The 121,896-nt window shown below is 38.0% G+C and overlaps 10 protein-coding genes and 1 long non-coding RNA gene across 19 annotated transcripts; 1 reads left to right on the forward strand and 10 right to left on the reverse strand.

Annotated features, from left to right (window-relative positions):
- Window positions 1-18,368: 18,368 nt before the first annotated feature.
- Window positions 18,369-21,082, reverse strand: hoxb1a (homeobox B1a). The gene is made up of 2 exons (XM_052550138.1): window positions 20,337-21,082; window positions 18,369-19,575 (listed from the first exon to the last, which is right to left on the reverse strand). Exons 1-2 carry the CDS (start codon window positions 20,968-20,970, stop codon window positions 19,259-19,261), a joined length of 951 nt encoding a protein of 316 aa, XP_052406098.1. The 5' UTR covers window positions 20,971-21,082; the 3' UTR covers window positions 18,369-19,258.
- Window positions 21,083-32,594: 11,512 nt separating this feature from the next.
- hoxb2a (homeobox B2a) lies at window positions 32,595-37,776 on the reverse strand. Its single transcript, XM_052550151.1, has 2 exons — window positions 34,845-37,776; window positions 32,595-33,928 (listed from the first exon to the last, which is right to left on the reverse strand). The coding sequence occupies exons 1-2, from the start codon at window positions 35,338-35,340 to the stop codon at window positions 33,195-33,197; spliced, it is 1,230 nt and encodes a 409-aa protein (XP_052406111.1). The 5' UTR covers window positions 35,341-37,776; the 3' UTR covers window positions 32,595-33,194.
- Window positions 37,777-37,913: 137 nt separating this feature from the next.
- Window positions 37,914-89,623, reverse strand: hoxb3a (homeobox B3a). 8 transcript variants are annotated; one of them, XM_052550143.1, is made up of 5 exons: window positions 89,203-89,623; window positions 61,172-61,365; window positions 47,334-47,400; window positions 40,816-41,413; window positions 37,914-40,096 (listed from the first exon to the last, which is right to left on the reverse strand). In XM_052550143.1, the coding sequence occupies exons 4-5, from the start codon at window positions 41,303-41,305 to the stop codon at window positions 39,336-39,338; spliced, it is 1,251 nt and encodes a 416-aa protein (XP_052406103.1). In that variant the 5' UTR covers window positions 41,306-41,413; window positions 47,334-47,400; window positions 61,172-61,365; window positions 89,203-89,623; the 3' UTR covers window positions 37,914-39,335. The 8 variants fall into 8 exon arrangements, with proteins under 8 accessions (XP_052406103.1, XP_052406104.1, XP_052406102.1 ...); XM_052550144.1 differs by lacking the exon at window positions 89,203-89,623 and adding an exon at window positions 76,341-76,495; XM_052550142.1 differs by lacking the exon at window positions 89,203-89,623 and adding an exon at window positions 69,523-69,620.
- hoxb4a (homeobox B4a) lies at window positions 62,845-66,950 on the reverse strand. Its single transcript, XM_052550153.1, has 2 exons — window positions 65,531-66,950; window positions 62,845-64,513 (listed from the first exon to the last, which is right to left on the reverse strand). The coding sequence occupies exons 1-2, from the start codon at window positions 65,952-65,954 to the stop codon at window positions 64,197-64,199; spliced, it is 741 nt and encodes a 246-aa protein (XP_052406113.1). The 5' UTR covers window positions 65,955-66,950; the 3' UTR covers window positions 62,845-64,196.
- LOC127951973 (homeobox protein Hox-B5a-like) lies at window positions 77,226-79,750 on the reverse strand. Its single transcript, XM_052550152.1, has 2 exons — window positions 79,039-79,750; window positions 77,226-78,387 (listed from the first exon to the last, which is right to left on the reverse strand). The coding sequence occupies exons 1-2, from the start codon at window positions 79,616-79,618 to the stop codon at window positions 78,140-78,142; spliced, it is 828 nt and encodes a 275-aa protein (XP_052406112.1). The 5' UTR covers window positions 79,619-79,750; the 3' UTR covers window positions 77,226-78,139.
- LOC127951975 (homeobox protein Hox-B6a) lies at window positions 79,978-83,949 on the reverse strand. Its single transcript, XM_052550154.1, has 2 exons — window positions 83,417-83,949; window positions 79,978-82,367 (listed from the first exon to the last, which is right to left on the reverse strand). Exons 1-2 carry the CDS (start codon window positions 83,844-83,846, stop codon window positions 82,111-82,113), a joined length of 687 nt encoding a protein of 228 aa, XP_052406114.1. The 5' UTR covers window positions 83,847-83,949; the 3' UTR covers window positions 79,978-82,110.
- LOC127951976 (uncharacterized) lies at window positions 83,704-85,837 on the forward strand. The gene is made up of 2 exons (XR_008152786.1): window positions 83,704-83,853; window positions 85,390-85,837. It is a non-coding gene; the product is annotated as an uncharacterized LOC127951976 (long non-coding RNA).
- Window positions 89,624-91,885: 2,262 nt separating the features above from the next.
- Window positions 91,886-96,199, reverse strand: LOC127951786 (homeobox protein Hox-B7a). Its single transcript, XM_052549822.1, has 2 exons — window positions 95,667-96,199; window positions 91,886-92,676 (listed from the first exon to the last, which is right to left on the reverse strand). The coding sequence occupies exons 1-2, from the start codon at window positions 96,088-96,090 to the stop codon at window positions 92,417-92,419; spliced, it is 684 nt and encodes a 227-aa protein (XP_052405782.1). The 5' UTR covers window positions 96,091-96,199; the 3' UTR covers window positions 91,886-92,416.
- Window positions 96,200-97,476: 1,277 nt separating this feature from the next.
- Window positions 97,477-100,317, reverse strand: hoxb8a (homeobox B8a). Of its 2 annotated transcripts, none has more exons than XM_052549844.1 (2): window positions 99,194-100,317; window positions 97,477-98,465 (listed from the first exon to the last, which is right to left on the reverse strand). In XM_052549844.1, exons 1-2 carry the CDS (start codon window positions 99,615-99,617, stop codon window positions 98,149-98,151), a joined length of 741 nt encoding a protein of 246 aa, XP_052405804.1. In that variant the 5' UTR covers window positions 99,618-100,317; the 3' UTR covers window positions 97,477-98,148. The 2 variants fall into 2 exon arrangements, with proteins under 2 accessions (XP_052405804.1, XP_052405805.1); XM_052549845.1 differs by having other exon boundaries at window positions 97,477-98,462; window positions 99,194-100,315.
- A 4,855-nt stretch (window positions 100,318-105,172) lies between these two features.
- Window positions 105,173-112,892, reverse strand: hoxb9a (homeobox B9a). Its single transcript, XM_052553036.1, has 2 exons — window positions 109,689-112,892; window positions 105,173-107,172 (listed from the first exon to the last, which is right to left on the reverse strand). Exons 1-2 carry the CDS (start codon window positions 110,200-110,202, stop codon window positions 106,937-106,939), a joined length of 750 nt encoding a protein of 249 aa, XP_052408996.1. The 5' UTR covers window positions 110,203-112,892; the 3' UTR covers window positions 105,173-106,936.
- A 2,610-nt stretch (window positions 112,893-115,502) lies between these two features.
- hoxb10a (homeobox B10a) lies at window positions 115,503-118,844 on the reverse strand. Its single transcript, XM_052553035.1, has 2 exons — window positions 117,503-118,844; window positions 115,503-116,427 (listed from the first exon to the last, which is right to left on the reverse strand). Exons 1-2 carry the CDS (start codon window positions 118,071-118,073, stop codon window positions 116,156-116,158), a joined length of 843 nt encoding a protein of 280 aa, XP_052408995.1. The 5' UTR covers window positions 118,074-118,844; the 3' UTR covers window positions 115,503-116,155.
- Between the last annotated feature and the right edge of the window lie 3,052 nt (window positions 118,845-121,896).

The following is a 121,896-nucleotide window of genomic DNA, read 5'->3' on the forward strand; positions in this document are numbered from 1 at the left end:
TATTTGAACATTTGCAGATTTATTTATTTATTTATTTTACACAGTGACAGTATAAAAGGCCATTTATTTTAGAAATAAACAAGTTGTCTTTATGACATCACACTATTTTGTTCACACAAATGTGTCTTTATACATGCAAATCTAGTTGTTTTTATATTTTATACATGTACACTAAAGTAGACGACAATTACACAGGGGGAAAAAAAAGACATATACGTTTTACTGGTAATTTCCTACCAGGACATTCTCCAGTAATTTACGAACATTTTTATTAACCTTAAAAACACAACACAATGAAGTGCAAAATTCTAGATACAGGTAAAACACCTGTAAAAGAATAAATGTGGGGTGGGGGGCTATTTAAACGGTCTTTTTATGTGTACATTATCTGATGATAAATAATACGTCAGTTGGTAAACAAATAAATGAAATTAAATCAATACAAATTAACGAAGAAAAATAAATAAATAAAACAAAAATTTGCCCATAAATTACTCACCCTCAAGTCATCCTAGGTGTTTATGACTTTCTTTTTAGATGAATCCAGTCAGAGTTATATAAAAAATTGTCTTTGATCTTTCAAGCTGTTTAATGCGACTCAGTGGGTGTTGCATGCATCAATCCAAAAGAAGTTAAATAAAAAGTGCCCATCCATAAGAAAAAGTGTCTGACACGGCTCCTGGGGATGAAAATATTCCTTCTGTAGTGAATTGATGTGTGTTTATAAGAAAAGTATCCATATTCAAAACATAATAATCACTTTATTTGAACATAATAATCACTTTATTCTTTTGAACTAACCCTTTAAATCCACAGCAGAGAAAATGGGATAAATGGAAATCCATAATCTAATTACATATGTACACTGCTGTAATGATCCTGCTTTTTTACTGCCTTACAAGTAGTGACTTCATAAAAACACTGTGTAGTAACACAGCCCCTTGGCCTGAGATCATAAATACTATGCTATTACAGCTAGTTTCTCATTCAGTGAGCAAGCTCAGACTTGTCTGTTCCTCCTGCCGGCTGCCTCTTAAAATAATCTCCTCGCTTTACGATTATAGCCCTCTCCACTCAAAACAGACATGAATCACTCCAGCACTCTATACAATGCTTGAATCAAGAGGGATTTCCTAACAATATTTGGATCATTCGAGATCACAGTACATGATCTGACATTTATATCCTCGATGAAGTACGACCGAGGCCCATAAGGCTTCTCAGAGGAAGAGTGCAGGTCTGAAATAAATTCTCTGCATTGAATATAAATTAGATTCATATATTACGACAGCTGAAAACAGGTCTGGGGTCTCATGAATAAACGTTTTAGTGCACATTTCAGTAGTAGCTTACTTTGAGTGACTGTGTATCTGTCTTTTGTTATTTATTGCCTCAGTGACACTCTGAATCTGGCTTCAGCAATCACCAAATTGCACAGCAAGAAAGTTAGTCGGTTGGTTCTAGAATAGGATTGGTGTGTTGACAGCTTGATGGTATAGGCTAGTATTTAAAACTCAGGTTAATGCAGCTACAAGTCATAGGATGAAAATGTCAACTTAAACATGGTAGAGTATTTATTTATTTATGCACATATTTTATGCACAATATATTTTCAAATGTAATTAGCCCTGCACACATCATATTCAGTATATATATATATATATATATATATATATATATATATATATATATATATATATATATATATATCATTAATGCGATTATCTAATCAACCAATCACAAGGCAGTTCCTTCAATGCATTTAGGGGTGTGGTCCTGGTTAAGACAATCTCCTGAACTCCAAACTGAATGTTAAGCAGTTTTTAGCATTGCATGGTTGTTGGTGCCAGACGGGCCGGTCTGAGTATTTCACAATCTGCTCAGTTACTTGGATTTTCACCCACAACCATTTCTAGGGTTTACAAAGAATGGTGTGAAAAGGGAAAAACATCCAGTATGCGGCAGTCCTGTGGGGGGAAATGCCTTGTTGATGCTAGAGGTCAGAGGAGAATGGGTCGACTGATTCAAGCTGATAGAAGAGCAACTTTGACTGAAATAACCACTCGTTAAAACCGAGGTATGCAGCAAAGCATTTGTGAAGCCACAACATCCACAACCTTGAGGCGGATGGGCTACAATAGCAGAAGACCCCACCGGGTACCACTCATCTCCACTACAAATAGGATAAAAAGAAGCTACAATTTTCACGAGCTCACCAAAATTGGACAGTTGAAGACTGTTGCCTGGTCTGATGAGTCTCTGATGATTCCTGGTAGAGTCAGAATTTGGCGTAAACAGAATAAGAACATGGATCCATCATGCCTTGTTACCACTGTGCAGGCTGGTGGTGGTGTAATGGTGTGGGGGATGTTTTCTTGGCACACTTTAGGCCCCTCAGTGCCAATTGGGCATCGTTTAAATGCCACGGCCTACCTGAGCATTGTTTCTGACCATGTCCATCCCTTTATGACCACCATGTACCCATCCTCTGATGGCTACTTCCAGCAGGATAATGCACCATGTCACAAAGCTCGAATCATTTCAAATTGGTTTCTTGAACATGACAATGAGTTCACTATACTAAAATGGCCCCCACAGTCACCAGATCTCAACCCAATAGAGCATCTTTGGGATGTGGTGGAACGGGAGCTTCGTGCCCTGGTCGTGCATCCCACAAATCTCCATCAACTGCAAGAAGCTTTACTATCAATATGGGCCAACATCTCTAAAGAATGCTTTCAGCATCTTGTTGAATCAATGCCACGTAGAATTAAGGCAGTTCTGAAGGAGAAAGGGGGTCAAACACAGTGTTAGTATGGTGTTCCTAATAATCCTTTAGGTGAGTGTATATATATACAAACACACACACTGGCGTTGAAAAATGTGTGACAAGTAAAATTTTTAATGTTTTTAAAGATGTTTCTTATGCTCATCCAAGCTGCATTAATTTGATAAAAATTACAGAAATACACTGTGCAAAAAAAATAAAATAATTAAGGAACACTTTGAAAACACATTATATCTCAATGGGGGAAAATATCATATCATGAAAATGATCAACCTACTGAGGGCTGAAATCAAAGTGAAAAATATATGCAGCAGGCTAGTCCATTTTGCTTCAATTTCATTGCAGCAACTCAAAATGGTATAATTAGTTCGTATATTAATACATTCAACAGCGTGTTATATTGATTTAAAAAAAAATAATGATAGTAAAGATTTTATTAGATAGTAACTTTTGTGATATTAATGCTGTTCTTTATATATATTCACTCACATAATGTTTGATGAAGTCAGAACTGTGGTTTAAGAAAATGTTTTGAAACCAGTATCAAGTGCATTAATATGTGTGAATGGAGCATAGATCATCGTTGAGATTGTGTAAATGAAGTTTGTTGTCACTAGCACAGTGAATGTTTTTTAATGCTTTTAAAATGATTGTTTTTTTTATGTGATACTGATCAAAAGTAAGCAATGGCTGCCTCTCAGATTTAATATCAGGTTTCCTAGAAGCAGCAAGCAGATGATTGGTATCTTGAGGGTTTGTAGTATTGGTGTGGCATATGCTGATGAATCACCTGGGAACGCACTCTGGTGGAATGAGGCATGCGGCCAAACTCTCTCCACAGGCAAGAAAAGAGCCAGCGTTCAGCACCGGTGAAATGTCCTGTGATTGGGTATCAGTTCATGAATTATGGAAGGCGCTCAGGAAACCACAGAATGTGTGGGCTCTTTAACCGAGATGTGGGCATTCGCTCTGTTCTTGTCAAACATCTCCATTTTTCATAGACCGAATGTTAATTTGTGTGCGGTCACAATGTAGCTCATTCAACAGCACTTGTGGCATGATGCTGAGATTGTAATATTTTGGCCTCTCCATCCATCTGGGTTACAGTGAAATGCATGCAATGAAAGCGAAGAAGGTACATCAGTAGATGTTAAAATACTCACTTTTTCTGTGGTATAGCCAAAAAATATATATTTATAATATGCATGATAACATGATGGTGGTGTGACCAAATTCCAATTTTACAACTTTGTTTCCATTACAAAGTAACACTTCAAACTAAAACAACCATGAAAATGAGGAGAACTTTACAGCTTAAAATAATAAGTGTGGTTACATTTTATTTTAGTGTCCTTGTTACCTTCATTAACTACATGTATACTGTACTATAAGGTGATTAGGATTTGTCTTAGGGTTACTTGCATGTAATTATAATTTATTATTAATAATTTATTGTTATTATTATAGTAAGTGCATGTAACATGTAAAGATACCTCAAATAAAATTAGAAAGTTCACATTTCTGCTTTTAATTTCTCTAAATTCTCACTTACAACCTTGATTTTTAGTCAAACAAGGGGCGCGTTGATGTTAGTTTTTATGTGTAAATAACATAAAGCAATTGATCTCAATTGAAACCAGCAATAGTCCTTTCCAGAATATTCCATAACTTAATTTCTTGGTTATCTAGGCGACGCATATGAGAGCCCACCTGGACATGCTGTGGCTCACCAGCACCTCTGGAGGGAATGAGAGAAGCAAGGGAAGAGGGGAAGGATAAAATGAGAGGCAGAGTGGAAATGGCAGCCAGGAGAACGTGCCAAAAAAACCCTGGAGACAGAGCTCAGTCGCCAGATGTTACGTCGTTTGGCCTCGTGTCGCCCGGCAAAGAGAACCGAGCTGACGAACCATTTTTCACTGTCATGCTGGGAACAACGAACGAGAGCGCACAGGGAAATTAAGACACTCCACAATGCTTCCACACAGCAGATAGAAAACCGGGGGGGTCGGGAGTCTGTATCTGCGACAGCGACATCTACAGATCTTGGAAGAGGGAGGAAGAGACGCCACCTGGTCGCTGACAGCTCTGTCAGATCGCATCAGGACTCCCACTGCGGGGCAGCAAGGTTTCCGGTCCAACACGTGGTCTCAGCGGCGACAGCTCGGATCTACCTGCCAGCCAAGAGAAGTGTGACCTGCCTGTTTAACTGTTGTGCTGAGAGAGCAGAACCCTGCTGCAGCCTGTAGCTATTTTTTAACACCTGTCTGGGACAAGCAGTTACTGTAAGAAGTAAGAAAGCCTTCCTGAAACGCTCTGCATCACACGCACCTCTGTTTCTTTTCTCTGTTTTCTTTTCTGTCAGAGTTAGGGATGATATTCAGCATGGAGTGCAAAAGCAACACAATGTGAATGATGAATGTATAAGTAACCACCAGTAGATTTGAGTTCTTTACAATGACATTTTCTTATCTTAGTTTTTAATTATTCAAGTTTTGAGAGTGTTTATATGTGTTTTTTGTTATGTACCTTAAACATTGTGTTTTTGTTGAGTAATCAACCAAATCCAAACAGAAAGCATGGGATTGTGAAACATTTTTGCATAAATGTCTATCTTTCTTTTTTCTGGTTGTTCACTTGTGTCTGAAGGATACTTGAACACGCAAAGAAAAAATGTTTATTCAGAACGTTTTGAAATTCTCTAATTTATTAAAACATGTTTTAAAATTGGACATATATGAGCATTTTCATAAAGAATAAATACACCAGAAAATCAAGCAAGAGTGGTGGAGGACAAGGAGACCTTCAAACCCCAGCCACATCCACACACAAACAAAATGTAAAGCGCTTTGAGTGCCAAAAAAGCCTCATTTAAAGTCATTTAAAGTCAGTCAATTAAATGGTTTTTTATAGGATAAGATCTTGACGTTATTGTTGAAAGAATGTGTTTCAACGCTAAAAAGAGAGAAAAACCTGATCATTTCAAATTTCATGCTTTTTTTGTTTTCTTGCATGGTTCCAAGAATTAGTGACTGACACTAAGATGTCTAAATATAATACAATTAGACTTCTTTTTAGCTCAGTGCAAAAATCCCATGTTATTTTACCTTTGAACTATAAATGTTACAGTTCTCAAACTAGAGCACCCCAAGACCCCTGGACAGTAAGCACATTATTTTTGGATCAGCACATGTTGTTGTGATTCTCCACAGCCCCAAAATATTTGTGCAACTGCTTTTGTTTCCTCTTTGGGATGCGAAGAACCTATTTAGAAGAATTTGCTTCTGCATTTTAAAACTATTTATAACTGGGGCAAAGACAACTGAACTCAAGAACTGGTTTCAATAGGATTTTGTCCTTAACTCTTTATGAAAAGCATCAATATTCTCACCATAAGGTTATGAATGCACTGATGTCACTGAAAATACAATTGAAATCTGAAATAATTGCTTCTTTTTAAAGTTGGCATGCAGTATTATAAGAGCTGCTTCTTAAAGAGAGGATTCACCCAAAAAATTAAACCTTTTTGGTCCCTATTGACTTTCAGTGTAGGGAATAAAACCATTCTTCACAATATCTTCTTTTGTGTTCATCAGAATAAAGTCTATAGGGTTTAGAATGACATAAGGGTGAATAAATAACAACAAAGTTTTTATTTTTGGTTGAACTAGGCCTTTCATGGTTGCACTTTATTTTACAGTACGTGTACTAACATGTACTTATAGTGCACTTACAGTGTATTTATCTAAGAAAGTTCTGGTAACACAAGGTAACTACATGGGGTAGGGTTAGGTTTAGGGGTAGGTTTAGGGTTAGTACCTAGTTATTACATAGTTATTGTAATTACTATAATAAGTACATAGTATGTACATGAAGAACAGGACTGTAAAATAAAGTGCTACCCCTTTCATTCTAAAGTTCTTCTATACCTGACGGACAGAAAAAGCTTCCCATTCCCTGCTCTACACAAGCACATCACCTACATTTATATAACATTATACACATTTATATGCACACCTGCAGGCTTCCAATGAACAAGTCACAACACACCAATCCTACATCATATCCTTTAACACACCCAGGCGCACACATCATACAGTACAGTCCCTCAAACTCACGCACAAGGAGCATATTGTACCGAATTGCTATTTCCACACATGCACCATCCTCACCCGAACAGTCCCCATCCAGCTGTGTGGTATTCATGGCCCCAGTGAAAGGAGGGGGATCTCCATTGCCAACCTGTCCCATCAATAACTCACCGCTGACAGGGAGGATAGGGGTCTGGGAGGGGGACAGAGGGCAGTCCCTCTGGCCTGGGGCTTGTCCACCATGGAAACACACACTCACAAAGGCCTGAGACCTGTCTTATTCTCCCGCACCCCCTGGACCCAACCTGTCCCGTACAGCAGTGTAGCGCCCAAAACCCCCATCCAAAAGAGACCGCATCCTATTCACCCCTCAGCTCAATCAGTCTTCTCCAAATCAAGCCGCCGCTTCGTTGTTCTGTGCCTCCTTTAGATGTGCAATCTGTCAGGGATGAAGCAACAAAGACTGTGGATGTTCCCCAAAATGTTGAGTTACCCATGCTGTGCACTTCAAATTAAGGAGGCTTGCATCTTAAGTGCCACTTCATGTTGTTGATAACTGAACGAAATGTGATTTTTATAGTTGAGATGGTGCTTGAGTAGAATGCATCTAGCAGAAGAGCCAACGTTATTTGTAACACACAATGCCAAGTTTCTTAGACAACTAGATAGGGAAGCAAGCTAGGGAAGAGAAGACAATGTGAGTGCATTTAATAATTTAGGTGGTTATAGACAAGGTGTTTTCAGCTGCTTTTTGAAAGATGTGATGCTCTCAGCAATTCGGGTGGAGGTTGGCAGCTCATTCCACCAGAGATGAACAGAAACAGTGAAAGTTTTGGAAAGTGAATTTTTGCCTTGTTTTGTAGCTAACAGGAGGGAGCATACTGTACATCAGTTGTAGTGAACTGAGGTATAGAGATACTAATAGGGGCGTGATGAAGGATGTTTAAGAAAAAATGAGTTTCTCTTTTTCACTCTCTCTCTTTCTCTCTCGTCATTACTTGATATATTCTTTCACGAAAGGTCTTTTCCAAAAATGCATGATTCAATTTGTAAGGCAAATTACGAAAACAAAAATGTAATTGCTGTTGGCGAGATAGAAAGGTCTGTTTTGCATAATGAATCAACCCTTTTGTTTTGTAGCAAGAGCCTCTCCTTCCATCCATCTCTCTTTTCCTGTCAGCCTTTCTCTCTGTCACTCACTCTCTCTCTCCCGCTCTCTCTCTCTCCTTTTGAATATCTGACTCTGATTCCAGCTGGAGATGAGTGTTAGACCGCTTCACCTCCTGTTGGCAGACAGGCCAATCTCTCACTGAGCAACATCTGGAAACCAGCCACTGCGCAGACACTTACACTCACACACATACATTTGCATATAATCAAGAGTATCTGTGTAGGACGCCATGTCCATACATTTATAAATTACATTTATGAGGGGCCCTTTAATCAAAGTCTTCTGTGGCAAGTGTGGTTAGTTTGTTGGAGTATAACATGCTGTAATTAGTCCATCTGTCTTCGACTGGGAACGCAGCCTAAGTGCTTCACTCGGACAAGGGCAAACCCAGGTGCTGCCCACTCATATGAAAGTGTGTGTGTAATCGGGCATGTGTGGATACATTTGCTGATTTATTTGTTTATTTGTCTTTGAATGTGCTTGCAAAGTGGTGGGTGTTTACGCGAGCGTGTTTGATTTGCGTGTTTTTGATCGGCACGCTGGACAAATTATTTGGCTCACCGATCATTTTGATAAACCCAGCGACTGTTGCACAGGCTTCGGCCTCCTGATGAAACTCTCTCTCTCTTTATGGAGGAATACCAGCAGCAAGTCATTATCAATAGCTTTATATTTCTTCTGTTAGATGATACTGAACAAAAGATCTGTCTACTATACAGTACTTTACTTTGTTGTCTCATTATTCATCTCTTAAGAGACATTTTCTTACACGTGAGATGTTCTTAGGTCGTGCCATGGCACAATTGCAACCAATCAAATGTTGGCGATATTTCAGGCAATAGCATGATTAAACTTCTTATACGTAGTGTTTCATTCATAGTGACATAAGTCGTGTCTTGGTTGATCATTTTTAGTAAATCTTTTCTATTGAGTGGTAAATGGTTACCTGTTTACTGTACAGTATTTGTTTGTATGCTTATTATTACTGGATTACAATATTAATCAGCTCAAAGTTGTTATTTTGTTTGTCCACTATGCATTAATATTAGTATATACATTATGATGTATAATTTATACTTTAAACAAAGAATTAAAATGTTAAAAATTATAGAAATTTACATATCTTAGATTAATAAATACTTTATTGTTCATTGTGTTTCACTAATGTATTAATTGATAACACTTGCTAACATAAACCTTGTAGTGAAGTCTTACAAAAAATGTCAGCATATTACAATTATATAATAAATGTAATATTACAAAAATTGTGATATTACTATTATTTACTTACTATAGTGTGTGATGTATCAAAAGATACAGTAAATTAGATTAATTTTCATGCTATGGTAAAGCTGTAATGTGGCCAGTTGTCTTGGTATTGTTGTTAATGTAAGTATTGTGAGTGAAAAATAAATTGTGATGGAATTTTTACATTAATCAAGACATTTCTCAAAAAAAAAATTGCATTCTGCAGATAACAGAAATGCATAGGTTTGGAATAAAATAAAGGTGTATAAATTATGATAATTTTCATTTTGATGTGAACTTTCCCTTTAAATATGGCAGTCACATGCTCAAGCTGAATTATTTATTAAGATGATCATTTGCTTTGGAATGTCAGAATCATAACACAGTTCATAGTTGAGTAAATGTGTGTGTGGGGGGGGGGTGCACAGTATGAATTCAGTGGCATTGCATGTATCTGGAGTGTGTGTATGTGTGTGTGTGTGGGCTACGAGCCAGTATAGTCTGTGGCTGCCGTGTTCTCTCTTATTGATTAATCATGGCATGTGTGTCCCCAAGGCAGAGCTGCACCATGGGGCTCACCTGAGTGAACTGTGTGGGCTGGACACTGCTGAGACAGGGGATGGTGAAGGCCTCAGGACGGAGCTCTGTGTCAGGGTTCATTAAGGGAGCTGGTTAAAAGCCAAAAAGAGGGAAAAGAAATGGAGCCACAGTTTTCAGATAAGGGCCATACCAGAATATGGTTTAGTAGTTTTGTATAGACACATTTCCCGACTAAGCCGTAAAGCTTATTCTGGCTAAAAAACCACCCACTTAGATAGGAAGAGACTCTTATATATATATATAATGTGTATATAAATTAACATTAAAATTATGAACATATATAAATAAACAGTGAAAAATATTCATTATTGTTCTTCATTGTAAATTACACACAATGCATTCAAACTCCAAAGACAGTCTACTGTTATGTGTACTGATAAAAGAAGAAGAACAGATTTTATTCTGTTAAATTTAGCTTATCCAGTGATTAGTTTTTTCTTCACAGGTGCTCGTTTTACCAAACAGATAGCTTCTAAAAATGACTTAGATTCTGTACGGACTGATTAAAAACCAGTGTACCCTCAGGAAGCCAAGCCAGTCTGATGTGTTAGTATCTTGCTTATTTGGAAATTAGATGAGATTTGATGTATTTAATGTATGTTTGCCCAAATTTTTATTTTATACATTTGCCCTCTGAAATTCTACTGACATGACATGATTGTGTAAGCATAGCCATGTGTATTATAATGTCTGCACATTAAAGCTGGATAATGTCAGTGCAGTGCAGTGAGGAAGAGAAGACGTGTGTGTGTGTGTGTGTGTGTGTGTGCGTGTGTGTGTGTGTGTGTGTGTGTGTGTGTGTGTGTGTGTGTGTGTGTGTGTGTGTGTGTGTGTGTGTGTGTGAGGGTTCAGTCAGAGGTTAGCTGTCACTGAGATCCAGGCAGTGTGCTGTGGGAGACAAAAGTAAATCTGAGCTCTCAACTGGAACCTCCCTCAGACCATACGAGCCAATCCCAAAGTGACATTAACCTGGTTTCACTCTGCTGCAGTGAACCCCAGACACAGCAGGCCCACTGCCAAAAACATCATAGCATGTGAAATCTAAGGCGGCACGTGCATATGTACAAATGGAGACTCTGTTTTAAGGCATGTAGAAAATATTCCAATTTTGAATCCATCTTTCTTGCCTTCTTTTCTACTTCCTTTCCTGCTATACATTTTTAATGCCTTGATTGTCCCAAACTAAATTGGATTTCACTTGATTAGCTCATGAAGAGAAAAAATGAGTGTGGGGGTACCCCTCCCTTTTCTGTCATCCAGACCAGAGCCTTTCTGGAAAGCTGCAGTTCCACACACTCCCTGTAGGGTAATACAGGAAAACTGTTGAAGAAGATGACTAGGAAAGAGAAGAGAGAGAGAGAAGGCTAATCATCAGCATAGAGGAAAAAGAAAAGAGACATACTGCTTTTTATTGCTATGTAGTAGTGTGATGTAAAACTCCAATTATACATAAATAAGGTGATTAATAATCACAATAAGCAATCTTACAGCATTTAAATATATTTAAACTGATTTGCATTCTCAATTGTGTGTATTTTTTAACTGTTCTTCCCAATCCCAATATTTAGAGCTTAGTAATGTATTATTTTACTGGACGTATTTTATTTTACTTTTATATAAATGGTGAATTTTTAAGTTTGACTTAAAAGTAAGTGCATAATGAAAGGCAGTTAATTAGTTTATTAATTAGTGTATTTATGTATGTATATATTCACTGAGACTTTACGAACACACACCCACACACAACTGGAGAGAGATAGATAAAAAATGAACTCTGATCCACATGACAGCTAACTGACAGTGACAACAGCAACAGCAGTATAAATTAAGCCAGTAAAATGATGATAATATTTTAATAATGATCCACATAAAATGTTTTCAAGCTGTAATGCATGCTGGGAACTTGTGCATTATTGTTCAGTGTAAAATTGTTTGTTCAGATGACTCAATCTAAGTTGGGAGAACATTTGGATATGATGTGAACCGATACTCTAGCAAGGAAAAAAAAAGTTTTGCTAAAAAAAAAAAAAACTTATGCTAGCGAAATGATTAGAGTATTTTTGTTCAGCTCACACAAAAAAAAATTAAACTGACTTTTACTAAATCAGATGGTAGCCTCAATACTTTACTGTTCATTCAAAGTATCTGAGTATTTGTAATTTGTCAACATAGAGCAAGATATTGAGAAGACTGCGAGAGAGAGAAACCAATCAATGTATACAAGTGACCCATGAAAAAAAAAATGGAAGAAAGGAGAAAGATTGTATCAAATGAAATCAAAGCAATAGCTTTGAATGCCATTTGATGCTTAAGGGAGAGAGAATGAAGAAACACAAACATCACATTAAATAAGAGAAGCTACAGTTGTTTTCTGGATCAAGTCTTTCACACTTGCAGGACTTCTTTGGGAACGCTCACCTTGAGTAATACACACATATATAACAACTTTTGTCATCAGTGTAACACATACTGGCCTGTTTCAGATGGGGGTGCACTTCACTTCTGACCTTTGGTGTCACATGCAGTGTCTTTCTGAGCTGACACTGAGGTGCCAATGTAACCTTGAGTCTCTGATTACTTCTCAACAGCAAGCTGGTTTTTGATTGGTTGTGCTAAAAACATGGCCTTTGGATAGTTGTGAGATCAGTCGCTCCAGCACTATCCCTACTCAGTTTGGCACAAGACGCAATGACGTGTGTATGTGGCTGAAGGTCAAAGGCTGTTGGTGTGCCTCTGCTATGAGCTGTTGTGATGGATGGGTAATGATGTCTACACAGTTTTAAGGAGAGCACATGAGCGTACATGTGGACCGAAGACAGTTCTTGTTTGAGATTGGGTTTCCATCCTGTCTTCAGGTCATTGCTATCTCATATACAAAAATACACTCCTACATACTGAATATCAGAGCGTCTGAAAATAAGAATCCCCCCTATCTCTCTCTCTCACACACACACACACACACACACACACACACACACACAATCTTAGGTCATCAGTCTCTGGTTGGGTTTAAATATTCCAAGTGTCCGTCCTGTCCACACCAGCCCATCCGGACCTCTGATCTCTGGACATACACACACCTGTGCAGACACACACAAAAATAATCTGCAGACTCCAGTGTCTCTTGAACCCCCTCTCTGGTTTCTGACAGCTCTGAAGAGTCGCACATGTCTCAAATGAAAGGAAGGCCTCACTGGGTCTTGATCGCTCAAGAATCCTGGCATGCACACTAATGCTAACACATAGTTTGAGATGAGAGTGGGTCTGACTGGATCAATAACTCTGAATTGCACTTTTTTTACTGGCACAGTCCAGGAGGCTCTGTTTTAGAAATGTCTTTCTGCACGGCTTGTTATATGAGACTAAGCATTTGTCCATCTTCACACTGTATTTGAACAGGCATCAGTTCTGACTCATTCAGCATTTGGTTACCAATTAAAACATGCACGGACACGTGTATGCCTGATCTCAGGTTGTGTTCTGCCTTTAAAAGACACGTTTGCAGTGATGGTTCTTAGAGGCAACGGATGACTAAGAGAAATGTGTTTGTTATTTTTGGAGAAGAGAATCATATGATAAATAAGAGAGTAGAAAGATGAGGGGTCATCACCAATGCTTTTAAACACATGTCAGTCAGTCTGCTATGTGCATCATAACGCTTACTATTTCTGCAAATATATTAATATTGCACTATAAAGTTACAAATTGTTTGTGAGAAATAACTTCTCACAGCTGTCAGCTGTCAATTACTAGCAATACTAAAGAAAAATAATCATGTGGTCATATTTCTTTACATAAGAGTATTCTTGACATGTAACACCTAATAAAAACAATATACTTGATTATATATGCATTCAGGTTGAAGTCAGTATACAACTTAACCTTAAAGCCACAATTATTGTACAGATTTGTTTCTGCACAGAGAGAGAATGAAAGAGAGAGGGATGCTCTCAGTTTCTAATTTGAGACATAAATACCTTGTGACAACATGTTTTGTTTGTATGAGGTAAACAGGGCTATAGTGCAGATCTCATTCAACACTTTGCGTGCTTAAAAAGAGATGGGATGGGTTACTCTTTTATTTTAACTAAAACCGGATACCACAAGCAGAAGAGTGACAAAAAAGAATAATGAGGGCAAAGGAAACATGCAAAATAACATCGAAAAAAAAAACTAGGATTCCTAAAACGGCCTCAGATAGGTTTATTAACACACATCTAACACAGCTGTCGGTGTTATGCGATTAAATTAAGTCCCGAATGAACTAAACATGCATAAATCTGTTTTTAAGCTAATTTATTGTCTGTTTGCGTGCACTTGACACTGGAATCCAAACAAAGACTTAGTTATCCAACCAGCATTACATTCATAATAATTTACAATTTTGCACGTAATATTTTCCTGGCAAAACGGTTGTATTTTATAAAACGTAAAGTCACCGTCTAAGAGATGGTAAATGCGTTAAGCGTTGTGTAACCTGTGATATAGTTGAAGATTCCCTCTGCTTCTGTTTGGTGGCCTGCTGGCCTTTTCTCTGGCCTTCCTCAAGCGTGAGACAGGAATTCTTCTTTCAGATAACCTTTTGCTCTGAATTCAGCCAAGAATGTGAGAATAAACAGAATAGATGTTCTCCCTTCTATTCTCACCAGTTTTGAAATGGACAGAACTCGTTACCTTGAATGTTTAATATATATCAGGTTTTTATTAATATAAATTATATATTATTATTATTGTTGTTATTATTATTATTATTATTATTATAGTCTAAAAATAAACAAGTGATGTTTTAAAATTTTGTTTAAATTCAAGAAAATTAACGAATTTTTAAATCGTAAAATAATTTTCGTATGTATTAATAATTCCACGTTTGTGAATCGAGGAATGCAAAACTTGTGCAACTTTCGTCAGACTGCAAAAATTATTTTCTCCTTGAGGACGTTCTCCTTTGCGTCTGGTCAGCGCAGGGTCATGGTAAGTTCATCTGCGTTTTTTAACACATTCAGTTGCATGAACCCTGACAGCCTGCTGAGTGGGTTGCGCTCCTTTCCACTTTTGATGGATTGTGAAGAAAAGCTTTTTTTTTTTTTTTTTTTAGTTGGTCTTACAGGTCAAACGGTCATATAAACTTAATGCACAGTTCAATGATGGGATACAATATCTTTACACATCCACTTCTAAGCGTCAATAGCATTATTACATCCAATATCAACCAAATTATGAATTCTATAATTATAATAACAGCAACAGTAAAATGGCCGTTAAGCATATGTTGTTGTTATTGTTAACAATTATAATAATATTTCTGAGTTGTAAAAAAATAAATAATTCGATTTTAGAATTTTTATTTAGAAATATTGGATATTGTTAAATTTCAAAGGGTTAATTACACATTTTCTCCTAGCTATTTAGAAGAGTTATGTAAATAAATCACTATGAAAGAAAAAAAGCTGGGATCGCGAACGTTTTCAAAAAATAAGTAATTAAAATTAAAATAAAAAAATCGATCATGCAAAATTAAAAGAAAAATGGCACGGGCGCGGGTTCCTTCATAATTATTTGAATGTGAGCGATACAAAGCACATGAGCTCACATTGTCAGGTCAAAATAGAAAATTGGTCAGTTATTGGAGCCTAATTCATCTTCAGTTTACTCCAAAGATGTTTTTTAACTGGAAAAATCCTGACATTTCAAGAGTTTCAATCGTCTCTCTTAATAATGTATTGCTTTTTCGATACATGACCAGCCATATTAAACACTTTTAATGTTAATGTTAATGTCAATAATATAAATGTTAAATGTTATTCATTTTTTATTTTTTTAAGCCATTCAGATCAATTTTGAACATTTTTAGATTCTTAAAAGATCTTAATATGTATGTTATTTTCTGTTATTCCCGAACAATATAGCTAGGTTACTTGTTTCTAAATTCAATTAATTTGATTAAATCTATCTATCTATCTATCTATCTATCTATCTATCTATCTATCTATCTATCTATCTATCTACAGTATGGTGGAAAGATGGTGGAATCAAAGGTCCTGACCGGGGAGAATGAAGATACGGTTGAACGGCTAAAAAATTCAAGAGAGACAAAGTGAAGCCCCAGAACGGTGCTCGCGGCGCACGCTGAAGGGAGAGACCTGCGCGTGACCCCGGTGAGATGGAAGAACGTCCGCAGCTTCTGACAGACTGACCTGCCTATTTCAAGTATTAATTTGGCCTGAACTCTGTGTGAACCGAGGCCAGGGGAGAAGCAGTCAGGGGATGTTTGAGGCAGGACTCAGGGCAAACCTGTCCGCCTGAGCAAATATTGGGGTAGTCCGTCAGAGGGTCGTGGATGAAATGGAACTGTCAAACCCGCGTAAACTTTGAGGAAGAGGTGAGGCCACAGGGGGAAGGGGGAGGGGAGGGGAGATGGGAGTTAGGCAAACTCGTTTCCTCAAATGTTCTAAAAACCTTTGCGACCCCCCTCCACTAGTTCTCTTCAGCACTTGTCAGCACCCTCCAGCTCAGAGTTCATTCCCCCAGTTCTTTCACCGGAGTTTGCCCTCTCGCTCACCTGCTTTGCCCCACATGTGTTTCTGAGGTGGCACAAAAGAAAACTGGGAGTTCCTAAAATCTGATGTCCAATGTGAACGAAAGTCTGTCAATACAGCACAGATAGAAAGCAGATGTGTGCTCGCGTGTATTTATGTGGGATACTCCTTTCTCAGTGGGATTTTCTTTTAAGGTGACCTTTTTATATTGAACAACTACTTGAAATTACACTTAGAGGGGAAAACTCCCAAATATGTCCAAACTTCGTAACTAACCTAAACAAATCCTGTAGATACTGCAATGTAAAATAAAACATTTGCAAATACATATATCCACACAAATTCAATATATTAAATATAACAAATAAAAATGGAATATAAACTATATATATATATATATATATATATGAAGATAAAATCTAGATTTTGCTATGGAACATTTAAGGAAAGTCATAGACTCATCCAGTGTTTTTTTTGTTTTTGTTTTTTTTTTTTGGCAAAGAGTTCGGGTAAAGTTAACGGTGACCTCCATGTAAACCCCCTATACTGTAAGCATTACTTTACGTGTGAATGCAGACCACGGATGTTGACCGCGGGGGTAGCGGTTGGATCAAAGGCCCGATCAGGGGGGTACAGGACAAACGCCCCGAACAGCGTGACTGAAATCTGCACCAGCAGATGGTCGAGAGAGAATCATTGCTGTAGGCCTATGTTGAACCAGATCATCTGTATTTGATTAGATTATTTGTTCATATGTTTGTCAATTATCTTTTAAATGCAAACTTTTTAATGTATTACCCTTTTTTACTCTGGAAATGTTTCTGAAAGGTACTTTTATGTTAATATTAGGAATAGTGTCTTATGAAGAATTCATTCCGTCATAATAAAATATGTTGAATGTTTCTGAACATTTCTTTAACGTTGACGCAGAAACTTTTTTTAATTCGCTTAAGGGAACTGCTGGTTATGTGCTGTCTTGCCACAAAAACACTGGCCTGGTGAGAGAGATGCGTTTCAGTTACAGAACCACCCAGTGAGCTGTGCGTGAAAGCCACTGCAACCCAGCATTGTTCTCCTCCGAAGTGGACTTGATGCTAACACTGCTGCAAAGACCAAATATGTCTATCATGGCACAATTTAAAATCTACGGATTTTTTTAATGACTTAATCCCCCGCTTTCACAGACAAGGTTTAAGCCTATGTCCCAAATTAAATGTAAATCTGAGTTGATTCATCTGAAAGAATCTTTCACTCATTGATCTTAAAACATATCAGTCCCTTTGTTTTGTCTCAAGATGCACACCAGTATTTTTTTTTTTTCTAAATAAAAATTACTTAAAATATCCTAATTGAACTTTGGCCTAATCCTGGTTTAGTCTGAGCCCTGTCTGTGAAACCGGGGCAATATGTCTTTGTCAATTACAATAATATTTTAGCAACTTTTATAATCTGAGTGCTAATGAAAAAAATATATTTTTTCAAATTTAAGAATGCTTTGATTGTTGTTGAGCACTCAAGAATGACAATTCGATCCATGTAGCGGATTATTCTAAAGATTTATGGTTTTGTAAGTGTTTAATATGTTTAGCGTGTAAATAAGGAGCCCCAAACTCAATAATTCAAATGCACCGCCCACAGTTCGGTTCCGTTTCTTAAAAGCTTGTCTTTCTTTTAATTTGCTCAGACTCAGTGCTATTTGTGTCATCCCTAAATCACTCAGTGAGAGAGCCTGTTTGGATGTTTAGATATCCCAGAAGCACGGAGAGGTAAAAAGGTCATCTTTAACCACCCTGATTGCTCAACAACATTCCGTTCCGTTCTCCGAGCATCCTATAACACTACTGCCTGGTGGTCGCTTTCTCGCCCTCCAAGTTAAGAGAAGAGCTATTAAACCTTTGTCATGATTTAATTACATACTGACACTTTTTCCTTTTTCTCATTTATTTTTTATTATTATATTTTTTCTATGAACACACGAATATATATGTAATCTGCTGCAGAGACTGGTTCAGTAAAATATTATTTTTATTTGAGGTAGATAAAGAATTGACAGAAGCATTTGATTGAGACATTTAGATTACGGAATCATACAGACAGTAACTAATAAAACTCAGCTCGTCTGCGCTTAAAAAAAACTAGGCTAAAACATCAAATTAATTAAATGTTTTAATTAAAAAAGTACATTTTAAACACCCTGCATTGCCTTTTTTCTACAATCGGAATAGAACTTTCCTAAGATTCGAATTTAATCGCTATAAACTGACAAATGGAATGGAATATCACAGTGCACAATGAGAAGGAATCGTTCTCATTTCGTTCAGTACATTGTGCTGGTGCTCAAGGCCTACCCTGGAAACGCATAGTGCAAGAAGTCCGAAAACCCCTATAGCAACAATACTCAAAACACAAATATATGAAATGTGTACATTTTCATAAATGCAACAAAAAACACCAATACATATATATTTGACAACAAAATAAGCTCCCTGTAAAGTCAGTTATTCATTTAGAGACTTGTAAACATTGTGAAAGTGCATTATATTTATCATAATAGAAATACCCTGTATAACACACACAAACGTTTCCAAAAATATTATCGGAAATTTTGTTCAAAGAGACGGTGTAAATATGTTCATTGTTGTGCTAAAAGTCTCTGCTCTTCACTTTTTTGCCTGAAATTTATTTTAATTTTAAAAAAAGAAATAATTGTCCATCATAAAAAAAAAAAGACAATCTATTCCGGGCACATTGTGGAATGCTTAAATTAATAGACTTTACGATATATTTCCAATCTGTTGTTCAATGCACCCGAAGTCCTTGTCCTCGGTTAGGAATCGGGACTTGGAGAAGCTCCTGGAGATGATGAAGTTGAGTGATCAGAGTGATCCTCGAGGTCTTTAGGCAAGGTGGACGAAGCAGGCGCGAGTCCCTCCTTCTCTCGCTTCTTCTGTTTCATTCGGCGGTTCTGAAACCAGATCTTCACCTGTGTCTCGTTCAGCTCGAGCGTGGCGGCAATTTCGACTCTCCGCGCTCGAGTGAGATACTTGCTGAAGTGAAACTCCTTCTCGAGCTCCGTGAGTTGTTTCGTTGTGAAATTCGTCCGGATTGTGTTTTGCGGTCCCAGTCCGTAATCGGCCACTTTAGCTGGGAGGAAAAATGAAAGAACAGTTATATGGCTGTTTGTCAAACAAGCAAACAGAAATAAAATACCATAGTCATAATATAAAACACCCACAACATCCATGTGTGCTCTTATTCTTAACTTTTATTAGATGTGACTGATTAAATTGCAGTATCAGGCACACAAAAAAAAAAGTTATACGGCATTGCAAACTTTTGTTAACCTTACTATAATTCCCCCATTTGTATATGTTATCAATTTTGAACTCATGACGGGGTATATGGAGTACATGCAATTCAATACTCCCTAAAGATGGCTTTATGACCACTCAATTTGTACAGAATGTCAAAAATGTGGCCCCTGTGCGTAAAAGTTGGTGCACTAAATCGTTGTGAGGCAAATACTGCAGGGACAGGAGACGAAAACTTAAGAACACAGTGGAAGCCAAAAAAAAAAAAAAAACGAATGTTGTGCGGCCAGAACCGGGGACAAGCTAAGGATAACAGTGCTGGTGCATTTCCAAGGGCGAAGGAAAGCATGTCTGTTCGATGCATTAACGCAGAGGGAGCCGGGTTGAAACTGAAGTGAACAGGCCTTTTTATTTTATTTTTACTTATATGTGTTTAGATAGCCTAGATAAAAAATAAAAAAAAAGTTTCTAATTTGATTGTAGCCTAACGTTATATTTTGGTGACCTGCAATCTTATTTGCTTTAAGACATAGTTGATCTTGTTTTGAGTGTGCAGCACATAGATATTTTCGTCACAGAGGCAATTCAGTCCACCTGTTTTAGGAGGGTTCCTTTTGACTTTCATCCAATCGAATGTCTTCCCTGGTGGCGACTGATCCGTGTCCCTCTCCCTCCCTTGGGAGGCCGATAAGTCGGCATAGGTGCCTTGTGAGTAGCCTCGCTGGTGGTCCTGGCCTTCGCATCCGTGATGCTGGTAAGGTGCGGCTGGAACGGCTCCCAGCGCCGCGCAGTACGCACCGGCCATGGAGCCATAGTGAGGCCCGACGTTTGAGTTTGAAAACCCTGATGAGTGATAATACATCCCATCCTGCTCAGGGTTAATGAAATACTGGTGTTGAGCGTAGTCCGGATTGGCGCAGGCCTGCGTCCCATAGCTCGTTGCCGCCGTGCCACCGTAGGAAAGGCCAATGCCACTCTGATGAGTTTGGCTCTGGTGATGCGCGTAGACGCCGCTCTGGTGCTGATGTTGTGCTGCTACTGCTGGCTGGTTGCTCCCCCCTTCGTAAAGTCGTCCATCAGCGTTATAGCTGTCACTTGCGTGTCCGTTAAGGAAGGGGCCCGAGAACGCCTGATCCAGGTGGTGGTATCCAGCCTTGGGCGAGTAGGCGTTCGTCCCACGGTTACAAATTGTGTACTCCAAAAAAGAGTTCATCCTGGAACTGTCCATGCGCAATTAATGGCGGAGGGTCAACCTGAGAGATCGGGAGAGCCTCCTGTCCTGCAAGCTCGCAACAGTATGTCATGCGGAAGGGGGGAAATGCTTACCTCTGGAGTGTTTGCTCGTGCTTCTCTATAACACATCTTTACCTCAGCTGCTGGTCACGTGAGACGTCACGGCGCCAATGGTGAGGGGACCTCCAGAAGTTTGTCAGCGCGAGGCGACCATCCATCACGCGCTTGACATTTGCATGACAAAGCCACTTCAATCAAACTAGCCCATCAATCTGATAACAGCTAGAATATGTCAAACCCTGCACGAAATTCTCTCCGAATGAGAGAAAGAGAAATAAAGAAAGAACGTTCCAGACTTACGCATTGAGATTTTGTTCATCGCTTACCAGCCGCGTTTAGTTTCTAGTTTAAATCGCGCGAGTTTAGTGAATAATGCATTATCTTCGTACTGTAATTTGGTGAGGTAGGCCTAGGTGATTGTCCTCTTTAATAAGAGTTCAGTGTTGCCTATAAGACCAGCCCAACGCAGAGTTCATTATGTGTGTTTAGGAAGGAAATCTCTTTAACACTAGAATTGGAAGTGACGCCACGGTTCACAGATCGGCCCGGGTTGGCTTTGGACCAGTCTAATTGAATCACTGAACTGATCTGTTACCAAAACGAAATTAAGTCGACAGCGAGCCTTCTGTTGAGTCCAAACGAGCAGGGAAAGAACACCAACCAATTCCCATTTCTCTTACAGCCTTTGGAAACGTGTGTTGCTCCATTGCTGCCTGATATCGTTCTCTCTTTTAATCCAAATGCAGATCAAATTGAGTGAGATAGACTACAGTTGGTAACTTTCGTTTTAAAACCGTAGGTCATAAAGCACTCGTTCTAAACATAACTTCCAAAACTTTAGGGTTATAAATCAAACTAATGAGTTCGTCTGCACCACGACTTGCTTGACTGGCGTTGGTGGACAGCAGGAGAAGAGAGAAGCTAATCATTAATTAAGATGACAATGCTAAGCAAGTCTTCCTCTTCATATAATGCCCACGCTCAGTGTAGGGGAGCTGAAGAAGTTCGAATATATTTGCTCATTAGTACATGGTGTTACAAGAAAGGGTAACAATATAACGCCCACAGTGATTTGTTATCTGTCGTTTCACGTGCCAAGTGATCTGTCTAGTTGCGCAGCCAAAGATACGGAAATACTTTGAGTAGTTTTTTTAGTACTGTTGTAGCTCTGTCCAACACTCAAAGAGTCCTTGAGGCTTCTGGTTGTTTTAAACGAATCCATCAGTTGACTGGTTGCAGCGGTTTATACATTAGGTGTAGCCTATATGTTTTATCTTTTTTAATATATTGGAAGAGTTCATGTTTCTAATGATCACAAACGAATCATTCATGTCATGTACGATTAAACGAGTCTTGCTGGTGTCTTTTGATGAAAGACATTAAGAATTTGCCAACCCTAGTATTTTCTGAGTCTGATAGGTTATTCAAAACTAGAATTAAAATTATAAGATGTGTGTGTGATCAAGCAATAATGATGCGAAGATTTTTTAAATAGATGCGAGACAGGAAAAAGTTTATATTCTTTCAGAGCATACAGAAAAAAATGTATATAGGAGACTCCAGGAAAAGAACAGGAAAACAGAAAAAAAAATTAATTAAAACATATAAATTGTATACTAACAACAATAATAGTTCTTATTTTTAATATAGTTGATATATTAATAAATAAATTGGCACTATTTAATTGCCTTGTTAGTAATTCAAAGTTACATCTCAACTATTAGCTGTCTACTATTATTTGCATGAGCTTAAACGTTCTTCCGAAGAAAAAAGGCGTTGCGCACCCTTGCGGCTCGCTGTATTTCTGCGCAAATAATCGTAAGTAACAGCTATATATTTGAGAATAAAAAAATACTCTCAGTGATTTTAAATGTGATATGATTCTTGCTGTTTCACTTGTTATTATTATATTGATACATTGCAGATAACCACGAGGCCGATGTCTTGCGGTCGTTTGACGGGTTTGTTCTCAATATCTCGAAATGAAAGAAACAATTCAAGTATGGATACTAAAACTTTTTTACGAAAAAAAACGAACTTACATGATGGACAATTTTGAATGAAACAATTAAATTTTAGCAGTATTTTCGAGCTTTCTCTTGGGTAGCCTAATACGTCTAAATGGCGTCATTGCATGCCACGTGCTTAATTTTTCTGAACACTCAAGTTGCGAGACTAAAATGACTCCTACACTTTAACCAGTGAGACTTAGGCACAAGTATGTTATGATGCTTCATTATTTAACGGTTGTGAATGATATATGGGATCATTGCTGTGAATTGTATTGCTTAAGGTATATAAAACCTTAAAACTGAAATAATTTTTATTGTACAATTTGTATGCTTTGGCAGTTCCTTTGCTGTTTTGCTAGGCAAAACGTAAAATGCAGATGAGAATAATGGGTCTCCCATCATAACTACCTTAGATTTTTTGCATGTCCAAGTCATTAACTTGCATATTGAATGGCCCTTGAAGCCATTCAAATGTAGTTTGCTTTCTTCTTTCTACACCACATACTCAACATTAAGAGTTTGTACAAATTGCACATGTTAACCATAACATTACAATCTTGTTATTATTAATATCCTTTTTCGTCAAGTCAGGCCTTTTAAAATTCTCAGTTCTGAAAGCAGGCTCAAGTCCTTCACCCACCGCCCTTCCACTTTGTCATCACTTGAGATGTCAGGTACGAGTACTGACACACACACACACCGGCTTTGCAGAATAATTTATGCAGGTAGGTGGAGATTAAGGTATTTCCATTGTACATGTAAAGTGGGATATTAAGAAAATCACTATACAAATAATAGTTTTTCCTCCTGCATCCATCCTTTGTGGGGTGACACCTACCCAAAGTCAGTCATGTCCTTATTTTCATATGCTGCACAGAAGTTAAATGAGCCATCTGCTTAAATTATCCAAGTCATTGTGTAATAAACAAACTTGGGACATGTAGATTGTCTGAATTTAACTTCCAAAGTGATCTAATTTATCTTAATCCACTGATGCAAACAACCACAAAAGTGAAGGAGCAGTATCTATCCATATTGTTAGGTCTGTCTATACATGCCTCTAGCTGTCTTGTCTGAATCTCTTTTCCACTTTTTAGAAATTCAGTTTAAATATGTGTGCACACTTAATTTGCCAGTGCAAACATATTACCCTAGCATTCGATCAATCAAATATTTAGCAGATGCAGGCGCAATTAATCATCTTAATGTCCTCTTCGACATACTATGCAAAAGATCTGCTGACATGATTCGGATACTGTACTTCACAGGCGTATCTAAAAAGAAAAATGAGAGTTTGTGTGAAATCAGGCGGTTATTCTTGGTCAAACCGAGAGCATGAGGCCATGCGAGGTCTGTAGACTGATGTTGTTTAGACTGTCACAATCTCACGTTTAAGAGGTTGACCTCATTCAGGTTAGAATCAGATGAGTGCTTCAGCCAAATCATATCATGTTTATTCTTTGAAATCTATCTATCTATCTATCTATCTATCTATCTATCTATCTATCTATCTATCTATCTATCTATCTATCTATCGTTATATTTATCGTTCTGTTGCTCTATCATTCTATCGTTCTATCTATCATTCTGTTGTTATTTCATTCTATCTATTATTCTATCTGTCGCTTTATCATTCTGTTGTTCTGTCTACATCAAAATATTGCTACATCCATCTCTAGCCTTTCAAAACTTTTCACCATCACCATTTCTTCAATATGTTAGCCTTCTGTTGTAAACAATACCACAGAAAATTCATGTTCCTTATTGTTATTTTGGTAGCACTTTATTTTACAGTACGTGTACGTACATGTACTTATAGTGTACTTACAGTGTATTTATCTAAGAAAGTTCTGGTAACACAAGGTAACTACATGGGGTAGGGTTATGTTTAGGGGTAGTTTTAGGGTTAGTACCTAGTTATTACATAGTTATTGTAATTACTATAATAAGTACATAGTATGTACATGAGGAAAAGGACTGTAAAATAAAGTTTTTGTCTTATTTTTCTAGTAAACATATAAAATAATATGCATTTATTTGAAAAGCATTTATATACTTTTTTTTTTGTTTATATTTATATTTATGCATTTAGCAGACACTTAAGCGACTTACAGTTCATTCAGGCTATACAATTTTTTTTTTCACAGTATGTGTGTTTCCCTGGGAATGGAATCCATGAACTCTTGCACTGCAAACACAATGCTCTACCATTGAGCCACAGGAACAATAGTTTATAGTTTCATGAATCGTCATCTCAGAAGGATTAATATATCATGCAGTGTTGGTTCTCAAGCAACTAAAATGATCTTGTTTTTAGAAATCTTAACTGGAACACAAGTCAAAAATTGCAATTCTGAAGTCGTTTTTTTGTGGTGCTGTATCCACATTATTTGTCTATTTCTCTTCAATTTCACAACACATCGTTATACCCATACCATTAAGCATTTCTCCCCATGTGCCTATGTAAAATTAACCTCTCGCTGTCAAATCTGTCATAGGGCACTCTCTCTTTGTCAACTATATGCAAATCAGATGTAAAATTTCTGGGCAGGTGTTGTCATTCCAGGTGGTTGAGTAGCAAAGTGGAGGTTGCCCATGTGTGACTAAATCTTAAGTACTTTTGCTAGATATGTACACACACATTTTCATAAAGTCACTGGTCTAAATTTTCATGCCATTTCATGGGGTCACAGACATTTAACAGGCATCATTACATTTAAGACCTATCAGTATGATGATTTTTTTTTTCTTTTCTTTTTTACATCAAACTTAAAATAAATAAAAAGGTAAAAAATATTGTTTTAAAAAAAAAATCAATTTTACTAAATTCCATTTTTAGGCCTTTCTAGATTTCATACAGCCAACATTATGCTACGTAAGTTATGGTAGTCTTATTGGCATGCTAATCGTTAATGGAGAGGTGTAATATGACTGTCCCAAAAAGCTGTATTTGATATTTAGTTTTTTACATGCATTCCGTGTTTTTCTAGAAATTTTGCACAATGCACAGACCTGGTTTCTTGACAGCTGAGGTATAAGGCTCAAGTATGTACTGTATGCACCATGCTGGGTCAACTGCTTTTGAAGTTCACAGTCTCTAAAGCTTGAGTTTGACTGTTTAAGCTATTGATGAGTTACACATTTGGTAAATGTATGCCTCTTCATCTCACGTAGTCTTCATCTCACTGATGCTGCTATAAGATGAAATTTATGCGCGAAGTCCATTTCTGGTTGACAGCTTACATGTCAATCATACTAGCTGGCTCGATTGTGAGTGTATCTGGCGTGCTCACACATACACAAACAATTTTGCAAGATTGTTAATATGCACAATGTACAGCTTCATGGAGTGGCCCGAGGGTAATGCTGCTTACTCAGAAACTGTTGCTTTGATGAACTGATAAATATATATCCAGGGCTCTTATCTCTCATTCTGCATGACTGATGTATGCTTGTCATTTCATCTCTACAGATAACAAACTATCAAATTTATATAATGTCAATAAAATGCCTTGAAGTCAGTTATTTACTTTGTGTGATTGGGACATTTGCAGTGCCTCATTCAGGCAAAACAAATTGTGACTTTTACATGTCGTAGGCAGCTAAATATGATAAGTGAGTATACGGTACTCACTGTGGGCTAAAGCACTCTGCTTCTATTCCAAGCTTTCAGGAGGTCACATGACATTCTATATGTTGTTCATTACCTCCTTACCGTATTGGTTGGCTATCTGCGTAGAAAGCCATGGAATATGATAGGCACCCTCTGAGTGGATACTCCATCTTCCACGTTTTAGAAGAAATTGAAAATTGCATTAATACAGTGCACTTTTCGAACCCTTTGAAAAAGCACAGAAAGCTGAAGCTCAATTTACAAAACAGTACTTGCAGAGAATTACTATATATATGTAGCTTACCAGGTCAGCATTTATTTGACCAAAACTTACTGTAAAAATGGTAATATTATATATCATTTATCATTTTCTATTTAATTATATTTTAAGAATATATGAAAATTCTGTCATTAATTACTCACCCTCATGTTGCTCCAAACCTGTAAGACCTTCATTCATCTTCAGAACACAAATTAAGATATTTTTGTAAATTCTGAGAGCTCTCCCATAGACAGCAATGAAATAAGCCTACGATCAACGTCCAGAAACGTAGCAAGGAGATCGGTAAAAAAATCCATGTGACCTCAGGGGTTCAACTGTAATTTAACAAAGTTACGAGATTACTTTTTGTACACAAAGAAAACAAAAACAATGACGGCAGCACTTTATTTTACAGTACGTGTACTAACATGTACTTATAGTGTACTTACAGTGTATTTATCTAAGAAAGTTCTGGTAACACAAGGTAACTACATGGGGTAGGGTTAGGTTTAGGGGTAGGTTCAGGGTTAGTACCTAGTTATTACATAGTTATTGTAATTACTATAATAAGTACATAGTATGTACATGAGGAACAGGACTGTAAAATAAAGTGCTACCACAATGACTTTATTCAACAATTTGTCTCCTCCGCATCACCCTAGCGCCATTTTGGAGAGTATCCACCGAATGTAAACAGTGTATGATGTTCTGTGTCAGCTGCGCCATATTTTCCGTAGCTCTCAGACTGCATAAAAAATATCTTAATTTGTGTTCTGAAGATGAACAGAGGTCGTACAGGTTTAGAACAACATGAGGGTCATTAATGACAGAATGTTCATTTTGGGGGGAACAATCCCTTGAATTCTCATGCCACACGATCCTTCAGAACTCATTCCAACCTGATGAGTTGATCCTTAAGAAACATTTCTTATTATTATCAATGTTGAAAACAGTTGAAGAAACTACAACATTATTTAAAATAAAGACTTTAATTCAGCAAGTATGCATTCAGTTAATCTAAAGTGTCAGTATGAAATGCTGTTCCTGAAAAAACAAAGCAAAAATCATATTTTCCCATAAATCTATTAATATTAGCTCAGATACTGCATTATAAACTTTATGCATATATAAATATGTGTGTGCGCACACGTGTGTGTGTGTGCGTGTGTGTGCAGATTTTATTAGCTAATATTTTATTTAATATTACTATATAATTAATAATAATAATAATAATTTCATAATCATTTTTTATACTTCAGGGCTAAAATTTTCTTACATTTGTTGTAAACTTGTTTTAACAATAGTGAGCAGCTGCAGGACCAAAGATGTATACACTTCCCTTACATTCATATGAAGTTTAACATAAATTCCTGATTTCAGTGTTAAAAAAATAATAAATGCAATTAGCTATTACTGTAAATCAGTGCAAAGTCTGATAGTATGTAGAGCACAACTGCTTTGGCCTGTGAGCTGCCTTCAATGGAATGTCACTGGATACGTTATGTTTTTGGGTGACTTGAAGCTGTCACCTTGTCTACTATAGCAACAGAACAGAGCGTGATTGCTCCAAGGTATTGTCTGCACATTCTCTTGTTGGCAGGGTTAAGGGTAAAAATGTGTTGCTGTTAGATACTGTACAAGTGTTAGTGAATGCCCCCTCACCCTCGGAGCAGATATGGACAGCTGTGAAGGGTCTGCTTCAAGCACACAAAAGCGCTATGCTTTTGCCTGTTTCTGATTCTGCTGTTAAAGGAGGAGCTCAGCATGCCATAAACTCTAGCAGCATCTCATCATGCTGCTCTCCAAATGCTTTTGTCATTGAATTTATTCCTTATCTATTATAATTTTTTATATATAATTAATCTCATTAAGAGTTCTGGTCATTGAAAATTCAGGTGTGCTAACATTAATGACATGAATCAACAGGCAAAAATCACAGACTAACAAAGTACTACATTAAAACTTTGCAAGCATATCAGAGTCAAAAGCAGTTTGACTTTTAACAGGGTAGGGTTTTTTTCAATATATAAAGTTGGTGCAGAAAGACATGCAAGGTCTTGAGCTAATATACAGGGCGTCTCATTCTTTGTGCATCACCAGCTGTCGCTGTCTTTTGAAAACATTTCGAAATGTATACCATGCTTTCAGTGAGCTTTCTTGGCATACTGCTAATGTTAACATGCTGAAGGATTACATTATTTTCATTGTTTAAACATTGAAAAGGAATGAATACTGCAAGAGATGTCTATTACAGACTATTTTAGCTTGGCCTGATGTTACAGTGAATTGGTTTTATCAGCAGTTTCACTTAAAGAGATATTTTATTCAACAATAAATGTTCTGTGATTGTTACTCAAAATTGCTCCAAACCTGTACGAGTTTCACAAAAGAAGATATTTTGAAGAATGTGTGTAACCAAACAGTCGTTGGTCCCCCCTGACCATCACCTTTTTTGGTTACACACATTCTTCAAAATATCTTCTTTTGTGTTCATCAGAAGAAAGAAATTCATACAGATTTGGAACAACTTTAGTAAATCACAACATCATTTTCATTTACGAGTAAACTAACCCTTTACGGTTCAACACTATCAAAACTGTGTGTTCTTAATTTCTGTGAATTGGCGATCAATCAGACTAAATGATAATGTAAACCAAGTTTTCAGATTACAGTTGATATTATTGTAGTGGCTGACTTGTTATTTGGCCATCACTTTATTTACTTGTCATCGACAGTTTCTGTCTCCTTTGGAGAGTTGCAGTTATTAGCAGATAGCTACATGGCTAATGCTATAATTGGGTTTGTGTGTACAAGCCACGAAAGCTTTGTTTTCATTATTCCTACTGTGTACAGTTTCCTTTTACTATTCCCAGCATTGAAGAGATATAATAGAGAGACCAAAACTTTCTAATACCTCTTTGTTATGTCATTGTCAACCATAATATAATGATTATGAGATTTGAAATGTCCATATATGTGGAAAATATCAGGTTTCTTTTTATATCTACTTCAGTGTACATAAACCGATCTATTACACATTACAGAATGGCTTAATGTTTTGAAAACTGAGACTTTATGTGAAACTGATGTCTTGTTTTTCAGTAAAATGTGCTAAGGCTGCATGCCACACAAGTCCCGCAAACTGCTCAAGGTAAGAAATGTTTCACGTTATGAAATGTCACATGAGAGGTTTCAGTTGGCATTGTAATCACACAGGTCTTGTTTGTTTTCAGAGCACAAAGAGGCGCATCTTAGTGTTATCATTGCTCTAATATCTTTGAGGTTTTTTTTTAAATCGGCAGTTACCGTTTTGATCCACACTGATGCTATAGTGTTTCATTTGATAAGCATATGACCAGTAGCTGTGTAGTCGCAGGCTTTCATGAACAAAGACTCTTTGCTAAACAAATGAATACAAGAGGTACCACAAAGGGAGCTGTTTACAGAGCTCATAATCCAATACCATGTGTTTACACTGCTAACCGTAAAGTCTTATAAGGCCATTCTAAAATAAGCTAAGATAATGTTTTGCTGTTACCATTGATATTGTTGTTGTTCAATGACAAAGTACTTTGGTTTCCTAACCACTTCAGTGATTAAACTGAGCCTTCATGGTGGTTTGACTGAAATAGGGCAAGAGACATTTCCACTTTAATCTTGGCTAGTCCCACCACTGCTTCAGGCACTGCATTACCCAGGATGCACCACTGTAAACATTGGCCCATTTTCTCGTGTGAGAAAATCCCTATGCCACCACACCTCTCCTTATTTTAGATTTCACCGTCCCAAAGTACTGTGCTCTGTGAAATGTATAAACAGAAAGTGCTGTGCTGATAAATACGAGCTGGCAGGCCACCAAGCAAAGCATAGGGACTGAGATAAAACACGACCCAGACACACCTCAAATTATCAGGCTAATGGGGGGAAAAAATCACGTCTGGAGTTTTTAAATAATATTTACCAAACTTGTGTGGCCTCGGGGCAGGGAAGACAATGTTGATGTTGATGTTTCAGGTGAATTAAACAGAAGTAGGGCAGATGTCTGAAATGAGCGAGTGAACGAGTGCTGTGTATGCTGGCATCAGGAAATTAAGAAATCCCAAACCAGCACCTAAACCAGAAATAACTGAATACTGGAAATCAAACTTGGTGATTTGAAATGGACGCTGAAATTTAGAGAAAGATGCCAATTATTACATTCCTTTTTTGCTCATCAGCACAAGAAACATCTGTCGTTTTATTTAGCCGTATGTCACACTTCCACTCTTGACACAACAGCAAACTTAAACTTTTGCTTGAGATTGGATATCCTTCAGTTGTCCATATTTCTGATGAATATTGGTGAGTGTGTTAATACAGTGTGTGGCTCTTGTACGAACACAGCGTTAAACTCTAGCTGCCATATAGTGCTACTCTGACCAGATCCACGGATCCACCTTTCCAGTAATATGAGCAGAGCACCTGTTCAGCACACACAGGGGTCATTTACTGGTACTGCTCATGTAAACCACGCAAAAAAAAAAAAAAAAAGACCTAGCTATTCAGATATTTAAATTGCATTGAAATGTTGTTTTGCTTGCTGCTTCACATTCATAATATAGATATAACAGAAGTCTGACCTGGGTAAGGGGAAACATTGTGTACATTATATCTGGGTCAGGGACAAATAGGGATAATAACATACATAGGCAATAATATTTATCAAGGGCTTTTGGTGCCATGTGGTTTTACTCTTACAGTCTTATAATAATTTAAAGTATGGATGTGAATAATGATGATTACTATTATTATTATCAACCACCCTGTTGTTGTAAGACGATCTCCATGAGAACTCAGATCTAGCTGTTAAATAAGGTGTCTAATAATTGATATTACATTATATATATATTTAACTGATACAGTTCTGGCCTGTGTCTGTCTAAACTGATGTTTTTAGTTGATAGCGAGCAAGCTCGGAGCATCCCACTAGCAGCTGCTGCTGCAGCCTAAACTATCTATAATGGCTGCCTCTTTATTGTTCATATCCTTCATTGTGTTTCGAGCGCCATTTTGCATCAGGGCGCGTGCAGCCATGGGAGCCCACAGCCCAGTCAAGCGCTTGACCCTCCTGCAGATTATCCCACGGTTGTTTTGTTTTTTTCTTTTCTAAAAATAAATCATATCCGTGCTTTTACCTCTCATGTTATCAACCACAAGCCGATTTTGTAAAAAAAAAAAAAAAAAAAAAATAGCCTATTGTTTTACATTTTAATTTCAAGTTCATGATAATCACTGTTTGTGGTGCATTGTTTAAAAAGATTAGTCGATTTATTGCTTGTGTTTTAAAAAAAAAATTTTTTTTTTAAATTTTACTACAGGTTTAGTGGCTTTTTTTTTCTTGAGCTTATGCAGTTTATACCTCTTTATCGTACGAATAGCCTACTAATAAGACAGAATATCACTCACCACAATACAATGATAGTAACATAATAATAATAGGCTAATAATAATAACAACAATTATAATAATTAGTGTTATAAGAATGATGTTTTGTTGTTGTTGTTTTTTTTTTTTTTTTTTTTGCATATGCGCTTAATAACGTTCTTCGAACATTAATTCAACCTGCGGATTGAATTGTGTTGTTTCATCCCAATACATCAAAACCAAGGGGAAAAAAACAAATTCTTAAAATTAACGTCTTTTTATTCATCTGATTTATTCAAATATTACACTTAAAAAAAGAGTTCATTAAAGCTTAGAGAATCAATCACACTCGCTCCACCAACTTTTTTTTATTTTTATATTTTTTTATTATTTCAACTATGAAAATAACGTACAATAAATAAATTTGAAATTTACTATTAAAGAATCTCAATAAATAAACTAGTTCTAAAATTATTCAACAGGGACAACGCCCGCCTTGGGAAGATTCCTAAAAGCAGTTCAACTACCCTTATGTCTGACACAATTCCTGAGATTCCAATGATTGAGTTTCACTGAAAAAGTCCGCAACCATTCATCTGTTAGTCGACATAAACTTAATTCCGAGAATCAAAAGGCAATAAAATACCTGAAACTTCGACAGGGGCCATCCCGATGTGTACTCAAAAAGATTACATCATCGTATTTTCAAAATAATGGACAATTTATTTCCTTTTAGGCATTGTTTCACGCCATTTTTTTCTTCACTTTTTAATATCTTATTATAGGAATGTTGTTGTCAAGATGCATTCATGACACTGTAATTAGATGGAGTTCGATTGTTCTTGTATGCGTTGAGTTGTCATAACAGTTCAGAACTGTAAATGTTGCAAATCTATAGTACAAAGGGTGCTCGTAAACAAGTCAAAATCTTCCTCGGAGAAATCAACTGGACTGTCCAGTGAGCTCTGCAAACTCGGCGATAAAGCATCCGAGATCTGTAGGCAGGAGTCTGTCGAAAAGAAATTCAGATCGGGTAGAGAGCTGGCATCCTGCGGCTCTGTGAACGAATGCTCTGGCCCAGCTGCTCGGCCCTCAGCCATTGTGCTGGGGTTATCTGCAGTAGGCGTTGGATACGGGGGGGAGTGAACCGCTGTGTCAGGAACAGATGCAGGCTCCGACGGGTTCGCCTGGCCCTCTTCAGGCGTGGGCTGGCTTTTGTCCGCACTGTTCGTGTAGGAGGCGGCTGTCGGGCACGTCTCGCTCTCGGAGGCTGCTGCAGAACCGGAGCCAGATACTTCCAACGATTGGCTCGAATACGGTGAAGCAGCTTCGGTTCCCTCCAGGAGCTCAAAACCGCCGGGCTCGCCTTCTTGCCCGTCCCGGTGGTGCGTAGTTTGTCTTTTGTGTTTCATGCGTCGATTCTGAAACCACACTTTGACTTGGCGCTCGGTTAGATCCAAAAGTGCTGCTATTTCAACGCGCCGGGGCCGACAGAGGTATTTGTTAAAGTGAAACTCCTTCTCCAGTTCAAGTAGCTGCGTGTTGGTGTATGCTGTCCTCAGCCTCCGTGAACCGCTGCCATTATCCAGTACACCTTGAACCTCTGCAAGAATCAAAACAGAAATAAGTCCCATACAAAAGGCGAAGTCATCGAAATTCATGTGAGAAATTGTCCAGATGACAATAAAATCCCCGTGCAGAACAACCATGTGGTTTGGGCTTGTCATGTAGCAGTGACTGCAATGGTTATGCATGTCTTGTGGTAACAGACCAGAGTGGTGTACAAGCGTTATTTCAGCAAGCCCCATATTTTGTTGAGTTCCACAGCTTCCACAATGTATACTGTTATCCAAAATGGCTCCCCAAGCCATGAAACGTGGTTCTGAATAAATATCGAGTCTCAGCTGACACATCAGTTAAGATTAAATCGTTATTATAGCTCAAGATCTACTATCTGCAGGATAGATGTGCACAGTTTTGTATATGTGCCAAGAAATGGGGGAGGGGATGCCTTTTTATCTTTTAAAGACATCTCTGGGACGGGGTTTAACATATATGTATATGTGTGTATATATATATATATATATATATATATATATATATATATATATATATATATATATATATATATATATATATATATATATATATATGCACAACAATCATGCATGCTTAATGATGCTTGAAATGTAGACATCAGATGATATTATACAATTATTCCTAAATATATGGAGCTCGAATGCTAGCCCATCCAAAGCAGGTTATGCCGTAGCTACATCACATTAAAAAGAATAGGACAGAACAAATTGAAAGAACAGTTGTTGTTTTTTGTTTTATTTAATTGCGTAAAAAATCCACGCATATGAAATCACACTGTAATAATTCTGTTTAGGCTGTAATAACAGGCCGTTAAATTTTATAGAGTTTCAGCTACATTGCCATCTATTCGACTCCCAAAACATTCTGGGGAAAATGTCCAAAATGCAGAACAAACGCGTTCACTGCTTTGATAAACGTACCTGTCGGGGACTCCAGTCCCAGGGTTGTGTAGCCGGAGGATGCCTGAGAAGGGGAGGCTGCTGCTGCAGAAGCAGTGGCTCCGGGCTTGGGGCACTTCTTCGAGGATTTTTTCTCTTTCATCCATGGAAACTCGTGGGCCAGGGGCGCGCCACCCGACAGCGGGGCCGGGCCTTGCTGGTGCTGCGTCGGCGGTGCTGTTTGTGTCCGGAGCTGGAGGCCATTGGAGGCAGTTCGCTTTTGGCTCCTCGGTCGCGCCTGGTTGCCTGTGCAGGGACTCAGACTAGGGATGGTGTGCTCGAAAGGAGGTGGAATTGCTGTCGAGTCCTTGATTGATGAAGTTTGAAATGACTCCAGGACAGCGGGGAAAGACGTCAGGCACTCTGCAAGGGAAGGCTGGCTGTTGATGAACCCAATCTCCCTCTCAAATTCAAAATTCATCGCTTCGCCTGGGCAAAAAGGGCGTCCAGCGACACCAGCATACGCAAAAAATAACATCCAAAAGGCCAGGATTTTTTTTCGTTCCTGCTATGACGGCATTTGCGGGCTTTAATAATTGTGTATATTGGTGATATTACTAGCGTATGGGGACCAGGGTCTACTAAACTGAAGACTATGGGCGAAATTGCAGCCAATTCCTGGTCACATGACTCATCTCAGCCAATCGTAATTCGGGGCCTGGTGGCAAAAGAAAGCAATATTTTTCTGAATTGATAAAATACAGCAGGGTATTATAATTCAGTTCTTATTGTAACACGGACGAAATAAAAAAAAAAAAAAAGGATCTCGTTTGCCATGTGTTCGGACAGTCTTGTTTTGTCGTGAGAGGTAGTGCAGGCCTCTTATGTTAGACAATAACAATCCAAATCCAGAACTACCGGTGATGTAATTCACAGGCCTTGCCTGATAAGTACATCCACAATATGGCTTCTTGCATATTTACAATCAGTGGTCATTAATCTTAAAACTTTTGACAAGTGTAACAGACAAGAGATGTATATAGGTAGGTGTAGAAATATTTGTTTTATCAAGCACATAAATAAGGATGTATAAGGGTGATGATGAGAGTGTCTGCCACATTTGCCGAATATGAGATTCAACTCCATTACGATACAAATACATTATTTTGGGGTTTACCTTTAAATGTTTTTTTTTTTTTTTTTTTTTTTTTTTTTTTTTAACACAGCCTCTGAAGAATTTCTGAAAACTGGGACCTTAAAGCGCGTAAGTTTGCACTAAATCTAGGTCAGAGAATTGTCAAATAATATTTTTTGTAAATATTCTGCTTAATTGTTAAAATGAAGGTGCAGGTGACACGCATTATACTGCACGAAAAATAGTTGTTAGCGGTGTGTGAAACATTTGTTGACTGTGACAACAACCAAAAGTTCATAGTGAGGTCGCGTTCAGAATAGAAATTGCTTATGTGTTTACTTGAATTTCTATTGCACCTTGGACGAAGAAAGCAACAATATAATGTTAGTTGATGAAAAACTAAGCAAAATTGGTTCCGTCAAAGTTTAAAACGAATGGGAAAAGGGGGTAGATATTTTTAGAGCAGGAGTAGAGAGGCAGCAAGGGTGATCAATCTTTTCGCCGGCAAAGCGCTTGACAGCAGCCACCCTCAAGAATTCGCCTTTTTCCTCTAAGATCACAACAAAGAAAACCCCCATTATCCCCTCGTAGATTTGTGGATTTTTTCCCCCAGAATTATTATTTTTTTTCTGCATCGGATACATTCTATTGGCGCGTCTCATCGATAGGATTAGAGAATAAACGGTGTCGGGGCCAACTATTCTGAATTTGACTACACAGTTTTTCGGATTTGCAGCCCGAGCTTCGTCTCGTCGTTTTTCTTGTCTAAAAGAACAGTGGGAACAGATAGGATGTAACTGTGTGTGGGTGTCTGGGAATTTTAAAGGAAATACAAAGTAAGCTGTAGGCCGTGGGGACTTCGGAAAGGGGTCAATCTTAAAGGCCCGCTTTACAGAACGGAGCTGGCTGCGAGGGACTGGGACGCACTGATAATCTCTCTTTTTATTTATTGTTTGAAGGTTTTTATGTTCCTTAGGCTACTCGGACAGTATAGCATAAAATAATGTCAAGTGATCCTTTTTTGGAACTGGATTTTTTCTTGTTTTTTTTCCCTGGAAAATAATAATAATATTCTGGGACGACTTGAATAGCTAATTATTTGCGTTAAACGCTTAAAGGGATTTAAATCATCCAAGGACAGCGGGTTTTAATTATTTTTTAAGATATATCCTATGTTGTATCTATCTATCTATCTATCTATCTATCTATCTATCTATCTATCTATCTATCTATCTATCTATCTATCTATCTATCCATCTATCTATCTAAAATGCATGTAAATGTATGAATACCTGAATGTTTGATACTGTGACTGTATATTTTCTGTGTATTAGGTTAAAATGCAAAATTGTCTTCTTTTGCCCTGTTTTATGATGATAGCTTTAATGTTTTTAGTTATATATTTAGACACATCTAGGTAGTATAAATATCTGTAACCTAAAAAAAAAAAAAAAAAAAAAACCGTTTAATCAAACACATGTTGAGGAAATCAGATGTAAACCCAACCTGCTAAACGCCGCGTTGGTGTAGTTAAAATTTTTGTGCATGTATGGAAATTATTTCATGATATCACCGTTGTTGTAGCTACTATTTGTTTTTTGTGTTCACGAGGTTCCGAATTTCTTTGTTTAGATTTGTCTAAAGCTTAGGCATGCTAAAAATCTAATTTGTTGTTAATAAATGAGCACAGACAGCAACGCAGCCCTTTCCCCCCTACAATATTCGATGATTAGACATCTATTTCCTGTATCTTTCTTCTTTAAACTTGAGATTATTTGTAATCATTTGTTTTAATTCTAAACCCAGCAAGAATAGTGTTCGACGATTGTATTGGACTCCCTCCACGTGACCATTGCAGGCGCGGCCTCCAGGGCTCTTTCACAGGCCTTGAGGAAGCCCTTCCCCCACCCCTTCAGTCTTTGCCTGTATAATCGTGTGAGTCTGCTTGGTAAACTAATGAACTTCTAGAGTGGAAATGAATAACATAACATTTTATTAAAGAATTGTTCAACAACCAACTCTTAACAAGGAAATAAAAGTAGTTACAAAGGACAAATGAAGTTCTCAAAATGTTTCGCTAGTATTTCGTCTAAATCTCGACTATGCGGGAACGGTTTGATTCCGTTCTTGCGCCCCCTGTACAAGTCAAGACATTATTTATACAAGGGTAACATAAACCTACATATCTCTAAAATACAAGAACTAAAAATTAATTTGTTACAATGACAAGAACACAGCGTCTTTTTATAACAGGTAGATACTAAAAAAGTACATTTTATCGATATAAATACATGGGGATAAATAATACAAAAAAGAAAGTATTTAAACTGGCTATAACAAATAAATATATATTTATGAATGTTCACTTGAACACACTTAGCGAAAGACGCTGATTGAAGGTCTTTCGATTCAAAATAAGATTTACTTTTCTTCCTCAGCCATTAAATGTAAACTCTAAGTGCAACAATGATGCCCAGACGAGAGCGCATTAGGCGTAAACAAAGACGTCTGCGCGCTAGCTTGGTTTCCCGGACATGCATTTTTTTGTTCAAATATACCCTGTTTCCACGTTAAGTCAAGACATGAGAAAATATGGGCCTTTCATATTAGTTTGGACTAATGTAGGCGAACCCAAAGATTGGGAAAGATAAAGAACTTGGGAAGGAGTGTAAGGGAGAGGGAAAGGGAAAGGGAGGGAGGGTGCAGCGAGTTGAGAAGGAGGGAATTAACTTTAATTTACTAGTATTCTCAACTCTTCTTTTTTACCCTGTGTCAAAGCCATAACAAAACTCGACTGACTTCTCATTAATAGTGATAGGTAGCATAGTGTAAAACGGTCTTAAAAGAGATGATGAATAATTTGATCACCGTGTCTTGCTAAAGACGAGGTGCCAGTCTGTTGCTGTTTTGGGAACAAGTTAATAAAAAAATCGACTGGTTTTCTTTGAGACGTTTTAAAAAAAGAGGTATGTGAAATAAGGGTGGTGGACGAAAACAATCCAGTGGTTTTCTTGCACCAGTAAGTTTGAAAGTAAGCTATATCGTACCGCCCTCCGAAGTGTGAGGAATGCAGCGATAATGCTGAAGGAGTACACAAACATTTAGGATGATGTAATGAGGTCATACAGCTAGACAGTCTATTCCTTGGCATAAACTAGCCACTGTTCATGAAGTGTGCCATTTTAAAGGGGTATTTAGACCTATGGATACTAAATTCAGGTATGTTCACATATGAATGGAAGGACAACATTGACACAAACCGGTGCTCTAGTCATGGCAAGAAACCACTGGATCATCTTTTTCAACCCCATTGCATCGCCCCATGGGTTAGTCTGTTTCGTCTTGTCTTCCTTGACTTTTTTTTTTCTTCGTTTTCATTTTTTTTTTGTCCAAACCTGCTACAGATGAGTCAACTTGGGTGCTTCTTGGATTCTACCCTGAGAAGGATGGTGCGCAGACAGATCCGTATATGTCGGATGTGGGTCACACGGTCCATGGTGCTGGTTTGCTGGCATCTGCGTGGCACCGTTGTAGTCCATGCTTGCCGACTGGTGGTGTGGTAGGTGATTGAGGCCGTATATAGAAGGCCCAGTGGCAGGCATGGCATCAACATAGCTACCTCCCACATACACAGGGCTACCCTGCATGTTTGGTGTCCCATAGGTGCCACTGTTACCCTGTAGCCCATGTGGGTCATAATCCGGTGCAGTGTTTCCATACTTCTGTTGGGGGGGGCAACCTTTCATTGGGTTCTGATAGGCTGTTGACATGGCGTATGCATTTTGATGCGGCTTGTTAAAAGATGGTGGGGAGGGAGCATCATAACTGCCCATTGAGTGCATAGAGTTCATGAAACCAGCTGAGGACTGCATTGGGAGAGGTGGGCTTCCTGTGGGGGACGGCCCCCCTGAGGACGAGCCGATGCCTTTCGCCTTTTGATCCTTCTTGTACTTCATCCGCCTGTTCTGGAACCAAATCTTGATCTGCCGCTCGCTAAGGTTGAGCAGGTTGGCCATCTCCACGCGCCTCGGCCGGCACAGGTATCGGTTGAAGTGAAACTCCTTCTCGAGCTCCACCAGCTGAGCGCTGGTGTAAGCAGTGCGTGCTCTCTTGGAAGCTGCAGAACCCGGAGGGCTTTTCTCACCACCGCTGCTCTCCGCTGGGGTGAGAATGAAATAAAACATAATTACTCCACACGGAAATTGAATGCATCGTTCCCACTAATAAAGCTGGCCATGAAAAACTTATCCCCCTGATATTGGTTGTCAACACTTCATAACTTTGGCATTTATTAAGAGACGCATGCCCTAACGTTGACCTTGTGTATGTAAATCACATTACAACTAAAGCCCAGGGCCAGATTCATACCGTGCACTAGGCAACGGTGTGTTTGCTACATGGTTTGTCTTTTGAATGGTTTACAGGAAGGATTAAGACGATAGAAACCTCTACATGCAGCTTCAGAGGCTTGCGGGATAAACCTTCTGTTATCTGGACATGATTATTATGTATGACAAGTGATGTGACATAGCTGTTATCTAAAATCTGAACAATAATCATTGTGTACTGATTTTTTTTTTCATCTTCTGACGATTTAATAGTCAGAAATATTCAGTGTGTCATCACATAATCATCACAATTCTGAGACTTATTTTGGTTGTTCAATACACTGAAATAGACTGGCCTGTCCCCTTGTTAAACATCCAATCGCTAAAAATACTGAAAACATTTTAAATGAGCATGGTCTGATTTAGTCCCACCCCTAATGTATCCCATTTCAAGCTAATAATGTTGGCCAACATTTGTCTCGGTCAAGAAGGGTGAGAAGTGGAGAGAACAGAACAGAAGAAAAGAGAAGAGGGGGTTTGGCAAACACACCGTTAGCTGAGCTTGCACTAGGGGAGCTGTTTTTTTGCTTGGTGTTCTGACGTGACTCCTTCATCCAAGGAAAGATTTGCTTCGTAAGAGCTGGGTTTGGGGCCAGAGAGGACGACTTGGATGATGATTTGGCTGTGCCCCCACTGCCGGCACCACCACCGCTGCTGCCGCCTGGCTGCTGGGTGGCATTTGAGGCAGCAACGTTTACAGCGTTCTGAGGAGGGGAAACCTGGGGGGGTGGGTGATGTTCAGGTGGCAGACTGGGCCGCATGCAGCTGCCATTAAGCTCTTTCGTCTTGGCATGCTGAGGCTGTGGGGGTGCGCTGGTGCCGAGCGACTGTAGGGAGCATGCAGACCTTTGGTAGTCACCCTCAAGATGCGCTGAGTTCTGGAAGGCGGGTGCTGGGGCATCATAACCAAAACCGTTTGCCCCCTGGTACGAGTATCCTCCGAAAAGTGTCGAGTTGTCGTAGTAGGTCGTTTTCTGCATTTCCAAAAATCGAGTTACCGGCTACCAGGGTCCTGAAGACCTTCTGGAAGAACATTGGCACTAGATGTCACGTGACGGTCTCTTTCCAATGGCCTCTTGGAAGCTGACCTGAAAGGTTATAAGAGGCACATAATAAGAGGGGCACGAGGTAAATCCATCTTACTGCACTGAAAGACGCCATGACATGAATAGCATGTTCCCACAACGCAGCCTGCAGATGCTCTCTCTCTCTCCCTCTCTTTTTCTCCCCCACTTTCTCTCTTGTGCACATCATAACAAACCACACATAAGGGCTCGAACTGGAAGACTACATTTAATCAAAATTGTTTCATTACATTTTTGTTTCTACTGAATGTTATTTAAATTGAACATTTTAATACAGATCTATCATGCTTCTGTCCCTGAAATAAATGCTTTGTGTTGTGGTCGTTGTTCTTTCTGATGTGCAAGAATAAATAAATAAATAAATATTAATAAATTCTCTCCTATTATAAGAATGTTGATGTTAGAAATCACTGGCTGATATGTGTTATTGGTAGATAATTGCTGACACTAGGGCATCATTCTGAGCTTCTGATGTTGTGTAAAAACATTTCAGATATACATTTTTTTTTTTTTTTTTTGCAAATAAAACAGGACTGAATACACAATAAAACACAGCACAGCGTTATTAAAAGAAAAAAAAATGACAGTACAGGCGAGCTCCGCGGACATATGAGAGCTCTTGCTTCTGACACAAAGGCCGTCTTTGGAGGGCTTTCTCCAGTTACAAACCAACGTATTTGGGCAACATTAAAACCTGACAAACCGGCATTGTGTTTCTTTAACTTTGTTGCTGGCCTTTATGAACGCATAGGGAAAGCTTCCCCGGAAGCTTCGGTCTGTGTTATTCATAATGGTCGCTGGACCGAAATAGACAAATCCAGCCCTTTAAAAAGCTCAAGACCTCGCAGCTTGGCTCTGGGGTTGCTGAGAGGACCGGGCGAGAACGATCACTCAAACACTTACAGGCACCTGGCATTTATTCTCACTCACTCGCCTGGGCAGTAAATGTTTTTAAAAAGACTAAGGGGAAGCCAATAGATTACGTAAGATGTTTTAGGAGGACTACTGTGGCTTTGGTTTTATCAGATACTTGCAAGTTCACTTCACAGTGGCTAAAACATTTTTTGTAATTATGTCGTGTCCTTCCTCTATAGCTGTAAATTGCATGCTTGAGCTGGGAATTTAAAATTAGTTATGTGTATAATACCATGTATTATGATACATATATTTACTAGAATGACGGGAAGACTAAATTGGTATTTTAAGGCTGTGTTATATTTCGATGGAAACCATACACATGCATGAAAAAATGTAACGAGGGCATGTTTTACATAAACTCTGTTTAGAGTATTGTGCTTGTTTATTAATTAAATTATTTGCTTTCGTTGCGAAAATCAAATGCCAAAAAAAGAAAAGAAAAAATATTAATTTGGTCAAATAAAGAATAATACTGGTTTATACGTATGTCTATCTATCTATCTATCTATCTATCTATCTATCTATCTATCTATCTATCTATCTATCTATCTATCTATCATCTATCAATAATAGCAGTAAAGTGTTCCACAAAATAGCATATGTGGTCTTGAAATATTATCAGAATTAATCATCCTGACATTAAATTGTTCTAAAACAATATGTGTATTTTCTTCTTATGTTTGTTTAAAAACAAAAGGAAAAGCATTTGAAAGCTGCCATAACATTTTGAACCAACATTATTAGCTCCATGGATCATAAATACATTATTGTAGAAGCTCAACTCGTTAAGAAAAAAATCCTTTGTTAATATTGGTGAATTAATCTTTCTTTTCTGATTATAAAATGCCCTTCTCTGCCTTAAATATTTGTAATCCTACAAATAATATTCTATTATTTCGAAATTAATCTGTAAATATCGAGGAGAGGTTTGTGTTTCTGTTGTATAAAGCGCAAATACGAGCTACAGCTTTTGGACATCGACTCAGTCTCAACACGTCACAAATGTCGGTCATTTATCTTCGAAGAGGACGCCCGGAATCCTAATCATTTACTCTAAGGAATTGTTCAGGGGAGAGGAAGGGGAGAGGAAGAGGGGGATATAAAAACAGGCATAATAGATATGAAATCATATCGCAGTTCCATTAAATGGAACACGTAATGTCTTGGCCTTCTTGTTACGGTAACACAATAACCAACTTTTCTGTAGATCCAACCCTAACACAATTACGGAGTCGAGAGCGGACGTAGTAGGAGCACGACCAACCCAAACGTCAACAAAAACAACATAACATTGCTTGGGCGCATCTTTGCTATTCGAAAAGAAGTTACCCGATATTTCTTTAAATTTCTAAAATATAGCTTACATATAACCCCCCAAAAAATAAAGTAAAATTTTCGATTAGAAACACCCACAGTCTTTGCATTAGGAAAGAATAGGCCTTGAACGTGCAAATTCAATATCAAATGAAAACACACCATGGTGCCAATCGAAGCATTTGCTAAAATCGTTAAAATCATTTGAATATTTAATACCGACATTTAACCACTGCAATTTTTCATTATATATATATATATATATATATATAATTATTTTATTTTTTTTGCTCACGTAAAAACACCTACTCAGTTTTAAAAAAATGAAACGCACGCATTTCTACCAAAGCCATATATGAAAACAAACATCCCCCAAAAATGATTTCCTTTGTTAAGGTAGGACTAGAAAACACAATCTTGTGTGCATTTATTCAGAGCTAACGGAAAGAAAGCTCCAGCTCCAACGGAGGCTAAAAGCATTGTGAACTCTTCTTGAACCGCGTTTGGAGTCATACGGTCATAAATCACTAGGACACACATACCGCCATTCACAAACTGATAGCCTATTTCAGACCAGCTTACCTTAGCCTCTGACGAGAGACGCTCGGGTAGGCATCATATTTTCCACATTCGGCCTCGCTGCAATCAATAAAAAAGCCCAAAGCTCATAACAGTTTCGATATTCCAGCCAGACAGCGCGCGTCAAACGCCGGGTATCTCGAGCACGGCTGCCCCGCGCCAGAGTGCGGGCGCTGCTGGACGATTCCCCTCGGCTCGCGAAAGGGGGAGACGGTCTAGCATGAAAGATCTGAGGTATGCGAGGGGGGCTGCAAATGGACAGGCAGCGCTGCTCCTGGCCGCCCTGTCGACTGGTACGCCCTGCTCGCAGATAACAATGGCCTCAGATTTCGCCTTCAATCTCCCCTCGCCTTTTCCTCACGGCGCAAAATTGAACATCATAATCCGAGGTGGGCTCCCGGTTCGCCGTGACATCTCCCCGTCTCATGTCGGGGCCCGGGGTCTGCTGGTATTATTTGCTTGTCTTTGCTAGGTTATTGTATATAGTCAACACCAGGCCTTCCCAGCTATTGGAAATAACGGAGCAGGCTGGATGTGAGAGGCGCAAGCGTTAATCCCCATCAAACAGCGTCACCAGTGAAAACTTATGCTAATTGCAGGCGCTTGGGACAAGATAAGGGTCTATAACGGAAGCTGAAGAGTTATTTTTTCCGAGTCTCTTTCACTTGTGTGATTCAACTCTCTAGTAACATTGTTTAATAGGCAACTATAGCAAAGAAAACCCATTTCTCTCTCCCTCTCTTACTCTACCGGTGTATATTAAATTACCAGGAAGTACGTTTTCAACGCAGGCTTGCCTCTAGCTTGAGGCAGAAACAACATTATATCTGTATTGTTAATATTTCATCACATCCCTGCCAACACACCCAACTAGTATAATAACTTATGCGCAAAATATAAAACCAAATGAGGTGGGGGGTTTAAGAACAAGAGAGCAGACAACAGGCGGACTTGAGACCCGAGGGACGGGTGTGAAAACAAATCACCAAAAAGAAAAAAAAGAAAGATTTTTTTAAAAAATATTAAGAAGCTCTGTCGAGTCCTGGTCACACAAGTTCTGCGAGTATCATGGATGGCGCGTGCACGTTAAAGAAAATAGACGAGAGAGTTTCTTCTGTTTTTACTGTAGGCTACTAAAAGGACAAAAAATATCAACATATCCTTTAAGGGTGGAGGACAGAATGGAAAAACGCGAAAAGGAAACGAGGAAGAAAGCCTGCGCGGGAGCAAAATGGAAAAGAAAGAAAAAGAAAAAAGAAGAAAAAACACCACGAAGGTGTTCAAGAGATATTGCTACTCCTCTCCTTAAGCCAAACACCACGTCTCCCTCTCTCTCTTACTCTCCCTCTCTATTTTTATTATTCAGGACACTACCCCCGTCGTTTATGGCTACGTAAGATTTATGACTTCCACCATACACAGGCAGCTGTAAACAGGCAACTTTAAAAAGATGCATTTCTTCTAGGTGCTTGAATAGAGAGCATCACCAACGGTGTGGGAGGAAGGCACAAGGCAAAAATGTAGGTGTCTGCAACTTTTTACTAAACGGCATTGTTCCTTATTTTGCAACCTTGGCTAAAAGGATCCAATGGGGAGCCACTTAAAAGGGCACTAATTAACTAACACGTGGGCTGAGGCAACGAAATGCAGAAAACACAATTTCTACTCTTCCATTTCGCCATCTTTCAGCTGTGATATAAACATTAACAAACTGTTATTTTCAGACAGTTGGACGAATGTTACAGTTCGGATTATGGCATGCTGGTTTTCGTGGATTGGAAATCATATTGGTAATTTTCAAAAAGGACAACATTTTGAGCTGCGCGGTGATGGATGTTACATTTATCTTTATTTTCCAATGGAATAGCAAAAAAAAAAAAAAAAAAAAACGCTGCCTTGGTACACTATTTCCATGGATGTGCATCTCGAGAAACCATAAACAAAACTACACTTCTGGACAATCTGTCATACTTCACGTGGATCCCTGGATACTCCTTTTTGAAATTAAAATGAATGAGTTCGAGTTCTAAACGTCTAATGTATGTCTGTGTTGAAACAGGACATTAAAGAAGTATTCAAATTGTATTTATTTAACAGAATAGGTTTTACGCAGCTGTATGGAGTATTTTATTTTATATGAAAAGAAAAAAAGTTTTCGCGTTTGCATTGTCAATTACAATTAGTAATGCATGAACAATTTAAAGAGTATATGGTGTTATGTTTATACAACATTGGTTTTAACCTTTTTTTTTTTTGCCATTAATGGATATTATTTATTTATTGTTTCAGCCCCTGAAATTAATATATGACATACAACAACACAACAAATAGCTCTAGTAGCCTTTTGACAAAACAATTAATGAGCTGCTGTTAATGTTGTTGTTTGGATGTTTATTTACATGGCAAAAACGTGTTGTGAATGGTATTTTAGCGTGGGAATTATTGTGAGCTGCGAGTCACCATTTGCTTGGCAATTATTTAAGGTGTCAAAAGATTTTTTCAAAGACTCTGCAAATAAATGTTATGCATGAGCAGCCCCAAAAATGAAAAAAGTACGCAATCACCATCCAAATCACTATACTGCTATACCACTGCAATGCAGATTTCATAGACTGCATCAGTTAAGCATTAACCGTTTTTTTTTTTTTTTCTTTTTTTTTCTAATTGCAAAATTCTTTGTATACATTTCAAAAACAATGTGGATGTAGCACACACGATGCGCATCTATAAATACACCCTATTGCACAGGGGCCAGTAATTTTTTTATGAAATTTGTTCCCCCAGTATGCAAAGGTATAATTGCCATCAAAAATTCGGTTCATTATATGCAATCAATCATGCATTTGTATGGAACTGTTACATGCTATTGCAAATTCTGATGTTGCGTTGCATTAAAATGTCTTTGAAATTAAAACATTTTAATAAAGGATGTGAATTTTTACATTTGTTTTATTAATTGAATCAATTGAAGAATTTATATTCAGATTTCATAATAATAATACTAGTGATTAGAAAATATCGAAATTGAAAAAAAGAAAATAGTCTCTTCCCTAAACACATGACCAAAGGGTATAAATCACTGTCAAGTGCAAAAAAAGATTGAATCACTTACCGAGATATTGTCCTTTATCACTTCTAGATTTTATGCAGGGATACAACTTCTTGATAACGAGAAGGAACTGTAAGTAGAGGAACAGAAAAGGGAGAGATGCAATCAAAACGGGGTCGCCAAAAATCCAATAGAGAACATCAGACCTCATGTAGAGAAACTGACCTCGAAGACAATTTGATGGCTGGCCACTGTTGACCGACATGTTAACCTTAAATTATGTTCGGAAATACAGAGAGAAATTCGAGGCCAACGAAAATATTTACGCTGTATCCCTAAGTCCCTACTTCTATTGATTTTCAACATGTATTGAATTAAGTATGATATTTCTAATAATTTAAAACAGAACCTTTGGCCTTCCTAACGGATTAACTGACAGCAGGAAGGGTCATTTGAAAATCCAACCCATGCAAGCGCTCTTATTCAAACACTATAAAAATACAGATGTATAAATGAATAAACACATAATACTGAAAATCAGCAGTTAAACTGCATTTCTTCGTCAGTGTCTAACAGCATAACAAGCTCTCCTGGCTTTGTGAAAATGAATGGCCTACTTTTCTGTTCTGCAATATTTAATCATTTATAGTTACATAGCATCCCCAGACAATCAAAAAAAAAAAAAAAAAAAAAAAAAAAAAAACCTGATGAACAGATAATGGCATAACAACGACAACAACAACAATAATAACAATAATAGCCCAATAATAGCAATAGTAGTTATAATAATAATAATAACATTACACGTTTTTAAAAAACAATCGTCATATAAATCCTACAAATTATGAAACATGTTGAAAATGATTAAATATGACATGCAACAACGCTCGGAGACCATTGAGAAAATCATGAAGCGCGAGCCCCACCATTCTGGTATAAAATCCGCCCATAAACTTGATAAACACAGTCCTTAATCCAAACGGGTGCCCTGGAGGACCGAAAATGGATATATACAGTAGGCGATGGTCTAAACAGAAATGGAATGAAATGGCCTTGCTGGTCTGCATAGCAGCGCTTATTAAAAGTGGAATAAAAACGTTGGACGGTTTCGTTCGCCGGCTCATGACAGCTACCCCAAACACATAAATCAAAACGAGGATTCCCCCGACCTCCCCGACTCTGCGGCCTACAGCGCTATAAAGTTATTTATTGCATCCCCGCACTTACGCACGCCGTTGGCTCGATTCCATTCCCAGAACCCGGGCCCGTTTCTACCGATGTCCGGGTATTTTTGGGTCGATTCGTCCCCGGTAACACGCCAGCGACCCGCAGCCTTGCTGGACTAACCTAAAGTTACCTATAAAGTGAAGGGTGCTCGTGCCCCAGCAAGCAGGAACGCTGCTGCTCTCAGAACAAAGGGAGGAGGCAGCTCCCAGCCAGAAGAGCTGATGAGCCAATTTTTTGTGAGGGAAATGGAAGCGAAAGCAACCAGAGAGCAACGAAAGCTTAGCCGAACCAGAACCAGTCTCTCCTCTATTACATGGAAAGCGTTTCAGTAGCGTATAATTATTGTTCAGGCTAACGAAGAGTCGGAAGGAAACAACAACCGGATTCACGTGCGCTCATTACTGCAGGCTTTGCAACAAAGGGCTCCTGCATCATTTATATGAATGCATATTAAGTGGATGCACGGGCAGTGGGAGATTGTGTTCGTTTTGTCAGACCATTTCAATATAGTTAAGCTACTTTTGCATTGCATGGTTCACACTGTGAACTCATTTACACTCTTGTCTGCTCAGTTACAAACCAGTTACATTTTCAACTTTATTAGCCCTCTCACCCGCGGATATTGCATAACCTCTCTGCATGATCGTAGCCATCTGTAATATAGTTCTTCGTTTCAAAAACATGCATGCAACACGTAAGTACGTCCATGGGAGAGAGAGAAAACACGCTAAACTAAAAGAGGCGCGCGGCTCGGCTTTGACAGATTGGCACTGTGTTTGCAGCTTGACCTTTCCGCGGAGGAGCGATAACTCACCAGATTAATGATCAATCAGAGGTACTTTGGAATCCCCTTGTAATGTCTTATATTTATGCATTAATCTCCCGTCCTGTACACATCCACAGGCTCTGGAGAAGCACGTATGGCACCTTCTGGAAGTCAGCTCAAAGCCGACCTCATCCCATTAGTTTTGTAATTTACCAGGCGGTTGTGAACTGGCGAGTTAGTAGTGACTGGGCGATACCTCAAAGGCCCTCTTCCCTGTTCCAAAATAATGCCCTGAGTCCTTTGTTCACGTGACACGCATTCGTCAGAGCGTCTTTTTAAAGTCTCTTGTCTAATAGATCCAAAAAAAAGAAAACATAGATTTTCCTTTAGAATCCGTCATTAGTGACTTCTACCTAGTTTTTCTTGAGTGCCACCCAGCAAAAAACACTGACATCGCCTCCCATCACAGAAATGGTGAGCTTTCATCAAGTCCGTTCGTTGGATTCCAGTGCTTTGAGAAGTAATGAGCTCGAACGCTTAGCATACCCAAATGCCGAGAGAGCAGGCTGTTTTAAGCAGGGAGCGGCTAGCTATGTCTTCTTTTCTCTTGCAGTCTGGCGGATGACATCCAACTTTCAACACCACAAACTTCAGTGTGAGGCCGCTGGATATACGTTAGGCCTTCTGTGGCCAATCTTTGAACGATTAAAGGCGTTTCTGCTCTCTCAGGCTGAGTGAATGGGCAGGGGGCTTGGTTTCTGACACCCACGCATATAGCATCAATTTAAGGTTTCTGGTTCCCTTTCTGACCTGTGTGCAATGGTCACAACAAAGACCCGCACCGGGAGTAACTTTTTCCTTATATGTGAATTAATCTTTATTTATTGTTTAGGAGTGGGGTCAGGGTGGTTTTCTTTGTGTAAATGTTATGTTTGTATTACTTAACCGGTCTTAAGCTTAACCTTGATTAAGATATCGTCCAAGTGGACTGGTAAGGCTAACTGAACGAAACTAAAAACTCGAAGAGTAGCCTATGTATTACTGCGCAACGCCCTGTAACCCTCCTTGCTCTAATACTCATTCAGATGGTCTTATATCAAAAGTGAAACTTTTTGACCACAAAGTTAATTTTTAAGCACCATCTGTGCATAGGGTGGATAATGTTTAACTTTTTTTGAATGAAGACACTGACTGAGGAAGAGACAGGGTCTTTGGGTCAACCAAGGCCCATGCCCCCAGGGTCCCCAAAACTGCCAACTTCACAAATCTGACAAATGAGCAGCGAAAATAAAATTGCACCCTGTTAGAAGAGAAAGAGTTGCATTTGGATCCTATTTTAACTTTAAGAGTAAAAGATAAGTTAAATCAGTAGTTAAATGGTCGCCGTTTAAATACGCGCTTAAGTAAGGCTACATAACTCCACACACCATTGCAGCATTGGTACCCATGAAAATCACAGACTGTTATAATTATTACAGCAATAAACTATTCAGACTGGGAGAAAAATAAAGTATATATATATATAGCTTTATGACCTAGTTCACATTCGCACTGTACTTTAAATTGCTCTCTCTCTAACTAGCCCTCTTTCTGTACTGTCAGTGATTTATGATAAAATCAATTAAATTATATCCACTTAGACTTTTGTGGTTTTATTCAGACCTGTACACTAGCTCACGGAAACCGCTGGTCACAATTTCTGTTTTGGGCAAACGACCACCAAGACAACAACAAAACCAAAAGTACTACTTAGTGAAGAGATTTTTCAAAATGTGTCAAAGCGCGCAGATTTACTCAGAGGGATGTTTTATGAGCTTGTAGTACCTTTTGGCGCATATGTCTGCAAGTGACAGTGTAGTTTTCACTTGTTTGATGTCAAACATTTGTGTCAGAACCTTTAAGTGATTTATAGTCAAAGTTTGTTGACATTTAATCATATTATTTCTTTTGTCCCTATAATATAATATTATTTTTTCCGTCTTCTTTCATTAAAAAGGACAAATAATATAATATTTATACTAGACGAAAGAGTTTTAGGCAAGATATATTTTTAAATGATTAATTTTTATAGTCTCCTAAATCAATCATAACCACATTACCTCATTCATATATATATATATATTAAATTTGTATTTATTTATGTATTTAATTTCTTTTTTTTTTAATTCCACGTTTTTATACGACCAAAGAGAGATCTTATGTTTCAATATAGCCGTCTACCTTGAGGCCACATTTGAATTATTAGACGCTCCTATATAACCTTATTTGACAGCTTGCGCCTACTGTAGGTTTTATGGACACCAATCGTGTTATATGCAGTTAAACTGCAAAATAATAACAAGTCAAAATGGCCATAAGACCATTTTGGGATACCTGTTGCGCGTTCAGTAGAGAGCAAAGCAAAGGTCGAATTTAGAAGCTGTTAGTAGAATAAGCAATCCTCCGTTAAGGTCATAAATCTGTCTTCTTTTTACACTTTCAGGCCTCTGTGCGAATCTCCACGCTTTTCCAATCAGTGAGCATTTGAGATATTATGCTAACTAACGAGGAAACTTAGGAGGTATAACGTAGATAAAATTAAAGTTAAAAGAAAAAAAGAAAGAAAAAACAGAACTAAACTAACAGGCTAATAAAAGAAAAGCAGTGAGGTATGTGGGGAATGAGCCAACTTGTAGCCCTCATCGGTTACCAGTTTAAAGCAAGTGTCTTCGGTTGTTTGAAAACAAAGAAAAAAGTTTTCGAAGTCGGGCACACCCAAGGATGACTCTGGGTCACACAACGGATAATTAATGACTTGTCGGCAGAAGAGCTCGGGACACAAGGAAGAGTCCAGGCATGCGGTATCATTCGAAGCTTGCAAATCTTACCTGACATCCAGCATTCTTCCCGATCTCTGCGCCGAATATGGGTCTTTGTTTTTGGAATATTTACGCAAAACGACGGAGCCGATTGACTGCCGTGCAAGGATTGTTTTATAGGTGTATATAAATGGTTGCTCGATGCGAGAAGGTAATGTTTTATAGCTTCCTTATCGATTTAAACGTTTTCATAAAACAAAATGAGGCTACTTTGTGGATCAAAACGTTCATAGGCGAGCTGGGAACTGTTAATGCGCGCGCACTCCACTTAGGCGTCCACAAGCTCCAATACTCCGGGAGCTCGTTGTTCCTTCAGCCGAACCCCAGGCTCTGAGTCTTGGCGTGTAACTGCTCTGGAGCACCACTCACCAGCAGGCGAAAGAATCCACCTCTAGCCTCAAGCTGTCTGCTCGCCTCTCGCTGCTTGCGCGGAGCAGGGTAGATTGACACGGTGAACTAGTGAACCAGTGGACTGACAGGACACACAGGGTGGAGAAGCCAACGGGGTTCGTTTGTCCAATAGGGGACTGCACGGCTACGGGGCCAACACATGGGCCATATGGTTACTGCAACCTGCAGGCTTCGGCAAGGGCGAACACGGTCAACCTCATTCCGATAATTGTTCCCTTCCCTGTCGACATCCAACACGTTTCTTGTCTCCTTTTTTCATTTTAAGGGAATGATGCCAAATTCCAATAAATAGCTAAAGCGCGTTGCTGGCGCTTTCTCGAGTTTACAAATATAATCTTGCGCAGTCTTTTTAAATGGTAGCTTCAGTCGGTTTTGTGTTGATAGCTTTGCCCTAATGCATGTTGCCTGCTTTCACTAGCCTTACACTGCAAACCTTCAAGTCACTGCACTTGGAGTTCGTTCTTCGAGGCTTTTGTGTGCTAGGTTGTACACTACCCACGCAGAGATAGCAGAAAACAACAGGCGCGTGCGCTTACACACACCAAGCAGACATAGACGGAAGTTCAATTATAACTTGTTTAAAAGTGTGATGATAGTATCCATGCTATTCTTAGCCACTGCATAAAAAGCCAGACTCTGGCTGAACATTTCCGGCTGAATTCTCTTATCGCGCTCCCCCATGCTCCTCAAATGGATGGAAATCCAGCATGTAGCCTCTGGATAGCGTTGCTCTGCTCATTTTTCATGTGCTTTCAATCGTTGCTCGGTGTAGACCGTTATGAATTAGAGAGAGGTTTGATATTGATTTATTTCCAAACGGGTAATTATTCGTGCATTAGGAGACAGGGGAAACACCTGGAAAACTCACCTAAGCTAACATGAAATAAATTGTAGCTACACACAACTGCTACTGCTTGCCTAATAAAATGACGAATCCAATGAAAGACAAAGGGGCTACAAGATTCCGTATGGAACCAAAGACATGATTGCATTAGGCCACCATGCTAAGTGAAAGATGAGTATTTGCTATGATTGTTGTCCGATTGTTTAGTGATGGCGAAAACACAACTATGAGCGTTTAGTGGTTTTACTGCATAACATTCCACAGAAAAATGTGTGCTTTATCTAAGTTAGCCATGCCGAGATCTTTTGATTATTATTCTCTTTCTCATTATTATTTTTATTATTATTATTATACAACTGAGTTGTCTTGCGTTTATGTCTGCTCTGTCAAATGTGGGAATGTTTGCTTTAAATTAGTCAAAATGATAGAAGGTTGAAGATTCAATTGCGAAACGGCAGTTTAGTTTATACATCGCTCCATCTTGTTAGTGTACATTTAGATGCAATAAGAGGACAATATGGCCGACATCCAATCCAAAGCCTAAGGAAACTTGCTAGTGGTGAAATAACGGAATACAGTCTGGCAAAAAGAAAAAAGGCCAAGAAGGATCTCCAGTCATATATACAGGTCTATCCATTACAAAAAATTATCTAAACGGAAAATAAATTGATGTACAATTATCTGGGTTTGCTCTCTTTATGGGCATTTAAATAGTTTTACTCCACGATTTTAATGCTGATTATACTTACATTACTCGTAATTTGTACGACTCGCATGCTAAAGATTTTAAACGTTACAGTTATACATTTAATATTTTATTTATTTATTTAATTATTTAATAAATAAAAGGTTTCTGTTGCATAAATGTTATTTTGTTTCACTAACTTTTGTGATAAATCTAATTGTATAACTACACATGAACAATAGGCTATATTTTTTTTTCTGCATAGATATAGGGACTCTTAATGTCTATCCAAACTGACTGGCATTTTGAATCATTTATTCAACCTCGGCTGTCACTAAACTCGTGAAATCAGATATGAGATCCGCCTGGCGAGTCCCTGCACGAAAAAATGTCCCATCTTTTCGCCCCCTGCGCATCCTCTAAAATGAGCTCGGATATTGTTTTTGACACAGCGCCCGGCAACAAGGAGCGCTGCTGGAATTATACATTTTGAACGAGCTCGCCATGCCGTTGTGCCCATTAATATTTGATAGGAGCCAAGGAGTAATTCTAATTCTGCTACACAGAGGTTTGTATTACCCAGGTGGAGAGGATGTGAATAAAACAATGGCAATGCTTTAGAGCAAAAGGTTGTTGTTGTTGATTTTATTATTATTATTATTATTATCCCAGCTGCTCATTTATTGCTGTTATCGGTAACAATAACACTTATAGTTTTGTTGTGACCTTTTACCCACAGATTACAATAAGTGCATGTTTTTATGTTTGTGTGAATAAAATAATAAAGATCGATTAACTTCTTTGTTTGTGGTCGTCTTCTGTATGTGCATTGCACAATTACTGCCATCACTACGAAATAACATTAACACGTCACGAGCAAGATTTACTACAGGTAAAGTCGCTCACTTGACAAGCCTCCTCCTCGTGCGCAGATAAGGGGGGAATCCAGTTCAAATAGCATGCCAGCCAATGAGGCAGATTTCTGTGATATTATTTTTAGTTTTCACAGTATTGAAATCACTTGTAAGAGGGAAAAGAAGGGTTGTAACAATGGAAAGGCTAACAAAGCCTTTGGTACTCAATCAAATCAGAAAACATTACTCTTAAATCTTACAATATTTTGTGTCCCAAAAAAAAAAAAAAAAAAAAAAAAAGGATTTTCAGGAGAAAAAAAAAAGATTTTCTTTGTGTCTGAAAGGCTAGTCCGTGACCCTCTTTTAGCTTAAAGGCAATTCAAGCTCTGTCAGTGTTCTAGTTAAGAATAAACTAAAGCAGTAGCTGCCCCTTTCTGCTCAGTAAGTGCTCCAATTAGGTTTTTACACCATGAAGAAAAACAGCTGCAGTCCAGGTATGAGACCCCTGGCTATGGGTTTCCTGGCGGGCGCGGACACTTTTATGAGATTTACAAGGCGACGAGGCGTTCCCGTTTTGCCAAATTTAAACAAATCTTCCCTTAATTGGTAATTGCATATTCAGTAACTCAAGACCTGCAGCTACTTAGCCTTCATATTAGTCGCTGATCAATTGTCGTAAATCGTTCGCGATAATCAACTTGTGGGGTTAAAGATGAAGGGAGAGGGCGAAAGCGAAGGGTTCGCGGGCCGTTTTCAAAACACAGAGGCGGCGAGCATAAACGATAATCCGGGGTATCTCTTCCTCGTTCCCGCACATAGCGTCGCTCGCCCATCATTTTCAAAGAGAAATGATTTATCGCGAAGACGGCTATAAACAACACAACTCCCTCACAAATACACAATGGCAGCCCCGCTGCCGCTGACACACATATCACTATAAATCAAGAGAAGTAGCTGGCTGAAAAGACGGTACAGAGAGTGAGAGAGAGAGGGGGACATGCAGAGGAAGGAAGAAAGATGGTTTACCAGGGACGGTGAAGAAAAGAAGAGTAACACGCTGCTTTTCAAAATATATATACATGATATGAATAGAGAGCATGGTGTAATGCTATGACATGTCGCATCACTCCTGTTGGCAGCTGAATTTAAACGATGGAATGGGTTTGTGATACATACATGCATGATGACAAGGGATGGCGAGGATGAGTATTTCTGGACGATATTTACCACAACACCACAAAACGGCAAATAAATGCAAGGAGCCGGGTAAGCCTGGAACGGTGGCGGCGGTCGAAGTGGCGTTCCCCGTTTCCTCGTATACTCACAAGCTTCACACGGTGAGACGCTCCCCCGTCCAAATTTGTTTTATTGCAGCCTCTGCGAGGGTCTCTGCCTGTGCTTTTTTTCGCTCCGCTATAGGGCTTGTTTTTAAAAGGACAGTTGAATTTCACGTCAGACACTAGGAGACCATGTCTGCGATATTCCTGACGAATACATATCTATTCTGCAACCACTGCATTAATTATTTAATGAATCACGTGACCAGGAGGGGGATGGGGGCACCATGGCTTGCACGCTCGCGGGATTACTATGACCCAACACTCCACCGCTACACTACATGCTCTTCTGTCCTTTTTATTCGTAAAATGAAAATCTTCATACTATTCAGGACAAAGGTAAAGACAAAAGTTTGTTATGGCACGAGCGGATGTGGTAAATGGTAACCTATATTGTATGCATAGATAATTATAATGGGTTCATTTACGTGCAAGTTTTCTGTCTTTTATACGCCTAAGTATTTTTATTACAGACATTTTTTTTTAATTAAGCAATTTTTTTAACGTAGGCCTATATTAGTTGCGTATTCAGTCATGTTCCTGTGAAATAGCTAACATCTGTAATCAGCGTTTCATATTTAACTTAGTTTTTATTACTTTGCTATCATTTTCAAGCCAAAATATTGTCTTAATATTATATTGATTTCTTGTTTGATTTACTTGCAACATTACTTTGAATATACATTAAATAATGATAAATAAAAAATAGACTCTCTCTCTCTGTGTGTGTGTGAAGAAATTCTTACGATAACAAGCACTCTGATGAATGGCTGTTGGCATTACAACTGATATCACATACCCAATTTTCATCACTGATTCTTTGCCAGCTTATTTAACACTACAACCACGCGTTTATGACATTTTATCGAAATTAAGTCAGTTTAACTGTTTGAATGTTTCTAATGCAGAGAGCATTTTTGTAACAAGTTGGTAGAGTTGTAGATGTTTGATTTAGCCCAAATGTATCTATATCCAGGTATCAAGCTGTTATTCTTATTATTTTGTATTATTATTATTATTATTATTAATATTGTTATTAATATTTTCTGGAGTTCTTAGGCTGTGCAAAGACAGGTAGCATGCGACAGATAAAGGGGAGAAGATCTCTTTTGGAGACCCTGCCGCGAGACCTAAGCAACAATAGTAGGATGCCCTTCTGCACAGCACTGAGGAAAAACGGAAACAATAGACCTGGGGCTGAGTCAAAAGAAACGGAGCACTACAGAGACTTTGAAGGTCAAACAATAGGCTGACTTGCTGTTGTTCTTCGAAGAAGTCTAGCAAAGAATCTGAACTGTCTTTTCCCAAATTAATTTCAGTCAAAACAGCTCGAAGGAACGAATAAGACGCGCGAGTAAAGTGAGGCCAGCATCGCAGCAGTTTTTATCATGCAATTAGACTTTTGGCCAAAGAATGTAAATGCAATAAAGATAAGCTTTATGTGCAATTGAACCTCTGCAATTTTCTTTGCAAAAGTGTTGTTCAGGCCATGCATTTTCTCATTTGGTAGTTGTGGCTGGGCTGTGTTAATACAAACAAATGCATATGATGTATTTGTATTTGAACTATGTGTGAATTATATCAATGTTAACATTAAGCATTAAAGTCTATCAAGATTAGAGCATGTATGATTGTGACTCTGTTAACTGCTTTGTACGAATACAATTCAATTGTATGATTCCCATGGATAAGGATTGCACGTATGCTTTTAAAATACGTGAAATAATAAATCACGATATATATATATATATTTTTTTTTTTTCAAAAAAAAAATTATAAAGGTCTGTATTTTTTAGTTATGCTCAAACCAGAAATTTAAAAAGTACCCAATAATAAAAATCATTTGAAAGTACAATGCGATTGTTGTTGTTTTTTTCCATGCATGTCTTTAAATTGTTTTAGGAAAATGGGAATAGAGTTAAAAGCCGTATTTCAAATAGTGGCCAAATCATCTGCAAAGTTAAAACGAAATAACAAACATCTAGAAACCGAATCTTTAAAATAACCGTCGAAAATAGGTTTGGATTTATATTAAAATTACTGGGATAGGGATTATATTAAAATTTTATTTACATTAAAATTATTTAAGTATATTAATATATTCTATGTATTCCCCAGATTTTTACAATGCAAGTAATAAATCCATTGATATTTCTTTAATAGTTGTAATTTACTAAAAGTGCATCAGCAAGATCAACAGTATAAACATTATTATTATTATTATTATTATTATTATTATTATTATTATTATTATTATTATTGGAGAAGAGAGAGTTCAGATTATAAAGGGGGAAAAAAATCAGTCAATGAATTTCCCAGATTTTTACATGCGCTTAAGTAAACAGAAGGTTTGGCTAAAGGCTAGGTTTATACAGAGCGGCGGAGATTGATTTACGGCACTGAGCATACCCTCTTTTATTGGGGACTGTAAATCTGTCAAAAGCGGCAGAAGGCGTAGTGCCTTTTTAAAAAATTATATTCTTTGATAGTGAGACTCGCAGGACAGCTGCTTGTTGAGGTAAACCCAAGTGTCAGGTTCGTTTGTCGTGAAACTGCAATGGGAAAGGATTTAGATTAGCCCAAATATTGTTTAAAATGTAGCGTCTTAAATTATTATTATTATTATTATTATTATTAGCAATAACAATCATTTTAATTCAAAATAATAATATTTCCACGTGCTATCAGCGAACCGTATCATTTTGATCTGCATCAGGAATAACTGCAGCGTGCCTGAACTGTTAGTTTGCAAATTAAATGAGAAGTCACGTTTTCAGAAGCCAAGAGTAACAAATAAAGCACCTGAATATTCCTCTTTAGTGAGCTCACTCATTACTCTTCGCTATCTCAGGAAATAATGGAATCTGTATCGCAGCAACCATTCAGTTAGTTAAATATTAATATCGAATGAAGAGGAGCCCGGCTGGAGAGATACGGAGAGTTAAAGAAATAAATGCAAGCCTAATCTGCATTTTTTTTTCAAAACAAGAGATTAAACATATTTACTAAACGGTTGTAGTAGACCAAGTGTAGATAGAGATCGGTTATAGTACAGTAATATTGATGAAATAGTAGATTAGTTATGCAGCAGAAAAGGGAGGGGTTGCTTTTTGGTACCAATGTTAACAATGGTGATTTGCCTTACTTAATATGTGTCTCTTTAAAATGCACACAAACACACACGCACGCACGCACATACACACACACACAAACAGGCTCTCAGCCCAGGCCCACAAAGCTGGCGTGCGCGGGCCATATATCTCTGTGACTACGCGGTGCTGACCTCCGCTCCGTGGCTTTTCACAATAATAATTCAGCAATGCACGAGGGCTATTTGTTTCGCAATTAGCGGCGTGAGCTAAAACAGGCAACACACCATCACATCAGCGTTACAAGGCCGAGCGGCGAGCTTTCCAACAAACCTTGAAGGAGGGAGTAAAGACCAGAACAAGGAGAGCAAGAAGGAGGGGGCTTACATGATACAATGCGAGGCGTTGTCACACAAAATAGTCGTCATATTTGTGGAGCGGAAGGCCCTCTTGGCCTCTCTCACAGTGTTACAGCTACTGAAACACATAGAAAGGAAATCGTAAAGTAATCTCGCGGTGTGCATTCTGCAGGTCTTGACACGCATTGGTGACTATTGGGGCCTTTCACAAGCTGCTCAAACCAGAAGACGAGAGAGATGTTTTAGGATGGGTCTTTGCAAGGCCACGGCTGCTGTTGTTTTAAGGGCCCCGAGAGTTTACCAGACTGTCTGAGTGAAGAGATAGCACGGTGCCCTCGGGTTACAGTGCCCCGGCCGCGCTGTTATGACAAACTCGCCCTGGGACTTTGTTGACCATGTAACACGTAGCGCTGTCCTGTCCGCGTCGGGTCAAGGGTTTCAGAAGGGTCAGTCTGAGCCTTCGCAACAGACCTAATCGGTCAGAAAAAAACGTGTCCTCCAGTTGAACCCATTGCTGCCATTCTGACTGCCTGCTGCAAGAATCGATTTTTCAACTTCCCTCAATATCAGTTTCAATATTTTTGTCTTTTTTTGCCACGCTTCATGCCACACAGGTCCGCAGAGGGAGGCGAAAGCCTTAAACCAGAACCACTGGCCTTTTCTCCAATACGCACAAAAAGATTGATTTGCAGGGGTTAAATGGCGGTGAGCCCGTATCAGAGCACTGGTGCTCATCTAAGCACACAACATCCAATTGAAGCAATTTGATACAAGTCGTTTGTTTAGGCAAATAGTTGCTCTCGAGACATTCTCTTCGGTGCTTTTCATTCCTGTCTGACCAACAGAGCATCGAATAATTTATTCTCGAAACCGGCCACTTTGCACCTGTGTGCCACCCAAGCTCTCTGATGGAATAAAAAGGCGTTTTAGGTTGGAGAAAGAGTCTTTCTGTCTGAAAGGCATACACGCACACAAACAAAGTGCAAAAGAAATAAAGTGTCATTAATTACAGTCATCAGGGCAGCATGACATGTTCACAGCTAGGAGACTTAGGTGTCTTACATGTGTATGTGTATGTGGCACATTGCAACTCATGCATATTCACAATGTTGATATAAGACAGATGCGTGTTCACGCGCACAAGAATGGACAAACAGACGCTTTTTTTTTTTTTTTTTGCAATCCATACTACTTAAGCAACAACACCCACAAATACTCCATGTGACAATGCTACAGATGCGTTACTCCAAGACGAAAAGGAAAACATCTACCACTGTAGTTGTGATGGCACACACCTAGAATCTATCATAAACACACGACAACCGGTTCCCAAAAGCTACCCTTACTGTAAAAGCAACCATAAAACCCATCCGAGGCGCAACACGACAAATGTGCCTCTGCTACCCAACTGCGAGAAAGCAATAAAACTCAAAACACTAAAAGTGCTGCAAATAAAAGAAAAGTACTGTACCTTAAACGCGGCCATCTCTCGTCCTGCGAAGATTCTCACTCGCGCTAACATTTTTAATAGATTCTTCATGGGACATCCCTCGCCAAAAAAGTTTTCTTGTGGCATGACTTAGTGAATAGAAGATGGGGGGGGGTTGTCTTCAAGTGCCCTTCAAGATTTCACTCCCCTCCTAGCAGAAGGTCCGAGCAGTTGTGCTGCCGAATGACAATAGGAGAGAAGACTTGTTTAAAGAGAAGCTTTGATTAATTATTTTTCTGTATAATTCTCACATTTTTCTTTAGGCTTCTGTCTGCAAATAATGGTGGTGAACTTTTGAGGCCCTCAAAAGAAGTCTGTTCTCTCCTATTCAAATCAGTATGGCTTTTTTTTAGAAAATAAAATGTGTGTGACAACAATAGGATTCCAAGGTCTATACAGATGCCACACGCAAATTCATCTAAGTTCTCGAGTAGCCTTTGAGCGACACATGTTAAAATACATTTAAGTTGGATGTAAAAATTGGGCCCACATATATATATATATATATATATATATATATATATATATATATATATATATATATATATATATATATATATATATATATATATATAAATATATATATATATATATATATATATATATATATATATATATATATATATATATATATATATATATTAAAAACTCTTTAATATTTATGCCACTGTAATCAGTATTAGCCTAGACAATAAAACAAAATATTATCAACTATATTATAGAAAAACAAATACGTACATAACTGTGTACATTTAATTATTTCAACTTTCAACTATGGTCTTCATATTATTTTACTGCCTCACATTTTTTGCCTTTTAAAATGTTTGACGTTAAGTTTTAAGACAGCATTTCATAAATAAAAGGGAGCAAACAGACAAATGGCTTTAGTGGGCTGTGTGGCGAAAAGGCCTGTCTGATATCAACAAGCAAGTAATAGAAAATCTTCTCGGTGCCACGGAATGCGAGAAGACCAATTTAAGGCCATACTTTTGTGTAAAGTTCAACGCCAGCAAACGGAATGTTATTTTCTCCGGCTCTATATTTTCAATACCTGCTCTGAGAAAAGAAAATGAAAATTAATACAAGGGCTGCGCCTTCCAAAAGAAGCCATTTGTCTTCTTGATTATCTATTTGGTTGTCAGGGTTTGAGCTATGGCACCGACCCGCTCCTTTGTAATATAAAAAACACACAGCTTGCGCTGGCAAACAGTCGCGAAACTGTTGTGCAAGAATTACACTCATTAAAGCATTAAAAGCCCACGAGCCGAGAAACTATTTAACTTCTGCTTTTTTTCGAACATGGATCCATATTTTTAGGCGCATTCATGGCATCGTTGAGCAGAGGGTTTGTGCACCGTTAAATTAAGGAGAGACGAGACAGAAAGGAAGGGTTTTGTGATTTAGAATAAGATTACAAGGCGTAATGTACCAGGATTACTCGCAATGCAGCGATATAAATCACTGGAGAGATATGCAGTGATGTTCAAGACAGGCGAGTGCTACAAGCCTAACGAAAATCCGCAGTGGCAAGCCAAATTCAATTAAATTGTGTTTTTTAACAAAACAGAGGACGATAGTATCCACCCATACAAGAAATATGTATTTAAAATAAGCATATCTAGCTTTAAGATCCACAAGAAGACATGACACATGAAGAAAGATTATACTTTTCCGCCATTTATTAAATTTCTAGAGCTATTTACATGTAACAAAGGTAAACAGTGAAAGGTACAAGCAGAAAGAAGACCAAATACAAACATGTAAGAGGAGAAATTTACAATTCATCAGTGAGAAAACTGATCTTTGGAATGTAAAAATTATATAATAATAATAATATAAAATGAATACAATTCAGAGAGAAAGAAAGAAAGAAAGAAAGAAAGAAAGAAAGAATAAAGAAATGTTGTATGTGCACGTCTATGTACCATAAAGCAAAACAAGGTTTGTAGTGACATAATAAAGAATAAACGAAAATATAGTGTATTTACTCATGCAATATACGCACCTTTCTCTATACACCCTGGCCACATTTAACTTAAATTTCTTTTCAACTTACAAATGCTGATATTAGCTATTGCAGATATTTGCCATTAAGTCCAAAGAACTTAAACTTATCACTTCATAAAACAAGACCAAAGAATAAAAAACAAAAATACAATTGAGGTAATTCAAATAGTACTTAGCAGTGCTCTCATTAAAATGCTTTGCGTTGTACCGGTTTTGGTTATGCATATCTAGCCGTCCAGCTTCATGGAACTTTTATATTATATTTAATATGAATAACAACTAATAAGTAATTTGCTGTTCTTAAACTGAAATGCGCTAAACAGGCGAGGCAAACCAGTCCCTGTATTTTAAATGAGCGACAAATGGACCACACGCACAATAAACCCTGTCCCATTGGCATAGCATTCGAAATGCAAATAGCAAATGCAAAATAACCTAATTGCTACAAAATACAAAACTTCATATCAGTTGAAAAACACTCGGCTAGTTATTTTAAGCCAGGGGAATAAAGGGAGTTAGAAAAGGCTTCTTGACAAAGCAGAGCGACTCATTTATTAAGCACAACGCTAGACGTCGAGGTAATGGGCAGGCCTACGGTTCATCCTTTGTACCACAGAGTAAACATGACAAATGGGGCCGAGTTTGGCGTGATTAAAGATGAAACACGGATCCATCTTCACCAAGTCTGAAAACTATCTGCCGCCTTCTGTGCTTATGGAAGGGGCGAGTGAGCAGGAGAGGCGTGGGGGGATAAAAATGGGAACCAGACTGGGAAGGCAACCCATCTAAAGTAGCGTTTGAGTTCGAGTCTTCACCCATTTTTAGTGTTGATAAAAGATGAACAATTTCTTTGCTCCTTTCCCCCACATCTTCCTCCTATTGTATCCCTGTAATTAGAGTGCAGGGGAGAGTTGGGAGACACAACGCGGGTAAAATCCACGTTCTACACTCCAGAAAATTAGATTTTATAATTGTACGTGTTTTGGGCAACAGTGGAGGGCTATAGACTTGGCGGAGGTCCGCTTGCTCGGTTCTGATTGCTTCCCAGTGTCGGGCCGCTGCTTGAATTGCTGTTGGCAGAGCTGCTGCGTATTTTGGTGTTGGGAAGCTTATGGTCCTTCTTCCACTTCATGCGCCGGTTTTGAAACCAAATCTTAATCTGTCGTTCGGATAGGCATAGTGTATGGGCAATCTCCACCCTCCGTCTGCGAGTCAGATAGCGGTTGTAATGGAACTCTTTCTCTAATTCCAAGACTTGCTGCCGCGTGTAGGCTGTGCGTGAGCGCTTGGGTTCACCCCCTGAGTAGTTTGGGCTCACTGTTGGGATACAGAGAGCGACAAGTTACAAAAGAGTATAACACAATCACACACAGCCACACACAAACACATTCACACGTACGTAGATATGTACACTCCAGTTCATGAACAATCAGATGCGCACACGCTATAATAATAGCCTATAATGAAATAAATTTATTTAAACATTAAACAAATTATATGTCTATCTCGTATTTGCAAGTATACAATGTGACTGTTTAAAGGTTCGGTTATGCAAAAATGGTAAACAAAACAAAAAAAGTGGCCATTGTCTAAGACAAGCAATGGCGTATTGTCGGGACAGTGACACTGTTTTCCAGAATGTATTGCTCAGAATAAATCAGTAATGGCAGCACAAGATAAAACAATAGGGATATACGATTTTTTAAATAATGATTCATTAAAAAACTACATATTCAGCAGTTCACTACGAGGGCACAGCATAATCTAGTTGGCTATGGGCGACTAATGTTAAGCCGTGATTTTGCAAACACGGAGTTTGCCCCCTTTTCAGTGCACACCACGGCAGCGCAATGAATAAAAGCACTAATTATCGCGGAATAATAGTTTATAAAAGAGTCCGACTGTTTGTATTGCCATTACTGTTTTATTATCGTCCTCATAGCTATTATTATTTTTTAGCACCCATAAAACTTTTTTTTATTAACGATAGTTAAGTGACAGTGTAAAGTACACATTGATCCGTCCAGTCACTTAAAATCAAATTACTAAAACATAAAACTTAACTTATGGATTACATGAGAACTCATAAACCTCTTCTCGGGAAGAAATTAGAACTAGAAAGTTGCATAGACCCCGACAGAGCTTAAAGAAGGAGTGCAATAAAAATTTATGGAGGGCGTAATTATATTGCCCTGCAAACAGACGATCGTAAATCTCGACCAAGGACAACTTCATAAGGGGAGCAATAGATTTAACGCCGGACATTATGCTTTCTAAAGTGGCTGAGCTGTCTGCGCACGGAAACACTAGTAATAGAAGTTTAGCTGCACTTACCGATGTTTACGTGGACTTTCTTCATCCAGGGGTATACCACGGGATCTTTTCTTGAAGTGACCGTTGAAGTGTTTTGGCTAGTGGGAGTCTGACCGCAGGCAGGCGGAGGGCTCGGAGTTACCGAGTCGCAGTGATGGCTTGGTTCAGGGAGAGGGGTCGAGAGTGCGGTTGTGGGTAGAACGTGAACTCGCGGAGAGATGACCGCGGCAGGCTGCCCCGTACCCTGGCACGATGAGTAGGGTGGGTCGGCGCAGCCCGACCGCTGGTGGTAGATCGACTCATGCTGGAACGAGGGGTCTTGCCTCTGGGCGCTGTAGTAGTCCGGAGAATGACTGGGTAGGTAGTCGCTCTGGGAATATTCCTCGCATGGTGGAAACTTGGGGTCCACATAGTTAGAGTTGATCAAATAGGAACTCATGGCCATTAATTTCTTTGAATTGCACACAAAATATACTAAAATTTATATGTATCCCTTTACTCGTTTTCCTGTTTGGTAGAACCCTCCTACTTTCTGTCAAGTGAACAAAGTTAAGGGTCCATGTGACATCGCCAGCCAATGGCGTGGATCTTCGCGATTCCCGGATAAGGAAATGGGATTAGTCAGTTTAGACCGCGCTCATCGACTCATTTCGGAACAGTCCAAAATTCCATACTTTCTCAGGCGTTCCTATGCGCTTGATGAGATAGTGAGTAAATCAAAACAATAACAAGCGAAAGCAGACACGGCGAAAAGGCATGCTGGATTCTAGCAGCCCCACAGAAAGTCACGCCCCCAGTCCCTCTCAGTTCATCTGCACATTGAGAACATTACTACACCTCTTCAAAGAGCCGTTTCAGATTTGGAGAAACAGAAATCCTGCTTAATTTTGGCCAGTGTTCCTGAAAAGCGGTACCAGGGGAAAGTGATGCAAGAAGCTCTCCTTTGGCCAAGCTCTTAAATGCACTCGCTAATAAGCCGAGAGAATGGTCGTGGCGTGAGCAGCGTGTCAGAGATGAATCTGGGCTTGTTTAAGATCGATAGAAAATTCATCAACTAATTCAGGTTACAAAGCCTCCTAAATCACAAAGGAGACCTTCTGCATTTAAACGGTGTCTGCCGTCATTCTCCTCCAAACAGCGCGTTTATCCTCTGTGCCAAATCTACACACACTGAATAGTAATATATGTGCTCAATTCACCATTAACACCAGCAGCACATATTTCTCGATGTTTACTGATAATAATGATTAAAAATCACCGCATTCAGATAATCATTCATCAGTGCAAGTCTGTAGGCCTACAGATTATTATTATTATTATTTTGCTCATTTCGAATTATCTTTCTATTTTCAAATTCTTGAAAAGTCTCAGGAAATATTTGTGACATCATGAGCGCCCTTCGGTTCTACAACACAATTTACAGAAGAAGAAAAAAATTGTTGTTGGGGAAAAAAAAAAAAACTTTCGTTCTTGCTGAAGTATTCCACTACCAAACAGTCATTAAAATCAAACCGACAGTTATTTTGTCATCTTCTTTGCCCGTTGAAGTTGAAATGTACATCAACTACATACTCCCCTAGATACGAATTTGTGACTGTGCGTCTGTTTACACAAATCCGGATCTACAGGGTATATATAGATGACAGGTATCTTCTTGGCAGGTATTGAGAGAGCCTGCTCACCTTGACAGTGCCTTCCCAGTGTCAAGTGTTGCACCTGGAACAGTTTGCCTCCAAGGATATCAGCAATCTGTCTCTCCACTTAATGGATCGGTGCTTCCTTTATAAACTTTGCTAATGGTTTGTGGTAAACACTGGAGTTTTTCTCGTGCATTTCTCCCTCTACATTGAAACTAAACACACAACCTCAGAGAGGGAAATGGAATTTTCCTACCCTTGAACTCAAACTCTTCGTCTCTTCCGTTGTATACTGAACGGTCGAAGCACACACCTTTGTCTTCTTGATGTGCTCATTTTTGTTAAAACGTTTAAAATCCGAAAGAAAAAAAATAGATTGTCGTTGGCAATTAATAAAACATACAACTACAGACTAAGACTTATACAACTATACAACATTTATTCAGGCCACACATGATTTTTTAAATAATTAATTAATGTCTAACATACAACGCGCGCACAGGCCATCAAGTAAATGCGACCTCGACAGATCTCAACAAAGGTCAAAGAAAGCTGAAGCAGCCACCGGATTAAAACATGTGGGTTTTATGGCAGGTCACCTCTGTTTGTTGCCGGCAAACACCAGTCAAACGGCGAATAAATAGCGAGGTGAGAGGGTATAAAACAATAAAATATGCACATAGGGCAATACCAATAGTTCTCTAACCCCCTGACACCGAGCACACATTTTATGGCTCCTTAAACAAGCGTTTCTCTCGCCACACACTCGGTCACTCATTTCATGAAAAACGTTCGGAAATAAAGAACTTCTAATTCATTCTAAGGAGTTTCTCTTTGTTTTAGGGATGCACCGATATTCCAAGGCTGTTTTTTAGATGTACAGAAAAGGTAAGATTTCCTTATTTAATTCTACAGTAGAAGTAAGGAAAATGGGGAAATTGGGAAAAATATTTTTTTCCTTTAATTTTTCGATACTGCAGTTTACTTGCTATTAAAAATCATCGACCTTATACGAATACAGCAGCAAGGAGTATGTTACGTCAGTAAATCTACACAAAAATGATGGATAAACATACAATACATAATGCTCCGTCTCCCACATTTCATACCTTAACGAAAAGAAAGCTGTATTACAAGCAATTTACTAGAGTTACTAATCTAATAAAAAAGTTCACTAGACCAACATCGTAAAATTAATATTGTGTCCAACGAAATTGTCGTTGCGTACCTAAATATTTCAAATAAACAAGCACCATTTCACGATTACTCGTAATATTCGCTATAATTTTCCATCAAACACTAAAACAATGTCAAACAGCTAACAGTTTAAATGAATATTTTCGATTTGTATGATATGTACATTTAAAATATTGATTCAGTAATTAAAAAAAAATTTGAATTATTTTTGGATTGTGTGTGTATGCATATATATATATATATATATATTGTTTGCAAATTTAAATCTGGAGGGTTTCTGGAGGACCTTTGTTCTTCTGCGGCACAGGCAAAAAATGTAGGCTACTGAAGACTATAAAGTGACTCCAGAGTATAAACGAATGAAATGTTTCAAAACTTGTATCAATATAATATCGAATAGTATCGAAATATTCTCAAACGACTGAAAATCTTTTTCATTCATTGAGCAGTTTGAATCTGTATTAAAATAATAAATAATTGTATCATATCAAAGAAATCTGTAGCACCCCTAGCGTTTGGCAGTCAAAGCTCTGGCAATTTTTCAAATGGGCCTCTGCCATTTTCAGTCCTTTTTTCAATTTGCCTGACTCTTTTCTTCTCTCTCAATTCATTTTGAGTTCTGCTTGGTAATAATCGTGCCGACCTCCTCGCAATGAAGCACGTTAGTATCCATGTCCGAGTGGAAAACATGAAAACGACTTACAATTTAATGATTAGACGGCTCAGCTTTTACTTCGCATGTAACATATATAGCTTACCTTATTTCACATTTTATCGATGCAAATTTAAAAGCAAAGGAGAAAGTTCAGCCTTGGTGTCCACTCTAACCCTTTCACCCCCTGATGTCCCCGACCTCGCCTTCACCCCCGTGAGCCATCTCCTTCTAAAAGCCATGGGGACCTCGAGCCATCTGCCTCATTATGGGGTTAATGTGTACACCGACAGGCATTCAAAGCCGCGGCTCAGAGACTATAGCCAAGGTAAATATTCACCATATAAAACCCACACACGCAACAGTGCAACTCCGTGGGGCTTGAATTCAAAGTCATAACTCCGTTATGATAGGAGGGGGGACCCGTACTCTCGCCACAGTGTGCGCGAGCACGTGGTCCACCCAAGCAAACACCTGCAGAAGAGAAGCGGCAATATGCAAATCAAGCGCCTTTTTTCTTTACTTACTTTTTTGACTCTGAGCGTTGCACCTCTCATTTCGGTATGGTCTCTCGCCCATATCTTCACTCCTTTGCCGTGCACAGTCTTTGCAAGAGGTTGTCGCCTCTCCAAAGCCCTTCTTTTCGTTTCAACCGTTCCTGTGAGTCCCTCCATCTGAACCCCCCACCCTCCCACCCTCACTCCTTTCTCCAAAGCCACAGGTTTAGCCCGTGACCTCGCCGTGATACCTTTGTGTGCTCCGCACCCTCTCATTTCCGTGGGTCCCCCGAACTCCTCTTTAACATCAAGCGACGATAACAGAGATGTGGACATTAAAACATCCATGAAAACATTCAACCGACTCAAGAGCTCAGAAAAAGCAGCAATAAGAAAGAAAAAAAAAAGCACCAAGCCACCAACTTCGACAGCAGGAGTAATCGTGCCTTATTTTTTTCGTTTTGACGCGTTTTGTTGCTGGCAACAACAAGGGGCTTTCCCCACACAACGCAGCCTTCTCTGTCCCAAAACCACTAAAAATTAAATGCACGTAAGCCTAGAGCCGCTGTGAGCTCTACAATACCACTGGGCGATATAAGGCATTTTGTTGTGGACTCTCAAGTTTTCATATTAATCTCGCACTTTGGCAGTCTTTGTTAAACAGCGAGGCGTGTCACGAGTCCCAGTACATTTTAATATTTGTTAGACGCGCTGACCTCCGGTTCACCCCTTCTCTGGGTCTCTCCCACTCTTAAGTTCTATAGTAATGCATGCATAGTTTGCTCGCACATATTGAATTGTGCCCAGGTCATTACTTTGAAGAAAAATGGCTCGAGAAAGGGGTCATTCAAAAAGGCTTTATAACCCACAAATCAGTTCAACCAGAGCAATTCTTTATTTGTTGTATTCAGAACCCTAAAGGAGATGTTCAGCGTGTATCTAAAAGTCCAGATGATAAAAACGAATGTTTATTATACACACACAGCTAAATATTCGTTTAGAAACGAGAATTACATCTATGCAATTTAGAATATGTTAAAAGTTCCTTAATTCGTTAACTAAAAATATCCTAATAAAAAAATAATAAAAATTGTGCGAAAAGTTAAAACACGTTGTGTCGATCTGCTTCAAAGGGTAACGACAAGTGCCTCCTCGAAAAAACGAGCAACCTTTTTTTTTTTAAATCATGTAGGATAAATCATTTATGTATATATTTGTTTAGAATTAGCCTATATTTAAATATATTTATAAAGCGCTAGATTTTGAAACACGAAAACTGCTAAGGGGCGATAACAACAATTACTATATATATATATATATATATATATATATATATATATATATATATATATATATATATATATATATATATATATATATATATATATATAATGAGGGTAAAACACTGCCCAGCAACGGCACATGCTAAGGGGCGATAACAACAATTACTATATATATATATATATATATATATATATATATATATATATATATATATATATATATATATATATATATAATGAGGGTAAAACACTGCCCAGCAACGGCACATGCTAGGATGGAATGGAAATTAATTCAGTGAACTCTTGCTGAACTCCAAATGGGACGAGTTTTCTAATATAATTATTCACCACTTACGTACGTTGTTTCTGAGAAAACCAAGTCGTTCAGCCTCACATCATCCTGACGCACCACCATTAGACCAAATGTTCGTGCCTAAAAATTTATATTCATGGCCAAATTATCAATTGCCCAGTTTCTCAGCGCTTTTTCAACATATTCCGAACACGCCTTTAAAATCAGTATTCAGTTTCTGAAATAAAAAATTAAAACTAGACCTTATCCCAACGTCACAATCTTTTCGCCTTGTAAAATGTAAGGATTTAAACATGTAAATACTATATATATATATATATATATATATATATATATATATATATATATATATATATATATATATATATATATATATATATATAGTATTTACATGTTTAAATCTCTACATAGCTATATAAATATATACGATTTATTTAGTTTTTCTTACTTTTAGTTTTAGTTGCTAAATTATTCCTGACGATCGGTGGATTATGTTATATAGGCCTATGATTTGAGTTACTATATTTGAATTTCTTAAGAAAGGGAAATGTGCTTAAGCAAATTTCCTTTGTTTATTCACAACTTGTCTACATTTTAAACATGTAAACAAAATACCGCAGGTGGTCTTCCGTTTCGAACAAGGAGAATGTGATAAACGAACAAAAACGGGGAATACAATTGGCCTTGTAACAAAATAAAAGTTATGGCACCGCTGAACTAATTGTGTTCTTTTCGAAATCGGAAAAAGAGAATATTTGATTTGCATGGCTTTGAGCACGCATTCAGCGCACTCAAAATCACAAGCTCACTCACGAACAGTAAGCTTGTTATTTTAATTACAAAATGCATAAATATAAGTTTCTTATTTCTCACATTCACGTGAATATTATGACATAAAAATGTAAACCTCGTCAGAAACCGTGTCCAAGCTTTATGTGTAGAGTTAAAATAATTATTTTATAAAAAAAATTATATTTATATTAAATTTATATTTGGACTTAAAATATTAGAAAAGTGATAAAGTATAGAGTAAATAATTAAATAATATGTTTTTAATAATGTATTTTAAACAAGACATTGTTGTATTTTTGACAGGTAGGCTAACGATTAATGATTTTTTTTCGAGTCACGTTTCTAACGTAGGCTACACGAATAAATCAATCTGTTATATTTGCCTCTGACTGCCTCATTTCTATTTGTCTAATAAACAAGCTGCCTTCTTACAAAATACATGTACGCAATATAATAAAATGAATCTATGAATAAGCTACATTTTATAAAAGGTTTGCAGAGCAACATCAGATCTTTTAGTTGATGCCCTAACCTCAAGAATCGATTGTCTTTTTTTTCTCCCCAGCACACCCTTTCGCGGGAACGTGCTTTGTTACAAAGCCGGTCTTCTCAGCTCTGCTATTTCTGTCATTTTTCTAATCTTTTCAAAAGAGACAGTCTGAAACCCCTCACTCCCTCTCCTTCTCCTTCTCCCACTTTGCCATTGACATCCAGCGATTGGTCAAGCGCAGTGAGTCGGCAGCCAACGACCGAGTCACGCACTACGTAAACTTTTGACCCCTGAACTTTTTGACCTCGCCAAATCTCGCGCCACTTCTAACGAGACTATGTTCACCTTCTCTCGCCCCTTTTGGATTAAACGTAGACAGAGAGAGAAGGGAGAACGAGACAATCTAGTGCCTGAGCAATAGCGTGATGCTTCCTGATTTACGACAAAAGCATTGAACTAGGCTGCCTCACAGTGTAAGTTTCTATTGGCAAAATGCTTAAAAGTGTTATTTAGCACATTTCACATCACGCAAAAACTCTAAATCTGTCGGATGGAATTTAGGAACGTTTTCAGTGTTTATAATTAAAAGCGCGTATTTCTAAATGTTTCAAAAGCTTTAGAACAGGGCGACAAGAAGCACCCCAAAGCCCCAGACATCATGATCTTGGTCTAAAGCGGGCTCTGCTGGTGACGAAGGAGAGTTACAGCTGATGATAAAAAACGAACTTGTGCATAACGTCTAGAGGAGAAAGTATATCATACGCATTTTTATTTATATAAAACAAACGGTTTATATGCTAACTTTCACATAAGACACGTAAATAGGCTATATATTTTCTCTAGCTGATCATTTAAATAAAATGCGGGAAAGTAAAATCTATTATTTGATTTATTTGCCATTAATATTTCTTTACATTTAATTTAAATATTTTAAATATAGTTTAAAAATGGTAAAATTATCATAATCACTTTAGGTATGTTTTCAAGTTTAATTCGAACTATTCCCCAATTCAATTTTCTTTCTAGGCTAATACAATTACCAAATATTGAGATTATTATTGCAAATAGCTATATTAACAATAATACATTTGTTGTTCGTTGTGTAATTTTATGTTTAAATTATCATAGTCTAATTTTGATTTATGCATATGTAAAACATTTGAACAAAATAAGCAGGGTCTTTTTTAACCTTATAACGAGACGGTTTAACTGTTTGTGTAAATTAATGCTTTTTATTATATATAGTTAATTCATAATTAAACAGCCTAAATATTTGCAGAATTTGTAGTATCTAATCAGGTATTTTGTATTATCGAATTCGGTCTTAAACGGGTAATATGAATAATCAAGCTGTGGCTTAGTGGTTGCCCGGATATGGCGAGCGGGCGACGCAAGTTCAAATTCTATTTTTTATCATCTTCCAGTCCTCCCTTTCTTTTCCTCTTTTCTGAATTTCATAAAGTGTCAAGATTTTTATTATTATATTTTTTTTTTGGTCTATGCTTTAATTTGAAAACTTTAAACATATGTAAAAAAAAAAAAAAAATGAAACAATTATATAAAACTGTATTAAAAAAATGTTTAGGCAAACATCACTTAATTTAGCTTTATGGACTAGTTGTATTGTTTTGCGCTTGTGCCTTCGCAGCAGTGCCCGTCTGCTGACCCCTGGATGATCCCGTCCCTATGCATTATGGATGAGATATGCTTATCAATATGCAAAACGCGTAAATCTTAAAATGGCTATTTAAACGTTCGAAATTGCTGCGTCTACATGATAGAGGCGTCATGGAAATCAATGTAGAAATTGATCTTTGGTTGTTACCAGATGCTCAATGGACATAGAATGCTGGATACTTTGTATTGAAAAGTTCTGTTAAATAATTTCTGTAAACCTCGTTACATCAATAAAAAGTACAGTTATACCAAAATAGTCGCACGTCTATGGGCTAACTTTCACAGACCACATTCAGAGACTCTAGTCTTTGATCCCCTGAGTTTGTGTCAAAACGTATCACACACACCCTGCAAATATTTCTCTGACGCACAAACACACCTAGAATTAACGCCCAGTCGCCTTAGCGACTCACAGTACATATAAACACTAAAAGGAAATTGCTATTCCTCATTTTGCATTGTTTTGTATTTGCATTGTATGCTATGAGTATGGCCCTCGATTGTGGTTGTATGGACGCCTGTCTTTTTAAGTGGTTTTCTAGAGGAATGCGCACTTTTTTTTTTTTTTTTTTTTTACGGAGGCCAGAGCCCTCCCCACTCATATCATTAAAAAGGAAGCTTGTGAAAAATGAAACGGTAGCCCTCGACTCATGCTCGCGACCACAATTTCGCCTTCCTGTTTACGGCCTGAAACTTCCTAACTCTGCTGCTCGGACATACCCACACACGCATACACACACTAACTCTCCTTTACTCTCTCTTGTGTGCGCGCTCTCTCTCCCTCCTGCTTCTTCTTTCTCACACGCAGAAATGCCAAATGGAGGGCTATAAAATCTGTAACACTCATTGAAAGTAGGCTGTAAAACACCCTGAAAGCTTAACATTTATTATGTTGGAGGGAATGTTTATGTTAAATGCAGAGGAGCAGCAAAGAACCAAACAAGTATTTGATAAAGAAAATAAGCATAAGGTATTTAATTTTCGATTAATTTACAAAGTGTTTTTTAATTAAGTTAAAGGTCCCTCAAGCCGGTCCCAAAAATCAATGTCCAACATATTGTGTTACTTATACATAGGCTACATGCTCTCTTTTTTAGTTTTTATGATATGCAATTTAAATATGCAATTTAGATGGTAGTTTTAATAGCTTAAGTATCACTTGTGTTAATTTCCATTGAATTATTAGATTATTAAAGATTATTAATATTAGGAACCGTTCAACCGTTTTAAAATTAGTGTTTTGCATTATTATGCTTTGAGCCTAGTCAAGTTACACGCTCTAACTGTAGTGACGGCAAAGTTTGGTAGTTTGATTTACTGGACATAACAATTAACAACAGAAAAAAAGTATTAGTTTCACTTTTGTGGATAAAATAAATTAAAAATATATCAAGAGGTCTCTCGCGCTGCCTTGAGTGTAATATAAGCCAGTGATATGCTCAAACTGTATACTTGAGTTGAACTCGAACTGACCTCCTGCGATAATAGTGCTCTGACAGAACAATCAAAAATATTTATTCAGAAAGTATAATTGTACCATAGGAGTTTCTATATCATCATAGCTATTTGTCTGATAAACTAAGTTATATCATAGTCTAACCAAATACTTTGCTGCAGTTGCCCATTTAAAAAAGTATAACAACTGTGTGTTCCTTGCGCGCTTCCTCCCTTGAAAATACAGGGGCGGGGAAGGAACAAAGCTTTTCTTGTAGAACCTTAGGGAGGCATATTGTCACATTGTTGTCTATGTGTGTGTGTGTGTGTGTGTGTGTGTGTGTGTGTGTGTGTGTGTGTGTGTGTGTGTGTGTGTGTGTGTGTATGTGTGTGTGAAAAAGAGAGAGTTCCAGAGAGATGGTTTTCTTTTCTTTCTTTCAATATTATTCGCCATATAATGTAAAACCAACAACTATAAAAATATATAAATAAAACTTAAATATATTATTTTCACTCTCTCTCTCTCTCACACACACACACACATATATATATATATATATATATATATGTATATATATATATATATATATATATATATACATACATACACATAGGCTACACACACTTTTAATATACACGGTTAATTTTTTTTAAGTTAAAAAAAATGGATAACCAAAGTTCATATGCTAATTCCCTTGTGAAAACGCGTTAGCATATGACACAACTGATATCTAAGGACATCTTCTTGCACTCACAGAAACAAAATGATTGACACATCTACTTGAGACATACCCCTCCTTTCCTTCCCACTTCTTCCTAGATCAAATCACCGGCCAATGCAGCCTTAAATTGAACTTACTTTGACTCTGCACGGTCCACTATCCATATTTCCGCCTCCAAGTGAGTAGAACGGGAGAGACATTGCACCGACTGACACTGGCACTGTAGTGGCCTACTGGTACGCTCTTCCTCTCACAACTGACCCTTTAGAATCCCCTCGAAGCAGTTAAACCGTCACTTGCATTCTAGAATGTGAAATATATAGTACATTGTCAACTCCCCAAAACCATAAAACTAAGTTTATGGACCCCACGTGACTTTTGAGAGCCAGTAAGGGGTATCTATCTGTGGCCTGGGCGATTTTTACGATCTAACTTCAAGATAAAACGCTCATCCGTTTGACATGTAAATGTCATAGCTACTTTTTGTATAGTTTGGGCAAAGGGAAAAGCAAAATTACAAAAGGCAAGTGGCCGTTGGTACACTACGGGGACCTCCACTCGGCTCTCAAAACTTAGAGGTAGAGGGGAGTTTGGCACGCATGGTAAGTTTAAAGTTTCAGTGCTTGTTTACTAGGACTCGGAAATACACGGGGTATACATAGTAGAGCGTTTGTGAATTATATATACATTATGGAAAGTGTGTGTTGTTTAGAATTAGCGGGACTAGGCAATAGAAAGGTCCTAATTTGTGTACGCGCCAGGTTTAGGTAAATATTTCTCCTTATGTCTGTTTTCGCTTAATAGTAAGGGCATTTCAGCTTTTTGCTATAGTGTCAAAAATGAGTGTGAACTGTCAGTATACAGTTCAAGGATCTGCACTGTGGCGTAGCAAAACGTTTAGAGGACCTTGCAGTATTTTGATTTTGAGAGAATATTATGAGTGTGTAATCGATAACTGTCAACCCTTGACAATAATTGGTGGTTTCGATTGTGTGTAAATTGAAGAACTGTCAAGAAAAGTATTAGATTTGAATATGAGGAACTTTATTTACTTATTTTTTTACTCCAAGTTAAACTACAAACAAATACAAAAAGCTTCTTGGCAAAATGCTAACAGGCAGTTCGACATGACATTGCTTTTTTATTTTATTTTTTATTTTTTATTTTTTTCGTTTTCCACACGTTTGCCGTTCATTCTGCCTTCTACAAATAGCCAACTGATCACAATAAAAATGTTCAATATGTACATCCTTTTTGGAACATAAACATGATCCAGTAATATACAATTACATATTTGGAATACAACTATACACACGTATGAACGGGTGCAAGAATCTAGTGAGGACTATTTACACATTTCCTTTTTTTCTCTCAAAAATAATAGAAGAGTTTGAACACATGACAAATTGAATGTGATTTTTTTTAGACAATGATTAAACAGAGGACCATGAAATATACAGAGGCTTCTGCTAAATTTACTGCAGTCACCACTAAACTAGAGCTTCACTTCATACAAGGGCAGATGCGTTTCTGAGCTGTAAACTCAAAAAGGTATACACGTGTATAGGTAAATAAGTTATAACATTTAAGAGCTCACATGCTAACTCTCAAGAAAGCATTAACATAGCACTTGACACATAAACAATATTCATAACAAGAACATCAGGCAGTATATTGTTAGCTTCTTTCCCCTTCAGTTTTATTTACTTGCCAAAATGATAGTCACCATAGTATTAAAAGAACAACATGTGAACACTAATTTTCGTTTCATTATAGCAGTACCACAGTAGAATTTTAAAATGCCTAAAACATCCATAACATGCCGAAAGGTGCCGCGATGTACAGTACTCTGTAAGTAATGTTTTGAGACCTATTTTTCATCTCGTTTTCCTCGTGATTTTCTTTTGCACACCATGTAGTAGGACTTGGGGTACAACTATGGCTGGAAAGCGCTACCTCCGGTAGCCAGACTCATGCTCTTCAGTTTATTGTCCTTTTTCCATTTCATCCGCCGGTTTTGGAACCATATCTTAATTTGACGCTCTGAGAGGCATAGAGCGTGGGCTATCTCTATCCTCCTCCTCCGGGTGAGGTATCTATTGAAATGGAACTCTTTTTCCAGCTCTAGCGTCTGATAGCGGGTATATGCAGTTCGGGCCCTTTTGCCGTCTGGTCCAGTCATATCTAAATAATGTGGACAAAACGCAAAGGGGAATAAAGATTAGCGAGCATTGACCTGCACATCATTTCAACAACAGTTTCTAACAACTTTTTTTCTGCTATAGGTACACATGAGTGACACGATTTACAACTGAATGCGTACAGGAAAATCACCAAATGGCACATTGCACAGCGCCTCACTGTAGGCTCATGACGTTTGTTTTTGTTTCGTTTTACTTCTTAAAACCTCAGTATTTTTTAGATGTGATACACAGCCCCAAACTTTCGAATTTATTATTATATGCATTCAGTTATTTTATTTTTTCTTCACCGCTTGTTTATCCATCCAACCCACTATTCTCGCCTTTTATCCCTTGTTATTTTCTCTCCGTTTTATTACCGGTTCTCCAGCACTGAACTAATCACATTCCCACACACCATAAAGCTGAACTTTTCACAGAAACAACAACTTGTAAACCTTCTTGCCCTCTCTTCCACCCCGCTCCCATTCTCTCTTCTACAGTTTGCTAGGCTCCACACTTGATAGATTTATGGCACTTTCACAGAAATCTCAAATAAAGGCTGTTACTGGCGCCGCACTTGATTGAAAATCAGCGCTGAACACAATACGCGTTCGCTAGCGAACAAAGAGACGTAAACATAATACTTGTGTACCATGGCTAATATGTAGTTTCCTCATCCAGGGGAATATCTGGGGAGCTTGGCCATCGGACGTCGCCGAGGTAGTGGAGGTTGCCGTGCTCTCTTGCTTCTGTTGTGTCCGGGGTGCAGAGCTGTTCGCTCTGTGCGACGCCTCCTCGGTCTCAGAAGAAGCGCTGGCCTCGTCGATTTCTGTGAAATGTGTGTTGTTGGTTAGATTATTACCCGCGGTGGTGGTGTTTTGGTCTGAAGGGGGCGAAGAGCCTTTGGGTCCAAGGCTTTCGTTGTTGGAACAAGCCAGCGGCTCCGGAGACGCGAGCGAGCAGCTTGACGGCTGCCGGAATCGCGTCTCCGGGGCTTGAGACTGGAAGACCCGGGAGTTGTCCCCAACCGCCCCAAAGTGGCCAGTGCCGGTTGAACGATTGACGCTTAGGTCCATTCCATTGTAGTTGTAGCCGTAAGAGCCTGAATGCATGGTGCCGGAGTCCCTGTACGAGGCGTTCATAGCGCTGCTGCTAGTTCCATAATTTAGTAACTGATAGTCAGGGCCATTTGGGTAGCGCCCTGAGAACGAGTTTACAAAGTAAGAGCTCATTTAGGTTGTTTTAGAGGGCTTGATTTGTAGATCTTGGTCGTTATAACGCTGTGCTTCACGATTTATGATGTATTAATGAATTATAGCAATGCACTGTACTTCGTTTTTGCTATGTATGCGGCCAAATATGGGGGTGGGGGTGCGCTTGAGAATCACGTGCTTTTGTTGACCAGTCGTAAATTCTCACTGATGACTTCAAGAGGTAATTCATGCTCTATGGTTACAAATGATGACGAGACGGGGAGTCGTTAGACTCGAGTCAACGTGTTCCTCCCATTGCAGGGATGTGCTGCATGTAAGCGGACAGCGTCACCTACTGGGAATAACATTTATTGCACGCTGGAAAGATATTTTCAGAGCCTAACGCTAGTTTTATCTCTTTTAAATGGGAATAAAACTGATCTTCTTTGTAGTTTGTTTGTGACATTAATAACGTTTAGTGTATTTATCGACTCTTAACGCATACAGACATTGCCCAGAATCTATAGTCTACTGCGTGCGCTACTTGATATGCAGATATCAATATACAGTTAACTGCCACATCATTCCGGATAAAACAAAAAAGAAATAAAACAATTACATTTTAACATGTAAATAAAATATATTATGATACAGTTCTTCAAATTATAACGGCTGTGATACTGCAAAACCATAGGCTACTTTAGTAGCTTACTAATTTCAAATTTTAGCTACATTAGGTCAAGTTAGAATAATGATAATAAAAAAATTAAGCACTAATGATAACACCGACTGCATGAAATATATATACTATATTAATTTCAGTTTAAAGAGGTGATATTCAAATAAATTATGTTTCACTGATTTCCAACATATATGCCTTCGTTAGTCTTGCCGCAGATGTATTTTTTTAAAACTCCAGAAGCGATGTGATTTTTTACTAAAGATGAGCTCCTCACGCAGCAAATTCTATGGAATGATGAATATAAGTAATTCGAAATCGTGATTTATGATCTAAGATGATATATGGTTTGTTGACAAAACGCAAATTGCTGGTTCATGTAGCCTATGTGCATGATGTAAATCTGTACTATACTTCCATTCACATTTGATTACGTTAAAGACGGAAACCACCGTTGAAATTCCTCAGGTCAACATTTACGCTGACATTTTATATATTTTTGATGCTCGGAAAAGTGTAACAAGTAACATAATATTCTAGGCTGCGTAGAAGCATGAAGTCCATCCACTGTGCTTTGTGAACACACGCTCATGAACAGATGCATGCATACACTCCTTTCCAAATATAAATATTATTATTGTGACGTTGCGTGTAGAAAATGTATGCATTATTACTTTTTTCTATTATGTAAATTATTTCTGATATTGGGGTTATTTTTTTAAGAGGCAATTAGGAACCTCCACCTGAAAAATGTGGTTTATTTGTCGCTTATCCCTCCAGGCTGTATAGTCTCTCAGGGTGAGTGACCAGCCACGACGGGTCAGCTTTCTCTTCTGGTTATCTATTAAAACCTGCTGAACCTTCTCACCTCTCACTTTGTAGGAAGTATTTTGGAACCAAGTGGGCAACGTTCGGCCTCTTAGTAGTACAAAAAGCGTAACCAAATCCCTAACGCAAACTTTTTTGGTCTTTGTACCTGTCAAATGAAATCAGGAAAACACGTGGCCAGTATTTGTACTAAAATATCATATGCACACTAATAAATGTATCAGATATTTACATATTATCCCGCAGGTACTGAAATTTCACACTAGTTACGCAGAAGAGTGCATGGTTATCGCCTCGCCCTCGGGCTAAAGATGCGGTAAAGGCTGTATATCTCATTACATCACCTATGGTCAACCGTGAATTTGTTTAAACTAGTTTTCTTGACAAAAAAATAATACATGGAATGCATACAGGTGTTGTACCGCAAAAAAAAAGGATTCGTCATTTCACATGATCGGCCGTCATCATATAGGTAAAGCATGCATGACATGCGGAAAGATTTGCTTGTTTTATTGAAAAACAAACAAAAAGTAATGTAGCTTACGTGCTATATATGTGATATATAGACTGATGTGAAGCTAGTAGGGTTTTCTAGAATCTCTAACTGCTTTTCACCCATGCAGTCTTATTAAATTAGCACCTATAGTGTCTGAACGTTTACCTTACAAAAAAAAAAAAGGAAAGATAGAAAAACGTTTTCCATACAATGGGAATTTATTTTTTATTTTAACACAGCTTAAATATAAACACGAATATGACACACATTTCAAATAGCTTCGTTCAACATGGACATTTCAGTTATAAGAGCAAATCTAAATTCAGAGTAAGAGCGCACAAACCGCATGTTTTAAACATCATGTACAAAAAAGTAAAATAATTCACAAGAGAAATTACAATTATGAGTTAACAGGAATGCTACAGTTGCTAACATGATGGAAAGTCTTCATTTGTGTTATTACAGAGTGGTGTCTGGTGCCCTCTATGCAATAGTTTTCTTTTGGGGGGGATTTTATCGTTCAAAATTTCATTCTGTCCTCTTCTCCTCCTCCTCTTCGCCACTGGTTTGTGAACAGTTGATCAATTTGTTCTCCTTTTTCCATTTCATTCGCCGGTTTTGGAACCAAATCTTTATCTGACGTTCTGTCAGGCACAGTGCGTGCGCGATCTCGATGCGGCGTCTTCGGGTCAGATACCTGTTAAAGTGGAACTCTTTTTCCAATTCTAACGTCTGGTAGCGAGTGTACGTCTGTCGACCCCTTCGGCCAGCGTTTCCGAAAGTCCCTGTCCATGAGATAAAAGAGAAAAGTCAAACATTAACACCGACAGCGTGTTTATTACAATGATAAATGCGTCCGGAGAAAACAACTCGAGGGGCGACAGAATGACAAGAAACACTCAAGGCAGTGGGAAATATATGCACTTACAATACAGTCCACAAAATCACACATTTATTCTATTATGTGTTTTTACCATATTTAAACATGTTTATCATGGTGATTTTTTTATTTATTTTGTCCTCATGTAAACACATGTGCAGACATAATGGGAGGTCAAAAACAGTTGTATTGCGATGAGAGGAAAAATACAGAGGAAATGTGATTCTCCTTATTTTCGTGACAGATATAAACAAAAGATACCGGTCTATTTATATGCTTCATATCAAACGTTATATCTGAACATAGAAGCAGAGGGTCCAGTAATAGTTTGAGCACTTGTCAAACTTGTGTTTGTGACTACGTGTACAAAGGGGTCCATACTGCTGATCTTTTTTTATATTTTTATTTTTTAGCACTGCTGACGGACAGTGCTAGGCAGCGACTCAAATCAAGTTATGGAAAATGCACAGAGCATTTAGCTTCTATTGCACTTTAGAGTTTCTCTCTGTTTCACGAACTATTGCATAATCTAATCATGTTTCGTGCTTTATATATTGCCATGTACTCGCTATTGTTCGTATCCCAAGAAGGAACAAACAGTAACAGATGTGTCAAAACAACAATGGTCATTTTGTAACAGTACGGTAATGCAACATCCCTTCTGTTTAGAATTAGACAAGCTTCTCTAGTGATTTAAATGATATGAGCCTTGCGGTGAACATATTTCTTAATGTCCTCCCTCAAAAGCAAGTTCAGTACATATGGGAGATTTCCCAGAACTTTACAGGAGTGGCTTTGCTTTCAATATGACACTATGGTGGAGACGAGCGTATTTGCACTGAATGGGCTTCCGGCATTGCACAGTGAAGCTGTAAGTCCCGTATAGCACGCTCTAGCTCCGTCTTTATTAGCGATGAGAAAAAATGAAGGGTGAAAAAGACAACATGAACTCACCGTTACACGAGTTCATCCGTTGCATCCAAGGATAAACCGGCGCTGACGGCTTCTGTTCGTCGGCCTCAAGGTAGATGCTTTTCCCCGTCGACCCCGTGCAGTCTTGCTTGCGATGATCCTGACTGAGAACGAAGGAGTGTTCGTCTATGCTGGCGAGGGCGCAGGCTGGGTCCTTTTCCCTGTAGAAGCTTGCTGTCGCATAATCACAGGGACCGGCGGCGGTTGCCCTGCCGTAGGCACCGTTCGCTTGCTGGTAAAAGGAGGATGGGTACGCCTTCTCTTGGACACTGGGACCTCCATAAGCAGCACCGGGATAGTGTCGTAAAGGGTCTGTGTATCCGGAGGAATATAACGGTATCTGTCCCAAGAACGACTCCTGTCCTCCGGGCAGAGTCACTGGGAAAGTTGAGTTTACAAAATAGGAACTCATTGGGAGGGTATGGCTCTTTTGCTTGGTTTATGATTTGTTGTGTTTTATAGTCCAAGTGGTTTAGCTATTAGTAGTTTATCGGAGATTGGGTTTTAGTTGGGGGTGGGGGTGGGTGGGGGGGTGTTCTGGGTGGCTATGTGCCAGTGCGGGACAGAGGGAAACCGTACCATCTGACCAGCCACTGACCAATAGCGAGTGGACGTGCCTGCAAAATAGCACCCTTGAGGGGGGCTGTGATTGCACGCGCCGGGGGACCCCGGAGCAGAGATCTAGATTTTTTTTTAATCCCCTCTTCCTTTCCGTTACTTCCAATGAGATTGCACAATAGGAATCACATAGGAATTTTAAAACGCTAAATTGAATACATCGACACCTTGTGCCCCCACATACAGTGGTCTTTGGTCCTATCATACCATTGGAGAGCAGAGTGTCAACATACAAGCCCCGGAGTTGGAGATTTTCCAAACACACATTATTCCGTACTACAACATTTGATAATATTTCATCCATCCTTATTTATATTTCAGATAGGTAATTTACTAGGCCTTGTACTATCGCACAAGTAGGTCACAATAGATAAAATGACATAATGATGATCGCGGCTTCCTCTCTTTTTTCAGCACTGTAATTTCGTAGTGATTTATAAATAGTTAACGACGTGGTAAAGAAAATCATAGCCTATACAAAAACAATGCAAAGTAAATGAGCCTGAGCAAAACTATTCAACAAAATCCAATAGGTAACAGATATGTTGGTGTATATATGAAATATTTAGTGATCATCTAAATTATTAAATATTAATTTTGACACATAAAGAGAGAAAAAAATATGTAGTCTACTATGTATGTGTATGTGTGTGTATGTGCGTGTTTGTATATATATATATATATATAGAGAGAGAGAGAGAGAGAGAGAGAGAGAGAGAGAGAGAGAGAGAGTTTTGTTTAATATTTTTTATGAGTATAAAACAGACTTGGACTTTTTTGACAGAATTTCGCACAAGATGTTTCGTCCTTTGGTTAACTTACTGGTTTGAGAATGTCAGCAAGTAATGCAACAGTGTTTTAGCTTGTGTGTTTGGTGTTGCGCTGCACTGGTCGAGCGTGTGTGTTTTTCATTAACCAAAAGTACAGTTATGGTGGCCGGGTATCCTGTCGCTATACGACCAATAAACCATTTGCGGCACAACAAGTGGATATTTTTAAAGGTGACGCAGTGGGGGTTGCATGCATTTTACTTTCATTTCGGTTTCCTTTGACTAGGATGCTGCGTTTCCTTTTGCACTGCATAGTTTTCTGCGAACGGAAAGCATCTATTGTGTTTCCATTTGTAAAAATGAGCTAGGGGGAGATGGGCCAGGTCAGCGTTTGTTAATTATTAATGAGCAATAACTGCCATTAGTTCTATCAATTCTTAACCAAGACATCGTAGTTTGTGATAGCACAGTATTTAAACATAACTCAAAATACAAGTGTGAGAAGTCTTTCTCCAAAAAGCTCAAGTTTTATTATTAACGTCATTATTTTTTTCTCTGTCTTTACAGGTATTGTCTTCTTCGTCGAAAACCCACAGAATCCACCGAGACAACTGGATTGCAATGGACTAAAGTCAACTTTTCTGAATATATCTACGCAAGTTACTTATTTGGTGATAAGGACTTAAAGTGAACAAATTTACACCCAGTTTGGTATTTTTACACCCATATATAGGTAGCCTACGTGTTTTGATTTTAATTTTTTTTGTCATGTATTCTATAACATTTTGTAAATGTCCCCGAGTATGGACCATATGTATGTCAAATGTGCTTTAATGAACATTATAAATAGCTACACTTTTCTAGTCAGTTTATATAATGTAGCCTATATGGAAAAAAATATCGAGGGTTTTTATTTTCATTGACTTTTTTATGGTGATTTAAATATATATATGTATATGAATTTAAAACTGTATAAAGTATTTTCATATTAATAAAATATAAAGAGCTCACTTGATTTTTTTGAATGCTGGTGTCAGACATTTGTTATAATTGTTAAATGTGTTATAATCATGCAGGCTTTACACCAAATGCCGGCTCTCCTTCGTGTACAATATATTTTAACATAAATTAAAGTTCTTTAAAGCCTCCTTTAAATTTACGGTAAGACAGTGGTTGCCACTTTTATATAATTTATGCTGCCTTTATACGCTTTAATTTCATTTGAGTATACATTATTTCCTCGCTTCGTATTTATGGTAGGCTATGATAATTATGCTCACGGTTTCACTGTTTATCTTCTCCCCTAAATACCGGAAGGTCAGTGAATAATATATTTTATTTATATGTGCTGTTTGTATATTTTAGGATAATATTTACAGCAATCTGGGGAATCAAGTTTCATTTAAAAATGCGCATGCATTTTATTATCAAAAAGCCAGGGGAGGGACATCGGCAAACTCTTGTCTTAAAGTGTACCCCAACATTAATTTATGAAAGCTCTTCTCCCACACGCTAAAGTCAGAGGAAAGTACAATAAGTAGCCTACAGGACGTTAAGACATACAAGAGCGTCGAAATGATCAAATCCGAGAACTGCAAGTTAGACAAAATACAAAATAAATGGAGGTGTTCATTAATCATTGAAAATACAGTTTTTAATGTATTTCTATATCCATATCAGGTTTCACTAACATCATTGACCTAATGGATAAAAGCCTTATTGATTTTCAGAAGCTCTGTCAGACACTCATAACAAGGCATTTCTGAGAATGTGGATGGTTATAAAGACTAGTCTCTATTTTACAACAAAAAATAGTGATGATTATATTTGTTAGGTTGATCAAAGAATAAAACTCTTTTTATTTCACTTTAAGCTACTTTAAACAGATTGTTTATATTTATGTTAACAGTGATTTAAAATCCGGCCTGCAATTATCCATGTTTTGAAATAGCATAAATCATTGAACTCAATGCGGGAGCTATGCAAATAAAAGGAGAGCGCCTGTAATTTTTACATTATGGAAACTTGTGTCTTGTGACTGGAATTGCTTACAAATTATAGTACTTAAGGTGCAAAACGGCAGAGCCGTCAAATATACACAAAAACCAAGAGACAAACCATATCACACATTCGCGCTTTACGACATTAGACAGGAGTCGTACAATCTCCAAGCAGTCCCTCCTCCCTCTCACTTTTCCCTCTTTCAATCTCTCTCCCTTTCTCTCTCCCTCTCTCTCTCTCTCTCTCTGTCTTTCTTTCTTTCCGGTTACTATGCCCACTACCAGTCCAAATAAACACTTATTGCTTGGAGTATGTACTACTTGCTTAAGAGAGAACGCCAAAGAAATAAAAAGGTCAGCATGACTTTAAAAACTGGTCAAGGATGTAAGTTTTGGCTAGGACGCACACAGGTCGGTTCGCACCCAGGCCTCGACGCACTTCATTCCCTTTACAGTGAAATAACCTAGGAGTACTCAAACCCTGATATTCTGGATGCATTAGCCTACAAAAAGCAAGAGAGCATAGTAGAAGGAATAAGCCCTTCAGGCCTCAGGTTTGTGTGTGTGTGTGCCACAAATCTTCCCCAAACGCAGACACTTCAAAGAGCAGCAAGAGCAGCCAGGAGAATTTACAGCCCCTACATTCTTTTACATTTCACTGCCACCGGGCCGAGAACCCCTCCCTGCCTTTCCTGTTATCTGCGGCTGCAACGCGTGTGCTTTACTGCATACAACATTTAAGAGGTTTTATTAATATTTAAAAGCTAAAGCGCACATATGCTGGTGAGTGGTGAATGCTGGTGTGACTTGATAAAAGGTGAAGAAAAGATACCGCGCGCACACAGTCGAACAAACACTCACACAGCAATAAAACGTGCTTTAGAAGAACACTAAAACACATTCACACACTGCCATAAAACGTCACGTCACGTCACACACACACACACACACACACACACAATACTGCAAACAAATGCGCACTGCAATAAATACTCTCTCTCTCTCTAACACACACACACACACACATACCCAGTGCAATAAACACCTTCCAGTCCAAGTAGTCTGGGTTGGTGAAATGCAAGAATGGACACTAGATGGCGCCAGATAGCGGGGAAATGTCTCGTGCATTGGATTTGTGTCAGCATCTCTCAAAAACAAGAAGCTGACCAGATTCATGCATCTAGGAAGATGAAATTAGGAAATACCGACCAGGTTAATGCACATATACATTTCTGGTAAAATACTGAATATTTAGTTATTCACAGTCTATTGTATGTTATGTAAGACTGCCAATCTCGGGAAAGATACAGAGATGATAGTTCTCAAACATGTGATATATTCCAAACATTTTATTAATTACATACAAGTTACCAAAAGAAAATCAGTGGGATAGACAGAGAGGGAGAGAGAGAGAGAAAGAGAGAGAGAGAGAGATAACTAATTTCCCACGTTATCCATACAGTCCACACTATACAGTGTTATAGAAAATTAGCATGTGAGCAAGTGTACAATAATGTTTTTAGGAACGTAACAAATTTGCAGGACGGTATGGAATACATGAGAGAGAGCGAGACAGAGAGAGAGAGAGAGAAAAAAAGCCTATGCCAAAATCATTACCATCCTCTCACAGCAGCCGATAGAACAACCTGGAAGATTTGTTCATCTGATCTGGAAGTGAAAGACGTCTGTGCAAAAAACACATGGAGACCTTTGGGTATTTGGGGTATTTTGAACATAACCCTAACGATTCAAATGAGGCCTTCAAGTTTTATTATATTTTAAGTTTATTTATCTTATTTATCTTATTTTATCTTTATTATTATTATTATTATTATTATTATTGTTATTGTTATTGTTATTGTTATTGTTATTGTTATTATTATTATTATTAGTTAGTGATTTAGGGCGATAAGAATTACATTTTATCGCATTTATACAATTAAATGGCACCGAATAAATATCTCGAGGATTTCAATAAATAATTGTCCCAGGGACATAAGGCAAAAATCCGTCTGGCGAGACAGCAGCTTCTTCAAACCTCGCCCTGTCGCCGCAGCCATGACTGCGCTCCATATCATAAGTACAGTAATGCAGTGAAAAACCCGAAATCAGCACATCTGAATCTCTTTATATGCACACACAATGCATGAGGTCTGAACACCCCAATGCTGACCAGAAGAAAATGCAAGGAAAGGCACCGAAACGCTGCTCCACCCAAGATGGAAATGAATAATTGGATTTAGATTAGGTGTTTACTAACAAGTCGAGCATGTAGGCTACAGCTTAGAAGTAGAGTACGTCCATCCAGTGCGCATGATTAGGCTTGGTCGAGCTCTTACCTCAGAGAAACGATGCGGTTGCGAGACAATGACAGACTTACCTTTGTTGATAATTCGTCAGCCAGCACCAGTATAGAGAGGTGCAAACCTCTCGCCGTAGCTCGCGCTCGGTAAGTCCTGTTGCTCTTCTTGGTCCCGCCATTAGAGCGAAGCAGTGTAAATGACAGAGGCACCACAGCTTCCATCCGTTTCACCCGCGTTAGTCAACGGGAGTCAGACCCCCGTATGAAAAATGAGATGAGACCCTACTGCGTGTCCAGATCTCAATAAGACTCCATCGCAGTGGTTATCCCAATCACAGGCGGCCACATTAGCATAGCAGAGCGGAGAGGAGGCTGTTCTCTCCATGTTCATTCTGAGAACATCAGCCTGAACAATGCTCTCCGACTGTTTGCATTTTCAGTGTTGGTCAAAATACTCTATAAAAATAGAGCAAGAACCTTTAAGGAGCACAGTGAAGCTACATTAAGTGCTGCGGCCAAAAGAATGCTGCAATATAACCACTTGGGAAATCATAAAAAGTTCATGTTCACGGTTACTCGTCCACATGACCATCCTCGGCCAATCCCAGGACCCAAGCACTCATAAAGTTCTATCACAAAGTTGTAAATTTTCATAAAACAACAAGGAATTTATTGCATTTCTTCATGGCTGTTTCAACAGCAGTAGCTTTGCAGTCGCCATCTTTTTCCCTATACAATCGCATGCAAGGAACATCTCGTATTTTCGTACTTGTTTCCACGCACTGATATACTTTAACTAAAAAGCGTGTTACATAAACGGGTATGATAAAGGCTGGAGCATGTGATATTTGTGTTTAGGAAGACGAAATATAACAACAGTGCAGTTTTGATTTTAGAATTGTTTTCTTTCATAATTTATGGCAATTTAGCACGAACGAGACTTAATATAAAATTTAAGCCATCCAGAACAATGTGGCGAATCAAGGAAGTTAGAGATACCACATGTTATTGGTTCAAGGTGCTATAAAATGCTGAGTGACTAAGTCACTTTTTATTTGGATAAAACGTCTACCTCAAAGAGAACATGTTTTCTTTTTATTTATTTTTTAATCCTGGAGCTGAGGATTAGCTACTTTAAAAGCAGATCCATAATATCATACAGCAATATGAAAAAAAAAGAATTAGCCAATGAAAATAATTACAATTAATATTCTTGATTTTGATTAATATTGGAAAAATACAAATCTCGATTCCAAAAGAAAAGCATAAGAGTGATTTTTTTATATAATATCAATAATAAAATAAAAAATAATAGCCTTATAAAAATAATAATAAAATAAAGAATAGATAGATAGATAGATAGATAGATAGATAGATAGATAGATAGATAGATAGATAGATAGATAGATAGATAGATAGATAGATAGATAGATAGAAATTACAATTTTTTAGTTGTGGACAAAAGAATACAATCACAATAGCAACAACAATAATAATACATTTTAAGCATATATATATATATATATATATATATATATATATATATATATATATATATATATATATATATATATGTATAATATGCTTAAAACGTCACATATAATAAATATATATGTGACGTTATGACAATATAGTGCAGTGATCAAGCGAGAGATACACCAATAAACTACAGATGCACGACAAATCGCAATGCGACAAATTGCACATTTTCGAGAAAAAAAAACACAATAAAGGGAATAGCATTGAAGACTTTGGAAATTTGCTTTAAACAAAATAAACACATTAATTAAAAATACTGGTCACTCATAATATTTTAGTTTTGTCTAAATCGGAAAAGGTATTGTCACCAAAAGTTTAAACGAGAAAAGGCCGACCGTTTTCCCATTCTGCGGATTTTTTGTCCCTTTTATGGCGTTTCCGGCTTTTTATTGATGCACTAAACACATTAGTTTACAACCCCATAATATAAACGCCTTCTTTTGGTCTCACACGATACAGAAACTGTGACTTCTCTACAAGCACTCGGCTTGACCTAAAGGGAAAAACTGAGTCACAATAAACGAAAACTGTTGTATTAATGTCGACAAAAAACGACAATGTCACTTTAATATTAAAATAAACTAACAGTGCTCTGGCTCTTGGTGCTTTGCACTTTGTGAAATAATTTCCATTCCACTGATCACTACTAAATCTACCACATTTTTAGTTAATTTATAGATATTTAAAAAATTCAAACGTTTAAAATGTTTTATTATTGTTGTTGGTATTGTAATTGTATTCTTTTGTCCACAATAAAACAATTGTAATCCTAAATATTATAAAAGTATATTAATATAAGCTGTTTTAGAATATTACTAACATATTAGTAATACACTGTTAATTATTATTTTTATTATTATTATTTTTAAAGACCTTGTATCGATGTATGATGTTTTAAACTGATATTGAATAAAAAGTAGCTCATATAGAATAACCGTAAAAGTAGCTATGCAGGCAAAGTTGTTTCCTTTTTTATAACTTCTATTTGTTATTATTAATATTGTTGTTGTTGTTGTCATGTAAAACACCAAGCAGCGGCGGATTTTCGAGTGGCTTTTTAGGGCAACATTTTAAAAATGCGGGGGTCTTTACAAAATATTAAAATACATGTTCCACGTATTACCATATTCAGGGATATTGCTCAACATTATTGCGATTTTAATTCGATTTGAAACGAAAAGCAAGCAAAGAACACAGAAAAAAAATTACCCGAGAAGCAAAATTCAACCATCTTATAGTCAGCTGTACAGTTCCTTTATTTCAACACTTGCGCAAAACATAACAGGGAAAAATGCTTAAGCAGACAGAAATTTACACATAGATACAGAATAGGGATATATAGAAATATGAAATCATTAAAAATAGCTTGCTCCCTTCTGTGTTTGACCCCACAGTGAAAAGGCCGATAGTATAACAGGTCACAAATATGTGAGTCACAAATATATGAAAATATGATCCAGTACTATTAACCACTAATATTAATCATATGTATAATTTAGGCTACATAGGAGTATTAAACGTATACAACTATATTAAAATGCGTTTTATAATTACTTTGCATTACCATTTACTATAGTATAGTCTAACACATTAACACCTTAAACACAAGTTACATAGGTAGACGACAGTGACATTTTACCTACAGTATTATAAGTAGCATGTCTTTTTTCCAACTCAGTGTATCCCCAAAGAAAGCAGGTGGAATCGATATTATAGTCTAGTAAAGTCTATTTTTATGTTTCCACTTGCGTGGCTATTTGTCATCTTCCTCTTCCTCGTCACCCCCGATTTGGTCAGCAGCAGGAGAGCAGTGGCCCGTTGATTTGTTCTCTTTCTTCCATTTCATCCTTCTATTCTGAAACCAGATTTTAATCTGGCGCTCGGTCAAGCACAGGGCGTGTGCGATCTCAATGCGCCGCCGTCGTGAAAGGTAACGGTTGAAGTGGAACTCTTTCTCCAACTCTAATGTCTGGAAGCGGGAATATGTCTGACGGCCTCTTTTCCGGTCTGCACCTGTGGAAATGCGAAAGGAGGATCAGAGAGCAACAAACATGGATATATGCATATCAACAACATTAGTAAAGAATAATATGAAGTTTTCAAATCTTAATCGGTGGTTAAAACTAAAATAATAATAATGCAATATAAATTAATTAATTAAAACAGTTCAGCCAGGGTGAATATGCATTGGTTTGAATGAAATCGAAAGATTTATAATTCAATAAAAATCATTTAAACATGATATAGTTAGTGATCGAAAAAAAAATTCAGTTTTAAGGTAAAAAAATGTACACCAATGCGTGAATGTTAAAAAAGAGATTCGACTTATTTTAGTATTGTCAGAAATATTGTACGCTGGGGAGAAAAGGAGTCATCAAAACCCATACTGCTGCTTGTAGGGGTGTTATTGTGGTACCATAAACAAAGCGGCCAGTGATTATACAAAAACATTTTCACAATCTGAGATTTGTGACTATAAATATTTAAAAGCGAGATTTTAGCTTTTTGCAGAGGCGAAACCCCATGACATAACAAACAGTGATTAAGTCCTGAAACTTAAAAAAAAAAAAAAAAACTCAAACGTTTTAAATACTTCTAAATTATTTTTTGCATTTTTTTTTTTTTTTGCTTAGATTTAGGTCACAAACTATAGTAAAAATAAAGCAAAAAAAAAAAAAAACCACACACATTTGTAATTGGAGCGTACGTTTGACCACTATTTAAGCATTAGGTTTATATATAAATATAAATATAAAAGTGGACTGTAATTCAAAAGCAAAATGAAAGTATACAAATACCCCTTCTGAAAGAAAACTGACTGGCTTGCTCACTGTCGTGTCTCTAAAGGAGCCCTGGCGTTCAGACTTCCTTCTAAACATGACCAAAGTCAACAACTTGATCTAGTTCCCTTACACATAAGCGCTGAAGTGTTCGTCTATCCATCTAGATAAAGAAGCCATCTACGCTAAGTATCCATCTTTAAGCTGCACGTTTAAAGAAAAGTAATCTATCTAGACGTTCCCAACCTTGCCCATCCACGGTCAGTGACTTTCTGCGGTCCCTGCGTTTCCGTTTCAGCAGACTGTGGACAAATGGGGACTGCTTTGAGTTCGTGTGCTTTTTGAACTTTTTTATTGCACTTTTCAGTCGTTTGTATCTTACTTCCGTCTTGTCGGCACCACCGTGTCACTTCTTGTTGATACTAGTCGCACAAACTGTGCAAAAGCAAAAAAAAAAAAAAAAAAAAAAAAAAATCGAGTGAAAAGCAGAAGCGCTGAGAGAAATCGAGAGAATGAAATACAAGTTTAGTACTGGAATCCATAAAAATATACAGCTGTTTCGTTCTTTAAGAGTTATGAATTAAGTGCATAAATTATGTGTCCTCCAGAACGAATGCTTTTATACGAGTTAAAACAAGGAAGAGCATTGTACTCGGTCACTGTGCAGGGTCTCTGACGTATACAGGCTCCTGAATGATAGACATGGAAACAGAATTTCATCTGGTCGGTGTGTGAATGTGTGTGTCTGTCTGTGAATAGTGAAAGAGAAATAAAGCAAGGGACAGAGACCATCTATGTGAAATATTAATGCACAAAATCAACTGAAAAGGCAGCTGGCCCTATAGCCAAAAAAAAAAAAAGACATAAAACACAGTGCTTGGAGGTACAAGGCCCAGCTCTGATAAGTAAAAATGTATTGGGGCAAAAGGATTACTTCTTGTGATTACATGCTTTTAGCCTAGACTTGTGAAGGTTTGTTGAAAGGTCCGACTTTCGTCTGTCTACACCACTTTTGGCGTATCAAAAGACCAAATATGTGGCCTTTACAGCAGGACATCAGTGGTCTAATCTGATCTTTCTTAAACAATAAAATAAATAAATAAATAAAACGCTTACAATAGATTTCCACTGTTTATAAGAAACTTAACCATGTTTGCAAACGAAATTTGGTCGATTGGCTGCGGATATTATTAAAATGGAAATGTTTTAAAATGTCGTATCTCTCTGTACAGAGACAGTTAGATAGACTAACTATGACCCATGCATTATTTTTAAATGACACTGGCATTTCACACAAAACTACGACGCAGAACGAAAACGTATACCTACACCAAAGGCGCGCAAGGACTATCTGCCAGGAAATGTCAACAACTTTGCTAATGAGGTATCTGTTTCAAAACTATTTATGTAGTTGTATTTTTACACTGGGAGCTAACAAGAGAAGAAGCGCCCCTGGTTGACAGTTGACTGATAGGAACGTCGGTGCTCGTGGGGAGTGTCTTGAGAGGCGCAGAAAATCATCAAAAGAGAACTTGTCGACCTCCTTTTCAAATAGGCGACGTCAGCCGGGACGTGTGGGGGCTATGTGAGAAAAGTGCTATTCCTACGAAAAGCTGACGATTTGTTAAAAACCAGTGTTGAGCGAATAATTAGTCGCGGAACTGGCGCTTGAGTCCTGTGTTTTGTGAAATTTCAAACACGTACTCGCGCAGGCACATACATGCACATTATATAGGCAGCATATATAAAACACACACATGTCCACGCACAGACACTGTTAAAAATCTTACAGTAATTTAAAACAAAGGTCGATGGAGCTGTAAAATGCCTTAGAAATACAAGGCCCCGCCCTCTAACTCGAAAACATGCGGATTTTTAACTCCAGTGATTGCCAGCGTACTTAGGCTTCTTAAAAATGGATTCATGTGTACACACAGCAATGCAACCATGACACACAATCTCAGCGGAATCTTGGGTAGCCTATTTGCTAAAGCTTAACATAATTCATCAAAAATCATATGCCGTCCCCTCCCTTTTCCACAAACACAAACAACTACGTACTAGTGTGTCTTAAATAATGGCGACTAATCAGGCATGAAAAAAAGATCTGAGGAAAAGAACACTTTTTGTAATGACTCGGTCGCTCCCTTTAATCTGTCTCCCTCCCCCTCAGACATACAGACGCACACCCCTGTCCTTAAGAAACATTCCGTTTTCACAGACCTGTGCTCCTCATCCACGGATAGATTCGGAGGTTGTTTTCGTTGTTTTGATGGTAGCCCCTCTGCTCCTCTTTACCACTGCTCTGCGCTTTACAGAGATCGCCAGCGTTCACCATGGCCAGACTCGGGTGGTCAAACAGAGAGCTGTGCATGTTCAAAGAAACAGCTCCCAGCTCATACGCAGTGGGGTACATGCCTTGAGTCTGGCTGGAAAGGCTAGCACCGTTAGTGTACATGCTCGACAGGGAGACAGAAGATGTAGAGGAGACCGGTGCACCGGTAGAAGCCGAGCTGTAACCGCTGGCCCGCGGCGAGCTGCAAGAAAAAGCGCAAGAAGTTTGCTCGGGAAACACGCCTGTAGAGAAGGCTGAACTCGCCACTTGGAATTTGGAAAACAACGCGTTCGCATAATACAATGAACTCATAATTTGAGAAGTGATTTATATGCCAAGAAGTTTTAGTGTCGGTTTTACGAGGTCCAATGATATATTACAGAATTACAGTCTAGATTTACACAGAAAATCACCCCTTTTTCCTCTGGGGCCACGTGATGGGCAGCACGTGACGAAATATCCTCCAATGGATGCGCGTCTTCCCAGAGCCCCGTCTAATGCGGAGAAGGGCTTCGCAGCTGACCATCCACATAAATTTGTTAAATTATTCACTTACAGCCAACGGTACCTACACTCAACACAGACGCAAAGGAGAACACACCAATCGATAGGCTATTGAGAGGGTTTCTGTAATCACCTAAATCCGTGCCAAGCAATAAATAATTGTGGGTTGTACAAACTTCAGGTTGTCCAGATTTAGGAACGTGCCTTCTGTTTGGGAGGCCACCACACAAATAACAAGAAACCAATTTATTTCTGTATTGATTTTCAACACTATTTTCTCTTGTCACCGCTCCTGCACATAGCCAAATCTCATTACTGCATTTTTGCAATTGTGTGTACAGTGTGCCCGTGTCAAGAGCATGATGACTCGGGCCCTTACTAGTTTCTGCTTCAAAGCATCCCTATGGCTTTGAACAGTCACCACCAACTAGACATTTCCATGGCGACGGGTTGGTTCAGTGCACCCCAAACAGTTTCCCTATACAAAGTTAGCAAACATGTTCACGCGAGAGCTCTGAATCTTGTTGTGGAACTGACTCTTTCTGAATGTTTGAGAAGCCCACACACTCTTACGACAGTAATTCACCTGACATGACGTGCTCCCATCATTCAAATACCCACATTTAACAAAGTCCAGCTAGATTAAATCTGGTTTTAGGAGATTTTTGATGTAGATTCATGATAATGCATAGTCTGTTTCTGTTTAGTGGGGTATTATATCGTGTCGAGTTACTGTGTTGGTCTGACAAAGTAGTTACGAGGGTTTTCAGTTGTGGTTTCACATGCCGCCTCTCTTTTAATTCACTTAAATATAAATCAAACATCAGACAACACTACATGACTTTTTTGAGATTTACAAATGTGAAAACATTATTTTTTTTAGTTTTTTTACGCTTATATGGATTATTGGGAATTAAGGCCTATGTTTTAACATGAACAACATCTTGTCTGGTAACCTAAAAGTTTTTGATTTGAAGCGGACCTTGGAACGGCACATGAACGAGAAATGATGTCGAGGATACATGGTGCCAGGGATTGTCGCTTGTAAACTTTATTGTGTCCAGTTTCTGCCGGATTCCTCTAGTTTTAGACTCTAGAATACAGTCAAGAATCGCAACAGAAACATATAGTCATCTACTTCAGTAACGGTGAACGACAACAATTAGATTCATAGTAAACATGGGTCACATGACATAATTTTCAAAGTTCTTTTTTATTACATTTATTCATTTTTATAATCCACTGTGCGCATGCTTACCCCATGAAAAGAAGACAACAAAAATACCATCGATTTAAGAAGAACCAAAGACGTGTAAAAAGAGATTCTACGGCATAAATAGGCAGTTTCATGTTGTTGGAAGTCATTAATTTCTACGTCATCATCATAACATATAAGTGGGAACAGTTAAAAGTGCACCATTTAACTTAAAAACTATACAGCTGCCAAGGTAATTGTTAATGACAATATCCTAACAATAGAAACTTAAGTTTCACGATAATTATTTCACAAAGAAAGGAGACTAGATTTAACACTATCATACTCTCTGAACAACAGTTAAAAAGTAGAAATGCCTCTTGTCCTTCGTCTTCCTGAAGTTCTGTGGTCAACACATTAAGTGTATTCGTCTAGTCCCAGTCATTTTTTTTCCTGTTCCTTCCTCGAGTGAAAGATGTAACCACTCGACTTGAATAATTGTCTCTGTGAGACAAACCTCCCATGCAAACACCGTTATTCTCTTCGACATTGTCCTGTTTTATTTTCCCTATTTATTCTTCGCCGTTTTGATTGACTGACACACGTTCACACAATAACACACACACTCTCTCTCACACACACTCACACACACACGCACGAACGCATCCGCTTTACATTTGTTTTGCCTTGTCGCAGTCTTCGCCGGCTGGCTGTGTCCCGGATGCCTGTTCTTTCTCCCGCTTCTCTTTTTCGATCTGCTCTTGTTCAGACTTGCTGCTTGGAAACTTGTCCTTGTTGTTTTCTTTTTTCCATTTCATGCGACGGTTTTGAAACCAGATTTTGACCTGTCGCTCTGTCAGTCCCAAAGCGTGTGATACCTCAATCCGTCGCTTGCGTGTCAGGTAGGGATTGAAGAGGAACTCTTTCTCGAGCTCCAGCGTCTGATAGCGGCTGTAGGTCTGGCGGCCTCGCCTCCGTCCGGCAGCTACTGGCAATAAACAAGTTCACAAATGTTAGACAGAGCTCACAAAACGCGCCAAATCTTAATTTTACAATCAAGTTCAGACATATTCTTGAACCAGCATTCCACAAATGCAACTTCCACGCGAAACGAACCTACATAGGCTAATCGCGATACATTATTAGTTTATGGGCAGGCTTTTAGTGTACCATGGAGACTCTCCACAGCCTAATGTAAAAGCATTACAAATATAAGTACCACGACACTAATACACTAACCCCGCAGTAGAGTCGTCAAAAAGCAGTCTACACTATTTCTCAAATCTCAAATAAATGACATAATCATTGTGAAACGACCACAGTGTAGTGAAATAAACCCAGGGCTCACTGTAAGTCGTTAAAGGCTGCAGTAAAACTTTGACCTGAGTGAGAAGTGAGAGATCAGCTGTGGGGCAAAGTCTCACACATGGACACAGCGAGAAGAGAAGGGGCTTTTCTCTCGCCCTCTTCTTCCTCTCTCCCACTCTCCCGTGTTTCTTTGGCAGGGTCATTAAACTGTAAAGTGATTCACAAGTTTTGAACGCCATAAAACGATAAAAAACGGCTATTGTCTCCCCTCCTCTCGTGCACACAGGAAATGCAATTCTAAACCTAAATTGCACTGAGATATTTTTCGTGTGGCTAACCCAGGTTGTTGTCACTTCCACAAACACACACAACGCGAGTTGCCAGGCTTTTCTGTCTACTGAGACTCACCTTGAGGTCGCATCCAGGGGAACAGCTGTGTGGGCGACGGACTCTGCTCTGTGTTGTCCGTCTCGTCGCCGATGCCACCCGTGGCGAGCTTGCAGTCGCTATACTGAACCAAGTCCGCGTCTTGAGCACCGAAAAGCGTTTGCCTCTGGAGAGCATCATAACCGTAGAAGTTACCCGGCTCGCCGTGACAGGTTACTGCGCATGGACTCTGCTGGTAAGGAGCCGCGGAGAGCGTGGATGCGCCGTGGTGATAAAACTCCTGAATCTGAGGGGCGTGCTGGAAAGTGGCCCCGGTGCCTGGACCGTACACGACGGTGGGTCTCGTCCCTAGGTCCTGAGCAAATCCGCACTCGTAATAATTTGGCCGCAGAGTGTCTCCACTTTTGTATTTAGTGAAGAGAGAGTTGACGAAATATGAGCTCATCTTTTGATGTTGTTGTTGGAGCTGATTTTGTTGAATAGATTGCGTTTGAATGTCTTTATATGCAGCGCAGAATCTTCAGAGAGTTGCCAGTGTCACAGTTACTGAGGTATAACAATCAATGCAGCAGCCAAGCCTTGATTTCCAAAAACTGAACGGTTTGCGTTTGTACACCTTTGTTAAAACAACTTGGCTAGAGCTTCCTTAGGCATGTTCCCACTGCGGAGTTCCAGCATCACAATTCCGGTGAAGGGTGCCAGTTCCCAGCCAGTTTTCCTATTATTTACTCGGCTGCAAATGAGAAGTTTCATATTTTGCACTGTGTTTTCACGTTCATTTGCATCTTCTATCGGATCCTCGTTGCATTGGCTTCTCGCATCCCTACACGAACACCGCTCTGCGCGTTTCTGATATGAAGGTAGTCAGAGAATGAAAAAGAGAGAAAAAGAGAAAGCGAGGGGAGAGAGCTGAGAGGGAGAGAGCGCGAGGGAAGGGGGGCCAAGGGAAAGAGAGGAGGGGAGAATATGCACATTAATATGTTCAAGCGGGGAAGTTAATGAGAAATCTGCCGCTTTGCATCAGATCAAGTGCATAGCCTCTGTCCCTCCCCCACTCAACTTCTCCACTCCAAACCTGTTTGAAAGATTGATTTTTGCATGTTCATCACAGACAACCTAAAGTGATGCATATTTACCCGTTCATTTCCAAATATCTAACGAGGTCGAGTCTCCTTTTTTTAAATGTTAGGGTCGAGATGGCCAGTTTTAAAAGGTACACGATTTAATTGGCATCCGTTTAAAGACATCATTTAAACCTTAAAAGAACCCTTAAACTTACAAAATCTTCTGCAGCGACCAGGGCGCGCGCATCGAAAATAAGCGAGGGGGTAATATTTAATATTCTGATGATTGTATTTATATAAATATATTTACAGATATATGAGGATGTTGGAATGGACCTGCACCTCAGGTGTAATGGCAAATGTGGTTGTAAATGGTTTAACAAACTATTAAATGCCATAAACGCCCCTACTGTTTGTTGTTGACGTAGAGCATCAAAAAGCTGTTAGGTTTTTATGAGGTTCTACGACCGTGCTGTAAACGTTTCACTCCGGATTTTATCCATGCAGAAATAGTAAGTCCTATAATTGTCATTTTCGTTTTGTTTTCCATACAGTCTGCCATTGTGTTTAGCATTAGTACATCTAATTAACATTACCTACAAAATCCGAGGGGTGAAAAGTGCCTTGCATGGAATTTTATAATGGTAAAAAAAAAAAAAAAAATTTAATCTGTAAATAAATACATTAAAATGAATTAATTAATTACTTAAACAAATATTATATTTTACATGCTTGTAGCCGTTTAAAAATCTTTCCGGATTAGTTTTGATTTGGGAGAGAGAAAAAAATGAACATTTAGTCATTTGTTATGTGTAACAACCAATATTTGAATTTGTCATTTGTAAGCATACACTGAATTAAAATGCTCACCTAAAGCACAAAAAAAAAGTTCTCATTTTTTTAAATCTGCATGACACATTTGCTGTTGGTGCTTGTCATTTTACAACTTTATTTGCGTCAGTAATAACTAACTGCTGTGTCTGTCCCAAAATCATCACCTCAGTGTGACGAATCCTTTTGAAGCTTTATGTTGACTACGGAATATTTACATTTCAACACGCGAGTTATGTTGAATGTTAATGTTTCCATATAAGCGGTAGTCACGCACATCTTGTTCTGCACTTAAACTTTATCAAGGAGTTCACCAAGCGTGAATCTCTCCGTTTGACCAGTAAAGCTTATTATTCGGCTTTAATCAAAGCTAGAATTTCGCATGATACATTCTGATGTACAATTAAAAATATAATGCATAAGCATGACAGGCATTTATTGTAATTTTCCATGTAATTTTGCATTCATAAATATGTCGGTAGGCCTATATAGTGAATCTAATAATGAAATGAATGGTTTCAGAGTAATGTCATACTATTATATGTATTTGTTTGTTTGTTTCTTTTTTGTGTACAATTTCTAGAATCACTGCAATAGCTGCAATAGTCAAGTGATGTGTTGTTTTTTCTTACTGTCAATAAAACAGTTGCTAACCCAAGTTTTGTGTTGTGACTTAATATCTTCTGCTGCTTAATCATATAATCGTCCTGTTGCCATTTAAAACAATCACTGAAACATCTCATCTCAAAATGTTTGGGTCTCATATAAAATGTAGCAGATAATAAAGTAGGCTGCACTGATTTATTCTCTTTAAAAATTGCTTTAATCATTTCTAATAAGCCAAGCTGAATACTTTTAATAATATATTTTATTAAGATTAACATTTTAAGCAGAATTAAGTACAAAAATGTATTAATGATTATGATAGCCTAAGTTTTTGTATCCTAGGATTTAAAGATTTCTTAGAGAGGAAAAAAATGTAAAAGGAGTCTCCTTGTTTCTCAGGATCTTTATCACTCAGATTGAAAAATCCTCTGAAGTTAATGTTCTTCATCTCTTTCAAAAGCTCAGCTGTAACAGAGGGGAAATTGTGTGAACCTTACTTTAGTCAAGTGTAACATCGCACATGTCTGCAAATGTTTTGGCCCCAGTGTTTCCGGTTTGGGGGAGGAGGGTGACCAGCCAGTCGCTTTTTTGATGGAACAACATTGCCATCAAGCGGCAACTGTGTGTTACTCCATGAGCAAATGCAGCTGCGCTGAGACGGAAGTTCAAAAGCTAATGGTTCTATAAACAACGGACATAAAAACAGAATGAGCGAATTAACAGCTCGGTAAGTGCAAATTCAATGATGTTAAGTACTTATTTTCATTCTCTATAAAACGAAATCCGTTTAAAACCGACCCTTGTTGGATCTGGTATTGTGTGTTTTTCATCATATCTAGAAAAGTAATTTACATAGGGTTGGAAAACCTAACACTAATGTTAAACCAAAAAAAAAAAAAAAAACAAAGATTTACTTCGGTCTTACTAGTATTTTGTTAATATTTAAACTGTATTGACCTTAAAATTTTGAATAAGGCTCAACAGAATTCCGTCCGTGATATGCATTGTTTATTTGGGTAACAATTTGCTTATTTTAATGTACAACTAGTATTACTGCTATTAATATTACCATCACCAAACCTACTGCTGCTGGTACTAGCACTGATAACAACAGGCTAATAAAAATACACTTATGCTATCGGCCTCGTATTATATTTAATTAGCCTTCTTGCACACTGTTAGAAAAGAATTAAATCCACGAAATAACATTTCCATGCATACATACTTCATTTGGGCTACGTGCTTGTGTAATATTAGCACAAGCATCACTAAAACACTACTAGTAATCATTATCACCATTATCATGGTGCATTTCCATTGGATAGTTGTCAATACTGACAGTCTTTAAGCTTCTGATCATAGAGTTCAATTACAGAGATATTTTTTTAAACAAAAATATTTAGATTATTATTTATTCGAAAGCTTTATGAAATTAGTATTCACATAACTGATAATGTAGGTAGGCATTACACTACACCACCAAACCACACGACACGACACGACCATAAATCTTAACAAATTTTTGCTATTAATATAAACAATAAAGCAGATCTATCTGAATTTTAAACTAAAATAATAAACTATAGTGATGATACCTCGAGCTACATTTTAGGGAATCTAAGCTATAGTTGGTGAGATTTAATGTAATGTGTGGTTTTGTTTTTGAGAGAATTAAATATTTCTCTTTAGCAGCCGGCCTTTGTATCACCAAGGCACAATCGGATGTGTACCAACAACTGGCGAAGTGGAGCCCGGTCCCAAAGGTTGTAAACAAATTAACGTTGGTCATCCCAGACGTCTCGCCAGAATTCCTTTTCGTGGCAGTTTATGGCCCGCTATAAGGGCTGTGGAACGTTCGGAAATGGAACAAAGGATAGGCTTCGATTGAATTGGACTCAGGGCTCTCATGTGGAAGTCCAGATCTCACCCACCCCGACCTCCTGCTCTGCGAGGAATCTGGACGGCTGAAGAACAAACGCGTTGTACACAATAAACGACAAATGCGAGAAAGGGGAAGAAGAAGAACAGGCTCACCCAACGGAGACACAGTGTTTACGCAAATTATTTTGCCTTACAGTTATTAGAATCCTGAAACGTTTTTCACATTTTCTAACTTTTTTTTTTCTGCGTAGTGTTTGCTTTACAGCCATTTAGTTCTTAACCTTCAGAGATGTATACCCTATAAAGTTTTATTACAGTCATATTATTTTATTGCTGCACACCACATTGAATTTCTTTCTCTTTTTTTATGACAGTCGACTTCCCATTTCCTCCGAGCATCGAGCGTACATCCTTTCTGCAGTTTGTTTCCTTTCAAACCACCAAAATAAAGAGCGTTAGAAAAAGAGAGATGGTGTGGCAGGACTCAAAATCTCTTCTCAGTTCTAGAATCACCAGGACAGACATAAGCTGAATTAATATGTGACGAAGGCTGTGCACACATCTGTGAGCCAGGACAACTGGCAATGTCTTCAAAAATATTTAATTGTTAAAATATGTTGAATGCAGATCTTTTTCTTTTCTTTTTTCTTTTTTCTTCTTCTTTTTTTTCTTGTTTTATCTGTGTCCTCTTCTCTTCTAAATTGCAATTGCATAATTGCTAGGATTTTGACCGTCTAAATTCTTTGTCAAATCATTGCATTTTTAGTAATCTTGTTCTATCTTTTTAATCCAATAAAACTACATTTAACCATATTTGCCATCGCATTTTCTCTGCTAACGGTGGGCTTCTGGTCTCACGTTATTGAGTGTCTAGAACTTCAGAGTCTGAAACATTTAGACATATCCCTTTTAGTTTGCATAATGTATCGTGCATCGCCTCTTCAGGCAAAATATCCTTCTTGATGTATAACTTGCATCTGGAGGATGCGGTATAGCCAAATATAACACCACAAATATCATAGGGAAGTCAAATAATACGATAAGAAGAGAGCCGAAGCAAAGATGAGTGAGAGTCATGGTTATTCTCGGTAATTCTTCTTTCCACATATGAGCTGCACGTTTCTTCATTCCGATTCATGATGAATGCTCGAGCGCACGATGGCATATTTACAACATATGACTCTCATTATAAAATGGAGTAAACATTAAAGTAGAGTACTACAGCATGTCCACAGAAAGGATGAGATAAACTTCTGGCTGTTAACAATGAAAAACAAAGGGCAATTATTGGCAAGCACGCCAAATAAGGTAAAGAGTTGACATGTGCTATAATAATAATAATAACAATAATAACAAAACAACAATGGTAATGATAAAAATCAGCAAATAGTTCAATTTGACAAAACGTGTGTAGAGCTATCAATAGCATACACAAAGATACACGTCATGCACTGCCACGCATATTTATTGTAATTATATGATAAACCTTTATATTCCGAGAGAGTTTCTGTTGCAGTGATACATCACACTGAGCACTCATTTTGAAGAAACATAAAATATTACATTTTAGATTATATTGTTTTGGGGGATCTTTCACCAACCTGCATATTAGCTCTGAACATAAGAATGACAAAACGTGTGTGGTCTATGTGTAAACTTTTAATGAGTCCAGCATCAACAGTGCAATAGCACAGATTAACAACACAAAACAAAAACACATAAGGAGACGGAACAGTCGTGTACAAATACAGTTTGGATCTTATGTTACGGGTTAAGGTCCAGTGATATAGGCCTAATTATTTATGTTTTAATACATTTACAGAAGCCATAAAACAAGTGTGTTAGATACTAGCACAAAAAATGTGTATGTGTGTGCGTGTGTGCTCGCGCCTTCTTGAATGGACGTGCGTTAAAGAATGGGAAACTGTTGTATCTAACCATTTAAGAAGTAGCTAATTGACATATGAAGATAGCCACGCTCAATATCTGTTAAGTCAGATCACAAAAACAAAACAAATCTCTAAACCAACAAAGCCATATGAAGATACGAGAAAATACAGAAAAAAACATCACTGACAATGGACAACGGGCATGATTCTGGACATAGCCTATACATGGAACTTGTAAACAAAATAGGAAAAAATGAAAGGTTACGTCTATCAGCTCATTCAAGTATTAATTATTTGTTGAAATCCTTTTTACAACATATAAAACATTCAATCAAAATGAGAAAAAAAAAAACTATTAACGTATTTACAATAAATTAAAACAACAATCCTTAGACCGTATATAAAACAGCTTTGAATTAATACTAGCTTTTTCAATAACACGTACATAAGAAAACTACACAATACGAGGCATGCGCAAATGTATGTAAACAACTGCGACCAAATCTGTATTAAAGGATGATATACATTTAAGCACGAATTAATTCTGTGGTTACTGACACGCTACAAATACATACACTCAGAACCTGCTCTCTAATTTTCAAAATGATTATTTGGGGATATGTGAACGCGCAAGAAAGAAAGAAAGAACTCATTTCATTCGTGTTTAATTACTTCAGTTTGATTCTTTGAAACGAAACTATAGTAGAAGCTATAGCCTTTCGGAAAAGATTTAAAAGCAATTTTAGACATTATTATTACTACTATTAATACATCCGAACTAACCAAGACATTTTATAAGTGTGCGTCTAATACAAATCTCTGCGCCCAAATAAATGTCAAAAGGAGCTATTTTATAATATCGTAAACTTAAAAAAAGTTTTTGAAAACGTTAGCATAGCACACTTTAATAACTGGTAGACACTATGTACTAAAGGCTGTTTTATTCCGCTCATAATAATAATAATAATAATAATAATAATAATAATAATAATAATAATAATAATAATAATAATAATAATAATTTTGTAAAAGAGAGCTCACGTCTTAAGCATGAGCAAAAGTTCCCCTTGTATATTGAATGAGGCTTATTTTTTCTTAAATACATTTTATATCAGCACAAGTCTGTGAAAAAAAAGGAATAATGAAAATGCAGAATTATAGAGAACAACTTTACAAAAAGAATACATTTTCTGCTGCTCTTATGTTGAAACAGTTCCTTATCATCTGTTTATTTCCTGATGAAGTGCTTCTTACGCTCAAGTCATACAACGCAATAAAAGAAGGGAGAGATGGCACGACGTCTTCCCCCTCTTCTGCATCATCTCACCTCTCCCTTATACTCTATATGCTTAACACTGTCCAGTCATGCGGGAAATGGTTTGTGAGTGCGTGTGTGCGTTTTCTCTTTGATGCAGTAAAACCTTCTTGCATCAGCTTCCAGATTTAAAAGACTCTTTGTAAAATGCTTGAACGCCTGGCTCCAGTCTGCGTTATTATTCTTTGGGATGGTCCTTATTCATTTTCTTCATTTTCATCCTTCTGTTCTGGAACCATATTTTGACTTGTCGCTCTGTCAAGTTCAGCAGGCGAGCTACCTCGTGTCTCCGGTCTCGGGTGAGGTACATATTGAACAGAAATTCCTTCTCCAGCTCCAACGTCTGATATTTGGTGTATGGACATCGCTTCTTCCGGGATGATCGAGCGTGTAACCAGTTGGCAGATGGGTCGTCTGCAAATGACAGTCAAAAACAAGAAGAGCAGATCGTAATATTAAAACACATTCCAGTATGAAACAGGAAACACATTTCACAATGCACTCAAAGTTACAGCCTTCACGAAGACTGGATATTATTAAAATAAAGTGCCTTGGGGCGCCATCGCTTACAAATGCATGAAAACCAACACCATGATGGATGAAAACAAAAGAAAGCAAAGCAAAGCAATTTCATCCTATTAACTTGATACGCAATAATAAAAAATAATGTCTCTACGCTTAAACTGTAAAACCACCAGTAGGCAACACATTTGTACAGAAGCCATCTAATTTCACCTGTGATTATCCATTACATTCATCTCCCTGCAACAGAGAGTGTGAAAGCAATGAGGACAAATAAAATCAAATGAGAAAAGGACTGAAGGGGAAAGGAAGGTTTAATTTTGAACTCTACAGGGATTTTAACCATGCTGGAATGCACTGTAAAATGTGGTCACATGTGACATGAGATTATCTCCTTTTTAGGGAGAAATGTGGGATGAATTACGGAGGAAGAGCATCTCTAACGAGGCGTCTTCTCCCTCAGTGGTTTGGTCGGGAATGCAGATGGGAGGCTGAAAAATTTCCGTTGTGCTGACTTTTGTTAACATGCACATGGAAAAGCTGAATGTTACAGCGACTCGAGACACACTATGATGACGAAATTGATGTCACCTGTGCACATCTTCCGTACCTGTGTGGGTTCAGTGACGTCAAGGGAAAATTTCTACCATGCTGGTGCTTCATACGCTCCTAAAGTGCATACTAGTCGAATGAAAAACATTCGTTTGGCACATAACTCCACTTTTCTGGGGCTCACACAGACTGAAGGTGCATGCTAGCATGTTAGAAAAAGCCAAGTATTTGCAGATTTGTATTTGTTTCCCTTCCTATGCGTGGAAACACCCATTGCTTTTGCCTCAAGAAATAACACCAGGTTTCTACGGTATCCCAAATCTTATGGCGCAACTGTATTTTCCTAATGATGGAATGAGATGCATATAAAATGATTAATGAGCGTGTCCTGTCAGCTAGAGGCCTCGCGGACACGTCTGTGTAACTTGCGACTTGAGAGACAGGACCGAGGTGTGATCCCTAACAATGAAACACTAAGAGGGTCATGCTATATGATGAGGAAAGAGACGTGCGTTTCCATTAATACACATTAATCAAAATCCACAAATTAGCTACACAGAGTTTAGACTTTAATTTATTACATGAAGGCAATTTGATCAAAACGTTTTCAAAGACAATGCACCTCTGAACTGGATTGCCTTTGCTCATATTTGGACTGAATCGTATTTTACTCTGAGATTTTTTTAACGCAACATATATCCCAAAGAACTCAGGTACGATTAATGGGGATGTTGACTCCTCTGATAACTTAATATACTTGAAAGCTATAACTTTTTCCTTACTCATGGGCAGCCATGAGCACAAAGCTGGACGTGTAACTCCCAACATAATTTCCTTAGCCTACAGTTTACTCTGGAAAGCCGCCCGGGGTAGCACATTGGGGATATCTATTGCGAACAATTCCATTAGTTGACAGAGCTGCAGTCTATTTCACGGATTAAAATCAACGGCCTTATCAAATTAATTGGACAAAATCGAAAAATATCTTTGAAAAATCCCTAAGAATTAACCTGCATTTCTGAAAATGTTGTAATACTTTGGCAATGAATAATCTCACACGGTTTATGAGCTGGAATTATTATATGGGTAATTCTCTGCACCGGCTCAAACCCACTCTTGAGGGAGCTCAAGAACAGGCAAACAGGTCAGGGAAAAACATACAATCCCCCCAGCAACCAGATTTACCACTAAAAACATATTTATGCAGTACTACATATTTTGTGGTACTCAAACTATACCATGGCCTCATGGCTTATATACAATCAATGATATTTACACACAATAATAGAATTAGATGAACTAAATAAATTTAAGTTTCAGATGAAACGTGATTTAACCACATAATATTTTTGCTAGCCAAGAGCTACTAAACATAAAACTAACATTTGCACTATAGTAGAAGTAATAGAGGCTTTGGAGAGTCATTCCAAAAAAGAAAAAAACAAAACAATAAATAACCTGGCGCACTAAAGTGACTGATAAGCAAATATGAGATAGAGAGAGAATAAATATACTAAATGTTACTCAAGAATGAAATAAACGCAAACAATATGATGGGGAAAATAAAGCCAGGTTTATAAATTTGTGAAACCTCTACGTTACTCCAACCGAGCAAAGCAAAATAGTCCTCAGCGATGCTATATTCTATGTGTACCATGGCTAAATCATATATCTGGGTAAAAATATAGATTCGTTAAATAAAAAAACAAAAAACTAGAAGAAGCTAGCGAAGAGTTGAGAATGCTATGCTCATATTTGGCTGCGTGAGGTGTCTGTTGCTCTCCGTTGCTTTGTTCTAGTTTTATGACAGCATTAAACGCTTTACAGAGTGTTCACTTCCTAGGTTTATAACTTACTTTGATCCGGTCCTTCTTTGTCCTCGCTGCCTTCGCATATGTCCTTATTGTCTTCAAACCCGGCGCTGTGGCTAGAATTCATCTCCCGTGTTGTAGAGGACTCCAAGATATACTCATGCTGCCCAACTAGTTTCGGTGGTTCCCCGAGATGTCCCAGGAGCGGCTCCATCTTGACCTGTCCCTGCCCTGGTAGAGGCTCTGCTCTCGGGGCGCAGTCGAGCCATGTGCGGAGGTATCGAGTATCCGTTGAAGGCACTGGCTGCGTCGGAATGTACGGATGGTAGACCGCGGGTAAGCCATTGGACGCGTGGGAACTGAATGGACTCCATGACGAACTGAACACTGGAGGCTTGGGCTGGAAGCTACAAGAGGGGAACTCGGGATGTTCGCCGGGTCCCGGTTGTCTGGCGCTGGAGTACTGTACATTGGAGAAGCGGGACGCGTTCGGATCTTCTCCCTCATGACTTATGATAGAATCGACATAGTAGTTGCTTAGAGTTCCAGAAATTGACATTCTCGGACATTATATAACGCACTGTTCATTAAAGGGAAAACATGTACAATAGAAATGTGCTTTACTCCCCTCTTTACGGTACTCCTCTCTACTCGCTCGCCAACGAAGTAGAGCCGGGCTGCTGTGGCGTGCGCTCCGAGCGAAGTGATTGGTCAGACTTTTTTCGCGAGCCTGATAAAGCGTCAATGGGGTGTAAATCAATCCGCCAAGAGGCTGTACGGAGCTCTCCTCCTCTTGCGTTCTCAATATTTCCCATCTAAATAAATTGTCTTGTTTATGCAATATGCAAAATGGGAGCGTGTCCATATATCTCCAGATATCAACAGTCGGGAAAATGTCAGCTTAAATTATTAAACGTTCTGACATTATATATGTATAAAATAAATGCATATGCAGGGTTATGGCCCACAGTAATAAGTGAGAGAACATTTTTGTCTATGAATTGATGTGGCATTATATCGTGATCTACAGCATTAGTGCTGAATGGGAGCTTGATCATATTTCCTTGATAAAATGTATGAAAATAACTATTTAATATAGCTAGGCAATGTATCGAGATATTTAACAGTACTTTGAAAGACACCACAGAAACCAAATGAAGGCGGTGACGGCTGCTTATAACGTTTAATCAACCGATTTTTACGCTAAAATATTGTATCCCCCCACTCGTTTAAACGTCTAAACCTCCGAGGAGGCAAACCTCTTCCTTCTTGGAGTAATAGGAGTATGCTGAGATAATGAACAGCTTTATTGGGAAATTAACAGTCATTTTTTGTTAACGAGGGTATTAAACACCACCGTGCGACAATCCCCTTGTATTTATGGAAGAAACTACTTGAACTTTTTTGGTCGTTTAATACTATAATAAAATAGTACATCAGGCAGCTTTGATTTTTATAGGCCTGATATACTGCCTGTGGCGAGGACCGTGAACGACTCCGCTGTAGTATTCCATCCAGTCGCTCATTTCACACACACAAATAAACAGGATTCACTTTTCATTTTTATTTTATTCAGATACACACCAGTCCATTCTACTCTCTCTGCAACATTTTGCAAGAGAAATTCTAAATTATCCTTGCAAAAACGCAGATATTTCAGGAAGGATTTCACTGTCTGTGGGGAATGTCTTTGACCATCTATGCAATGTAATATAATATACCAGTGAATTCAGCACTTGATGTGTGTCTTGGCCGTCCCCAATAAATAGTTGCCTCTAAAATACAAGAACGAATAGAGCCAATTATGCTGTTCTGCCTCAGCAAAAGGACAATAGCAAATTATGTTTATACATTTACAAAAGTCTTTACAACTGAAAAAAAAAGATATTAAAGCAACTATTACCATCTTATTTCATGTGAGTTTAGATAGCCCGTACTAAGCTTCGTGCTAAGTTTATAACAACACCCGTAACCACGGGTAAACATAGCATGTTGCATAATAAGATAGCCTACATTTGTGCAGTAAATTGCGCTAAAGAATCTATAAAACTACTAAAATGTTAATTACATCAGAAAAAGGCTATGCACTTAAATTACAACCTAGCCGTTTTAAAAGCATTTAACAACACCCTGTAAAAAATCAACTCGTCACCTGTGCAATAATTCACTGTGCATTAAAGAATTTATTCATTCTGTTAGAATTACTAGAGAAAAGAAAACATAATCTAAAAAAAGCATATGGAAAGCTACACATTAAGCTTTATTGTAATCTATTTGGATCTATATTTTCTTACATAAAATTGGGCATAATAAGAGCACACCATGAAACATGCTACAAACTATCATACTAGTTAAAATGTATGATGTGATAATCTAAAGAAGAAGAAAAAACAGGCATAGCCTACTGGTAAGCAGACACGTTTTAAGTATTAAGTATTTTATTTTTGTATGTGAAATTTGTGTTTAAGTACTTTTTGCTGTATGTGACCACAGAAAATGCAATTTTATTTAACATATTCCTGTAACAACCCCTCTTTAAGACAAATGTTAACCGAGATGCATCTTAGCACACCTATTTGCAAATAAATATCTATTTACAAGAATAACTTATCCTAATATGTCCACATTCTGGATATGTTTGATATTTTGCCATCAAGTTTCTTCAAGTAGGCCTAATTAAGACATCAGCAACAGAGAGATTAATGTATCATTTTCAAAGCAAAGTTTAAAATGTCTTAATATATAACACCGTTTTATAACTATTTATAATTACCCTAAACATCTCTTATTTTATTCAGTATAAAAGAGTGGACCTTAACTGGAAGGTCAAACTGCACGTCACACCTTCAACATGGAGAGTTTCTTGATTCGAGTGGGCTAGTGCTGTAATACAAATTTACATGTTAGCAAGAATTCGAAAAAATTTGGAATTTCGCCATATTTTTTGCTGGTAAAGCCAACCGATGATTTCAGCAATGATAGCATATTGACCAAAATAGTTGCACGCTATTAGTGACCACAAGCAGGCACTCTGGAAACGTTACTGTGTATAATTCAAATCATCAACAAATGCGATTTTAACGTTTTTTACATCAAAACGACGTTTTCTACTGCTCTTATGAGAAATATCATTGTCAACCAGGGGTGCGTTTCCCAAAAGCATAGTTGCTAACCTGTTAGCAACTTAGTTGGTTGGCAATGGGAAATTGTACTGCAACCAACAAAGTTGCTAACTTCGTAACTATGCTTTTGGGAAATGCACCCCAGATTTTTTATATGATATGGCCTATGTGACAAAAAAAAAAAAAAAAAAACAAGAGAGAGAGAGAGAGAGAGAGAGAGAGAGAGGCTATATAGCGTTTTTTCACTAATTGTGGATTTCTTAACACAATAGCTTCCAAAACAACAGAATTGAGAAGATATGTTGTAAAGGTTTTTGTTTTTTGTCAATTTATTGCTGTTTTAGCAAAATTATCCCTCCCTGTATTTAAAATGTAAAAAAATAAATAAATAAATAATAATAATAATAATAACAATAACACAAAGCTTCACACAAAACTTTAAGTGAAAATACAAATTAAACCAGAGAGACAGCAGTTGTTCAGTTGATTAGGAATACACACAATATATCTAGTGCAACAATAAATAGGCTATATAACCAACTTTCTACGCGGGTGAGATCAAAAGAAACGCTTTTTTCACAGATCATGTGTTTATATATGTTTTTAAAAAATATATGATATATGTGTGTGTTTTATACAACATGAAAAGGTATTTATTCTACTCTGAAAAATTTTACAGGTGATCACAACTGATTAACATCACATTAAAACATTGGAATATATATAAAATAGTTTAATAACCTATATAATTGAGGCATTATGTTGGAATTTAAAATGTGTTTTAAAACCTAACAGGACTTGTATCTTCCAACTCACTGTGCGTGAAGTAATAAATAAATCGAAAACCGGGCCATTTTGAAAAAGGAGGTCGAAAGCTATCAAAGAAATGCAATGTTGTGGATGAACAGATTCACAACCAACGCTTGTAGCCATGTTTTCATCATAAAAAAACCTTTTATATGCCAGTTACTGAGTGTGTAAGTAATATTTTAAAGAAAGAAACAACACGATGTGATGACTGCAATAATAACATAAGCACGATCAGTAAGAATCGCTCGCTTGGCAAGGATTATTAAATCAGTATTTTCAATGGAGTCGACACTATATCCTAATCCCACGTTGAACGGACAATGGTGTGTTTAACTGGAGCAATTCAGGCAGTTTCAGGTTCCTGTGAAATTAAACGTCCAGCCCAACAACTTGAAACTACCTAAATCACAGACCAGCTTGCTCTTCTCCGTGTTCAAAGGCAAGACCTGAAAGGCTGCCAGCAGTCTAGCGTCCAAAAGTACTGAACCAGATGAGCACTCATATTTCAGTGCTGTCTTTTAACAGAGCACTGCTTAACTGAGGAACCGTATTACAGGGCACTAGAGCTAAAATCTCAAGAAATCGACTGGAACAGTTCTGACCCACTGCGGGGAAAGGAGATAGCGAGAATTGTTTAAAGACGTGGCTTGAAATAAAGTAATTTAAGTTCACAAGCATGTCCGGTTCTCTCTAGACTGTCGGCAATAAATGGGTCTATTGCCCCCTGTTATAAAAAGAGGCCCCTGCCTGGCCAATGACGTTGGGGATTGTCCCATCTCAACATGGCGGTTCACCAAAGCAAAGACTCGCTTGGACAAAAGAGGAGGAACTGTAACAAGTCAAGAAACATCAGCATCTGTTCAGAGTTATTTCTTATGCGCCGAAAAATATCGGAAAGAATTGAAATAAATTAACATTTCATCTTCATGAAACCTACAAAAATATAGCACATCTCATAACACAACACAAATGTAATAATAAAAATCCTTCACAGTGCGAATTAACATACAAAAGTTTCAAACATTCATAACGTTCACATGCGTTACCCTTATATCCGCTTATTTCTTCTGAGTGCACATATTTAAGGCATTCAAGAAAGCGCTCACTATATTTCTCGGCCATTCAAATACAGGTCTATTAATGCAACCCTGAGATATTTGAGATGCAGATGAAAGCAGAACGTAAAATGAATCCAGATGGGTTATTATAGGCTAACTTCACCTTAACTTCTAAAATTCAAATAGCTCCATTAAATTATTCCCAGGGACAATTTGATTTGCATTTTTGATGCACTTACGTTATTTGTTTTGTAACATATATACCTGGTTAATTGTCTGGGTTAGGCTAATTAAATAAAAAAAAAAATATTTTGGACTTGTTTAAGTGTGTTAAGAAGATGACTTGACACGTTATATTAATACATTTGAATTTCCAAAAGTTTTGTTCAAATTAAACTCAAATTATTTTTTTCTGATACAATTTATTCTAAGACAAAAATCACGTATCCAAAATCTGTTCATACATCTGTTAATAAAATTTCACAATCCACTCAAAACCGCAATTTAAGTTTTGGAATTGTTACAAATACCAAATGCCTTCCCCTTTAATTGTAAGACTAAAGAAAACTTCATGCCACGTTCTTCGTCTCCATGCTATAGATGGCATAAAATTAATTCTTGAATTTTACTGAAACAAAAATGTAAATAATAATAATAATAATAATAAATACATTATTACAACTTCAGTTTCGACCATTATAGGTCAACTTATTTTTCAAAACGCTTTGTCACAATAGGCCTTCTAAATTAGAACACTGCCAATCAAGTCTTTTTCAAAGCGTGCACAGTACTTTCTACTGAATAAAGGTTTTATGGTCACGAAGTGCAATCTTTTATTTAAAATGCACTGCTTTTCAAAAAAGAAACTCTTAAAAATCACAGTTTAATTTATAAATTCTACCATACTTCAGCAGAAGAAGAAGAAACTGTGCCTTTTCACTCCAGCTTATATAACGACAACACAAGAAACAATATTAAAAACAAAAAAACAGTACCTGTGCTTTATGTAACTGCTCCTCTGATAATGGATTCCCTTTTTGATTTTTGATTTTTGTTTTACTCGGGAGTTTCCGCACATAGGCCTAGTAAGCTAACATAGCCTAGTTACAATAATAATAACCTTTTACAAAAATCTTTTCATAGGCTAATGGGAAAACATAGTTCAAATATCGACGATTGCTAAATATAAATGCGCTGAAAATTTGACCAGAACTTAAACGACATCAATAAACATTGTCCATGGGCCTTGTGTGAATACGACAAGCTTCTGACGAATTGCCAAAAACGTATCTTCTTCTTTCGTTACACTTTTCTGTTCATCCTCATGCAAGGTATTAAATTAATCTCCCTGACACTTGTCTTATAGAACACATATTGTGAAACACCGTGGTAAGATTTGACTGATCGTTTCCTCCCGTTAATCCATCAGAAGCAGCAGTCGCGTCAATCCACGTGCTCCGGATGATAGCCGCAGTGATTTGTTCGTTGAGTTCGGTATTTTTTAACTGTCTTACATAGCAAACTAGACAGTGAAACTTGTGCCAGGGTCCCTTGTCTGGAGCTCTAGTGTCATTTTTTTCAGTTTCATCCTGCGGTTCTGAAACCAAATCTTAACCTGGCGGTCGGTGAGATGTATGCTCCGGCTGATCTCCAGGCGGCGCTCGCGAGTCAGGTACATGTTGAATAGGAATTCCTTTTCCAGCTCTAAGAGCTGGTGTTTGCTGTAAGGACATCGCTTCTTCCTCCCTGCTTTCGCCGACAGCCAGCCATTTGCAGCGTTTTCTAAAGTCACGTCTTCAGATAAAAAGAGAAAGAGAGACAAGGCTATTATACAGTCGCCCTTCACAGTGAGCAAACAGACGCTCGCGGCCATTACCTGGCTGTGGCCGACATTTTATGACAGGAAATAATGTCAGCAGCACAGACTGCGCACTGTGTCTGTGTTGGTCGGCGAGTGGGGGAGAGAGAAGAAAAAAAATGAGCAGAAAGGGAGAGAACGATGCTTGATATGAATTGCATAAACTATTTGAAATTCATTCAAATATTATTTTAACTAAAGCGAATTTAACCAATTATATTTTACCAATAACTGGTTCATAAAGAAGCCAAGAAAAAACTACGAAAAAATAAAAAGGAAAAAAGAAAAAATAGCCTATTGGCCCTCACATTCCAGAGGCTGAAGGGGCACTTACTTGTCACCTTTAAAGTTTTCAAATTTATAATGCAACTTTCAAAAGTTCTTCTTCTTATTATTATTATTATTTATTTTTTTATTTTTTTAATTATTTTTTATTTTGTACGTTTAGCATAGTAAAAAAAAGATTTAAAAATAGAATAGGCTACTGCACATTTCGGACTAAACAAATAAAATAAATAAGTGAATATTCAAGATATAGACTTTTTAGAGAAAATGGCAAACAAATTACACACTTGTAGCTTTTAGAAATTGTAAGCCTCTGACATGTTTATTAGAGTCCTTAAAACGCGTGAATTGGTTTGAAAAATGGCTTTTCTGAATCTGCTAACGTTTATCTTTAGCCTGCATGATAGGCCTAGCCTCGATAGCTCATACACACGAAGTGTGTTATTATACCAAACCGCCAGTTCAGACGTTCTTCGTTCCACATGCACTGCCACACCTGGCCCACACTAAGGTTTGACAATGGATCCTTCCGCTGTTTTGATGTTCTGAGAAACGACGTGCAATTTACTCTGTCTGGGGCAATTCGGTGCAATAAATTCATTTTCAAGCCCTGGCTCTCTTTGTGTCTTAGTGGCTACACCCTTCAATTGCTTTCGGAAGTGGAAAAAATAAAATCTCGATGGGCTTGCTTTACCCACTCCTGTCTTTTAAACCTTGTTTACCCACCTTGCGTTCCCTTTCTGTGAGTTTTATCGCTCCCGGGAAAGTCTGTCTGGAGATTATTTGGCTCTGTGTCGTCTCTACTTCTCTGACTGATGCTCAGTGTGGTGATGATGCTCCCTTTGGTTCTGCTTTCACTCCACTGGCTTGGGGATTTAGTGCTTTCCATCGTTAAATAATGCGTAAAGGGCTTATTGTCAGTTTCTGAACAGGAAGGCGCGGAGAAAGACAAACTGTGCAACTGTTGGGAGTCTGAGTGGGAAGAGTGCGACGGACTCTCTGGATCCGTGTCGGTATGGAGAGATAAGAGTTTGTGTCCGGAGTAAAAATTCGGTTCTGGACGATGGTTGTCAGTGCCGTTCAGGGAGCCCATATCTGTCATGAATCTGCTGAAAGCGGAGATGTCCAGAGACTGTCTGGCTTGCCCTGTTGGGTCCAGAGAAAAATAGAAGGGGTCCTCTTTTCGACCTGAAGCGCTGATGGGGCTCGCGCTGACATGAGAAATCTGGACAGGACTCAAGTGCGCTCCATCCCAGTTCACAGCTCCATGGAGAAACTGGTGACGCGGCAGAGACATGGCTTACCGGGGAATTTCTGTCTGGAGCGCGTTCGAATACGCTGGGTGGTCCCGCTATTTTGGACTTGGCAGTCCAGGTTAGGACGTAAGCCTCCGTTCGCCCCAACGCAAAGGATCCTTTAGACTCGGGCTATCGAAAGATTTCCCTTCAGACAGTGTGACAATCACCGCAGAGAATTTTTCGGAGAATGACATTGCTGTATCATTTTTTGGGCCAAGGCAACAGTTCCTTACTATTGGTTTTTCGAGCAGTATGGCGCACGGTCATTTCCTTCTACTGCGAGCTCAGAAGAGACTTGGGTTCACGGGCAAGCTCCTCCCCTTACAGAACTGCTTAATTCAAGTGCTTCATCAAGCTTCCATCCCAAATCTTTTATTTATATATATATTAATTAATGCTATACTAGATTATGGGAAAATGTCTGAATAAAAGCCCATGGAGACAATTGTATTAATCGTATTGATTATTTAAAGAAAAATAATAAATTATAGTCAAGGTGAATTAAAGTTTAGCACTGTCTTTGCGAATGAGGTCAATCACACCTGTTACAAAAATACTGGTAATAAATATTTAACCAAAAATATTAACTAAATAAATCTGCTGACATTAAAAGTACAAATAAAAATAATAATAGATATCAAATAACGCGGATGATGAGAGTCTAAAATAAGCAACACCCATGATTAAATTGCCGCAATGTTTTTATTCCCAGTATACAAATTAATTTATAAGCTGCCGCTATTTAATAATGACAATTATAACATAGTTATAATTTTAGTATAATAGATGCAGTCAATAATTAATTAATTTAGTTATTTAGTTTATTACATAACTGCAGCTATGGTGTGCATTTAACTATGTTTAACTTATCATCGTTGTTATGTTATTGTGTTTTTTATATTTTAAATATAAGAGGAACAAAACGGATTCTATGCGTAAGTAAAATTGCAACCTATTTTGGGTAAAATTTAGCTAGGGTCAGATATTTCAAAGCTATTAGTAAAAAGGTTTTAGTGTGTATATGTTTTGTTTCAGAAACACAAGATAGGAATAAGAGCACAAAAATATTTTTACGGAGTATAGCAAACACACTAAAAATATATCTTCAATGAAATGATTTAGTAAGATGGGCTTGTCCTAATTTTCATTATGCTGTAGATGAACAATGATAAATTATATATTTATATATATATATATATATATATATATATATATATATATATATATATATATACATATATAGCGAGATGTTAATTAAGATAGGCTATATAAAGACGTTTAAAAAATCTTATTTTAGATAATAAAAACGTTTTTTATACACAACAAACAATTATTTTGTCGCATCGTGAATAAAATTAACATCAAGCCACAAATCAACAAATGTTACATTTGTTAAACACTTTACATAGCTAAGTGGAAGCCTGCACCATTGCGAATGTATTGGCCTGGACCTGGACACGTTGCGCATTTAATAGCAGCTTTCATCAATACAAGCACGTGAACCTCATGGCCAAACCACGTGCTTCCTCAACTGCAGGATTGTTTTTTGTGAGCCAATTAGTTATTTGCTTATGATATAATCCACTATTAGCATGTCATTATAGTTTAGGGTTGGGCGAAACCCGTTTTTCTGATAAATGTAGTCCACGCTCAGTGTCCAGCTTTTAAAATCAAAATAAATAACTTAATATTTTCTGAATCAAACATTCTGGTTGTAAATGATGTCTTTTTAGTTTAAATAGCCTTGTACAATATTCTGCTAAAGTAGGTGCTGTATTTTGTAATTTTTCAAGTGCAAAAATTATAACTCAAGTAAATTAGTTTATAACAAATCTAAAAAAAAGTTTAAATGAATATGATACAATAATGTCTCGAATGCCTATCACCGAGATATGATCATATTTTTTACACTGCCAAATGTATTTAGTTTAAAAAGTAGGCTACACATCTGGACGTTTCATTCACAGAAGAGTATGCTCACGATCTTAATCCCTTTATTAACTACGGTGATAGCCTAAATAAACAACTTACAAATCAGTGCGTGTATAAATGTAATATATACTTACATTGTTCTCCAGCCGACCCTCTTTCACAACTGGAATAAAAACTGGAAAAATTGAATAAGTTTTCATAAATCCAAATAGCTTCGGCGCGAAGAGGCCTTTGGCCTTCGACGTCTCAAGAATGATTCCTGTAAAGATTTGACGTTGACGTCACCTGTCTCGAGCAATTGTTTACTTTTTGTCTGGCGTGCTGCACTAAAACTATTTAACATTTTCAGACTGACATGCCTAACGCATTTTAAGAGCATCCCAGAAACCGTGTGCCTTTCTTCATCGACTCCTTTTCTCTTGCAAATAGCCAGAAAGAAAAGGAACCCCGATCGAATTTTTCCTATATTCTACACATTCCAGTTTTATAATCACAAACAGAATCGCTGGCCCTTTCCAAATGGTGAGAGGATCTTCGGTCAAACTCGTATAACTGTAGCCATGACAACAAAACCACTCCATTTGCTGTAAAGTTTTACTGCCAAGCCGTCTCTAAGTAGCATGTGTCTGGTGTGGAGAGGAGAGGGGAGTGAGCTAATTCTATTTTTCTCTCTTAAAGTTCAAGATTGTGGTTGAATAATTAACAGCTTCTTTCCATAGGCTGTTCTAGTCTGCAGAGATTGTTTAAGGTGTAGCAAGAATAGGAAAGATCAACATATTTATATTATTATTTTAGTTTATTTTTTCAACAAAGGCACATGCTGTGAGTGCTGACTGGAGAAGCCTAGATTAGAGGTCCAGATGTTGAACTTCTAAGCCATGCATCAGTTTTTTGTGGCATTTTTGTATTTTATATAACTTGCACCTCAATGCATAAGTTACATGGATAAAAGCGTCTGTTGTTAATAAATAAATCTCGCTGGCAACTGGTTTCGTCAGCCATTGCTTTTAAGACAAACGGTTACCTTTTGAATCTAAAAAAAAACTTGCACCACACAGGGATTGGCTAAGCGAGGAAGGAGCTGTTAATGTGAATCACAAAATACATAATTTCAGTAACATCTGTGCACAAAAAGCGCACCATTAATGCTTTGCATGTAATTCTCCAAAGATGCGTATGAATATCTTGGAAGTGATACAGACAACTGCGCAAGGATCCTTGGCAGTCCTGCAAGCAATTACAAGTTCAAATGCATTAAGCTACATATCTGATCAGAGCAGCATGTTTTCAGCTATGAACGTCAGATGTACGTCCTGTTGTCTTCAGTGAAGTATTTCAAACCTATTTTTGTAAAATATCTGAGCTTCATGAGAGGATTGCCTGTAAAATTGGGAAACTAATAAAATGCCCGGGGGATTATAAAAACCTGCATTTTTGGAATTAGTGCACAGACGCCTTAGAACTAAATTAATATGTCAAAAGACAATAAAAAAAAAAGCCTTGGCTCTTTCTAAATACAAATACGTTCACATTAACATTATGGAACTTATTGCAAAAAGAGTTGATGTTGTTGTTGTTGTTTATATTGATTACAGTCGAAGTGTGCTAATTAAAAAAAAAAAAAAAGCAAGGAATCAAATGCAATAGTGAATAGTGTAATACAATAATAATGTTACTTTCAAATGAGTAATTCATGCGCTGCAGTGCTTCTCATACACCATACCCTTTTTATCTGCTAATCATTTTGACCTTTGGAGTCAGGAAGAACAGTTACCTTGCACTATATTAGTTTACGATACCTTGTATTGTATTTTATCCTACGATACACCTCCAATGTCGACTTCTTTTGGTTTCTTTTGACAGTAGGAGGCAGCGTAAGCACAAAAAAAA

This window comes from Carassius gibelio, chromosome B3, assembly GCF_023724105.1.
Source record: "Carassius gibelio isolate Cgi1373 ecotype wild population from Czech Republic chromosome B3, carGib1.2-hapl.c, whole genome shotgun sequence".
In the NCBI taxonomy this organism is placed as follows: domain Eukaryota; kingdom Metazoa; phylum Chordata; class Actinopteri; order Cypriniformes; family Cyprinidae; genus Carassius; species Carassius gibelio.

Bases quoted from the DNA above. Each gene is read 5' to 3' on its own strand.
- hoxb1a (XM_052550138.1), bottom strand. From the start codon at position 20,970: ATGGACAGTTCCAGGATGAACTCTTTTTTGGAGTACACAATTTGTAAC. The intron at 19,576-20,336 runs GTGGACTGAATT...TTTTCCTCCCAG, and splicing joins AAGGAACCCTCCTAAAACAG to CTAAAGTGGCCGATTACGGA.
- hoxb2a (XM_052550151.1), bottom strand. From the start codon at position 35,340: ATGTTATTTTTTGCGTATGCTGGTGTCGCTGGACGCCCTTTTTGCCCA. The intron at 33,929-34,844 runs GTACGTTTATCA...TGATTCTTGCAG, and splicing joins GGGACTGGAGTCCCCGACAG to AGGTTCAAGGTGTACTGGAT.
- hoxb3a (XM_052550143.1), bottom strand. From the start codon at position 41,305: ATGCAGAAAACGACCTACTACGACAACTCGACACTTTTCGGAGGATAC. The intron at 40,097-40,815 runs GTGTGTTTGCCA...TTCTCACCCCAG, and splicing joins TAGTGCAAGCTCAGCTAACG to CGGAGAGCAGCGGTGGTGAG.
- hoxb4a (XM_052550153.1), bottom strand. From the start codon at position 65,954: ATGGCCATGAGTTCCTATTTGATCAACTCTAACTATGTGGACCCCAAG. The intron at 64,514-65,530 runs GTAAGTGCAGCT...GTATCCCAACAG, and splicing joins GAAAGTCCACGTAAACATCG to TGAGCCCAAACTACTCAGGG.
- LOC127951973 (XM_052550152.1), bottom strand. From the start codon at position 79,618: ATGAGCTCTTACTTTGTAAACTCGTTCTCAGGGCGCTACCCAAATGGC. The intron at 78,388-79,038 runs GTACACAAGTAT...CACATTATTTAG, and splicing joins GAAACTACATATTAGCCATG to ATATGACTGGACCAGACGGC.
- LOC127951975 (XM_052550154.1), bottom strand. From the start codon at position 83,846: ATGAGTTCCTATTTTGTAAACTCAACTTTCCCAGTGACTCTGCCCGGA. The intron at 82,368-83,416 runs GTGAGTTCATGT...TCTCATGGACAG, and splicing joins ACGGATGAACTCGTGTAACG to GGACTTTCGGAAACGCTGGC.
- LOC127951786 (XM_052549822.1), bottom strand. From the start codon at position 96,090: ATGAGTTCATTGTATTATGCGAACGCGTTGTTTTCCAAATTCCAAGTG. The intron at 92,677-95,666 runs GTCTGTGAAAAC...GCATTTCCACAG, and splicing joins TCCGTGGATGAGGAGCACAG to GTGCAGACCGGAAAAGAGGC.
- hoxb8a (XM_052549844.1), bottom strand. From the start codon at position 99,617: ATGAGCTCATATTTCGTCAACTCTCTCTTCACTAAATACAAAAGTGGA. The intron at 98,466-99,193 runs GTGAGTCTCAGT...GTTTATTGCCAG, and splicing joins CCCCTGGATGCGACCTCAAG to TAGCTGCCGGACGGAGGCGA.
- hoxb9a (XM_052553036.1), bottom strand. From the start codon at position 110,202: ATGTCAATTTCTGGAACTCTAAGCAACTACTATGTCGATTCTATCATA. The intron at 107,173-109,688 runs GTAAGTTATAAA...TGTCATTTGCAG, and splicing joins CAAAGAAGGACCGGATCAAA to ACGACCCATCTGCCAACTGG.
- hoxb10a (XM_052553035.1), bottom strand. From the start codon at position 118,073: ATGTCTCTGCCGCGTCACCAGTTTCTCCATGGAGCTGTGAACTGGGAT. The intron at 116,428-117,502 runs GTGGGTAAACAA...TTTTATCTGAAG, and splicing joins TCACAGAAAGGGAACGCAAG to ACGTGACTTTAGAAAACGCT.